The sequence below is a fragment of the Callionymus lyra genome, chromosome 10, assembly GCF_982586985.1.
Source record: "Callionymus lyra chromosome 10, fCalLyr1.hap1.1, whole genome shotgun sequence".
In the NCBI taxonomy this organism is placed as follows: domain Eukaryota; kingdom Metazoa; phylum Chordata; class Actinopteri; order Syngnathiformes; family Callionymidae; genus Callionymus; species Callionymus lyra.
The window spans coordinates 2,575,786-2,718,670 of record NC_141827.1 but is presented as its reverse complement, the minus strand read 5'-3'; the positions used below and the strand labels follow the sequence as shown (position 1 = coordinate 2,718,670).

Sequence of the window (142,885 nt, the reverse complement as noted above, 5' to 3'; positions counted from 1 at the left end):
GTTCAGGGTGTTCTGGAGGTTCAGGGTGTTCAGGGTGTGCAGGGTGTTGAGGGTGTTCTGGAGGTTCAGGGTGTTCTGGAGGTTCAGGGTGTTCAAGGTGTTCAGGGTGTTCAGGGTGTTTAGGGTGTTCAGGGTGTGCAGGGTGTTCAGAGTGTTCAGGGTGTTCAGGGTGATCAGGGTGTTCAGGGTGATCAGGGTGTTCAGGGTGTTCAGGGTGTTCTGGAGGTTCAGGGTGTTCAGAGTGTTCAGTGTCCAGGGTGTTAAGAAAAACCTGCTTATCTTCGTAGGGTCTTCTGTGGTTCATGTCATGTGACTCGAGGTTAAACATTTCTTTGCGTCACCAGATCATGTGACGTGTGTTTCTTCTCGTCTTCCAGCAGAAGTTCTGATGAATTGTTGAATGGAGACGACAGCAGGTCAGCAGCCACACAGTTCCAGCTCAAGCCAGTTCTGTGTGTTTTGCAAGCGTGATAGTGGTTCAGCGGTTCTTCACGTGGACCCGGAGCCGTCACTCGGACAGAGGACAGGATGGACGAGGGGCTTCCTCTTTCACTTCCTATATGAGGGTCTGGTCAAGTGACTGTTTGTGAGAGTGTTCGTGCGTCGAGGGAAGCACAGCTTCGACGGCTGCGGTTTCCGCTCAGGAAGTGCAGTCGTTATGTTGTGACACCATGAATCCCATGAATCCCATGAATCACGGCGCTCTGCGTCTCCATGGACGTCCAACACTTGACTCCTGGACGTGACCTCGACCTGTGCTCGCAGGTTTACAGGTGTGAGCGTCACATGATGGATTAATGTGTAGCAACAATAAAAGCCTGATGACTTTTCTCGGCCGCAGTAAAGTTCCGGGCGAAGCTGTGTTGGTCTCTGGATCTGATAGTCGCTCGTAAACACCGTCACGTTTCAGACCCTGGACTTCAGTCGCCGAGCAAAGTGTGGACGAGTGTATTTAATAATTATACAGGTTCCTCCCGACAACACTTCACGCATCAGCTGACGCTTGTTGTTGGACAACCAGTCCCTGAAGTCCCTTCATGAAGAGAGTCTCGAGGATTTCCTGCTGGGTTTTATGGGGGTCACGCAGCTGGCACTCGCCCTCGGCCACAGAGACACCCCTGAGCAGGAGAACCTCTCGTCACTGACAGACTCTTTCTGCACCGCTCATGGACGGGCAGATGACCAGAGTCGTCGATCCTGGAGGTGAAGAACCTCCAGAACATCCGTGAACTTTCTTCACCTCTCTTGACCCGAGAGGTGAAGAAAGTTCTAGACGAGGGACAATAACAACAGATACAAATGGATCCACCATCTGCTCTATGGAGATGTTGCATCACTGGTTCTGAGCAGCTCAGAGATCTTGTTCTTCTCACTCGTCATCTGAACATCCAAACATATGAACATCCAAACATCTGAACACCTGAACATCTGAACATCTGAACATCTCAACATATGAACATCTGAACATCTGAACATCTGAACATCTGAACATCTGAACATCTGAACATCTGAACATCTGAACATCTGAACATCTGAACATCTCAACATATGAACATCTGAACATCTGAACATCTGAACATCTGAACATCTGAACATCTGAACATCTGAACATCTGAACATCTGAACATATGAACATCTGAACATCTGAACATCTGAACATCTGAACATCTGAACTTCTGAACATCTGAACATCTGAACATCTGAACATCTGAACATCTGAACATCTGAACATCTGAACATCTGAACACCTGAACATCTGAACATCTGAACATATGAACATCTGAACATATGAACATCTGAACATCTGAACATCTGAACATCTCAACATCTCAACATCTCAACATCTGAACATCTGAACATCTGAACATCTGAACATATGAACATCTGAACATATGAACATCTGAACATCTGAACATCTGAACATCTGAACACCTGAACATCTGAACATCTGAACATCTGAACATCTGAACATCTGAACATCTGAACATCTGAACATCTGAACATCTGAACATCTGAACATCTGAACATATGAACATCTGAACATCTGAACATCTGAACATCTGAACATCTGAACACCTGAACACCTGAACATCTGAACATCTGAACATCTGAACATCTGAACATCTGAACATCTGAACATCTGAACATCTGAACATCTGAACATATGAACATCTCAACATCTCAACATCTCAACATATGAACATCTGAACATCTGAACATCTGAACATCTGAACATCTGAACATCTGAACATCTGAACATATGAACATCTGAACATCTGAACATCTGAACATCTGAACATCTGAACATATGAACATCTGAACATATGAACATCTCAACATCTGAACATCTGAACATCTGAACATATGAACATCTGAACATCTGAACATCTGAACATCTGAACATCTGAACATCTCAACATCTCAACATATGAACATCTCAACATCTCAACATCTCAACATCTCAACATCTCAACATCTGAACATCTCAACATCTCAACATCTCAACATCTCAACATATGAACATCTGAACAGGAAGTAAATGTTCATGAACTTTTCTTATCTCAGTGCTTCTTCTTTGGCGATGACTGTTCCTCTCGTCTTGAAGGTCTCTCGCACAGATGTTCCTTATCTTATCTTCAACTCCAGCATCTTCACGAGTCACCACATCGACCACATTGTAAGAGTAGAATGATCAAGTTAGTGATGTCACTTCCTGAGTAGCTGAACCGCGACCATGATGTGAGATTATTTCATCTCACATGGTTTCCAACATCTCAGTGGGTTGGTTTGGTCAACAACTGGTTATAATGGTTATAATCTGCTGGTTTATGTTATTAACACTCATCCAACACTCATCCAACACTCGTCCAACAGTCGTCCAACACTCATCCAACACTCATCCAACACTCATCCAACACTCATCCAACACTCGTCCAACACTCATCCAACACTTGTCCAACACTCGTCCAACACTTGTCCAACACTCATCTAACACTCATGCAACACTTGTCCAACACTCATCTGACACTTGTCCAACACTCGTCCAACATTTGTCCAACACTCATCTGACACTCGTCCAACACTCGTCCAACACTCGTCCAACACTCATCTGACACTCATCTGACACTTGTCCAACACTCGTCCAACATTTGTCCAACACTCATCTGACACTCGTCCAACACTTGTCCAACACTCGTCCAACACTTGTCCAACACTCATCTAACACTCATGCAACACTTGTCCAACACTCATCTGACACTTGTCCAACACTCGTCCAACATTTGTCCAACACTCATCTGACACTCGTCCAACACTCGTCCAACATTTGTCCAACACTCATCTGACACTCGTCCAACACTTGTTCAACACTCATCTGACACTCGTCCAACACTCATGCAACACTCGTCCAACATTTGTCCAACACTCATGCAACACTTGTCCAACACTCATCTGACACTCGTCCAACACTCGTCCAACAATCATGCAACACTCGTCCAACACTCATCTGACACTCGTCCAACACTCATGCAACACTCGTCCAACATTTGTCCAACACTCATCTGACACTCGTCCAACACTCATGCAACACTCGTCCAACATTTGTCCAACACTCATCTGACACTCATGCAACACTTGTCCAACACTCATCTGACACTTGTCCAACACTCGTCCAACATTTGTCCAACACTCATCTGACACTCGTCCAACACTTGTTCAACACTCATCTGACACTCGTCCAACACTCATGCAACACTCGTCCAACATTTGTCCAACACTCATCTGACACTCATGCAACACTTGTCCAACACTCATCTGACACTTGTCCAACACTCGTCCAACATTTGTCCAACACTCATCTGACACTCGTCCAACACTTGTTCAACACTCATCTGACACTCGCCCAACACTCATCTGACACTCGTCCAACACTTGTTCAACACTCATCTGACACTCGTCCAACACTCATGCAACACTCGTCCAACATTTGTCCAACACTCATGCAACACTTGTCCAACACTCATCTGACACTCGTCCAACACTCGTCCAACAATCATGCAACACTCGTCCAACACTCATCTGACACTCGTCCAACACTCATGCAACACTCGTCCAACATTTGTCCAACACTCATCTGACACTCGTCCAACACTCGTCCAACAATCATGCAACACTCGTCCAACACTCGTCCAACACTCATGCAACACTCATGCAACACTCATCTGACACTCATCCAACACTCGTCCAACATTCATGCAACACTCGTTACTATGAACTTATAGTTACTAGTTTTCTATTGTTTTAAAGAAAATAAACTTGTTCAAGTAAAAGGGAAGAAAAACTGCTTCAGTCGTAGACTTGAACCTCTCGTTGTGCGTCAGTGGTGGTTCTGATGATGATGATGATGAAGATGATGATGATGATGAGGATGAAGACACTTCCTCATGAGAGTCATCGTTCGTCACTTTCCTCTTTTAAAAACGACATGAAACGTATTTTTCTGCCTCAACATGAAGTGAGTTTGTTGTCGAGCTGGTGATTTTCCTTCATGTGCCTGTGAGTCTGTAAACTCCAGTGAACCCGTGTGTCTGTCGCGGTCAGATCAGGAAGTTCTTCGTGTTAAGATGGAAAAATAGAAACTGCAGCTTCTTTAAAAATCAACTTGAAGGTCACGAGAGATTGAACCAGTTTGACAGTTATGTAAGAAATAAGTTGTATTGTAACACACAAATACTCTCACAAACACCTACACACACACACACACACATGCATACCTACACACACGCACACACACCTACACACACACACACACACTTACACACATACACATGCATACCTACACACACACACACACGCACACCTACACACACGCACACACACCTACACACACACACACACACGCACACCTACACACACGCACACACACCTACACACACACACACACACACTTACACACATACACAAAAACATGCACACACACATGCACATACACATGCACACGTACACAAACACACACGCACACACACACATACACAAACACACACCTACACACACACGCACACACGCACATACACAAACACACAACTACACACACACACACACCTACACACGTGCACACACGCACACACACACATACACAAACACACACGCACACACACGCACACACACACACACACCTACACACACACATGCACACACACACTCACACACATAGACAAACACACACCTACACACACACACATACACACACACACACCTACACACGCGCACACACACACATACACAAACACACACTTACACACACTTACACACACACACCCCCACACACACCTACACACGCGCACACACACATACACAAACACACACTTACACACACACACACAAACACACACACACACACACATAGACAAACACACACACACATACACATAGACAAACACACACACACACACACAGACAAACACACACACACACACACACACATACACACAACCCTACACACGCGCACACACACACAAACACACACTTACATACACCTACATGCACACACACATACACACATACACACACACACACGCACATACTGCTGTTACACTCGCAGACAAACATTAAATGAAGTTGTAATTAAGTAAAATACACATATATGAATAAACATGTTATTATTTGTAATCTAATGTAGAGAATAATGAGGAAAATAAATAAACATGTAAATATCAATGAAAATAAACGTTTAATTCTACGTTTTCTTCTCAGTTAAAGAACGTCTGAACTGAAGTTTAATCTTGTTGTAGATACAAGGTCAAGGTCACATGATGATCTTCTGCACACGTATGACTTCAGTGAAGATCCACTGACTGTAAGAGTGAGAGTAGCTGTCAGTCAAGCAGCTGCTGTCAGTCAAGCAGCTGCTGTCAGGAGAGAGTGAGACACGTGGCCACACATGCCCGGCGGGTCAGAACCACCAACATATCCGTACAACAACACAAGTGTGTGGCCCTTTGACTCGCTCCTCCCGACCTCTGACCTCAGCTGCACATCAGTTGTGTGGAACAATCACGCGGCTAATTGTCGTCTCGCGCGTCCGTCTTCCTCCCGCGGTCGAGGCAGGAAGATCTGAGTCGCATCAGGAGGAGAATCTAAATGTGCTCAAAGCAACTGGGATGGAAGTGTCAGTCTCTGGAACAGGCCGGGTCAAGAGGTCACTGTGAGTGACAGCAGTAATGGCCAGAGTGGCTATATTTAAATCTGTGAGTCGTGTCTGGAGCTTGAACTTTCTCCTCTTCTTCATCTTCATCTTCATCTTCATCTTCATCATCATCTTCATCTTCTTCTTCATCTTCATCTTCAACTTCATCTTCATCATCATCTTCATCATCTTCATTTTCATCTTCATCTTCATCATCTTCATCTTCAACTTCATCTTCATCTTCATCTTCATCATCATCTTCATCTTCATCTTCATCTTCATCTTCATCATCTTCATTTTCATCTTCATCTTCATCATCTTCATCTTCATCTTCATCTTCATCTTCAACTTCATCTTCATCTTCATCATCATCTTCATCTTCATCTTCATCTTCATCTTCATCTTCATCATCTTCATTTTCATCTTCATCTTCATCATCTTCATCTTCATCTTCATCTTCAACTTCATCTTCATCTTCATCATCATCTTCATCTTCATCTTCATCTTCATCTTCATCTTCATCTTCATCTTCATCATCTTCATTTTCATCTTCATCTTCATCATCTTCATTTTCATCTTCATCTTCATCATCTTCATCTTCATCTTCATCTTCATCATCTTCATTTTCATCTTCATCTTCATCATCTTCATCTTCATCTTCATCTTCATCTTCATCTTCATCATCATCTTCATCTTCATCTTCATCTTCATCTTCATCTTCATCTTCATCTTCATCTTAAACTTCATCTTCATCTTCATCTTCATCTTCATGCTCATCCTAATCTTCATCTTCATCATCATCATCATCTTCATCTTCATCTTCATCTTCATCTTCATCTTCATCTTCATCTTCATCTTCATCTTCATCTTCATCTTCATCTTCATCTTCATCTTCATCTTCATCTTCATCATCAATAAATTAATGAATGAATGACTGAATGAATGAATGGCGTCCTGTCCAGGGTGTCCCCTGCCTCTCGCCCAAAGAAACTGGGATAGACTCCAGCCCCCCTGTGACCCCCATAAGGGATAAAGCAGTACAGAAAATAATTGAATGAAGTATTTACATCAGCCTTTCCAGGGTGTCCGTGACCTTTCGTTCCTGAGACTCCTTTAGACAAATGAACACACGAGTAAATATGCTTCACTAGACTGTCTTTCTTTGATAAACGAGCCACATTTCCAGGGTGTCCCGCACCTTAGATCCAGCACAACATGTGTTGTTTGTTGATGTATTTGAAAGAGACGAAGTATTTATGTGTAAAATACTACAGAATATATTTGTTGTGGCGACTCGTGTTCAACCTTCTGGTTGTCGTTGTGTCACCTGAGGACAGGTGATCCAGGTGTGTTGGAAATGATGGCGTCTGCTCCTCCATGGATTCATTGATCTGCTGATAAACTCTTGCTTCCCAACAGTGTTGAGTCGAGAGCCGAGGAGCCTAAACCTGCAGTGAAGCCGCTGACGTTCCCACAGACCCGGAGGAGACCAGAGACCAGATCAGATGATAAAAGTCTCTCCGTCAGAACCTGTTGTTTGTAGAAAGCTTGAGAAAACAGATCTAATCCTTTAATCCTGGTTCAGTGTTTGGTCCACGCGTCGAGCTCCTGACACCTGAGTGGGTCAGCGCCGGGCCCGGGCCTGAGAACCGGAGGCGAGGTCGGTGCTCAGCTGCGGTGATACGGGTCCGAGCGCCGACGTCAGCACAGGACCAGCGTTCCCACACCTCCAGCTGTCAATCATCTTATCGCTGCATCTGCTGGCTCGGTTCTTCTCTGACCCGGGACCAGGAGACGTTCTCAGGTCTCACGGGTTCACTTGAAGAAGACGCTTCGAAGACTCACTTTGTTGACAGAACTTTACTGATCCATTGATTGATCATTATTATGATCAATCAATGGATCAATTATTATATTTATATATTATTAATTATTATATTTATCATAATAAATATGATCAATATCACGATTATCATCGTCTTTACTCTGACATTGAGGTGTCAATCAAACAATGATCTTGAAACAGTTCCTGTCGTCGGACGAACGGGAAGAACAGGAAGTGAGAGTCAGATATTGTTTTCACTCTCATATCTCCAAGGAAACCAAGATTCTGTTTGACACTGATAACGTGTGACTTAAACACTGACGTCGTCATAAGTCGTCATAAGTCGTCGTATCCACGACAACGTTCGTCTACGATGACATCATCGGGCTCAGAGAATGACTCGCGGACGGGGTTTGACAGAACTAGCTAAACTAGTACTTTTGGTTAAAACACTGTTGTTTAACAGAGTTTAAGATTAATTCAGAAACACAACCTGGTGTGTTTGACAAACGGCTCTAGTTTAACACAAAACTGACACAAACCGTTTCAAGTGAGAAAAATCTATAAACTTAAATGATGTCACAACATGATCTGGATCTTATAATGTGTTTGTGTCGTTTACACTATTGTAACAGTTTATTTAGTGTCTTCACAAGAAGGATCGTCTCGCCTGCAGTTCATACAAAACTCTGCAGCCAGAATTCTGAGCTGCTCTAGTAGAAGAACTCACATTTCTCCTTCAAACTCTTCACTGGCTGCCAGTTTCTTTCAGGATCATTTTAAAATTCTGGTTCTTACTTTCAGATCTATTCATGGTCAGACCTTCCATCAGTGATCTGATCCAGACTTACACCCCAGCTCGGGCTCTGAGGTCTGTGGATCAGAATCTACTGATGGTTCCTGAACTTCAGGACCAGAGGAGAGAAATCCTTCCAGACTGTTGCTCCTAAGCTTTGGAACCATCTCTGTGTTTGATGATCTACTGACTCCTTCAATAAACATCTGTGTTTGATGATCTACTGACTCCTTCAAGTAACATCTGTGTTTGATGATCTACTGACTCCTTCAAGAAACATCTGTGTTTGATGATCTACTGACTCCTTCAAGAAACATCTGTGTTTGATGATCTACTGACTCCTTCAAGAAACATCTGTGTTTGATGATCTACTGACTCCTTCAAGAAACATCTGTGTTTGATGATCTACTGACTCCTTCAAGAAACATCTGTGTTTGATGATCTACTGACTCCTTCAAGAAACATCTGTGTTTGATGATCTACTGACTCCTTCAAGAAACATCTGTGTTTGATGATCTACTGACTCCTTCAAGAAACATCTGTGTTTGATGATCTACTGACTCCTTCAAGAAACATCTGTGTTTGATGATCTACTGACTCATTCAAGAAACATCTGTGTTTGATGATCTACTGACTCCTTCAAGAAACATCTGTGTTTGATGATCTACTGACTCCTTCAAGAAACATCTGTGTTTGATGATCTACTGACTCCTTCAAGAAACATCTGTGTTTGATGATCTACTGACTCCTTTAAGAAACATCTGTGTTTGATGATCTACTGACTCCTTCAAGAAACATCTGTGTTTGATGATCTACTGACTCCTTCAAGAAACATCTCTGTGTTTGATGATCTACTGACTCCTTCAAGAAACATGTGTGTTTGATGATCTACTGACTCCTTCAAGAAACTCTCAAGACACTTTTATTTGTTTTTTAACTTTCTTGTTGTTGCTGTGTTTGTCTTGTGTTGATCTTGAAGTATATATTTTAACTGTGTATTGTTTTTAATTATTAAAGTGCTTTGTGACCCTGGTCTAGAAAAATCTTTACAAATAATAATTACTTACTTTATTAAAAATTAAAACTCAAACTTCTGCGAGTCAGTGTGGTTGTAAAACTACCACACAGTCGACAGACGACTGTGTTCGGCTGTTGTTGAGTCTGGGGTTGAAGTGAATAACCAGCATCACCAGTTAGTGACCACAAGACTTGAGTGTGAACACAGTTGCATTGAGAAGCAGTGATTTCATTAGCGGAGTTCCACAAGGCTCAATTTTGGGTACATTATCTTTTGATTTGTAGAAAAACTGGAAACGCCATGTCAGCAAACTGCAAGTGCAAATCATCCATCCATCCCTCCATCCCTCCATCCATCCATCCATCCATCCATCCATCCATCCATCCATCCATCCATCCATCCATCCATCCATCCATCCATCCATCCATCCATCCATCCATCCATCCATCCATCCATCCATCCATCCATCCATCCATCCATCCATCCATCATCCATCCATCCATCCCTCCATCCATCCATCCATCCATCCATCCATCCATCCATCCATCCATCCATCCATCCATCCATCCATCCATCCATCCATCCATCCATCCATCCGTTTCATTGACTTCATCTTGATCTTCTTGACTTTGATCTTTCATGATGTGTTAAAGTGTAAACAATAATAAGAATAAATGCATTGAAAGATGAAAAGGTCGACGACCTCCTCGACTGTCGGACGAGGATCGATACTCGAGGAAGTCGCGAGGATTCTTCAGAAAAGTGACTCAGATGTTGGTCACCAGTGAAGGAGTGAAGAGGCTTCAACGAGGTGACGCTTCACTCCTCGCGCACAAAGACACGTTGACCTTGCCTTTGGCCTCTTGGCGTTCTGACAAAGCAATCCCGGCGCTCCGGCAGAACCTCGTCCTCCAAATGAAAGTAGCTCCAGCGAAGGGCAAACAGGCCGATGGAATATCAATGTGCGAGGCTCTCAATTAAGATTAAAGCTTTGAATAGAGTCCTATGGCCACTTCCCTAAGAAATGCCTGACATTTTACCCTTGCTGACTCGGGATAAAAAGGTTCCTGCACCAGCGCCACCATCGTGCTAACTACCCCCCCGTCCTCACCCCCCCCCCCCTCAATTCATTCTGTATTGACTCCTAGGTTACAGTCACACTTCTCAGGAATAAGTGAAATGGATCATCTCACTGCCAGTGGATGATAAGAATACTGAAATATGAAAAAGCGTGTGGATCAGCAAAAGCACAACAAGGGCGGGGGGCATGAAGCAGAGCATGATGGGAGGAGCCGAGGAGGAAGCTATGAAACATCTCTGGAGGTGACGACAACAAGACGTCTCCGCGACACACAACACTAGCTGCAGGAGAAACTGTTTACGTTTTTAAAAATCAAACGTGATGAAAATAAAAGAATCCAAAATTAAACTTTAAATCATAAAACGTTAAACAACGTTGATCATTTAAATGATTTTTGAAGACGTTGAGATTTTTCTGCAGCTTCTTTCGATTGTGTATCAGTTGTGTTTCCTCATCATAGTCTCTGACACACTTCAGTCACGACGAGAAGTCGTTTTGCTTCAGAGACGCACTTTCTTTCTCACACAGGTGTGTAGCTCGACACGACAAAAAGATCAAAGTTTAAAAAACACACCGACTGAGGTACTACTTGGTACTACGTGGTACTACTTGACGCCGGTGGTTCTCTACTGCAGTGACAGGAAGCCACGCACATAGTTCAACAACACAACATGTTGTGTTATCAAGTGTGAGGTGAAACAGTTGTGTGTTTGTATTGCTTCATTGACGGGGACAGCAGACACTAATGTCAACAACTCTACCCACTCAATGGAAACCTTTGGCATCTCCAGAATTGACTGTGTTGCAGTGCATTATGGGAGCTGATATGTGTGTGTTGACCAACACTGTGTTGCGGCCGCATACGCTCATATCTACGGCCTGATGTGGCCCACGGGCCGGAATTCCGTTTTTGCTGAAATATCTAAAGAAGAAAGTGTTTGTGTTAATAAAACATTTTTTAAATACTATTAGATCTGATCATATAAACGTCTGTGAAGGTTTTCTTCTGCAGCTCAAAGAATGTATTGATCCCTGGATATCACAGATTATTAGTATCTATTGTTGAGGACGTCACAGAACGAGTCCAACAATAGTTGATAAATAACGTCTTCTCTTCGATCTCAGCTCCGAGAAAAACCTCGTTTTCATTCAGTTGCAGTTTTTTCGATCAGAAAAAAAAGCTTCTTCGTATGAAACGTAAAATGCTTCCATGTGCAGACGTCGAATGAATATAGATCGTGATGTCGAGTGTGCGTCGCTCTTGGAAGAATGTGTTTATAATTCAAATGTTTTACACAACGAGCTCCGTGCGTTTATCGAGCCACGAGCGTTTTCTTGTCGAGGTCATTGTTCTGAGCCTGATGAGCGAAGCCATGGAGAGAATCAGCCTAAAATGGAGTCGAGGGTGAAAACTCCACCCTTAATAAACAGAATTCCACATCACGCTCCGACTCTGCAGTTAACTGAATCAATGCAATTCCACTTGTGCTGATGTTGCAGACTGAGGCCCTTCCCCCATCGGCCCCCATCGTCCCCCATCGTCCCCCCTCGCTCTCGCCCGCCCTCGCCGTCCCTCCCTCTCTCGTGCAGCTCCTCCATCGTAACACATTAGCAGCACAAGCATCACACAATCAAGACGAGGCATGAGACGTCAGGCCAATTTGTTTCCTCCGGAGCTACATCACATTAGCCGCTCTACCCTTGAGCCAAGTTCACACGCAGGCGGCCGGACAGCCGGGCGGCCGTGTCAGCACTTTTCAGACGCTCCCTGACATGTGGCGGCACGTATGACAGACCATGTTCTGGATCCAAACGTTCTGTCACGTTCGAAACTTCTGATGAGGATCTTCGGACGCGTCTCGTCTTCTTCAGCTGATCCAGAACTACTAGGTTTCCTCGGGGGCCACGATTACACAGAGCCTGTCGTGAGGGGCCGTCGAGCAAATACAGGAGTGAAAAGAGTAAAAATGATGGAAAAGTAAAAAACAAAAAAACAAGTGGTTACTAATAAATCGTTTATATCAAGATAAAAATGATTATTCTTTTGTATTTTATGTACTTCATTTTTTAACTGTTTTTTATTCACTAATATCATTTTTAAATAATAAATACTCAAAAACCCTACAATTATATTTAGAGTTAAACTAGTAAGTCATGATAAAAGATTATTTATTTTCTATTTGCTACATGAACGTCTTTCCTCGAACATAAACACCTTTTGACGTCACACCTGCTCGTGTCCAGAGTCTCAGTCTTTCTTCAAACATCAGCTTCATGTAGTTTTAGTCCAAACCAGTACTTTTGCCCAAAGTGTTGTGTGTCGAGTGTAACGTTTGTTTATATTTCCGTAAAGAAAAATCATTCATGTCAGAACTTGACGTGAGTCTGGACGTTTATCTTCGAAGTCAATTTAAAGTCAACTTAAAAAAACATTAAAGCAGTTTTTCTGTTTAAGATAAAGTAAAACGTCTGCTTGAATGTTATGAAGGTCATTGTTGATATTTTCTACTTAAGTAGTATTTTATTTTTTATTTGAGTAACAAAATAATTGTTCTGTAATAATACGAAGTTTTTACTGTAGTAATTAGATTCTTTATTGTAGTAATAAGAGATGTTTTATTGTAGTAATAAGATATATTTTATTTTTGTAATAAGAAATGTTTTATTGTAGTAATAACAGATGTTTTATTGTAGTAATAACAGATGTTTTATTGTAGTAATAAGAGATGTTTCATTGTAGTAACAAGAGATGTTTTATTGTAGTAATAACAGATGATTTATTGTAGTAATAACAGATGTTTTATTGTAGTAATAAGATATGTTTTATTGTAGTAACAACAGATGTTTTGTTGTAGTAATAACAGATGTTTTATTGTAGTAATAACAGATGTTTTATTGTAGTAATAACAGATGTTTTATCGTAGTAATAAGAGATGTTTTATTGTAGTAATAAGAGATATTTTATTTTTGTAATAAGAAATGTTTTATTGTAGTAATAAGAAATGTTTTATCGTAGTAATAACAGATGTTTTATTGTAGTAATAACAGATGTTTTATTGTAGTAATAAGAGATGTTTTATCGTAGTAATAAGAGATGTTTTATTTTAGTAACAAGAGATATTTTATTGTTGTAATAAGAGATGTTTCATTGTAGTAACAAGAGATGTTTTATTGTAGTAATAAGAGATTTTTTATCGTAGTAATAAGAGATGTTTTATTTTAGTAACAAGAGATATTTTATTGTTGTAATAAGAGATGTTTCATTGTAGTAACAAGAGATGTTTTATTGTAGTGATAAGAGATGTTTTATCGTAGTAATAACAGATGTTTTATTGTAGTAATAAGAGATGTTTTATTGTAGTATCAAGAGATGTTTTATTATAGTAATAAGATATGTTTTATTGTAGTAATAAGATATGTTTTATTGTAGTAATAAGAGATGTTTCATTGTAGTAATAAGAGATGTTTTATTGTAGTAACAAGATATTCTTTATTGTAGTAATAAGACTTTTTTTTTGTAGTGACAAGAGATGTTTTATTGTAGTAACAAGATATGTTTTATTGTAGTAATAAGATATGTTTTATTGTAGTAATAAGAGTTTATTGTAGTAACAAGAGATGTTTTATTGTAGTAATAAGAGATGTTTCATTGTAGTAACAAAATATGTTTTATTGTAGTAATAAGAGATGTTTTATTGAAGTAACAAGATATCTTTTATTGTAGTAATAAGAGATGTTTTATTGTAGTAATAAGAGATGTTTTATTGTAGTACTAAGAGATGTTTTATTGTAATAATAAGAGATGTTTTATTGTAGTAATTAGAGATGTTTTACTGTAGTAAGAAGAGATGTTTTATTGTAGTTATAAGAGATGTTTTATTGTTGTAATAAGAGATGTTTTATTGTAGTAATAAGAGATGTTTTATTGTAGTACTAAGAGATGTTTTATTGTAGTAATTAGTGATGTTTTATTGTAGTAATTAGAGATGTTTTATTGTAGTAACAGAGATGTTTTATTGTAGTAATAAGAGATGTTTTATTGTAGTAATAAGAGATGTTTTATTGTAGTAATAAGAGATGTTTTATTGTAGTAATAACAGATGTTTTATTGTAGTAATAACAGATGTTTTATTGTAGTAATAAGAGATGTTTTATTGTAGTAACAAGAGATGTTTTATTGTAGTAATAAGATATGTTTTATTGTAGTAATAACAGATGTTTTATTGTAGTAATAAGAGATGTTTTATTGTAGTAATAAGAGATGTTTTATTGTAGTACTAAGAGATGTTTTATTGTAGTAATAAGAGATGTTTTATTGTAGTACTAAGAGATGTGGACGTGGATGGATGAGTCACTGAACCAGATCACAGTCAAAGACACTAAAGTGAACACGAAGAATCTTCTTCATGAATGTTAGTAAATGTGTTTTTTTTATCATTGAATTCTTTGATTTTAACGACGACGAGACACACCTGCAGGTACAGAGAGACAGGGGGCGCTCTCGTATGCATGCATGTTGGTGTCTCACCACAGTAACTGTGTTACAAGACGACCTTCCAGACGTCGTGACCTTCAGTTCTCAGAGTAAATAAATCACATTCTTTACCTTCTTAATGGAACTTGTTACCAGAGATTGTGTGTCTTCGTGTTGTCAACACAGATCCTACACTTCACTTCCTCTTTTAGAAAATAGTTCATTCGATTGCGCCATCTTCTAATGTCCTCTTTTTAAACCGCTCTTGACTCAGATGTGTTTGTTGTTGGACAGAGTTGTGTAATTGTGTAGTTGTGTAGTTGTTTGTTAGTCCTGGTTCTGATAACTTCTCTGCGTTGAACACGATCTTGTCTTGAGACTAGATTTGATTATAAATGTTCGTCGCTCCAGTTCCTCCTCTGTGACAGAATCATCCCGGGTCCGCCCTGAGGCCTCCGCCCAGTCCAACACAACCCTCTCAGCGAAGGTGTCCAGTTATGCTCGAGCCCGAGACGATCACTGGTCCAGTGAGAACCGTTTCCGTCTCGTTCTCTGGTCACAAACTAAAGATTGAAAGTCGGTCGAGCCGTGAACGAAGTGAAGATACTGAGAGACATGAGTAAGAATCTGAACCAGACGTCAATTCTTACCTCAGCTCACATTATTACCTCATTACCCATGAGTCCCACAGGTGTGGCAGCGGCGCCGCCTGACCTCGGCGTGGAGCGCCCCGGCCTCAGGTAGACGGTCGGCGAGCGTCGAGGGTTCCGTCCTCGTCGCCGCGGCGGCGCCACCGACGACTCTCCAAAAACAGTGAGAGGGAAAAATGCAATTACTGCAGGATTATCATACTGCCTCCGTTTGACTTTTGCAAGTGAATTCATGAATATATATGAATCCTGCGTCGCACCCCCACTCGCACAGACCCACATGTTTGGCTGCCGGCGTCTCTTTGTCTCCTCAAAGTGTCTTTTCACGCCAAGATTAAAGTGGAACTCCAGCGTCCAGGAGACGCAAACATCAACGAAGACTCTTCAAGTTTCAAGAGTTCCGCTGCCGTCAGGTGAAAAAGTTACAATCGTCAGAAAAAACATTGACTTTTTTTTTCTGCCTAATGCTCCAGATTTAACTTTCAATTGTTTCACAGACTCAACGAAGACTTTCTCAAGTGAAGTAAACACCAGAACTTTATTCGCTCAAACTTTGACTCAAACCGACCAAAGTTCGTTCTCCAACAATCTCTCCTTCTCTTTCCTGGTCTGATCTCCTCGTCTCCAGTTGCATCATGGGTAAACCTCCTCCAGTAAAAGATGAATGAATAAATAATGACCTGACTTCCTGTTAATACTCTTCACAACTGTTTAAGATTCATCAGGAGCCGATGTGTCGTTGGGTTCGTTCTCCGGGTCGACCCGGTACCAGGACCGTCCAGTGAGCGACCGGGTCGTCCTGAGGTTCTGCTCAAACGTCACTGGCATGAAACTGTCGTGAGAAGCTTCAGTTGAAGTGAGTTTGTAAAGATATCAGAGGTTTATGATGTGGTTCTAGTTTCTACAGCCTCCGTCTGAAGGCTCTGGTTGTTGATTGACAACATGATTGACAACATGATTGACAACATGATTGACAACATGATTGACAGCTCCACGTCACTCCTGTGTGAAGCTTCATGTGTTCGTCGTCGACTGACATTAAACAAACAAACAAACAAGTGATCTTTAATTCTTTCAGAATTATTTTGGGGCAAAACACAAGAACAGATTCTTAATTGACTTTGAGTGACACGTTGAATATATTTGAATATAATTTAAATTAACTCGTTGATTAAATAGTTGATTTTTGAATGAATGAAAAAAGCATAAAATAATAATTCATTTCTATACGACAAGGTTGAAAACACACTTTATTTCTCCTCATATATGTTATAGTTACAGTTTAGTTATACATTATATTTATATTTAATAAAGATCAGTTTCAAGTTGTGTCATGTTGTAAGTGACTTGATTGACAGTCACGACAGTAAATGATATAGTTTAACTTAGTGTAACACTGTAGTTACTGTGAGTCATAAACATAAACTGAGATAAGAAGTGTCTCTTTGGTTCTGAACTTTGCTACTGAAGCTTCTCATCATCTCACTCTAGAAGTTTAAAATTTATTTGACAGAGAAGCTGATGTTTATTGAAGTTATTGATTATTATTGATGATTATTGATGTTAGTGTTTCTTTTAAGACATCAATGTTTTATTATTGATGTCAAACATCAACTTAACTCTGGTGTCATGAAGTGAATGTTCTTCAAGACGCAGTAACTTCTCATCAGGACCATGTTTTACACTTTATTACTTTATAAAGTTGCTCTGAAATCTGGACGAACAAGAGGTTACGAGAGTCTATTATGATGTAATAATGGCTTCACTCCTCCTCCAGCTGTGATCACGCTTTGTTTATACAACGAGTCCCTTCGAGGTGGAGACCATTGATGACGCGTGGTGACGAACCTCCACACACACTGATGATGTTTTGATAGTGTAGTAAAAAGTATATATGTGTAGTATTGTCCAGTACTTGACTCTGGTGTTGTGATAGTGTAGTAACAAGCATATATGTGTAGTATTGTCCAGTACTTGACTCTGGTGCTATGATAGTGTAGTAACAAGTATATATGTGTAGTATTGTCCAGTACTTGACTCTGGTGTTGTGATAGTGTAGTAACAAGTATATATGTGTAGTATTGTCCAGTACTTGACTCTGGTGTTGTGATAGTGTAGTAACAAGTATATATGTGTAGTATTGTCCAGTACTTGACTCTGGTGTTGTGATAGTGTAGTAACAAGTATATATGTGTAGTATTGTCAAGTACTTGACTCTGGTGTTGTGATAGTGTAGTAACAAGTATATATGTGTAGTATTGTCCAGTACTTGACTCTAGTGTTGTAATAGTGTAGTAACAAGTATATATGTGTAGTATTGTCCAGTACTTGACTCTGGTGTTGTAATAGTGTAGTAACAAGTATATATGTGTAGTATTGTCCAGTACTTGACTCTGGTGTTGTGATAGTGTAGTAACAAGTATATATGTGTAGTATTGTCCAGTACTTGACTCTGGTGTTGTGATAGTGTAGTAACAAGTATATATGTGTAGTATTGTCAAGTACTTGACTCTGGTGTTGTGATAGTGTAGTAACAAGTATATATGTGTAGTATTGTCCAGTACTTGACTCTAGTGTTGTAATAGTGTAGTAACAAGTATATATATGTAGTATTGTCCAGTACTTGACTCTGGTGTTGTAATAGTGTAGTAACAAGTATATATGTGTAGTATTGTCCAGTACTTGACTCTGGTGTTGTGATAGTGTAGTAACAAGTATATATGTGTAGTATTGTCCAGTACTTGACTCTGGTGTTGTGATAGTGTAGTAACAAGTATATATGTGTAGTATTGTCCAGTACTTGACTCTGGTGTTGTGATAGTGTAGTAACAAGTATATATGTGTAGTATTGTCCAGTACTTGACTCTGGTGTTGTGATAGTGTAGTAACAAGTATATATGTGTAGTATTGTCCAGTACTTGACTCTGGTGTTGTGATAGTGTAGTAACAAGTATATATGTGTAGTATTGTCCAGTACTTGACTCTGGTGTTGTGATAGTGTAGTAACAAGTATATATGTGTAGTATTGTCCAGTACTTGACTCTGGTGTTGTGATGGTGTCGTACCAAGTATATATGTGTAGTATTGTCCAGTACTTGACTCTGGTGTTGTGATAGTGTAGTAACAAGTATATATGTGTAGTATTGTCCAGTACTTGACTCTGGTGTTGTGATAGTGTAGTAACAAGTATATATGTGTAGTATTGTCCAGTACTTGACTCTGGTGTTGTGATAGTGTAGTAACAAGTATATATGTGTAGTATTGTCCAGTACTTGACTCTGGTGTTGTGATAGTGTAGTAACAAGTATATATGTGTAGTATTGTCCAGTACTTGACTCTGGTGTTGTGATAGTGTGGTAACAAGTATATGTGTGTAGTATTGTCCAGTACTTGACTCTGGTGTTGTGATAGTGTAGTAACAAGTATATGTGTGTAGTATTGTCCAGTACTTGACTCTGGTGTTGTGATAGTGTGGTAACAAGTATATGTGTGTAGTATTGTCCAGTACTTCACTCTGGTGTTGTGATAGTGTAGTAACAAGTATATGTGTGTAGTATTGTCCAGTACTTCACTCTGGTGTTGTGATAGTGTAGTAACAAGTATATGTGTGTAGTATTGTCCAGTACTTCACTCTGGTGCTGTGATAGTGTAGTAACAAGTATATGTGTGTAGTACTGTCAAGTACGAAGTCGTAACTACTTTCATTTGTTTTCAAACCAAAATATGTCCAAAAATCAGATTTAAAAGCTACTGGACTCACTGTATCCTCTCGTCCTCAGTCATCAGCAGGATCTATTGGGTCTAATGATCAGTTTTCTTACACAACTGTCTGATGCTTGAACTCTGTTTTCTCCCTCTCTCTCTTCTGGAAGTATCTCCAACCTTTGGACCTGCTCGTCTCTTTAATAGCTCATGTGATCATGTGATCATGTGATCATGTGATCATGTGATCATGTAATCATGTGATCATGTGATCATGTGATCATGTGATCATGCGAGACAGATGGTTAATGGATCTGGTGGATCAATGCAGGGATCAATAGAAGACGCATCAATACATGGATAGAGAGCAGATGAAATACACACCAGAGTTAATGTTAGACAGTGATGTGAGGATCACACACAACACAAGTCCTGATGAAGTGTGTGTCCGTTATCTACACAGCCCAGTGACGGAGCTCAGTGACTGTGGCTGGAGGAGCACAGACACACAAACACACAAACACACAAACACACAAACACACAAACACACAAACACACAAACACATGAACACACAAACACATGAACACACAAACACATGAACACACAAACACATGAACACACAAACACATGAACACACAAACACATGAACACACAAACACATGAAGACACAAACACATGAACACACAAACACATGAACACACAAACACATGAACACACAAACACACAAACACACAAACGCATGAACACACAAACACATGAACACACAAACACATGAACACACAAACACATGAACACAAATATTCGACAGTGTTCATGTAGTTACGTGTGTAGGTAGTGATGTGTGTGCAGATGTGTGTAGGTGTGTGTGTAGTTATTTGTGTAGGTGTGAGTGTGCATGTAGGTGTTTGTCTGTGTGTGTATACGTGTAGGTGTGTGCGTGTGCAGTAATGTGTGTGTAGTTTATACTGTTTGTAATGTTTTGAAATAATAGACAAACAATCTCACACGGATTTAAAAAATAGGATCGAATGTCATATTATTGAGTTTAACTGGAAATATATGTTTAATTATAGATGTTTATATTATTAACTAATGATGTTTCAAAGATTAAATATGATTTAAAAATAAAATAATGACAACATCAGACAGAAGGTGTTTTTGATTAAATCATCAACACAACATGTTACATTAATGATGATAAACAACAATTAATACCTTTTTTATTTTTAAATTATGAGAATCTTCTTCTCATGAATATATTCTTAGATTTGACTTTCAAATAAAACAGATGATGTGTTTATGTGTGTGTAGTTATGTGTGTATATATGTGTGTGTAACTATGTGTGTGTGTGTAGTTATGTGTGTATATATGTGTGTGTAACTATGTGTGTGTGTGTAGTTATGTGTGTATATATGTGTGTGTAACTATGTGTGTGTGTGTAGTTATGTGTGTATATATGTGTGTGTAACTATGTGTGTGTGTGTAGTTATGTGTGTATATATGTGTGTGCAGGTGTGTGAGTGTAACTATGTGTGTGTAGTTATGTGTGTGTATATATGTTTGTGCAGGTGTGTGACTGTATCTATGTGTGTGTGTGTAGTTATGTGTGTGTATATATGTGTGTGCAGGTGTGTGAGTGTAACAATGTGTGTGTGTGTCGTTACGTGTGTGTATATATGTGTGTGCAGGTGTGTGACTGTAACTATGTGTGTGTGTGTAGTTATGTGTGTGCATATGTGTGTTTGTAACTATGTGTATGTGTAGTTATGTGTGTGTATATGTGTGTGTGTAACTATGTGTCTGTGTAATAATGTGTGTGCGTGTAGTAATGTGTGTGTGTGTAGTTATGTGTATAAGTGTTTGTCTGTGTTTGTATAACTGTAGGTGTGTGTAGTTATGTGTGTAAATGTAGGTATGAGCGTAGGTGTGTGTATGTAGGTGTGTGTGTTTATTATTTGCTTTTATGTGCGTCTTTATGTGCGTGTTTAGGTGTTTGTGTACTTAAATCGAATGTCATATTATTGAGTTTAACTGGAAATACATGTTTTAATTATAGATGTTTAATTATTAACTAATGATGTTTAATCACCTTTTTTATTTTTAAATTATGAGAATCTTCTTCTAATTAATATATTCATAGATTTTACTTTCAAATAAATCATATTATTATAAAATATGTTGTTATTATTATAATAGATGTTATTATTATAATAGATGTTGTTATTATTATAATATGTTATTATTATAATAGATGTTGTTATTATTATAATAGATGTTGTTATTATTATAATATGTTATTATTATAATAAGTTATTATAATAAGCAAGTAAGTAAGTAAGTAATATTTATTTATATAGCGCTTTTTGAGACCAGGGTCACAAAGAACTTAAACAATCAAAACAATACTCAAAAAAGTACATACTTTAAAGATCAAGATAATACTGAGAACAACACAGGAGTTCCAGAAATTCAAGGAAAAGCCTGAACAAATAGAAACGTCTTAAGAGTTTCTTAAAGGAGTCAGTAGATCATCAAACGCAAAGAGAGAGAAATAAGTGTTATTATTATTATAATAAGTTATTATTATAATAGATGTTGTTATTACAATAGATGTTGTTATTATTATAATATGTTATTATTATAATATATGTTATTATTATTATAATAGATGTTGTTTTTATTATAATATGTTATTATTATAATAAGTGTTATTATTATTATAATAAGTTATTATTATAATAGATGTTATTATTACAATAGATGTTATTATTATAATAAGTTATTATTATAATAGATGTTGTTATTATTATAATAGATGTTGTTATTATTATAATATGTTATTATTATTATAATATGTTATTATTATAATAGATGTTATTATTATTATAATATGTTATTATTATTATAATATGTTATTATTATAATTGATGTTATTATCATTATAATAGATGTTATTATTATAATAGATGTTGTTATTATTATAATAGATGTTATTATTATAATAGATGTTGTTATTATTATAATAGATGTTATTATTATAATAGATGTTGTTATTATTATAATAGATGTTGTTATTATTATAATTGATGTTATTATTATTATAATAGATGTTGTTATTATTATAATAGATGTTATTATTATAATAGATGTTGTTATTATTATAATATGTTATTATTATTATAATATGTTATTATTATAATAGATGTTGTTATTATTATAATAGATGTTATTATTATAATAGATGTTGTTATTATTATAATATGTTATTATTATATAGTTATTACCTGTAGTTGAAGAAACACAAACAAATATACATAGTTGTTCCAGTGAATGTTGTTGATAAGGTTTTCTAGTTTGTTGACGCTTCTATCAAACTATCTATCAAAGTGATTAGATGTTGATGTTGAACTCGAACAAGACTCTTAGAAACGATGGATCCTCAGACACGAGTCTGACTCATCGCTGCAGAACTGGACGAGCGACTCCAACATGGAGGGAAACTGTGCTGAGATGTCAGGTTAAAAACAAACTCTCCAGCGAGCGTGAAGACGCTCCAGCTGCTCCGTGGACTCCGACCATAAATCTCCGCCGTTGCTGCCATGAGAGCAGCAGCTGTGGCGGCTAAAAATAGAGCAAGGTTGCTGGAGGATCTTAACTCGCAGTTTAGCACAAAAAAGAGCATCAACAATCCCCCCCCACCTGCCTCAGACCCTGGCATCAGCACTCTGGCGCAGGAAGTGAGTGACTGTTGTGCAAACACACACGTCTGACTCACACACACACACTCACATACACAAACACACACTCACACACATGCAGACACACACACACACTCACTCACACACTCACACACACACACACGCCACAAACCCCTTGTTTTCCAGTCCAGCGTTCCTTATCAGCGGCTCGCGGCCCCGGGGGCCAACACTCGCCGCAGTGACAAGCACCAGCAACAACACAACTCACAGTGACACGAGCACGTCCAGCACTTTTTATCAGGTTCACTGAGGCACGAGAACCAACTGAGATTCCTTCAAAAACATCTGATAAGAGACTCTTGAGCGAAGCTATGAGTCACTGAGGTTTCAAACACACGAATGTTTGTTCAACACGACAGTTTAAATGTTAAATATTCATTTTATATTAGTTTATTCTCACAACGTAGCATTAGCTTTCAAGTGTTTGCTAACCAGACACAGCTAGCTTTAGAAACATATCAATGCTAACCTGTTAGCGTTCTCATGAACCTGTGAATATTCTGTGTTTAGCTCTTTAATCCTCTTATAAAGATGTTTCCAAAACACATGACATGAACAGAAACATGAAAGAACAGACATGTATCTACAATAAAACTCAAATATAGTTAGTATTTGTCGTTGTAATAAATGTAGCTTAGCGTTAGCACCAGTCATTAGCTGCAGTAAAAGCTAACGAAGAGATTCCAACATGAATTTAAGTAAAAACGTTTCACTCTCACATCTATTTTATCATAATATTGAACATTTTCTTTCAGAACCGTTAAATAAAGACTTGTTCTATTAATGACTTTTATTAACTCAAATAAATGAGTGTTTCAAATATATATAAGAAAAAGGTTTAATGTTATTTATAAAATATGCTGTTAAAACTTTATTAGTGCGACACAATTACTTTTATTCTCTTAAATATTATCACAACGACAAAGATTATTGAAGATTTTTGACCCATACATTATTATTTACTAATATTTAGACATTTAATGAGTATTTTTGATAATAAAAAAGTATTTATTTGTATTTGTCTCTGCTTCTAAAACGCTTATCTTTCACGATTCAATGTTTTTCAGATTGAATTCTTCAGGTTTTAGAAACGTTTACTGTTGTGTTTGTGAGTCTCTGAGCATCTTTGTGTTGAGATGTTCCTGCTGATGATCCTTCACTGGTCAAGTGGCTCCTCTGGGAGAGACTCAACTGATGACGTCATCAGGCCTCAACACATCATGTCTGCTGTGATTAAAAGGTGACGTCAGGAGAGATGTCGTGACGTCACGACGCGAGTGTGTTTCGGAGCCTGGTGACACGTGAGTGACGTTCAATGATCGATTACATGATTGACGCTCATAAATCCTGAATCACTGATCGACATCTTCATGATGTTTGTTGATCCTTCAGTGACCCTGAACACATCAAAGTACTTCAAGATGATCTCGTGACTAAAGTACATATAATACACAATATATGTTCAATACTGTACTGAGAGTCAAGGAAATACTTCGGGATAATAATATAATAAAACGTCTTATCATTGTAACAACATCTTAATCATTTATATTCCGATCCTAAACTAATCATAGTTTAATAATCATTATCAGCTCCTTCGACATTTGACTTTAAAAACGTCTTGAGGTCAAACAAGAGTCAAATAAACACATTAAAAACTGAATTAACAACATTTGTTCAAACTGTGTCAGAATTATTGAATTATTTCAGCGTGAGTGAAGTTCAATAAATCTACATTTAAATGATCTTGATGGAAAGATTAAACTTGATAGTTGTGTTATATTTTCAAAAGTTTTAAATCGTTGAGGAAACATATTATTTTACAGAAAGTCAAAGGAATGTTTTTTCTCTTTACAGAAACTTAGCGCTATCTAGTGGTTAAAAGCCGCAAGTGAATCGTCTCTTCGGTGAGGTTTTAATTTGAGAGATTTGTAGGTTTCGAACTGGTTTTATCTTAAATTGTGTGTTAAATAAAAACAATATTTTAAACAAATGACGTTGGTAAAAAAAATCCATAAAATTCAAATAATAAAGCGACCACATATATCGATACCAGTGAAGATTCAAAACTTTAATCTTCTTCTCTGAACTGTTTGGATTCAGGAGATCAGAGGTTTTAACTAATATTTTAAAGGTTTTAAAGAAAAATTCATGAACATGACGTGAATGAACACCAGGGGTCGCTGTTCGCGCCACTAGTTCAAATAAACGAGTCTTGATAGTTTTTTAAATAAATAAAGGCGGAAAAAAATGTTTAATGACAGCTTAAACTTTGATTTAAATATATCATGTTCTTCCTATTTTCAGAGAACAAAACCTTTTTGCTGTTTCTAGAGACCCTATTGAGAACGTGACGTCACATGACAACACGGAAATACGAACTTGTGTTTTTTATTTCTGCATCCGACTTCAAATTAAGTATAAACAAAGTAAATGAACTTGATCTTACAAAGGTATTTTTTTACAACCTCGTTTAAGATTCGTGTTTTTCCTGGATTTGAAAGTTTAAATTCTTATTCGTCTGTCGCTGCACTGGCGGTTCCAAGTGTTCGTGGTGCACCAGCGCCCCCTGTGGTCCAGACGAGATATGTGTTGAAACGAAAGAAACTCATGAAATCTTTGTCACCTTGATATGAGAAACTTCTCAGACTTGAGAGCTACATTTAAGAATTCTTACAATGATCCGATAACACAGTCTAGGTTTAGTCAAAGTTAATATAAACTGATACAAAGACATGGCGTTTATTGAACATGTTACAATCGGTTGTTTGTTTTCTATTCACTACCAAGTCACCTGTTAAAAGACATTGGTGACTGTAGGGTAGTCACTCCTGCCACATAAAATCTGGTCCCTGTATGACTTGTTCTTCAGCATCAATAATTCCAAATAAATAAAGAAGTAGTTCACGCTTTTCGGTGAGACTTTAATAGAAGCAGAGACTGCGAGACCCTGAATTTTCCTGGCTGTGTGTCTTCAAAGCACAGCGTCCTCGGCATCAGTGTGTGAACGTACGTGTGAATACAGCAAATAAATTGTACAGCACCATAGAAGTGTGAATATCCACGTCTCACCCCGACACGGTCTGTTTACGCTGCAGACGGACGTGTGATCGCAGGATCTTCACCAACACATGTTCTTCTCCAAGCTGTGAAAGTCGACAGCGACATATTTGGAAGCTTGTGTTGTTGCTGAACCTCGATCTACACATGAACACGTCCAGCAGGTCGTCTGTGAACACAGCTCTGGGGCTCAAGTCCTGCACATTAGGATTCATCAATATTCCCTTAATATCCCTCATTACTCATCAATATTTCTCATTATTCATCAATATTCCTCATTATTCCTCAATATTCCCTAAATATTCCTCATTACTCATCAATTTTCCTCATTATTCATCAATATTCCCCCATTGTTACTCGATATTCCCTCAATATTCCTCATTATTAATCAATATTCTCCCATTGTTCCTCAATATTCCATCAATATTCCTCATTATTAATCAATATTCCCTAAATATTCCTCATTATTCCTCAATATTCCCTAAATATCCCTCATTATTCCTCAATATTCCCTCATTATTCATCGATATTCCCTAAATATTCTTCATTACTCATCAATTTTCCTCATTATTCATCAATATTCCCCCATTGTTACTCGATATTCCCTCAATATTCCTCATTATTAATCAATATTCCCCCATTGTTACTCAATATTCCATCAATATTCCTCATTATTCATCAATATTCCCTAAATTTTCCTCATTATTCATCAACATTCCCTAAATATTCCTCATTATTCATCAATACTCCCTAAATATTCCTCATTATTCCTCAATATTCCCTCAATATTCCCTCATTATTCCTCAATATTCCCTCATTATTCATCGATATTCCCCCATTGTTCCTTAATATTCCCTAAATATTCCTCATCATTTTTCCTCCACAATGAAGGAACATCCGTCACAACCTGCTCGACTACCTTCAGCTACAGTTAGAAAACACTTCCACACAGACGAGCTTTGATCACAGCAGGACCTTCGAGTCCAGAGGCAACACGTCGCCATCATGGTTCAGAAACTGTTGTTATGAACCATGAACCACCTCAGAGACATTATTCTTCCTGGGATCAGATTTATCTTATGAGATACAAGAAGTTTCTGTCATATTTATATATTCATTTGTGTAATTACTTTCTACCTATTAAAACATTTTATTGTTAAATAATAATGTATGTCAGGTTAATGAAGTATATTTATCTTTTAAAGTCTTTTTTAACCAGAATATTCATTTATATTTTTAAATATCAAATTGTACTGATGCCAGAATGTCGTGAATACATCATTGGCAATTTAATTTATCTTTTTTCCTCATTTTAATTATTATTTTTAAATACAGTTTTTCTCTAAATTATCTTTAACATTATTTCTCAGCATTGGTCTCAGAAAAATGTATTTTATCCCATTAAAATATCTTGATTCTCGAAAAAGTTTCTCATTTTTATTTTCTTACTCAATAAAATACCAAATTAACATTTATAAATGTTTCTTTATTGCAATATTGTAAATATGTCAATACTGAGCTATAGCTTAATGAAGTATTTCAGAGTCTTTATATATATTTATATTTTTGCTTTTAATCTGACTTGAGACTCACATCAGTTTAATTGACGTTTATATCTCTGATGATCTTAAAAACATCTTTAAAGGTCAACACACGTCGTTCCTCCAACAGTGGTCCAGACACATCTGAAGACATCAGAGGTCGACTCGTCGTCTCACCTTCAGACGTGTCCATCATTCGTCTCAGACGCCAGCAGCAGAAATAAAACACGACCTCGGAGAAGAAGGTTTTATTTTGGTCGAGGCAGTAGTTCAGTAGATTTGTGGCAGTTACAGCAGGTCCAGACTCACCCGTGTACGAGAGGATACGCAGCAACATGAAGAGACACAGAGAAGATCTCCGATGGCAGAAGCTGCTCTAGGGTTCAACACACCTGGCCCTGGACCAGACTCTCACCCGGGTCTGATCCCGGCCCACAGTCCTGGTCCCCCCTGAGGGTGTTGGTGACGTCGGCCAGGCCTCGCCGGCGGGACAAGGAGCTCATCATGTTCTCCACCTTGGAGCGGATCTTGTTGATGTGCTGCCGCCGCTCCTGGCTCAGCTTCTGGATACATTCCTTGACGTCGTCGTCGTCGCGGCACGAGTTCTGCTCGGCGTCCGCAGACCGGGTCGAGTTCTGAGGGTCAGTCTGGGCGTCTGACCAGCTGGTCTGAGAGCTCATGTGGCAGAGAAGCTTCGACTCCAGAGGAGACCCTCCGGCCAGGACCTCCTCCTCCAGAGCAGACCCTCCGGCCAGGACCTCCTCCTCCAGAGCCTCCTTTTCTTCGCACCAGTCCTCCCCTATGGTCGACTGATTGGATCCAACGCTGGCCGTCTGACCTCCGTCTGCCGAGGTCAAGAGGTCGCACGGGGGCAGCCTCTGTTTGCTGGAGGGCGTGCTGGTCAGACACTGCTCCGGCCTCGCTCGGGTCGGGCAGGACGGGCTCAAGAGCTGGTCCATGTTCCGGACGCTTCCTCGGGGGGTCAGCGGCAGAGAGTGAGCGTAGAGGACCCGGAACTGCTCGTCGAACTTCTCCACGATCTGACCCGAGAGCTCGATCAAGTTGCTGCTGTTCAGCTTCCCGTCGGTCCAGTTGAACCTGCGCAGACACAGAGACACGTTCATGTGGTTCTGAACCTTTTCTCAAGCAGCTTTGATTCACGTGTATGGCTTCGAACCGCTGCTGCGCCCAGTTTAGTTCCATGTGAGAAAATGTTTTAGTGTTGCTAACAACCTTTTGGCTAATGAGGGCTATTGTTTCAAAATGGCCGACAAAACTCAATATTCTTTGATTAGATTTCAACTCTCGTGGTTTACATCGTCCTGTTGCTTCTACAGTTAATATATTATGTTATCTGTGCACGTTTAAATTCATCGCTTAACATGAATATTATTTATATTATATTTGCTTATAAGATGAAGTTATTTAAGACACAGAAACTTATCAACGCGTTACATTTTTTCAACAATTAAATTAAAAAAGACTTTTAAATGCATGATTTCTACTGGAGTCCCTGGAAAGTCACCTCTACAATAATAATAATAATAATAATAATAATAATGTCTATTTATATAATGTCACAAAAACGCCATCAACGGATTAAATTTTTGCTCCTAAAAGCCGCAAAGAATAAAAAACCCTCTAATCCACAGTTTTATTCAAATGAAGCTTGTGTTGTGTGGGTTTACTCCGGACACTCCGGTTTCCTCCCACAGGAAGAAATGAGGAAATTGTCCGTAGGCATGAGTGTGTGTGTGTGAGTGGTTGTGCGTCTTTGTATGTCCTGAGACAGACTGCCGTCCTGTCCAGGGTGTCCCCAGCATCTCGTCCTATTAAAACTGGGATAGACTTCATAAACGAACAAGCGTCAGAAAATGAATGAATATTTACAATGTGTTGTGTTGTTGTTGTTGTTGTTGTGTTGATCTACACCAGGGCTCTCAAACGCAACATCCCAGGGGTCACCAGAGGTCAACTCTTGTGGCTTCAAACTAATGTTTGTTGTTTGAGGCTTTATTGATTTTTGTGTGGTTTTGATTTGGGACTTTTGTCTCATTTTGAGTGTTTTTAAAAACGTTTCAGTCACTATAGAATCTGAAGGTCACTGGACTGGTTCTCTTCGGTGCTGCAGGTCTCGATCTAAACGTGTCTGGACTCAGTTTGTTCTGAGCTTCAAGTGAGACGCGGCGAGTCCTCTCACGTCAGCGGAACGATCACTATTTTAACCTGAATTATGTGACCTTTGTGTTTATGTATTTAGATGATCTTCAGCAGCGACAGGTTGGACCAGAGTCTCGTGTCGGCACAGAACCATCTCTGCTCGTACCTGTAGGAACCTGTCGCCACTCGGGTCCCGTCGATCAGCATGAACCTCTCGTGAACCTTCCCCGTGATCCTGGCCCCGGACCTCATGTAGTACGTGGACCCGGCGATGGTCCGCACCCGCATCTGCTGCACGTGGGAGGAAACCAGAGACTTGAAGCGTGTTCTCCACGTTAGACCCGACCTCGCCCGGCCCGACCCAACATACCGGGAGGTCGTCCAGGCAGACGCCGACGTCCTGGCACATCTTGAGGAAAGCCTCAGAACCCAGCTGGTCCAGCAGGATGTAGACGGGGACGCGTCGGGCGCAGCAGGCCTCCCGAAGATCCCTGAAGACGTCCAGGTCCGTCAGCGAGTCGGTAACTATGGCGATCACCTGCAGCGGAAGATTTCAGAGGTGACGGAGAAGAAATCCATTTTGGGGCTGCAGTGATGCTGGTGCAGATGTGGCTTGTGATTGGGTTTCCAGGTTCTGGACCAATCGGCAGCCGAGCAGCGAGTTTGAGTCAGACACTCACACTGATGAGCCGCTATTGACTGTTACCGTGGCAATCTGCGCCAACACTGGCTCGGCGATGAAACCACCTGAAGACTCGTCTCTGCTGCTCCAGCGAGAATCTCAGACCTGAAGACGCTTCTGTGACACACTTGAGTCGTTCACGAGGTTCAACCAGAAACTCTGAATTATTCATCGCACGACGTACGTCTCCGTGACAAACATGTCGGCGTGATCTTGGGAGACGCTCATGAGAAGCAACTTGTTAGATCCAGGAGTGGAGAACAAGTTGTGGCACATCTGGTGCACAGACCCGACAACAGAGCCAGAGATTCAGCGCCGGATCTTTGGTGAATCATTGCGAACCCACAGAATGCCGGAGTGACATCAGGAACTTATGAATATTTAACGCCGGCTTCCATTTTTTTTGGTCAATTTGATGGAGAGCGAGACAATCAGAGCCTCGAGAATTAAAGAGCGAGAGAAGCAGGATCGTGTTCTCACGACGGAAGCGTCGCGTGTGAGACCAAGAAACGTTTGAATTAAAGACAATAACAAACATTTGATCCAACAATTTTAGCCCCGATGACGAGGAAACCTCGTGAGATTCAAGTCACCGACTGTCGACCTTCGTGTGACCTCTGCTCACGTCACCCTCCGAAGGTCGCTGGAGCGAGTCTTCGTGATTTTACACCTGATTTTTGTCACTTTCAGACGTTACTCGCTCTGACTAGTTTGATTTACGATCCGCGCGACGCTGATGTACAGAGCGAAGCCATCATGTGATCAATGAGATTGATCGGTCAAATCAATGACTCTGCAGCAGTGTTCATATCCTCAGGGGCCACATGTTTGACAGTGAATCGAGGGCCATCAAGAGTAAAGACAAATAGTACAAAATCAAGCTAAATATGCTCAAATGATTGTTATTATATCCTATTTAAAATCTCACACAAAAGTATTTTTATATTCACTCGAGTCTTGAGAAAAGAGTCTTAAACAAAAACCCTACAGTCATATTCAGAGACTTCTAATGCATAATAGAAACAAATAGAAAATAAAGTTGTTGGTTTCTACATGATCTTTGATCCACGAGGGCCACACAAGTCAAGTCAAGGGGCCACATGTGGCAACACTTCCTCCCTTTGATACATTTCATCTTGTTGTTGATCAAACACTATTGTTTCTCTTTTCATATTTTATTTCTTATCTTCATTGTCATTCAAATATTTTATTTTCAGATCCACCACGACACGGATCTTGTTACACAACAGATGTTGAATTACTGATTTAGTTGCTAAATATTCAACTCAAATCTCCATTTTAATTTAAAAACATGGAGACTCTCTGGTGGTTTTAGTTTCCTTCGCTGGTTTTGCACTTTCCAAGAGAGTGAGGTCGAGAGGTCGTCGTCACTCAAGTGTGTCTAGAAGCACCAGCTGATGGTTCGGATGCAAGTCAGTCATCATTTGACGCATTATTATGGATCCAAGCTGTCACTCCAGTGACGACCTGGTCCACAGACGTCACACCCCTCGCACCTGAACAACTGGTTCACAAAAGGCGCCAACATTCAAAAGTGAAGTAACATTTTTTGAATGAGTTCCATCTTTCTATAGATAAACCCGTTTATTTCCTGAGGTCAAACAGAGCAAACGTATCTTCAGATTTCAACTCCATGGGAATGAGAAGAGTAACTAGAATCCTGAGGGAAACTCTGGAATGTTGCCTCCAGGACTCCATAAAAAAAAGGAAGAAAATAAAATCTTTTTTAAATGTATTTTGGCTGCGACAGTAAAGTTTGGCTCAGAAGCTCCTCTTTGGTTTCATGATCAACCACATCCTGAAGTAATGAAGAATATTTCCTTCACTTTCTCAAAGTATCTCTTAAGAATTCAGTGATGTTTTTGATTTATTTTTAAAGTGACAGAATCCTCACTGCTGTGTTGATGTGTTCATTATTAAAGGTTAGAAATGTTTTTAAAAGACACTTTAGTTCAACGTCTCTAGGGCGTGATTGGCCCCCAGGGGCCTCCAGACTTTACCTACTTTTCTCTGTTTTAACGTTTGGTCAGAGAGTTGTCCTGATATTCATAAAGTCACCTGACAGTTCTCACCTCTCTGGCACTTCTGATCAGGCGCAGCGCGGCCTCCTTGCAGCCGTAGATGTTCTCTCCGTACCCGGGCTGGAAGTGCGCCACGGCCCGCGTCGCTCCCCGGTACGAGCCGCTGGTGAAGGCCGGCCAACCGTTCTCCAGCACCGGCGGCTCGACGTCCGACATCTCGGGAAAGTACGTGACGGAGGAACAGTCCGCGCTCACGTCCGGCTCGTCCCCGAGGAAGGACGCGCATCGCGGGGGCGCACGCGCGCCGCGGATCACCTGGATCTCCTCGTCCGAGAGGAAGTTCTGGATCTTCTCGTCCTGGAGGAACGTGAGGAACATCTGGCGCCCGCCGGACACCAGCACCTCCAGGGCCAGCCGGTGCCTCTCATTGTAGACCTCCTGCAGGTTCTCCTGCCGGCCGGGTCTGGACCTGAAGGGAGACTCGCCCAGACTCTGAGACATGTCGCTGGTTCTGATCCTGGTCCAGGTGAAGGTAACGTTTGAAAGTCTCCTTCTGCCGCGAGGCTCCGTGGATCCGGATTGGCTGCTCGACTCGTCCGAGGGCGCAACCATTGGTGAGTCCGAGTGTCAATCAGTGCGAAGCCTTTTCTGATTGGTCCGTTCAGAGGAAAACAAGCTGCGGGACGTCCCACTGACACACGAACACCGGAAGTTTGTTCAAACTTTCTTGAAGAAAACAAACAAGTTTTATTTTAGTTCAGTTTAATCGCTTTATTCGTATGAAGAGAATCAGTTCACAGACATTAATGATTCTGGATAAACATTGAGGTTTAAATATGTTTTACACAACTTGTTATAGTTATTTTATTGAATTTTAACCGAATACAATAAAATAAATCTAACACACAAATCCAGCCTGTGAACATATTAATGTGGACCAAGAGTGAGTAAAATCAAATTAGGCTTTAACTTGAATATATGTATTTGATGTTTTTTCTCTTTTTCCTGCTTATTTTTCTATGTTTCCAATTCTGTTTTTTCACCCAATTTTATTTTGAATCAATATTTTTAATATAATTAAAGATAATAATAACAATAATACTAATTATATTTGTATGGCATGTTTCATGTAAAGAGTGTCAGGAGGTTCTTTACATGAATCTTCAGTCAGTCAACAGCACAATAGTTAAACAATATAAAACAAGATGCATTGCATTTTCATAAAACATGAACATGAGCTAAAACAATAAAAGAAAGTAAAAACATTGAATCCAGTGAAGCGTCTATAAAAGAGTGTTTAAAAGACAGATGCAAGTGTTGTGATCATGAGGTAACGTCAAGAATTCATCTGGAAATGACCAAGAAGCTGAAACTATAATAAATGTAGCCTGAAGTCATTCTTGGTTGGAACCATGTTTGTTGTCTTTCAGAGGAGGGTCAGCTATTGACCAGCATAGATGGTTCATTTGGTTCTGCCCGTGACCCAGTTTGACGCTCCTGCTCTACAGTGCGGACTTAACAAAAATTCCTTTTGTGTGTCAGTGCGACTCGTCCTCGTCTGTTTCTGTCCAAGTAGACGATCATTAAAACTTCAATGATCGACGACGTCCCTGCAGATGTGATGCTTTTATCATCCTAGCATCCTATGTCTGTCACCATTTGTAACAAAGAAGGAGGACTAAACACGGGTTTAGTTGGAGATGTGAACGTCATGTGCTGTGTCTCAAATCACATACTTGCGTACTTAAAGTTAGTATTTTTAGTGCGTTAGTGCGTCTCAATTCTTAGTATGTAAATGTAGTGCTTCATACACACTAAATTGTCACTTAAACGCCCACAACACTGAGTATGAATCGATGGACACTTTCTACACTAAACGGCTCCATCTTAGTGACGTTGTAAACGGAAGTTACGTCATATATACTGTATATATACAGTATATATTCATATACTTACAGGTGTATTTTCAGCAGCAGTAGGAGGACGACATGTCTTCGCTGCTGATACCAGCGTTTCTTTATTTCTTCTTCCAAACTTGCAAAACGTGCTGCCAGCAGGTGGCGCTAGCGTTCCTACAGCTGGTTGAAACCATCCTTAAATAGTAGTAGAAGAAGAAGCTGTCGCGTCGTTTCCTGTTAGTGTGTAGCAGCAGAGTTTGATTTGAGACAAACTATCTGTGGAGGATTAGTTACTAGTTAGTACGTACACTATCCTGATGCATACTAACTTCTAGTATACTAAGAGAAGTATGCGAGGCACTTCTCCTGAGCGTCAGAGTTGAGGTTGAAGGTTGAATCCCAGGATCATCCTCCATGTGGACAAACTTGTTGACACAGCAGTTTTTCTCGTCAAATATTTTTCGAGCAGGTTTTCGACAGATGTTGTCGGTCAGGCTCTAGCGAAGGCCAGAAGGAGGAAGTGACGTCACAGCGTCTCATCAAAGGACAGTTGTTAACAGCATCAACTTGTAAGTTGTGTAGAGATTCTTCATGTCACGGTCATGCGGCGTCGACTTCTTTCATCTGTTGACCTAAGTTCCCTCGAGCGCGAGATAAGAACGCAGAGAAATATAACAAACGATGTTTCACGATGACTTTGCTCACACAATGAGCCTCATTGTCTCGCTTTCTTTTTTCTCCTCGCAATGTTGTGTTGACACTGAAGACGGAGTTGTTGTCCTGACGTGACTTACTGTGGCTTTAGGCTCCGAGTCGACCCACTTTAGAAGAAAGGAAGTCACTATGATGCGAGTCTGAGCTCAGGTCGTCGTCGTGGATCCAGAGAGGACGACTCGGGGAGAGAAGGCAGAGGAAGTGAGAGAGCGAGGACTTGGACTTGAAGAAGTTCACAGCAGATGTTGGCAGAACAAGGTGATCCGGACTTCACAAGCATCCAGTCTCTGTCTCTGCCAAAGAGGTTACGTTTCTGCTGACTCGGTCCGTCTGTCGGCCAAATACCTCCAGTTATGAGGTTTTCAAGCAACAGATGTTCGTGTTCGCCGTCCGGATCCTGGAGCTCTTTGAAGGATCTTTCACTGTCTCTCGACAGAGAGCTTCAGCCCTGTGGTAGAACATGTCTGTCTCCAGGTGTGTGTGTGTGTGACCAGGTCAGTTACAAACAGGTGTCCCTTGCCTCCCACCCCGAACAGCTGGGATGCATCTCTTTTCCCCACTAACAGAGAAATCGATAGAAAACGAGTGAATGATTATTTGTATTTGCTCCTCAATCATTCGCTTCTTGTTGTATCGTAGTGAATATTACCATGATTTCTAGAAAAGGCACCTCTTAGTTTGTGTTTTCAGAAACATTTCTGTTTGACCCGGGCAGCGAGGCCCGCGGCCACAGGCGGCCCTTCGACCTTATCTTCACGCCCGCGTGAGATCAACATAATCCTATAAAAGGAAGCGTTTTAAAATGTTTTCCTAAAAATCACTATCACTAGTATAACAAGTAACTTGTTAAAGTCATTTTTCTTGGTTTTTAGTTTTCTTTGTTCTCTTTATTGGTGACGTTTTTAATTTTCAGAAAATAAAGAGCTTTTTTGTCACATTTTAAAATGGAATTGATATTTTATTGCATAATGTGTTTGTTATACTTTATTTATAATTGAAAAATATACAAAATGTACTTTTTTAGACTCTTTAAATACAATACTTATTAAAGTTGAATAATATATGATCAGATTAACACTAAAGCTTAATTAAGAATTTCCTTTTATTTATTCTTTTGTTCTTTCTTTTTGCTTGACGGTCCCTGACAACAGTCACAGTAACGATGCGGCCCCTGAGCAAATGTGTTTTCCACCTCAGGTCTAAAGGAACAAAAACTGGCATCTTTTGGCTCATTTTGTAGCGTTTAAAACGAGTTCTGCTTCTATTCTCATGACTAAAATGAATGATCCTAAAGTGGCCACAGAGACGGTTGATAGTCAAATCCACGTCTGTTGACAGTGAGTCTCAGGCATGACTTCCTTGTGTTGACAAATGTTATACAAACCAATATTAGCAGTTGCAGCTCGCTTGAGTTTCGCTGGAGAGAAACTGCCTCGACGCGTTTTTAATAAGCGACTCTCAAACCGCTGACTGCCGGCTTTATTGTGCCAACATCACCTTCTGTTTGTATTAAAAATATAAATCACACGTGTAATTAATGTACTTTACTCACAACAAACCAGGAAATGCAGGAGAAACTGACGATACGTGTTTGTCAATGAAGAAGAAAATGAAGAGAATGACTTGTTAAAATAGATTATTATTGTTTTCAGTCAACATGGTGTAAACAAAGCTGCACGTTGATGAAGAAACACTACATTGATGGATTTATAAGTTATTACATGTGTATTTGTGTGTGTGTTGTTGTGATGTGTGACTCTGTTGTATCATCAGTGTTTGTGTGTTGTTGTGAAGTGTGACTCTATTGTATCATCAGTGTTTGTGTGTTGTTGTGATGTGTGACTCTATTGTATCATCAGTGTGTGTGTTGTTGTGATGTGTGACTCTATTGTATCATCAGTGTGTGTGTGTTGTTGTGAAGTGTGACTCTATTGTATCATCAGTGTGTGTGTGTTGTTGTGATGTGTGACTCTATTGTATCATCAGTGTGTGTGTGTTGTTGTGAAGTGTGACTCTATTGTATCATCAGTGTGTGTGTGTTGTTGTGAAGTGTGACTCTATTGTATCATCAGTGTGTGTGTGATGTTGTGAAGTGTGACTCTATTGTATCATCAGTGTGTGTGTGATGTTGTGAAGTGTGACTCTATTGTATCATCAGTGTGTGTGTGTGTTGTTGTGAAGTGTGACTCTATTGTATCATCAGTGTGTGTGTGTTGTTGTGAAGTGTGACTCTATTGTATCACCAGTGTGTGTGTGTTGTTGTGAAGTGTGACTCTATTGTATCATCAGTGTGTGTGTGATGTTGTGAAGTGTGACTCTATTGTATCATCAGTGTGTGTGTGTTGTTGTGATGTGTGACTCTATTGTATCATCAGTGTGTGCGTGTGTTGTGATGTGTGACTCTATTGTATCATCAGTGTGTGTGTTGTTGTGATGTGTGACTATTGTATCATCAGTGTGTGTGTGTTGTTGTGATGTGTGACTCTATTGTATCATCAGTGTGTGTGTGTTGTTGTGATGTGTGACTATTGTATCATCAGTGTGTGTGTGTTGTTGTGATGTGTGATTCTATTGTATCATCAGTGTGTGTGTGTTGTTGTGAAGTGTGACTCTATTGTATCATCAGTGTGTGTGTTGTTGTGAAGTGTGACTCTATTGTATCATCAGTGTGTGTGTGTGTTGTGATGTGTGACTCTATTGTATCATCAGTGTGTGTGTGTTGTGATGTGTGACTCTATTGTATCACCAGTGTGTGTGTTGTTGTGATGTTTGACTATTGTATCATCAGTGTGTGTGTGTTGTTGTAATGTGTGACTCTATTGTATCATCAGTGTGTGTCTTGTTGTGATGTGTGACTTGATTGTATCATCAGTGTGTGTGTGTTGTTGTGATGTGTGACTCGATTGTATCATCAGTGTGTGTGTGTTGTTGTGAAGTGTGACTCTATTGTATCATCACTGTGTGTGTGTTGTTGTGAAGTGTGACTCTATTGTATCACCAGTGTGTGTGTGTGTTGTTGTGAAGTGTGACTCTATTGTATCATCAGTGTTTGTGTGTTGTTGTGAAGTGTGACTCTATTGTATCATCAGTGTGTGTGTGTTGTTGTGAAGTGTGACTCTATTGTATCATCAGTGTGTGTGTGTTGTTGTGAAGTGTGACTCTATTGTATCATCAGTGTGTGTGTGTTGTTGTGATGTGTGACTCTATTGTATCATCAGTGTGTGTGTGTGTTGTTGTGAAGTGTGACTCTATTGTATCATCAGTGTGTGTGTGTTGTTGTGAAGTGTGACTCTATTGTATCATCAGTGTGTGTGTGTTGTTGTGAAGTGTGACTCTATTGTATCATCAGTGTGTGTGTGTTGTTGTGAAGTGTGACTCTATTGTATCATCAGTGTGTGTGTGATGTTGTGAAGTGTGACTCTATTGTATCATCAGTGTGTGTGTGTTGTTGTGAAGTGTGACTCTATTGTATCATCAGTGTGTGTGTGTTGTTGTGAAGTGTGACTCTACTGTATCATCAGTGTGTGTGTGATGTTGTGAAGTGTGACTCTATTGTATCATCAGTGTGTGTGTGTGTGTGTGTGTTGTTGTGATGTGTGACTCGATTGTATCATCAGTGTGTGTGTTGTTGTGATGTGTGACTATTGTATCATCAGTGTGTGTGTGTTGTTGTGATGTGTGACTCGATTGTATCATCAGTGTGTGTGTGTTGTTGTGATGTGTGACTATTGTATCATCAGTGTGTGTGTGTTGTTGTGATGTGTGATTCTATTGTATCATCAGTGTGTGTGTGTTGTTGTGAAGTGTGACTCTATTGTATCATCAGTGTGTGTGTTGTTGTGAAGTGTGACTCTATTGTATCATCAGTGTGTGTGTGTGTGTGTTGTGATGTGTGACTCTATTGTATCATCAGTGTGTGTGTGTGTGTTGTGATGTGTGACTCTATTGTATCACCAGTGTGTGTGTTGTTGTGATGTTTGACTATTGTATCATCAGTGTGTGTGTGTTGTTGTAATGTGTGACTCTATTGTATCATCAGTGTGTGTCTTGTTGTGATGTGTGACTTGATTGTATCATCAGTGTGTGTGTGTTGTTGTGATGTGTGACTCGATTGTATCATCAGTGTGTGTCTGTTGTTGTTGTGATGTGTGACTCTATTGTATCATCAGTGTGTGTGTGTGTTGATGTGTGACTCTATTGTATCATCAGTGTGTGTGTTGTTGTGATGTGTGACTATTGTATCATCAGTGTGTGTGTGTTGTTGTGATGTGTGACTCGATTGTATCATCAGTGTGTGTGTGTTGTTGTGATGTGTGACTCGATTGTATCATCAGTGTGTGTCTGTTGTTGTTGTGATGTGTGACTCTATTGTATCATCACTGTGTGTGTGTGTTGATGTGTGACTCTATTGTATCATCAGTGTGTGTGTTGTTGTGATGTGTGACTATTGTATCATCAGTGTGTGTGTGTTGATGTGTGACTCTATTGTATCATCAGTGTGTGTGTTGTTGTGATGTGTGACTCTATTGTATCAACAGTGTGTGTGTTGTTGTGATGTGTGACTCTATTGCATCAACAGTGTGTGTTGTTGTGATGTGTGACTCTATTGTATCAACAGTGTGTGTGTTGTTGTGATGTGTGACTCTATTGCATCAACAGTGTGTGTTGTTGTGATGTGTGACTCTATTGTATCATCAGTGTGTGTGATGTTGTGATGTGTGACTCTATTGTATCATCAGTGTGTGTGTGTTGTTGTGATGTGTGACTCTATTGTATCATCAGTGTGTCTGTGTGTGTTGTGATGTGTGACTCTATTGTATCATCAGTGTGTGTTGTTGTGATGTGTGACTCTATTGTATCATCAGTGTGTGTGTGTTGTTGTGATGTGTGACTCTATTGTACCGTCAGTGTGTGTGTGTTGTTGTGATGTGTGACTCGATTGTATCATCAGTGTGTGTGTGTTGTTGTGATGTGTGACTATTGTATCATCAGTGTGTGTGTGTTGTTGTGATGTGTGACTCGATTGTATCATCAGTGTGTGTCTGTTGTTGTTGTGATGTGTGATATTGTATCATCAGTGTGTGTGTGTTGTTGTGATGTGTGACTCGATTGTATCATCAGTGTGTGTCTGTTGTTGTTGTGATGTGTGATATTGTATCATCAGTGTGTGTGTGTTGTTGTGAAGTGTGACTCTATTGTATCATCAGTGTGTGTGTGTGTGTGTTGTTATGTGTGACTCTATTGTATCATCAGTTAGTGTGTTGTTGTGATGTGTGACTCTATTGTATCATCAGTGTGTGTTTGTAAAAAAAACTATTTTCATTGAAATACTGACATAAGAAAATGATCTTAAGCTCCACCCCCGTCGTTTTTCCGTCAGAGCTGAGCTAAAAGAGTCACTGACCGATATTATCCTTTGTGACTGAAAGAACAAGATCGTGGTTAAAGTGACTCTATTTAATAAGTAACTCTGGATTATTCCTCATGTTCTCGTCTCACTAGCATTTTGAGCTCAATCAGTTCTTTTAACACGTGTTTGTCTTCGGTTTTTATCTGGGAAAAGAAAAATGTTGTAGAGTTTAATCCTCAAGATCATCTGGAGACACTCGTCCTTCCATGTTAAAAGTCTATGTAAATGTTCTAACAAACGTTCCAAAAGACGTTCTAACAAAAGTTCTAACGCAAGTTCTAACAGACGTTCTTACGGAGGTTCTAACAGATGTTCTTACGGAGGTTCTAACAGAAGTTCTAACGGAGGTTCTAACAGAAGTTCTAACGGAGGTTCCAACAGACGTTCTAATGGACGCTCTAACGCAAGTTCTAACAGATGTTCTTACGGAGGTTCTAACAGAAGTTCTAACGGAGGTTCCAACAGACGTTCTAATGGACGCTCTAACGCAAGTTCTAACAGATGTTCTTACGGAGGTTCTAACAGAAGTTCTAACGGAGGTTCCAACAGACGTTCTAATGGACGCTCTAACGCAAGTTCTAACAGATGTTCTTACGGAGGTTCTAACAGAAGTTCTAACGGAGGTTCCAACAGACGTTCTAATGGACGCTCTAACGCAAGTTCTAACAGATGTTCTTACGGAGGTTCCAACAGACGTTCCAACAGACGTTCTAACAGGTTATTGGGGAGGGAACACTGAGCACACTGACCTGAATCCTGGATCAGTGGTGGACGATGAGTCCAGGACTTGAGAATGAAATCTAAACTCAATATCACGACCACACAGATCTAAACACTACATCGTCTGCATAAAGCATCACTGATATCTTCATCATGGAGGTGTAATTATGAGACTCACATCTCGCCCACAAGTTTGAGAGTCAGATGAAACCGTGTCATGGGCGTTCACTGGCACTAACTAGTCCACTGGTTAGCAGCTCTAATCAGCCTGTGGCTCCAGGGAAACAAAGCAATTAGTCGCAAACTTAAACGCTGCTTCACGGTCGCTGCACTTAACAATTCCTGCCTCCGGTGTTTGTTTGTCATAAGAAGATGAAGTCGCACATTAGCAGCTCGCGCTCGCTCGCACATCACACGTCGTCGTATATCGTGACACCTTTAATAAGTGTAAAGTCCACTGTCAATGATACAGATTCACGGCTATTCTCATTTCCCACGAGGACGATAACGTCATCCAATGTTTTCCCAGGATGCATTGGAGCCTAGAGAGGAGAGCGTTCTACTTTCAGAAATGTTTTCTTTTAGACACTTTATTAGACTTTACAAGTATTTATTAGAAAACTTCAGGCTCAGAAGTAGAGACGAAAGAATTACAATGAAAGCTAAACAGCAAAGATGGAGAACGATTTAGTCAGTAAGTTAGTTAGTCAGTAAGTTAGTAAGTAAGTCGATAAGTTGGTAAATTAGTCGGTAAGTTAGCCAGTAAGTTAGTCAGTAACTTAGTAAGTAAGTCAATAAGTTGGTAAGATAGTCAGTAAGTTAGTCAGTAAGTTGGTAAGTTAGTCAGTAAGTAAGTCAGTTAGAAAGTTAGTCAGTAATTTAGTATGTAGGTTAGTAAGTGAGTAAGTAAGTTAGAAAGTTAGTAAGTATGTTAGTAAGTGAGTTAATAAGTTAGTTAGTCAGTAAGTTAGTCAGTAAGTTGGTAAGTTAGTCAGTTAGTTAGTCAGTAAGTCAGTAAGTTGGTAAGTTAGTCAGTAAGTCAGTTAGTAAGTAAGTAAGTTAGAAAGTTTGTCAGTCAGTTAGTCAGTAATTTGGTAAGTACGTTAGTGAGTGAGTAAGTAAGTTAGTCAATAAGTTAGAAATTTAGTAAGTAAGTTAGTCAGTAAGTTAGTAAGGTTGTGTGACATCAGGGTTGTTTGGTCAGAAAAACAACTTAAGAAGTTGTTTAACTTTCTCTGGCAAGTGTTTCAAGTATTTTCAGGCCAAGAATGTAAGATTTGTAATGTCGTGGATTTATGGAAGTCGAGTCAAACAAACATCAACAAAGAGTCAATGATGAGCAATAGTAGATGTTTGTGTAGCTTCTCGTTCATCCGGGTCATGGTGACCCTGGAGGTTTCAAAGTGATGTTCATGGTTTTAAATTGCATTTGAATTGTGTTACCTCAACGGAGAAGATTAGATGATCAACATGTTCATGGTCTGTTGACAGTTTAACTCAAATCAGCGAAACATTTCAACGTAACTCTCTGGGAAATCAACTTGAAAATAAAGGATTTCCAGGTTAAAACCTACCAACGTATTTGTCGACACATCAGAGATGATTGAATACACTATATGTCTGCAGGTGTGAGTCTGTGTGTGAAGGGTTGTGTGTCTCTGTGTGTCCCCTGCCTCTGGCCCCGACTAGCTGAGAAATGCTCCATGAGCACTGAGATCCCGATTAGGAAATCGGCGCCAAAAAAAAGAATATTCCGGGAAATCTCAGATGATTTCATTGAATTGTCTTCTGCTCCTGAAGTGACTTCATTAACACTTTAGCGTCACAGACTCACACAAAAGTCTCTCCACATGGAGATCAGGTCTTATCTCGTCCACCATAGTTCCTCGTTTGTCACTTTTTAAAACAACAATTAATGACACGTAGGTTTTTGTCTTTCCTTATGAAAGTCAACATGATCAGCAGAGATGATGTTCTGTTCATCTGGACTCGTGAAGGTTTCGTCTTCACTCGCTGCTGCTCGGCTTCACCAAGAGAGATAAGATAGAGAGATAATAATAATAATATAATAATAATAATAATAGAATAATATGATATCACAATCTCGCCGCGAGTAAAGGTTACGATTATTCTCGGAGTCATTCGTTCCTTTTTGGACTTACTGGCAGAAATGTATGTTCATTTTAAATGTAGCTTCGGAGGTGTTTGGATGTTATGTTTCTTTTTGGATGACAACTGAGCTCCAGTCGCTACATTAAAATTAACAAACACTTTTGTCTAAAAAGAACAGATTACTTTGAAGATATTCCAACATTAGTCGAGGGCAGTGAATGAGTATATTTTGGGTGAACTTTAACCTTTATGAACTCAACCTTAACTACCTGCTGGACTAGTGGTTAACACGCCTGTGTTCTCAACCATGAGGCTATGAGTCCCAGTCATTGAACTTTAGCCTTCAGCCAACGGTTGAATGGTGTTTTATTGATTGTGTGTTTTGTGTTAGTGTCGTGTAAAACAAGCTTCTTGGCAGAGGTATGGGCTGCCTCGGTGCTTTTCTAGTTTTCTTCTTTCCCACCAACAAGTTAGCGACGAATGAACAGAAATGTCACAGAAGGAAGTTTAAAGGAATAAAACGTATAAATGTTCTCAGGTCTGATGGAAATATTCAAATATAATTCATAATAAAAAATAGAAACTGAAGCTAAAGTTGATTTTATTTATGTTCTCACTTAAGTCCAACAACAGAAAACAAGTTGAACTAGTAACTTGTCGGTTAAGATGCTCTTTAAATTGTTTAGTTCCTCATTTACTTTCACTACGTCATAATAGTACAAGTAAGACAAGAAGATTGACTTCACATAACTTCATGTAACCAGTTGGTTAATGAAATAAAAGTGTAGTCGGTTCAGCTTCTGCAGGATTGACCTTTGACTGGAGGTTTTATCATTTCACGATGTTGGCACCGAACAGTCGCACCTTCACCTAAACAGAGATTTCAAGCCCGACCAGTAATAACCAGAACGGCGTCTGAGTCACCAGGTCTGCTGGTAAAGACGGCGGCGGAAGCGTCTTCACTGTCACCCAAACATTCACGAGCCGCGCCCCATCGTAAAGAAACGCTGCATGAAAAGAAGGATTTCTTCAGTGTCTCCTGCACTTCAGTGTAGCTACAGGCCACATGTGAACTCGTCTGCCGGGTCGGCTGCCAGAGAAAACAATGGTTCCTCCCAAATCTACAGTTTCTATTCATCGCTGCAGGAACTCCTTCTCGCGTCAGAAACGACCTCAAAGATCTCTCATTAACATCTCCTCGTCCAGGTTCTGGTCCCCGGGAGGTGGTAGGTTCAGACGTGTAACCTTCAAACCCCCCCGACCCTCCGGTCCCGACCGTCCACGCAACCACTTCAATGCAATTACAATAACAATTAGTGCGATATTTCTTGTAACACTCCGTTCCTTTTATTGCCATAGCAACAGTCCTCTGGCCTCCTTGTGTTTAACTCTCTCCGATCTGGTTTGGGGGCTTCAGTGTTTTTCCTCTGAATTTTGATGCACATCCGAGGGTCAGCGTTTTGTAACCGTCGCTGAATATTCCGTGAAAAGTTGGTCGTCGGGAAGCGCGGAGCAGATTTTCAGGTGAATTCTTTGAGAAAACATACGAAGGTTAATTGCAGTCGTGAAGATTGTGTGGATCTGGCAGCTGCTGGTTTTGGGCGTGTTGTTGCTTCGCAGGATAAAAAACAAACAAGATGTTAGTGAAGCAAATAATTTGCCACATATTTTAATCTCTTCTTAAAAGAACAAGTTCTTCACACGATTCTGCTTCTTTTAAGTTGATTTATAACATATTTATATACGTGAAATCTGGTGTTTAAGTTTCCGTATCTTTTCAGCATCGATAAAATAAATAAAACAATTTTCCTTCAGCGGTAAATGTAGAATTTTGTTGCATTTTTAATAGCTTTACCACAGCACATTAAAGTAAAACTATAATATATATATCGCTTATTTTATTTGGTAAAAATCCATTTTTTTAAGTGTTTTTGCATTATTTGTATTAATGTGTTTTCAACTTAAATAAATGTATAACTATTACCAAAGTTAATCTTCAATATGATGAATGTAAATGTGAGTTATGTTTAAATTTACTTTACTTTTTTCGACATGACTGCATTTCTTTTCAATTTTTTGTCTTTCTTTTGAAATAAACAACAAATAAATGTAACAAATATTTACTTAGCAGAGCTGACGTGAATTCATCTGCAGTTTTATTACAGTTTCTTCTGACTCACAGAATTGAAACATTTCTTTCTAACTCACAGTTCATTAAATACTAATAAAGATTCTCCCGCTGAACTCAGAATTCAATAATAAATAACTGTTTAAAATATGAATCATATTCGAAACTTATTATTAATTACTTATTTGATCAATCTGTCCGTTTATTAACACGTTATAAACGAATAATAAATGTATATATTTAGGTTAATGGTAAATAATCATCAGTTTTTGGTGAATTTCGTTTGTTTGGATGGATTAGTGTTACCGTAATGACACTAATAGGAGGGCAAAATATAATGTTTTCGATATATGATAAACTTTCAAGGGGATACATTTAATATATGTAATAAAAATATATTGACATATGAATCTGTTTTTTTCTAGTCACTATCTACACTATTTATGCTACTTTACATTTTCTAAGATGAAAACCGGCTCATCCAGTTCCTTCTAATCTGTCATTCATCCTTCAATTTCCATCTTGTTTTTTTTTACACGAAGATGAATAAATACAGTGACGAGGATCGTTTATTGAAGCCTGCGTTGAGCTCGAGACACGCCTGAGGTCAAAGTTCATTTCTTCCACCTACAGAATAACTTTGATTTGACTTTTTTTTTTATTTCATGCGATTCCTCCAGAGCCGCGCGCGCGTCCAGGTCCAGGATGAAGTTGTCATGATGCGTTCAAGGATGAAGTTGTCGTGATGCGTTCACGTGTCTCTGATGTAACCACAGTATGGACCTCCCGCCCCTCCTCTCCCGCCCCTCTCCAAAAATGTGAGATGAAAGGCTTTTGGATTTTGGATGACGCTGGAGTCACGTGTTCATAGGAAACACACTATATTTCGTGCAGCTCGTCCTGCGAACACACTCGAGCCGCGTGTGTGTGTGTGTGTGTGTGTGTGTGCGCGCGCGCGTGTGCGGCTCTCATGTAGTTGTAACGTACCTCCGTGGACAGCGAGGGTTCACGCCAGTTCAGCGGGTTCACTCGAGGAGACGCGGATCTAATCCACATCTTTGGACCTTCATGGCGGATTCTTCTCGCCGCCCGTCGAGGTAAGACGTTTGTTCTTCCGAGGCGAGAAATAGGTCCGAAGACGGTCGAGGCGCGATCGCTGGAACTTGTTTCGAGGCAACATTTTGGGAAGATTTTCTGCTCATTTGACGTTTAAATGAATGTTTAAAATGGCGACAGCAGGAGGAGGGGAGGGTGGAGGGATATATAGAATGTCTGATCGCCTTTAGCAAGTGTGTGTCCGTGTGTGTGTGTGTGTGTTTGTGCGTGTGTGTGTGTCAACATGTCCGACTCACTGTAGCTCGTATATAATGTGACGTATTTGCTTATTTTATTGCACAACAGAGCCGTATTTATCCAGAGGGAGAGAGAGAGAGAGGGAGAGAAAAAAAAAGAGATCCTCCTCAAGTCCATAGATGATCCAACTGTACCCCAAGTGTCGGCTTTCACCTCTCTCTCTCACACACACACACACACACACACACACACACACCAGGAGTGTTACACTCTTTCCTCCCGACATGTGCTCCACACAAACACACACACACACACACACACCTGAACGACGAATCATTCACAAGAACACACTTGTTACTCTGTTGTGTTGCCCTTTGACCCCGACGCCCCCTCCAGGGACCCTGGCGTCGACCCCCGGGGTCGTGTTTACGTCTCACCCGAGCCGCTGAATCTTGAATAATTCAACGTCTGGTTACATATAATGTAGGTCATGAAACCGGCACCAGGTCCTGTGTTGTTGGACTCTGGAGCCGGGACCGTGTGCGGGAGCCAGCGGGGGGGCGCAGGACCCGTGGTCGGTGCGTGGGCGAGCGGCGAGGTGAGCTGTGGACATGCTGGAGAAGTGACTGGAGAAGTGACTGGAGGTCCTTCTCCCACTGGAGGTTCTTCCTCCAGTGGAGGTTCTTCCTCCACCTCCACTGGAGGTTCTTCTTCCACCTCCACTGGAGGTTCTTCCTCCAGTGGAGGTTCTTCCTCCACCTCCACTGGAGGTTCTTCTTCCACTAGAGGTTCTTCCTCCACTGGAGGTTCTTCTTCCACTGGAGGTTCTTCCTCCACTGAAGGTTCTTCCTCCACTGAGGGAATGTTCTGTTTGTGCGTCCCTGGAACGCTGGTCCAGGTCTCTTCTGGGAAGCGCTGTAATGAGGCCAGACATGTTGTCTTTCATCCCTCGCTCGCCGCAATTAGGCTCAGCTCGCCGTGTTTCGTGAGGGCCTCGCAAAGTGTTTGTGTACGCAGACGCCGCCAAGCAGAACTCCGTCGCCGACACCCTGTGACCGTCACACGAGCATAAGTAGCAGAGATTAGTTTGGTTTATTCTGGTGCGATACTGTATCAACATACTTTGATTTTTACATTTACTGTTAAAACATATTTACGGCATATTGTTCATTTTTGTGTTGCAATTAAACTTCTGGCCTCGAGATGGCGGCAGTGGTTACGTCCTCCACAGCTATACTACACATATATACTTGTTACTACACTATCATAGCACCAGAGTCAAGTACTGGACAATACTACACATATATACTTGATACTACACTATCACAACACCAGAGTCAAGTACTGGACAATACTACACATATATACTTGTAACTACACTATCATAGCACCAGAGTCAAGTACTGGACAATACTACACATATATACTTCTTACTACACTATCATAACACCAGAGTCAAGTACTGGACAATACTACACATATATACTTCTTACTACACTATCATAACACCAGAGTCAAGTACTGGACAATACTACACATATATACTTGTTACTACACTATCACAACGCCAGAGTCAAGTACTGGACAATACTACACATATATACTTGTTACTACACTATCACAACACCAGAGTCAAGTACTGGACAATACTACACATATATACTTGTTACTACACTAGCATAACACCAGAGTCAAGTACTGGACAATACTACACATATATACTTCTTACTACACTATCATAACACTAGAGTCAAGTACTGGACAATACTACACATATATACTTCTTACTACACTATCATAACACTAGAGTCAAGTACTGGACAATACTACACATATAAACTTCTTACTACACTATCATAACACTAGAGTCAAGTACTGGACAATACTACACATATATACTTCTTACTACACTATCATAACACTAGAGTCAAGTACTGGACAATACTACACATATATACTTCTTACTACGCTATCACAACACCAGAGTCAAGTACTGGACAATACTACACATATATACTTCTTACTACACTATCAAAACACTAGAGTCAAGTACTGGACAATACTACACATATATACTTGTTACTACACTATCACAACACCACAGTCAAGTACTGGACAATACTACACATATATACTTGTTACTACACTATCACAACACCAGAGTCAAGTACTGGACAATACTACACATATATACTTGTTACTACACTATCACAACACCAGAGCCAAGTACTGGACAATACTACACATATATACTTGTTACTACACTATCACAACACCAGAGTCAAGTACTGGACAATACTACACATATATACTTGTTACTACACTATCACAACACCAGAGTCAAGTACTGGACAATACTACACATATATACTTGTTACTACACTATCACAACACCAGAGTCAAGTACTGGACAATACTACACATATATACTTGTTACTACACTATCACAACACCAGAGTCAAGTACTGGACAATACTACACATATATACTTGTTACTACACTATCACAACACCAGAGTCAAGTACTGGACAATACTACACATATATACTTGTTACTACACTATCACAACAACAGAGTCAAGTACTGGACAATACTACACATATATACTTGGGTACACTAAGGTATTGTTGATCCTAAATACATATCAACACATTCTTGACGACAAACCTCTACTACAGTATCTATACATGTATTTATGGAACATTGTGTAGAAGCTGCAGGTAACTTTCTCTCCCTGTGAGGCTCAGGAGGTCATAAGGTCATGATTTGCAGATTTAGTCGCAACATTCCTTGAGTTTAGACGAGAAACCAAGCGTTCCTCGCGTCTAGAAAAGCGTTTTTAATGAAAATCCACTGAAGGATCTTTTCGTCCTGAGAAAAGATTTTCTTCGAGGCCTTTTCTTTTCTCCGTTTGCTTTTGTCGTCGAACCAACCGTCGCTGCATCCGAGCTTCGGCTCAAAGGCTCCAATAAAAAGAAGCATGTTTGCATAGTTCCAGCCCAAAGAAGGGGATCGGGGCCACCTCCAGCCCCTGCCCTCGCGTCCCCGGCTAGAAAGGGTCGGTCAGCAGGAGCCGGCGTTCGCCAGACGTTCAGAAAGACGCTCAAAAGAGTCTGAAACGTCAGCCATTTTAGGATGGACAGTACAATGTGCGGAGCGCCGCCATCTTTCTTCCTTTTCTTCTTAAGTCGCCAAATGAACGCCTGTAGTCCTGGCGCCAGAACTGAAGAAGTTATTCATCGAAAGTGATGTAAAAAAGATGCATGACTCAGATCCTTCTTCTCCGCACACCATGGTTTGTTTGTGTGACGTTCATCTGGGCCACAGATAGAAACCTCTGAGAACAATATATGATTTCAACTGTGATTAACACAAAACAGACACACACACACACACACTCCGAGTCTCAAGGCCAACGCTACTTTGAAACTTACTTTTCTGTCTCGTTCTGTCTTTGTTCACCTGAGGAAGTTCCTGAAGTTGAAATGTGCTTCTGCAGAAGTTTGTCCTGCACAGGATCCAGTCCAGAGAATTCCCTCATCCTGAGGGCCAGTGACTCCTGACGTGTGTGTGTGTGTGTGTGTGTGGCAGGGTGGGCAAGGGGAGGAGAGGGGTTGCCATGGCGATGTTAACACATGAGTGGCACCACCAAACAGTCTCCCCGCGGACGAGGCTGCAGTCGTGGAAGTGGAAAAAGAAAGGGGTGTGGGGGGGCGGAGGAGGAGGACGCCGAGGTGCCGAACAACACCTGCGTCTCCGAAACACACCCGGGAAGAAAAGAGTGTGTGCCGAGGACACGTCTGGTGTATTAGCCGCTAATGACGCGTCCAGACGTCCGGGCGACTGGAGCGTGATGGACAGAACGCCGGGCCGGGCCGGGCCCTCCTGAGCTGGATCACGTTCCGCTTTCAAATGAGACGCCATTGTTCCTAATCTTCTCCGTGCACAGCTGTAATTGCTCTGGTCTGTGGCTTATATTCCGGTCCAGCTGACTCTCGCTAATCTGCTCCACGGAGGAAGAATCTGACGCGTCTCCGGACGAGACCTTGTTTTGTTTTCACGCAGCAGAGTCTGACGTTCGTCTGCTATTTTGATCTGAAACACTTTTGTTGTCGAGACTGTTTTGAATTTTAAATCGAGTCCAGATATTTTCCTTTTATTTGTTTTACGAACGTTCAAACTATTCTTAGTTTCAGTCAAATTAAATATTTCAGGAATATTCTGGTATAGTTTTATACAGATGAGAACAAATATTAAATTTATTAAACAATAAATCATTTACACGTGAGATTTAGAAGAAGAAAAAAACCCTCTTTAGAATCCAAGAAAAATACAAATATATTGTGGGTTAAAGGTACATCTGGTAATATTTAGCCAAATAAAATAGTGTTTTCGGCAGAATTGAGTAACAGAATTAAAACAATGTACAAAAAAAAAGGTGATTATTTTATCGTTTCGTTAAAGACGTTAAAAGCGAGATTTGATTTGTTGTTCTTCGTGTTTCTCGTTTATAGTTTTTCATTCTTGAACTGAAATTGTCGCTTCATTTTTCCCACACCTGTCAACGCACCATATAAATTCCTACAAAATTGAACGTTCCAGCGAAGGGTGTGTTGATGTGATTCTGTCAACGTTTCCTTTATCTCATGTCAATAAAGAACATTTTGAAGGACAGAACGAGGGACGTCCGTGAGCTCGTGCACACGTCTTGATATTATTATATTATCAAATCTGTCGCATCTTCTGCTCAAATATTGTCATTATTAACCACATGTCTCTGTTGAGGTTCAGCAGGAAGGGTGTGAGCGTCTCTGCAGGAATATTCTCTCGTCACTTCATCATCCTCTCACTTTCCCTCCGATCGTCTGACTTTATTCCTCTTTGTCTTTCCTGGTCCACGACGCACGTGCGCGACCAACGCTTTTGAATTAAATTTTAATGTTGCAGCCTCTTTACAGCCTCACCTCTCTGTAGATTAGATCTGTTGTTACCCAGTAATTACTGCAGCAGTTTATGAGGCGAGGAACGGGAATACGCCGTCTTTGTAATTGTGCGATGAGATTGACGCGCCACGTGCCAGCCTGCGACTCCACGACACTCTTCGCCAGGATTCACATGTAAATATGATATTGTTATGGAAATGGACGTGAAGGCACAGCAGGGGGCCCTTTTTTTTCTAATCCCGGAGGCAAATGAAATCGCGTCAACCATGGCGGAATTATAATCCCATTTGTTTGAGGGAGGTTTAGGAAAGTTGAGTAGTTCAAACATGCTGCGAGCGAGTGGGTGTTCGATGGAGCCGTGGCTCCCGCAGTCTGGGCGGATGAAAAAGAGTTTCCTGGTCCGACTCGCGGGAGGCAGCGCCAACGCCGAGACATGGGACACACTTGGGACGCGGCCGGGCCACTGTTGTCTGCCTCCAAACACTGTCTCGGGATCCATTGAAACCACGTCTGGGACGCTCTCGTCTCCTCGCTCGTCCCGCTGGCAGGAGAGAGAGAGACGCCCATTCTTTTGATGGCTGACCTGATTCTTTATGCAACCTTTTCCAACTTCTGCCTCCGTTTTCTCATGCAGGAAGTTGTTGTTGTCGTTGTTGTCGTTGTTGTCATCGTTGTTGTTGTTGTTGTTGTTGTTGTTGTTGTTGTGAGGTCACACACCGTCACAGACCGTCTCCTGCAGTCGAACTCCAGGAACAAACCACTAAACTGTGTTCTCAGTTAATGTTTTACAAACTGATATCATTCATTTCTGACTATAAGACACACACACTCTCACACACACACACACACACACACACACACCTCAGTGTTTTTATACGACTGTATAATTTGCTAAAAATAATACACTGAAGATATTTTTTCAGGTTAATTACTATATAACTACTTTGAATTCCCCAAATTAATAACTGAAACTCATTTAGTTTTTAATTCACATTGTCAAATGTAATTGACAAATAATTTCCCAAAACAGCCGTGAACGAGATGCTAAGCTAATGTCTCTCTTTTGACCCAACATGTTAGCTTTTGTAGTTTCCTATTTTATAAAAATACATTTTATTGCTTGTAATTATTTATTTAATATTCGCGTCATACAATTATCTTCTCTTCTTATCCGTGTTCAAATAATCTATTCAATTCTTTTTCCACACGGAAGTTTTAAATTAAATGTTTTCTTATTTTATCTGTTTCCTTATTTTCTCTTTTTGATAAATATTATATAAATACTAATATAAGTTGCTGTTTTTTATCTGTTTAATCCACATTAAACCGCTTTTTATTTTACTGTTCATTGTATTTACAGATGACTGTATTTATTTATTTATTTTACACAGAAAAGTCTATTTCCTGACCTAAATTGTATTTATTTACTGACGCAAACGTAGCTGTGGGTCCATGTTTCAATAACACGTCGATGACCTCATGTAACACGTCGATGAAGCAGCAGCTCCTCTCACAGATGTTCCAGTCGTGCACGACTTCACCCATCGTTGCACCAGAACTAAATCCCTGGTCCAGTAGAACCACACGGTGTCCTCGGCGGGGGTCAGTGGAGTGTATCGCAGGGAGACACGTTTACGTGCGGGTGGGATTAGTGACCCACTTTTCCTTGAGTTCGTCCTTCACTGAGCAGCCGTCGTGAATGGAAATGAAAAAAAAGGTAGTTTAAGGAGCACATCACCATCTGGGATCATTGTGTTCTGTTGGGCCGTCATTTAAGGGTTTTAATTCTGGAACAGGTTCATCTTTTATTTACCGGCCAGGCTCGCCGGCTCCGAGCGATCGCTCCAGAGTCTGTGGGATCCGACTGTTAAACGCCTTTTGTTTTGTTGTTTTTTGTCAGGTTTTCATGGCAGGCGTCCCTCGCTCCGGGTCCTCCGCTCGTGAGGACGTGAAGGAAGCCGTTGCTCGCCGCCGACGCTGGCGGATGATTGACACGCGCTGATAGAACGAGAGTAGCTTTCACGGCACGTCTCACTTCAACGCTTCGTCTCGTAGAGGAAGACAAAAGAAGGAGGCTGCGTGTCACGGGTTCAAACTGAGGGCAGAAGTGTTCGCTCGCATCGCGGCCCGTTTACCGACCCGGCAGAGAGTCTTGGTGGCTTCAGGAGCGCCGACGTTCCTGCCGTGTGTGTGAGAGTGTGTCGGACAAATCTAGGTTTGAGCCGGCAGATTGTAAACGGCTCTGAATGTGTTTGAGGAAATCTTCCCAGACACACAAATATGTTGAGAGCGGCAGTAAAGCGCGACACACACATATGTTTGCTTCATAAAGCGCACGATCGGAGCGATTTGACACATTTTAAGTGCACCCCAAGAATCCACAACGGCAATGAAAACTCAATAGTTGAGCAAATATAGTTGTTGTATTAGCATATTTCCGCCTGCAGACCCGAGAAACAGCTGCTGCGTTTGGACGTGCAGCAGAATCAACATCCCCCTCAGAGGCTTCACTCGTATTTATTCTGTCATATTAACTTTCCACTCTCAGGGCTGAGCTGCAAACCTGACAAATATGTTTTAAGCAAGGTAAAGAAACATTGTTATCAAGACAAAAATACATGATAGTTTGAATGAAACATTATTAAAACATCACATTTCTTTACTGGAACTGCTAAATAATCATAAAGAAAATTCCTTTAAATTTGTATGTTATTTTATCACTTAAAAACACACAATAAAAACATCACGTTGATGATGTTAAATGGTCAAGAATGAGATCAAGTGGGTCAAAATATAAACAATGTCAAAGAGCTCAAAAGACCTAAAATGATAAAAGATATTCTCAATAAAAATTATAAATCAATTTGAAAAGTTTAACGATCATTAAATACTGAATATTCAAAGAGGAAAAGGTCAGAATCATCACATGAATTATCATTTAAGACGCGTCTGATTTTCTAAATGGAAATATTTCCTGTTTTATTAGAAAATATGGAAGACATGATGTAAATGCGAGGAGCAGGAGGACGTGGACCCAGAAGTCAGTTGACATTTAAAAAGACCCATTTTTATCAACGGGTTTCATCCCGAGACGAAGGATAATTCGGTTTCACGCCTCCTCCGCGAACCTCCTGCTGCGCTGAATGCCAGAGTGTAAATGTTAAGTTTCCTCAGAAATACAACACGAGCGTTGATCAGAAAACGTGCCGCGATGACTGAAGAGTATCTGTTGCTGATTGAAGCGTAGAAAAAAGCTAAAAATACTTCCCTGGTCACATGTGAGATGATCGCAGCAAACAGTCAATAAAACTACAACAAATACTCATAAGATCGAAGCGACTGCTGTGTTTATTTTCTTAATCCTCGTCTAACAATTTATCCAAAGTGACAGCTCGACACGAGTCTGGAAATCCAAGGCAACAACTATAGCTGCGCTCAAGTGTGTACAGTGTTACGAGTTGTATTTAGGCTACACAAATATGATGTAAAGTACATGTATTTGTGTAGATATACTGGACTTGAAGGTTCAGTTGCAGACTCTTGTTGACTCACATGTATTTGGTGTTATTATATACTAATAAGTAGCTGTTAACCTCACATTGTGTATAAAACACTATTATTTAAAAGCCATTAAACTGTACGACAATTAAATAAATGTAAATACACTCGCTCCGGTCCGTCTCTTCAAATGAAGCTAGCTTGAAGCTAATGTCAATGAGAAAACCCATTGAGTCGCTAAAAGAGTTTATCTAAGAAGCTCCAACATTATATACAGACGTGTGTGTACTTCCTGAGAAGAGTATTTCTAGACCTTTCTTTCTAGAACTGGATCAGGAGTGAGCGATACTGCACAGTGCTGGGATTATTTTGGACTCGGTGTATGATTAGAAAAAAACATTTTAATGGTAGTGGGAATGTCCAGATGCTTCCCTGAAGTGTTTTGGGACGAGAGCGAGGCTCGGGTCGGAACCAGGTGGTGGTTATGTTTGAGCTTCTCACTCGTCGCCGGTTCCAACGCAGTTTCTGATTTTATGGCCACTTCTAAATTTAAATAATTCTGTGAGACTCATTGAGAGATTAGCTAAATTTAATTACAGAGCGTGGCGTGATTCTTCACACTCGTTTTATTATCACCTTTTTCCATTACAGGCGCGCGGAGTGAAAATGCTTAGATGCTTCTCTTAAGTGCTATAATTTGTGCGAGAAACCACCCACACCGTCACACTGTGTTTCCACCTACACTCGCTACCCTGCGTGGGGCTTTTGAGCTTCTCGCTGCGCAGCTTAGTGTAAATATTTAATGGATAAATACTGTTTTACTCCCAAAAAAAAAAGTTTAATATTCACATGCTGGAGTTTGTTTGCTCGGGGAACAGATGGTTTCTTTCCTCAGGTTGGCCCCCCGCGGTCTCTCTATGTACAGTGTTTTTAAACTGTAATGAATACATGAAACAGGCACAAAGACTCTTCTCTGTTTATTCTCTCAGGCTCCCTGGAGGCTTCTGAAGCTGTCCATGAGACCAGAGTCCTGCCGCGGCATGAAGCCTCACTGTGATGTCATAGTGGCTGGTCCATGACACGCGTCCACTCGTCGCCGCCGTCCACCCGTTCTCATCCAAGCAGACAATCAACCGGTCACTCTCGCCGCCGCCGCCGCCGCCGCCATGGCCAGCAAGAGGAAATCCACGGTGCCCTGCATGATACCATCCAAGTCCAAACATGTGCGCGAGGAGATCATTCTGGGCTCGCTCCCAGAACTCCTCCCGACGATCCCCGAGGACAGCATTCTCAGCATCTCCGGTGAAGAGTCCGGCCATTACGCTCTCAGCGCCCCCCCGTCAGAATGTAGTGAGGTGCAGAAAGGAGGCGCCTACAGTTGTCCGGCGTGCCACTTTGAATCCAGAGATCTCAACTACTTTTTGGACCACATGCACAACTGCCACCTAGACTTTCGGGCCCAGCCCACCTTCTACTGCCTGAACTGCTCCGAGTCGGTGGTCCGTTTCGAGGCGCTGGCTCTCCACAACGCTAAGGCCCACCCCAAGATCATGGAGGGCTCAGTGACCGCCTCCCTGACGGTCAACGTGAGGGACGGGGTCACCACCGTGGAGCAAAGCCTTTTCGCCGAGAACGGAGAAGACCACCGCGAGCCAGGAATCATCGCCACCAAGACGCCGATCGCCAAGCTCATAAAAGGCAAAGGAGAGCACAAGAAGATTGTGGTTTCTCACACGGTGGAGGTACGGAAGGTGGCCAACGGGAAAGACGCAGACCCAAGTATGCTGACAAATGTGCCTGAACTAAAAAACGGCGTTCTCAGTCAAACTGGCGCCCAAGCTATGCCGAGGTCCACTGTCACCAACCCCATGACCACGACAGTGCCCACCCAAGTCTTTCACCAGCACACTCCCTCCCTTTACTCCCCGCCCTCCTCCGAGTTCAATAAAGACCTTCCAAAAGTCATGATCCCTCTCAGCAGCATCCCCACCTACGATGCCGCCATGGACACCAGCAGCTTTCTCAAGACATCCTTTGGCAAGTTTCCGTACCCGACCAAAGCCGAGCTCTGCTACCTGACGGTGGTGTCCGAGTTCCCAGAGGAGCAGATCAAACTGTGGTTCACCGCCCAGAGGCTGAAGCAGGGGATCAGCTGGTCTCCCGAGGAGATCGAGGAGGCCCGAAGGAAGATGTTCAACACTGTGTTCCAGGGCGGCGCCGTTCAGAAGCCAGCGGCGAGACAACATACCATGAATCACATCGTTTCTCACCACACCATCTCAGCCCCGCTCGGCTCCAGAGGACCAAACTTTCCATTGCCCAAGTACCCTTTCGGCAACATGAAGACCAGACCCGGAGTCGTAGCCGGACAAGCCAGCCTGTCTTCAAACCCCAACGTCACCAGGGTCTCGTACTCCACTCCAATCTTTACCCAGAAGATCCCGTCGGTGGTCAGGACCCCACAGAACGGCCAGCCCGCCACGGATCCAGACAAACGCAACGATGTCGATACGAGCAGCTTCTGTCTGAGCAACGGCTGGAGCAGCGGTAGCAGCAGCACCTGCAGTAGCAGCAGCGTCACCAGCGCTGGTTTGGAGTCGCTCACCAGAAGACTGGCCCACAACAGCAGCCCCAGCAACTCCATCAGCAGCGCCGCCGCCAGCTCCACCAACATAAGCAATAACATCAACCACGTGGCAGAGCCCGTCGGCAGACAACCCAACAGTTTACAAACCGAGGCGGGAAGTTTCCCTCAGAGTCCAGAGAACATGAGCAACACCAGCAACAACACATGCAACAATCACAGCAGCCCCACGGAACCTGCTGCCCAGACGGACCACGAATGCAACGATCATCTCAACAGCAGCGAACAGCTGAGCAGTGACCCCGACATGAACCACACCAGCAAAACCCAAACTGACAGCACCAGCACCACCGCCTGTACTCAAGGTAGCCCGTCCCTGCTGCACCAGCATGAGAAGGACTTCACCATCAAAAGCATGTCCATCTTGCAGCAACTCATCAAAGACGACGACCTGTTCCCGGGGGACAGAAGAAGCCAAGAGCCCAGACTCGACCCCGTCAAGATCAACTTCAAGCGGCTGAAGATGAACGAAGCGGAGGCAGAGATCGTCCCGAAGGAACTCAAACCCGAGAGTCACGCGGAGATGTCCGGCCAGCCGTCCTTCTCCCCGTCCTGGAGCAACAAGAACCCCCAGCAGCTGCAGGTCCTCCGGCAGGTTTTCTCCGGGACCCGCTGGCCCAGCAGCCAGCAGTACGAGGAGCTGAGCGTTCAGACCGGGCTGCCCAAGTCGGAGGTGGTGCGCTGGTTCAGCGACAGCCGGTACAGTCACAAGAACGGACAGCTCAAGTGGTTGGACACGTATCGGCGTCCGCCCTCAGAGGAGGAACGAGGCGAGGCCGAAGCCCTGAAAGACCCTCCAGCAGCCAGAATGAAAGCAGGAGAACAAAGAGCCAACAAACATCTGGAAGAAGAGACTCAAGTCAACTCAGGGCAGCAGGGGGTGTGGCAGGATTCATACCCTCCTCTGCTGAGTCTCATGGAGGCCAAGGGGAGCAGCGAGAGGAGCAGAGCAGAGAGTTCGACGCCCTCCAGGGTCTCCATGGATTCCTGGTCAGAAGCAGGACGGGACCACCAGCAGCCTGTGGCCAACCAGACTCTGATGGAACAGCCTGAAGCCAGTCAAGCCAGGTACACACAAGCATCACACGCGCACACACACACACACAGACACACAAGCATCACACATGCACGCGCACACACACACACACACACAGACACACAAGCATCACACATGCACGCGCACACACACACACACAGACACACAAGCATCACACATGCACGCGCACACACACACACACAGACACACAAGCATCACACATGCACGCGCACACACACACACACAGACACACAAGCATCACACATGCACGCGCACACACACACACACAGACACACAAGCATCACACACGCACACACACACACACAGACACACAAGCATCACACATGCACACACAAACACACACACATACACACACACACACACACACACACAAGCATCACACAAGCATCACACACACACGCATCACACACACGCACATCACATGCACGTACACACACACCTTTAGTGAGTTTTTATACGACTGTATAATTTGCTAAAAATAATACACACACGCAACACACACACAAGCAACACACACACACACAAGCATCACACATGCAGGCGCACGCACACACACACACGCTACACACACACGCAACACACACACACAAGCATCATACATGCATGCACACACAAACACACACACAAGCATCACACAAGCATCACACACACACACGCATCACACACACACACAAGCATCACAAATGCATGCACACACACACGCAACACACACACACACGCAACACACAAGCAACACACACACACACAAGCATCACACATGCACGCGCACGCACGCACACACACGCAACACACACACACAAGCATCACACACACACACCAATAATTACTGCTCGTATTGTTTCAAAATAAAAGCTTCTATAATCCCAGCCATATATGTAGAATATAATGTAACGATAATGTATTTGTTTGAAACTGAAGGTTTATTTTATTTTTCGATCTTCAGTTGAAGAAACATTGAAGTCGACAAACATATTAAAATTAATTTTAATCATCGTTAATAAAACGGAACGTTGTGTTCCTGGAACTATTGTAAACATGACCTCGTGATCGACGACTTCATTTAGGAAAACCTTCCGGATCTGGAACGAAAATCTAATTTGAATCTAGATCTTGAACGTCACGTGGTTACTTCACTGACCTCAGATGTTTGTTTACGCTCACGGTGTCATGACGACACTTGAAATATTGATTGAAACGTAATCAATCATTTTGATAGGAAAACATTTCAGTGACTTTTGTGAGTCTGTTCGTGACTGTAAGAGCAGGAAGTCACAAATAAAATGAACAACTATTGGAAAACGTCTTCATAGAAGTTTAAACATTTAAATATATATTACTATCAAGGAATAAATATGTGTTTCGTCATTTGATCTAAATTGTTTTCTTTTTCATTTTGAATGCACCAGTTATTCCTACGTTCCTGAAGTGAGCACGCGGTGCGTGAAGATGTTAGCATTAGCATTAGCATGAGCCGTCAGAAGGACACAAAGTGATGACAACATGACAGCTGGTGTGTATCTACGCTCGTGATGTACAGTAGAGACGTCGTCGTGCTGCGAGCGATCAAAGGTCTTCGTTTGAAAATCTATTTTGAGATGAGAAGACGTCGAGCCTCTGAATTATAGATAAAGATCACATGAATATACATGAATAAATCATGACGATTGTCTGAAGTCAGGCGCGCGACGCAGGTTTGATTGATGCGGCCTGTCAATCAATCCATGAGACGGGCAACACGAGACGACGACGACACACACCGGTCGTTAAACACACACCAGTTGTTAAACACACACCGGTCGTGTTAAACACACACACACTCTTCCTTTGTGGCGGAAACACGGAGAAAGAGTTAAGTTTAGACACGAGTGACTTTATGTCACTTTAAAACCATTTCAAATGTTGTTTCTTCTCCAATGATTGACGTTCAAGTGTCTTCTGACGGTTCTGCTCGTTCAATAGAGTCACATGACCACCAATCAAGAGTTGAGTTTACGCCGAAGAAAAACATTATGAAAACTAAAGAAACTGTTTATCTTCAGGTAGAAAAACATCTTCATTGATTTTTTGAAGCTCCTGAAGAAGGAACTTTTGTTGAAACATTGAGACACGTTTTAGTTCAAATGTTGAATTATATTTTAGTTCTTTTGTTGGAGAAACAGATGAACTTTATTGATTATAAACATTAACTCTGCTGTCGTGTTGTGAATGTTCTTCAAGACGCAGTAACTTCTCATCATGAACATGTTTTACACACATTAAAGTAATAAGTAAGTTGAAGAACATTCACTACACGACACCAGAGTTGATACTAGTTTATGTTTAACATTAGTGTGTGTGTGTGTGTGTGTGTGTGTGTGTGTGTGTGTGTGTGTGTGTGTGTGTGTGTGTGTGTGTGTGTGTGTGTGTGTGTGTGTGTGTGTGTGTGTGTGTGTGTGTGTGTGTGTGTGTGTGTGTGTGTGTCTCTTTTCATTGAAATATTGACATTAGAAAATGTTTTTAAGCTCCGCCCACTGAAAACACGCAACATGTCAATGGTCTCCACCTTCAAGGGACTCGTTGTATAAACAAAGCGTGATTACAGCTGGAGGAGGAGTGAAGCCATTATAACATCATAATGGACTCTCGTAACCTCTTGTTCGTCCAGATTTCAGAGCAACTTTATAAAGTAATAAAGTGTAAAACATGGTCATGATGAGAAGTTACTGCGTCTTGAAGAACATTCACTACATGACACCAGAGTTGATACTAGTTGATGTTTAATGACACCAGAGTTGATACTAGTTGATGTTTAATGACACCAGAGTTAATACTAGTTGATGTTTAATGACACCAGAGTTGATACTAGTTGATGTTTAATGACACCAGAGTTGATACTAGTTGATGTTTAATGACACCAGAGTTGATACTAGTTGATGTTTAATGACACCAGAGTTGATACTAGTTGATGTTTAATGACACCAGAGTTGATACTAGTTGATGTTTAATGACACCAGAGTTGATACTAGTTGATGTTTAATGACACCAGAGTTGATACTAGTTGATGTTTAATGACACCAGAGGTGATACTAGTTGATGTTTAATGACACCAGAGGTGATACTAGTTGATGTTTAATGACACCAGAGTTGATACTAGTTGATGTTTAATGACACCAGAGTTGATACTAGTTGATGTTTAATGACACCAGAGTTGATACGAGTTGATGTTTAATGACACCAGACTTGATACTAGTTGATGTTTAATGACACCAGAGTTGATACTAGTTGATGTTTAATGACACCAGAGTTGATACTAGTTAATGTTTAATGACACCAGAGTTGATACTAGTTGATGTTTAATGACACCAGAGTTGATACTAGTTGATGTTTAATGACACCAGAGTTGATACTAGTTGATGTTTAATGACACCAGAGTTGATACTAGTTGATGTTTAATGACACCAGAGTTGATACGAGTTGATGTTTAATGACACCAGAGTTGATACTAATTGATGTTTAATGACACCAGAGTTGATACTAGTTGATGTTTAATGACACCAGAGTTGATACTAGTTGATGTTTAATGACACCAGAGTTGATACTAGTTGATGTTTAATGACACCAGAGTTGATACTAGTTGATGTTTAATGACACCAGAGTTGATACTAGTTGATGTTTAATGACACCAGAGTTGATACTAGTTGATGTTTAATGACACCAGAGTTGATACTAGTTGATGTTTAATGACACCAGAGTTGATACTAGTTGATGTTTAATGACACCAGAGTTGATACTGGTTGATGTTTAATGACACCAGAGTTGATACTGGTTGATGTTTAATGACACCAGAGTTGATACAAGTTGATGTTTAATGACACCAGAGTTGATACTAGTTGATGTTTAATGACACCAGAGTTGATACTAGTTGATGTTTAATGACACCAGAGTTGATACTAGTTAATGTTTAATGACACCAGAGTTGATACTAGTTAATGTTTAATGACACCAGAGTTGATACTAGTTGATGTTTAATGACACCAGAGTTGATACTAGTTGATGTTTAATGACACCAGAGTTGATACTAGTTAATGTTTAATGACACCAGAGTTGATACTAGTTAATGTTTAATGACACCAGAGTTGATACTAGTTGATGTTTAATGACACCAGAGTTGATACTAGTTGATGTTTAATGACACCAGAGTTGATACTAGTTGATGTTTAATGACACCAGAGTTGATACTAGTTGATGTTTAATGACACCAGAGTTGATACTAGTTGATGTTTAATGACACCAGAGTTGATACTAGTTGATGTTTAATGACACCAGAGTTGATACTAGTTGATGTTTAATGACACCAGATGTTTAATTATGTTTAACATGTGTGTGTGTGTGTGTTTCAGGGATGGCCTGAGGATGGAGCTGCTGGAGGTGTGAAGATGATGAAGATGAAGAAGAAGAAGAAGGTCACAGAGGTCGACCGAGTGTTGGTATTGACAGCAAATGTGATTGTAGCTGGACTCTGACTGTAACTGTGAATACCCCCCCATCTTCCTCCTCCTCCTCATCCTCCCATCACCTCCATCTTCACCTCCTGTGATGTTTAAGGCTTCATGCTTCGTAGTGGTCTTGTGGGGGGGGGCAGCCGACGAGAAGGAGACACTGGAAAAGTGACTTGAAGGAGTAAACGTGCACTAAAGTGGACTCAGCACTGCCTTGGTTTCTCACTGTACGTCCAGACGTGTGTAGATGTGGATCACATGGAGCCGGTGTAGATGTGGATCACATGGAGCCGGTGTAGATGTGGATCACATGGAGCCGGTGTAGATGTGGATCACATGGAGCCGGTGTAGATGTGGATCACATGGAGCCGGTGTAGATGTGGATCACATGGAGCCGGTGTAGATGTGGATCACATGGAGCCGGTGTAGATGTGGATCACATGGAGCCGGTGTAGATGTGGATCACATGGAGCCGGTGTAGATGTGGATCACATGGAGCCGGTGTAGATGTGGATCACATGGAGCCGGTGTAGATGTGGATCACATGGAGCCGGTGTAGATGTGGATCACATGGAGCCGGTGTCCATGTGGATCACATGGAGCCGGTGTAGATGTGGATCACATGGAGCCGGTGTAGATGTGGATCACATGGAGCCGGTGTAGATGTGGATCACATGGAGCTGCACCAAGAGAAGTCACCGTCACCATCAAACACGCTACCGTTGCCTTACTCGCTCTGTGTTGAACCTCCTGTGTTTCTGTGAAGCTCTCGTGCTGCTCGTGTCACTCCAGACGTCGTCGTATCAAATGTCGTGAGAAGAGAGCCGCTGACGGAGATGTTCTGCTAGAGAGCCAAATGAGACTTTTCTCTCTCGTGTGTTTCTACATCCTGGTCAGCTGCTACGATCGGTGCTACACCATCCAAAGTGAACTGGAGCTGCAGCTCCCACCAGCAGTGACTCACCTGTCGAATGTTACCTGGACTTACGGTGTTCTGATCACTTTTATGAACTCGTCTGATCATGACGCACTGTTGTATCATCATTTCTACACTTCTCGATCTTTACAGAATAAACCCAATACTCACCGAGTCGGTGCTCTGACACCTGTCAATCATTCCGCACACTCGAGTGAGCGCGTGGCTCCATCTACCGGTGACACGACGGTATTACATTTAAAAAATGGGCCTAAAAACGACTTTTGAATCGTATTTCTAACATTATTATCATTAACTTTATGATGTTTATTCATTTGTGTAAATACTGCGCTTATTAATGTATTTGTGCACAAATTCTACACGTTTTATTTAAAATGTTGCGCGTATTTATACAAAGTAAATCGTAACAAACGTCGCACTTTTACTCACAGATCTGTTGCATTTTGTCTTTTAATGGAAGCGGAATAAATACATTAAAAAGATTCAACTTTCTGAGCAAAAACAATAAATTCTTAAAGACGAAATAACGGAAGAACTTTTTTTTAAATCATTTAACAAATAAAATAATACAAATACAACTGTTGTAATCTAATGTTAACGTTCATTACGTTTTTGGATCCAATTTTATTTTAGACGAATGAGAAGCGACAGTGAGAGAATGCGGTTCAGTATCCTGCTCTCTGATTGGCTAAGCGAGTTGCGTCAGTAATGGCTTCAAACTTCGAATTATCGCTATTTTGTGCAGCTTTTATAAAACCGTTATTATTTTCAGGCTTAAACATAAAATTATTTTTTCATTCCTCCGAGCAAAATGTAAAGTGGTTTGTGACAAATGAAATATAAAGCGTCATTAAACCTTACATTCAAGAAGAGACTTTGCTAAAAAATAGCAAAAAAATCTTAATATTCTCAGTGTGAAACCTGTATATTAATATGAATAAAATAAAACCCGATTTGTCTCAAATTCGTATAATTTTCCTTCACATAGACTTAAAGTGTAAACTATTAAAACAAAGACTGCCCTCTAGTGTCGAATAAGGATCGTCGCATGTTGGATAAATTGTGTGAAAGAATCGTATCGTCAAAATATTTAATGAAAATAAAGTCATAATCTGTGCAGCTGCAAGAGTTTCAGAACAAAAACTGATTCATGTGTTAACTTGTTATTGACTTCACTGTTGCTGGAGAATAAATACTTTTAAATTATACCTCGTCAGTGTCAAGTATGCAATTAAAAAATAGAAAACAAACCCAAAGTCCAGGATCGACGAGTTTTTAAAAAAAAGTGAAGTTTACAGCGAAACACGTGAAGAAATCAAAGCGACATGTAGATTAAAAACAGACTCAGAATAGAGTTGATGTAGGATTTTATTCTTTGACCTACAATAGGCATAAAAGTCAACACATGATAAAAGGCTAAGATGGGAAAAGGTTAAAAACAGATTCTGGGATGTCGACGTTCCAGCGACTCGCATCAACTTCCCCACATGTCAAACAAAGTGGAATAAAATGAATTCACAATTAATTTGTTACATTTCATGATCCTCTCGATGAAAACTTGCTAAAACTGTAACAGATTCATGATTTTTTTTTGGCAAAGTCGTTTCCCTCACAGAGACAAATCCTCCGACAGACTTTAAATACATTATCATAGCATTATTTTCAAGTAACAATGGGAGTCGTTTCTCTTGCGTCTACAAAGGATTGTGCCGATCAGGAGCAGCACAGGACAGAAGTGATTGGGTTCACATTTCCACTGATAAAAGTCCCTGATAGAAGCTGAAAGATTCACATTCTGCTGCTTCAGAAACGTCGAGTCGCTCGTCACGGACTCGTCTTCAAAGGCGTGTGGGTGCGTTAAGGAGTTTATGAAAATATAGAATCCATACATGGTCGGGAGGCTAGAATACAAAGCAGGTGAACTGAAGATAAAATTGTTTTTGCTTATACAGTAGCTACAGGAGCACAGAGTTCAAAGTTCAGACTTGGTCTCCAAGGTCAAAGGTTCTTTCCTTTACCGGGACTTTGCCTTCACCTGCTCCGACGCCTGATCTCAGATCAGATATTTACTCCATCCTGGTCTCACGCGGTCTGGTCCGACCGTCCAGCAGAGTTCTTCGGCTAAAAATAAAACAAGTTTCCTTTTAAAAAGTTGAAAGTTGGACTTAAAACTCGTAGTCGTCTTCGGCCATGTCGATGGCCCAGGCGAACTTCTCCCTCTGGGTCTTGTTGTAGATCTTCTCGACGGGGACGTTCCACTTCTTGCACCTGGAAACACACAAGGTCGTGAGATGTGGCTCCAGAAGGACCTCGAGGCGGAGAACGTACCAGGCCACGGAGATACGAGGGTCCAGGTAGTTGAGCTTCGAGGTGCCCAGAGCGATCTGCTTGTTCTCCTCGCGGTCGGTCGCCTGGACCTCTAGCTTCATCAGCTGCTCCTCTATCCGCTCCACAGCCTTCTTCCTGGTCTCCACGGTCCTGCAGGAACACACCTCATGAAGCCCCGCCCCAGCAGGAGGATCACATGACCACCCCCCCCATGACTCTTCACAACATACTTTTTGGACTTCTCGTCTCTCCGTACTTTGGCGTCGGCCTTGGAGCTCTTCAGTTCTCTCCGGGCATCAGAGAGTTGATCTTTCTTGGTGTCGATCTGTGACGAGAAGAAACCTTCGTGTCACGACGACGACTGTGAAACTTGAACTTAAAGATCATTTCAACAGAAAAAAATAAACAAAATAATCCAGCTCAGACTCACTGGTTGGACTTTTGTCATTTTAATTTTCGTCATTTTAAAATGTTCTGTTATTATCCAGATTATAGTTTGTGTTTAGATATTTGGAGATAAACACCTTGGTCTGCAGGTTCTGCATGGACTTCTCGAAGGTCTTGGGCGGAGCTCTCTGATGGTTGCACAGGATGGCCACGGCCCGGTTGGCCCGGTTGTAGGACAGGATCTTGGCCGGGAGGTTGTCGTCGCCGTTGGTGAGAGCCTTGAGCTGCTGCTGCAGCGTGATGGAGGCGTTGTAGGTACGGAAGACTTTGGCCGTCAGACCCTCCATCAGCTCCTGCAGATGTTTGTTGAGGATGGACGTCTGGAAGAACAAGCTGGTGTCAGAACAAAGAAGGATCTTTCGTTCGAATCACTTCTTACATTCAGTCGATCGAACAGGTCGTCGTCCGGGTCCTTGTTCTCCGTGAACAGCTGCAGGTTCTTGAAGACCCTCTTCTCCACGGGGACCTGGTTGTAGTAGCGGATCGAGTCTTTTCCCAGGAAGTCGAACTCCACCACAAACTCCTGGCCGTCCTTCTCCGGGTACAGTTTGATGTGTTCGATCCTCAGGGAGCAGCAGCCGACCGTGTCCGCCGTCTCGCCCTCTTCCTTCTCGTTACCTGCCCTGAGAGCCAGCTGTGCAGGACAACATCTGGATCAGCATCGACCAGGACCCGCCGTCGTCCGCCTCACCTTGTCGATGAAGTAGAGCGCCACGGCCCTCTGTCTGATCCGCATCTCTTTGGACTTCCAGTCCTCGCGGTACTGGTTCCTGATGCGGTCCACGATCTTCTTCAGCTTGCGTGCGATCTCGTACTTCTGCCAGTCTTTCTCTCCCTGAACACGCCGGCGTTAGAGTTCTGTCTCGGCGCCGCGGCTCCACAGAGACTCACCTTGATCCTGGAGCTGGGGTTCAACATGATGTATTTGATGGATCCCTGGATGTTCTCCGTCCACGACACCAGCCACGTCACCTTGTTGTCGTGGCGGACCTCCTTCCACTTGGTGCCGGACGGCGGCTCGGGGTGTTTGGAGTCTCTGCAGATGATGACGGACGTTTGTCAGACACGTCGTCACGACGACGACAAACCTCGTCACTCACTTGCTGCAGTTCACGATGATGTCCTTGGGCCGGATCCGCCTCTTCAGCATCCCCATCTTCGGGTGGTCTCCACGGCCGCGGAACAGACCGGGAGGCTCGATGCGGAAGTTGGCGATTCGCTCCTTGTGGTTGTCCATGACGCAGAAGCCGTACTCCTGCAGGAGGCGCTCGTTCTCCGCCTTGATTTTCTACAAGACGAGTCCAGACCCAGTGATGAGAACAAACATTCTTTGACCTTAAATGTAATGATCGTCGCACAAGACGTTCAAAACCTAAACCTTCATCGGTGACGTGTCGAGGGTCGGATGAATCAAACGAGTACAAATAAAACTTGTTCTTTAATTTGCCTCATTTATTTATTTGGCAAAAGATGATTTAAAAAAAATATATGTTTCTGTCGTTATAAGAGACTTTAAAAACTTTGACTCAGCGCCATCTACTGGCAAACATATCAACCACAGGGTGTTCTGCACCGTCACCAGCTTGTCGCTCACCAGCTTGTCGTCCTTGGACATGGCCTTCCTGGCTTCAGACTGGGCTTTGAAATATTCCGACATCTCCCCGAAGTCGCACTTGTTCAAGTCTGAGATCTTCGCCTTTTCTTCCGCGTTCATTTCCTGAAGAAAACCCAGGAAACGTCACGACTGAGCCTGAAGCGTCGCCTCCTCTGGAACACGTACCTTTCTCCAGTCTTTGAAAAAGTTCTTGCGGAAAATGTCCTTGGTGGTGTATTCATGGTCCAACATCTTGGCGAAGAACGTCGCGACTTCTTCTGCCTCCGGGCTGAGCTTCATGTGATGACCTGCAGGGGGATCAACGTCACTTCTAGTCACACGCCTGGCAGAGAAAGATCTTACCGTCGTAGTAAAACTTGACTTTGCTCGGCATGGGCTCGTACGGAGGAGCGAACACCGGACCCTTGTGCTCCAGGAACATCCACTTGGAGCCGTCGGTGTAACGTTCTTCCTCCCACCTGCAGACGCCACAGCGGCCATGACACCTCAGCCACACCCCACGGATCGTTTAGACAAACCATTTCCATTTCTCCTCCGGCTCCTTCTTGGCCTTCTTTCCATCTGCCACCTGTCCTTTCTTGTCTTTTGTCTTCTTGGACTTCTTGTCCTTTAAAGTAGGAAATGAATAAACCTTCACATCACAAACAACGTTGAGTTTCAAAGACTCACGTCTTCTAGCGTCCGTTTCTTCGCCTTCTTTTTGTCCTCGGTCTTGATCTTTTTGGGTTTGAACTCTGAGCTGTAAAAATATGGAAGTTAAAGACTTGTGAAGAAAAGAAAGAGGAAAAGGTGGCGACTCACTCGTCATCGTCTCGCTCTCGCTTCAAAGCCTTCGCAGGTTTGGGAGAATGATAGTTGTCGTCGGGCTCGGACTTGACGTGCAGCGGACTGAAGGAATCAACGTCATTATAGTGACACGGTTTCAAGAACATTCAGCAGAAACAAACCTGTCAAAGCCGTTCTCTTCTTTCTTTATCCTTCCATCCAGAGATTTCATCTACGAGTAAAAACCTTGATCAGTTCCATAAATCCATGAGTAACGCCGATATAAATTAAATTAACAAACAGAAATCAAAACAAAGAACTGTTTAAAAACTCACTTTGTCTTCCTTCCGCTTCTCCTTGTGCTTGTGTTTGTCTCCATCTTTCTGCTTCACCTTGTCTTTGTTCTTTCTGACGGATGAATCCCTGCGATCAGAGAAACAGTCAAAAATGATTTGTGACCAGATTTAAAAACATGTTTATTTTGGAGGAAACTCAATGTAATTAGAAGCAGAAACAACTTACCCGTTGCCGTGTTTTAGTTTTTCACGCTCTTTATCTTTCTTGTGATCTTTGTGTTTGTGTTCCTTCTCCCTGTGTTTGTCTTTATGTTTCTGCGAATCTGAAGAAATGTCCACGTGTGAAAAACGCTCAAAACATTCTTGAATTAAAGGTCAACTGATGAGACATTCATCAAAATACTTTGCTACAGATGTTCTCCAAACACTCACATGAGTCACGTCTGACACACAAACAGGTAGAGACTTGGTTCAAATTCTTGACTCTTGATCACAAGAGTTTAAGTTCATCTCTATCTTGACAATTTGAAACGTATAAAACAACTTTAGGAGAAATAAAAGGCTTCACATCACACCGTGCTTCTTAAAGCTTTAAATCCATCATTGGGCCGCGTCAACCAATTTTAATTTATAGTTGTATAATAAAACTACAACCAGAAAACTTTAAAATGATCACCAGTGACAGATACCGTAAAACAAGTAGCTTTGATTGATGGTACTTTATTGTTAGAAGTTAAATAAACTGATGTTAATAAAATGATATCAATGATTCCTCTTTTCACACACAATACAATAACCTCGAAAGGAAAAAACTCCATTAGTCGATGCAGTTGGTGAAAATGCAAATCAATGGAGAAATAAATGATGTTTGTTCAATCTAAACCACATGTAACCGACATGTTCACGACACTAAAGTGCTTCACTGATGCCTCCAGAGAAGAAAAGTAACTGATGGACCGAGATGATGTGGAATATTCATGTTTTCTCGGCATGAAAAATAATGACTCACTGAGTTACAATAGAAACCTCCTTCCTCGTCGATATTAGCAGGAACTTTAAATTCCAGGAAACCATTTACTCAGACGTTATGGAGGATCGTTGATGACTAGGTTACGTCAACTGATCAGTTATTGTCCAGATGTTGACACATATAATAATAATAATATAATAATGAATAAACAATATAATCCAGTGGTTATTCTGTTTTATGATAACAAGAATATTCCCTTTAAAACAAAATATCAATGCTAATGGTAATAGTAAAAGTGCCAGCAGGTTAACATGCAAGACAACAACGGAAAAGGTCCTCCCTGATCTTGTCTTGAGCTTCAACTTAAAAAATTAACAAATGTACCAGCAAAACAAAAAAGCTGAGAAAACCTCAAAAAGCATGACCTTAAAGAATCCATTCTTAACATCACAAACAATCCGTTTAATAAAAAACAACTTTATCATCAACATCCATTAAAAGCAATAATGTTAATATTCCTACGATTCAAAACTTTGCTGAATATCTTTAAATTAAATATTGTTACGTGTTGGCACATAAGAAGATCACGTGACATCGTTTCATGTGTAACACGATAGTGACTAAAAGACGTGAACATGTGTAAAAGCGTGAGTCCAGATCATGTTCTGGCTCCTGGATCCAGCAGATCTCCTCAGATCCTCTCAGATCCTCAGCCATCTGCAGCTACACTCAGGCCGCTACAGCGAAAAAGAAAATGGCGCAGAGACTAAGTCCTCAACCCCCAAACCCTCACTTTCAACGGAGAAATACGCCCTGAAAACCTCGCCAACAACAAAGCACAAGGCGTTAAACTCGTAAAACACCTCCGATTGTTTCCAAAGAGTGCGTCAGATCCTCGCCTCGACCCCGAGAAGCCCTTGAACAAGAGCTTCCATTTGAACAATAGGCGCCTGTGAGAGGAATAGAGGACTTAGTCTCTGGACGCCATTTCTGCCTCCGCTGACAAGTGACCCGACCATGCATCCGAGGCTCGGCTCGACCTCGTTTCATCCGCACACGGCGCCCCTCACCCGCCCGGCTGGTGTCATGGACTTACCGTTGACCCGACAGCCTCCGTCGATCTGGAAGAAGGAAGAGAGTCGCGGGTTAGAATCCGTGTTGCTAAATAACCGGCTAACTAACTTTGAACTTGCTGTGTAGCAATGCTATGCTAGCGGCTAACAGCTACATGCTAACAGCGACACCAAAGCTCGCTTTGTTTTTCATCTTTACGGTGTTTTAGGAATAAATGGTCAGTTGTTGGATCATCTTTCTTAACCAACACTAAACCTGGCGTTTATCGCTAGTTAAGCTCCTCACTGTTCACTCAGCTAACTTACCCTGTCAAACATTTGCAACAAATAAGCGCTACGTTTAAGAAGCTAACGCTGAAGCAGCTCCAGGAGGTTACCTTGTCCCCGGTGAGGGAGTGATGATCGCCGCTCATGTCTGCCTCTCGCGGGGCTTCAGGCACGAAAGAACCGACAAACACCGACAAGCACCGGCAGATCAGGATCAGCGCAGAAACACTCGCTCGAGGAAGAACAAGTCCCGAATGTATTCGTCAGCGCATGCGCGTACATTTAAATGGATGCAAGCCACGTAGCTCCGCCCACAAGGACACGTGTTACTTCCAAGTGTTGGAATTATTTCTGTGAACAACATGAACGTGTTTAACTTTATTATTATTATTATTAGTTTAGAACATGAACGTGTTTATACCTCGAGAGTTAACATTAATATTATTATTATTATTTTTGTTATTATCATTATTATTTTACAACATGAACGTGTTTAACTTTATTATTATTATTATTAGTTTAAAACATGGACGTGCTATACCTCAAGAGTTAACATTAATATTATTATAATTATAATGGTTATTATTAGTTTAAACGATGGACGTGCTATACCTCGAGAGTTAACATTAATATTATTATAATTATAATGGTTATTATCATTATTAGTTTACAACATGAACGTGTTTATACCTCGAGAGTTAACATTAATATTATTATAATTATAATGGTTATTATCATTATTAGTTTACAACATGAACGTGTTTATACCTCGAGAGTTAACATTAATATTATTATAATTATAATGGTTATTATCATTATTAGTTTACAACATGAACGTGTTTATACCTCGAGAGTTAACATTAATATTATTATAATTATAATGGTTATTATCATTATTAGTTTACAACATGAACGTGTTTATACCTCGAGAGTTAACTTTATTTATATTATTATTATTGTTATTATAATGATTATTAGTATTATTAGTATTGTTGTTATTATTGATATTATTATTATTAGTTTAATTATTATTGTTATTGTTATTGTAATTGTTATTTTTATTATCATTATTATGGTTATTATTATTGTTATTATTATTATTATTATTAGTTTACAACATGAACGTGTTTATATCTCGAGAGTTAACTTTAATATTATTATTATTATTATTGTTGTTATTATTGTTATTATTATGATTATTGGTATTATTATTATTATTACTTTACAACATGAACGTGTTTATATCTCGAAAGTTAACTTTAATATTATTATTATTATTATTGTTGTTATTATTGTTATTATTATGATTATTGGTATTATTATTATTATTACTTTACAACATGAACGTGTTTATATCTCGAGAGTTAACTTTATTATTATTATTATTGTTGTTATTATTATTGTTTTTATTATTGTTTTTATTTTTATTTTTACAACTTCAATATGTTTATACCTCTAGAGTTTACTTTAATATTATTATTTTTTATTTATTTATTCATTTTTATTATTATTATTAGTTTACAACTTGAACCTGTTTATACCTCGGGAGTTAACTATAAAATTATTATAATGATTTATTTTATTTTATTTATTATTATTTTTATTATCGTGGTCCCACCTGCACAGTATTATTGTTGACTTCCTTTCTTTATATCTAATTTTTCTTCTTTATTTATTTATTTTTCTATTTTCTTTTTCTTTTTTCCTTCTTCTTACATTTTCCACATTTCCCATCGTTCACTAATGACTAAGATTCTAAAGCTTAGTTACTCACTGAACTGCTTTTATTTGATTGTATTTGAACATTTGAAAATGTTAAATGATAAAATGAATTAAATAAAATCGAAAAAAGAACAAATAAAATAATGAAATAAAAAATATACAAATATTTCAAAAGCGTAGGGTTAGGGTAGAGTTGTGTTATAAAATATATAAAAAAGTTTCGTTAAAAATCTTGTAACCTTATAATTAAAAGAAACATTCATTAATTGTATTTTACATTGTTCTTACATTTTTAACTGTATTAATTTTAGTTTGAATAATATTTTTACATTATTAATATTATAATATTATGTTTAACATTTTTTGACATCTTTCTTCAACCCAACTCTAACTAAAACTCTTGAATAATGTTTATTCTTTTTAAAATACTATCAAATAATAATAATAATAATAAAAATAATTACTTTAATGTATATCTTATTTATTCATTAAAAAAAATATCCTTAAAAATATATATTCTTCAAGCTTAAACTAACCCTTATCAATCCTAAATCCTCACCACTTGAATTATTATTATTAAATCAACAATGGTGAAGGAAAACTGTATAAAATGTCTAAAATGTTTAAATCACACAAAGTTATTGGAATACAAATTTAAGGTAGAACGAGCGCCCCTAGTGATGAAGATTTGGTAGTACAACAGTTTTACAAAAATCACATGAAAACATGTTTCATCTTTTATATGCTGCAGTGAATTAATGAAATTAATACATGCAGCATATAGTTAATGAGTTAATTACATTGTTCAGTTTAGTTTGGCATCAAAACATGTACATGTTACGTATATATCGAGCTTTTTCTATTGAATATTCCGAGTTGCAGTTATGATACTGGCCTCTAGAGAACGCTGTTGTTCCGTTAGTAAGTAAGTAAGTAATTTATATTTGTATAGCGCTTTTCCAGACCAGGGTCTCAAAGAACTTAAACAATCAAAACAATATTCAATAAAGTATATATTTTAAAGGTCAAGATAATACTGAGAACAACACAGGAGTTCCAGAAAATCAAGGAAAAGCCTGAACAAATAAAAACGTCTTAAGATGTTTCTTGAAAGAGTCAGTAGACATTTATATTTTTTAATAAACGTAAACTTGTGTTGACATGAAGTAAAAAAAGGAATAGTATGAAGGTCTAAACAACATAAACAGTTTCGAGTGTATTGTGATTGAATAGTGACCTCGAGGTTCTACTCGACACGTGGTTCAATCATTTGAAGTTTGATCAAATACGACGAAGAAGTTTAAATTGTTTTTATGTGGTAAAAAAAAACTAAACTATACTAAACAAAACAACACAACATTTATTCAATGTTTAATTTTCTTTCCTAACATTGTATTGTCATGTAGTGAATGTTCTTCAAGACGCAGTAACTTCTCATCATGACCATGTTTTACACTTTATTACTTTATAAAGTTGCTCTGAAATCTGGACGAACGAGAGGTTACAAGAGTCTATTATGATGTTATAATCGCTTCACTCTTCCTCCAGCTGTAATCACGCTTTGTTTATACAACGAGTCCCTTGGAGGTGGAGACCATTGATGACGACAAACCTCCATGCTTGACCAACCACAGCAGAGTGGGTGTGGTTATGGTCAACAAGATTTCATCTCCAGAAAAAGTGTTTTCAGTGGGCGGAGCTTAAGATCATTTTCTAATGTCAAATTTTTCAACGAATGTACAAACACACACTGATGATATAATAGAGTCACACATAACAACAACAACACACACACTAATGATACAATATTGGTTGGTTCTATAAGAACTTCTATTGTGTGTCAATCTACCGCCCTCCTGGTCCTTCAGTGTTCTTGAAAGACTTTAGTGACTTTCTATCTTCCATTATTCAAATGGAATCTGTTCTTATTCTTGGAGACTTTAATCTTCATGTTGATGACGTCACATCTTGCTCTGCTAAAGAACTTTTAACTTTTACAGAAGCCTTTCATTTTGAGCAACATGTTTCTGAACCCACTCATCACAAAGGCCACATTTTAGACTTTTTAGTCTTGGCCTGGACATTTCTAATGTATCTGACTTGACTTTGACTTTGACTTCCCAAATTTGGACAGTTTGATTCACTGTTTCACTGATCATTGTGTTGAAATACTGGATCAAGTGGCACCTGTTAAATCGAACTTGAAAATTCAGAAAAAACGGTGCCCTTGGACAAATGAAGATCTCCTGAGTCTGAAGAGACTTTGTCGAAAGACTGAGCGTCTCTGGAAGTCCACTAAACTTGAGGTGCATAGACTTCACCTCAGGGATCTGATGACTTCTTACAATGAGATGGTGGAAACTGCCAGATCTGATTACATCAGAAAACTGGTAGCAGCAAATAAGAAAAACCCCAAAGTGTGGTTTGACACGATTAATTCTCTCGTGTCTCCTGCTCCTCAAATCACGCCTGTCTTCTGTGAAGCTGACAGCAATGCATTGTTGAGATTTTTCATTGACAAAATTAAATTGATCAAAGAAAAAATCTCTCCCCCTTTGTTTGGAACCCCTACTGTCTCTGAGCCCCTCTCCTCCTCTTGGTCTTCCTTCAGTGCTGTATCTCTGGGGGATATTTCAGCATTAGTGAACAAGATGAAACCCTCCTCTTGCTCAGATGACGTCCTTCCTTGTAGGCTTTTTATCAAAGTATTTGATGTAATTGGCCCCTGGGTTACCAATATGGTGAATCTCTCCCTTTCCAGAGGGGTTTTTAACAATGCATTTAAACATGCCATTGTGGAGCCTCTGCTCAAAAAGCCAGACTTAGACCCGACTGACCTCAGTAATTTCAGGCCTATTTCTAATCTTCATTCTTGTCCAAGATCTTGGAGAAGGTGGTGTCTGAGCAGCTGTTCCTGGATCAGAGCGACATCGAAGAGAAGTTTCGGTCTGGCTTCCACAAACATCTATGGAGACAGCCTTACTGAAAGTGTCCAGTGACATCATGATGTCGGCTGATTCGGGTCAATTCACTGTTCTGGTTCTGTTGGATCTGTCCTCGGCCTTTGACACAGTTGAACCAGATCCTTCTGAGAAGACTGAGGGATGAAAACTGTCTGGGTCTGTGTTAGAATGGTTCTCATCATAGCTTTCTGGGCGCAGTGTCAGTGTATCTGCCAATCAAATGAGGTCTGAATCGGTGGATCTGTTGTGTGGAGTCCCTCAAGGTTCTTTTCTGGGTCCTTTATTGTTTTTGCTGTACTTGATTCCCCTCTGTAAAATCATTCAGAGATTTCCAGATGTTTCTTATCACATTTTTGCTGATGACATCCAGCTCTACTGCTCTTTTGATCCAACTGAGCCCCAGAGGCTGAACTTAGTCAATTGTTTGCTAGAAATCAAACAATGAGTGAAAACACGTTGAAGCTAAATGTGCACAAAACTGAAACTCTGGTGATTTCTCCTGATGATAAGGTTCCAGGGTTGAGTCAGTACTTGGGTGACTTAGGTCAGTCTGTCAAACTGAGCCTGAGAAACCTGGGTGTTGTATTTGATAAAGACATGTCTCTTGTTCAACACTGTAGAAAACTGACCAGAAACTGTTTCCTTCAACTGAGAAAAATCAGTAAACTTAGGAAAATGTTGTCACAACTTGATCGGGATTTGTGTTTTCTCGTTTACACTATTGCAACAGTTTATTTTCATGTCTTCACAAGAAGGATGTGTCTCGCCTGCAGTTCATACAAAACTCTGCAGCCAGAATTCTGAGCCACTCTAGTAGAAGAACTCACATTTCTCCTTCAAACTCTTCACTGGCTTCCAGTTTCTTTCAGGATCATTTTAAAATTCTGGTTCTTACTTTCAGATCTATTCATGGTCAGACCTTCCATCAGTGATCTGAACCAGACTTACACCCCAGCTCTGGCTCTGAGGTCTGTGGATCAGAATCTACTGATGGTTCCTGAACTTCCGGACCAGAGGAGAGAAATCCTTCCAGTCTGTTGCTCCTAAGCTTTGGAACCATCTCTGTGTTTGATGATCTACTGACACCTTCAAGAAACATCTGTGTTTGATGATCTACTGACTCCTTCAAGAAACATCTGTGTTTGATGATCTACTGACTCCTTCAAGAAACATCTGTGTTTGATGATCTACTGACTCCTTCAAGAAACATCTGTGTTTGATGATCTACTGACTCCTTCAAGAAACATCTGTGTTTGATGATCTACTGACTCCTTCAAGAAACATCTCTGTGTTTGATGATCTACTGACTCCTTCAAGAAACATCTGTGTTTGATGATCTACTGACTCCTTCAAGAAACATCTGTGTTTGATGATCTACTGACTCCTTCAAGAAACATCTCTGTGTTTGATGATCTACTGACTCCTTCAAGAAACATCTGTGTTTGATGATCTACTGACTCCTTCAAGAAACATCTGTGTTTGATGATCTACTGACTCCTTCAAGAAACATCTCTGTGTTTGATGATCTACTGACTCCTTCAAGAAACATCTGTGTTTGATGATCTACTGACTCCTTCAAGAAACATGTGTTTGATGATCTACTGACTCCTTCAAGAAACATGTGTTTGATGATCTACTGACTCCTTCAAGAAACATCTGTGTTTGATGATCTACTGACTCCTTCAAGAAACATCAGTGTTTGATGATCTACTGACTCCTTCAAGAAACATCTCTGTGTTTGATGATCTACTGACTCCTTCAAGAAACATCTGTGTTTGATGATCTACTGACTCCTTCAAGAAACATCTGTGTTTGATGATCTACTGACTCCTTCAAGAAACATCTGTGTTTGATGATCTACTGACTCCTTCAAGAAACATCTGTGTTTGATGATCTACTGACTCCTTCAAGAAACATGTGTTTGATGATCTACTGACTCCTTCAAGAAACATGTGTTTGATGATCTACTGACTCCTTCAAGAAACATCTGTGTTTGATGATCTACTGACTCCTTCAAGAAACATCAGTGTTTGATGATCTACTGACTCCTTCAAGAAACATCTCTGTGTTTGATGATCTACTGACTCCTTCAAGAAACATCTGTGTTTGATGATCTACTGACTCCTTCAAGAAACATCTGTGTTTGATGATCTACTGACTCCTTCAAGAAACATCTGTGTTTGATGATCTACTGACTCCTTCAAGAAACATGTGTTTGATGATCTACTGACTCCTTCAAGAAACATGTGTTTGATGATCTACTGACTCCTTCAAGAAACATGTGTTTGATGATCTACTGACTCCTTCAAGAAACATGTGTTTGATGATCTACTGACTCCTTCAAGAAACATGTGTTTGATGATCTACTGACTCCTTCAAGAAACATCTCTGTGTTTGATGATCTACTACAGGGGTGGCCAACCCGGTCCTCAAAGAGCCGCAGTGGGTGCACGTTTTTGTTCCAACCAATCAAGAAGACATCTTTTCACCAATCAGGTGTCTTAGGAGTGTAATCAGTTTATTGTCAGTCTGGTGTTGCTTGTTTCAGCTAAAACCTCATTGGTTAAACTGGACACGCTGGATCATTTGGAACAAAAACCTGCAGCCACTGCGGCTCTTTGAGGACCGGGTTGGTCACCCCTGATCTACTGACTCCTTAAAGAAACATCAACATTTTCATTTGAGCTTTTCCCTGATTGTCTGGAACTCCTGTTGTTCTCAGTTTTATCTTGACCTTTAAAGTTTATACTTTATTGAATATTGTTTTGTTTGTTTAAGCGCTTTGTGACCCTGGTCTGGAAAAGCGCTATATAAATACAAATTAATGAAACTACTTACTTACAATAGAGTCACACATCATCACAACAACACACACACACACAGATGATACAATAGTCACACAACAACACACACACACACAGTATTGGAACTTTCAAGAACCTTCAATCCTGATAAAAAGAACAACCAGTTAAAAAAGTTCATAGTTTATTAAAACAAATACGATTTTAAAGACTTGACATCTTCAGTGCTCGTGAGGACAAAATAAGATTCAACTTAACCTTCAACTGGTTGAAGACGACAAAAGCGACGACATCTGCAGAACAATCTGATATGACGACAGTAAAAACCTCCACTCGTGTCTCACTTGTTGTCGGAACACGTCTACGAAGCCTGATATAGAAACATGTACGAGTCGCACAGCAGCCGCCGCACCAGCTCGGGCGTGTGCGCCGGGTCAACACGACCCAGCTCGTCCTCCGACCGCGACAGAAGGTCTCCCACCTCGGGACAGGAACGGATCTCTGGAATGTTGTAGCCGCTCCGGTCGTCACCTGTCGGGAGCGTCGGGAGATAAGACGACACACGTCAGCGCTTGTTATCAGTCCCACGAGTCTGCAGTGACACGAGGGTTTGACACGAACATGGTTGCAGCAGCACCAGCTGACATTCTGGTGCTTTGTTTTTGAACATCGTTTACACAAACAACTACTGTTTCAAACACAACAGAGTTTTCTGTCACTTTCTAAAAACTATACTAGTTCTTTCTCTAGTGTTGGACAAGTTACTAGAACATATTAACCTATCATTACAAAAATAATGTTTTTTATTATACATTATATTCACGATTATTATATTGTTTTGAGGAAAATATCGTTTTTGACTCAAAAAAATCAGATGATCCACGACTTGTTAACTTTGTGGCAGAAATACTGTAACTTAATAAGATTAATTAAATAAATATATATCTTGATTATTTAAATCTTGACTTGAACGAGAGGAAGAAAGATAATAAGTTTACATTAAGACAGTTATATTTGCAAACATTTGTTTTTACTGTTCAAGCTACTTTCAAATTTGTTCAGAACATTTAGAACTAAATAAAATGGAAGATATTGTCCCGAGTAATCTATTACTACATTAACCTTTACTTGCATAAAAAGTTATAGTTACTAGTTTTCACCACAATGCAGTTACATTGTACAAACACAACAACCGGGTTTTCTGTCACTTTCTAAAAACTATACTAGTTCTTTCTCTAGTGTTGGACAAGTTACTAGAACATATTAACACATTAGTAAAACCTATTATTACAAAAATAATGTGTTTTATTATACATTATATTCACGATTATTATATTGTTTTGAGGAAAATATTGTTTTTGACTCAAAAAAAAAAATCAGATGATCCACGACTCGTTAACTTTGTGACAGAAATACTGTAACTTAATAAGATTAATTAAATAAATATATATCTTGATTATTTAAATCTTGACTTGAACGAGAGGAAGAAAAATAATAAGTTTAAATTAAGACAGTTATATTTGCAAACATTTGTTTTTCGGTTCAAGCTACTTTCAAATTTGATCAGAACATTTAATAATAATAATAATTAATTAATAATAATAATAATTAATAATTAAATAAAATGGAAGATATTCCACTGAGTAATCTATTACTACATTAACCTTTACTTGCATAAAAAGTTACTCGTTTTCACCACAATGCAGTTACATTGTTCGAACACTAGAGGGCGGAAACAAACGAGTCGGTTTCCCCGAGCTTCTGCTCGAACTGCTCTGATGGTCCACACCAGGGCCGGGTCTAGACAGGCATGTATGAGGGGGCAGCCACAAATCTTGAGGGGGCATTGTGCTGTTACTTACTTACTTACATGCAAGTTTGAGGGGGCACAACATTTATTTGAGGGGGCCAGGCCCCCTCTTGCCCCTGCCTAGACCCGGCCCTGGTCGACACTAAACGTTCTTCTCACCACATCTGTCGGCCATGCTGTCGAAGAAGAGCCAGGAGCTCGGGTCGGACCCGTACTTGACGAAGGACACGTAGTGGCTGGTGTGGATGCACAGGACCGCGAACAGCTTCATGGTCCGCCGGCCCGCGGGGACCTCAGTGGGGGTCTGAGCCGGGAGGGTCAGCGCCGAGGTCACGTGACCCTGCCGCGACGGATGCTTGTGAACCTTCGTGTCGAGAAGAAGACGTTAATCTCAGCGAAGAAGTTCAGCAGCGACGGGTTCACCTGTGAGTTACAGGTGGAGCAGAACTGTTTGATCCGTCCTGGCTGGAGTTTAGGATCCGGAAGACACTGGAGACACTCGTGCTCGGCCGTCTGACCGCACAAGAAACACTCGCGCAGCGCTGCAGAGGAGAAGAAGAAATCAGGCAAGAAGAAGCAGAAAAGACTCAGGTCCAGGAGAAGAAGAGGAAGAAGAGAGTCAGGTCCAGGAGAAGAAGAAGACTAAAAAGAAGAAGAGTCAAGTCCAGGAGACAAGAAGACGAAGAAGAAATGAGTCAAGTCCAAGAGAAAAAGAAGAAGAGAAGAAGAAGAAATGAGTCAAGTCCAAGAGAAAAAGAAGAAGAAGAAGAAGAAGAAGAAATGAGTCAAGTCCAGGAGACAAGAAGACATAGAAGAAATGAGTCAAGTCCAAGAGAAAAAGAAGAAGAGAAGAAGAAGAAATGAGTCAAGTCCAAGAGAAAAAGAAGAAGAAGAAGAAGAAGAAATGAGTCAAGTCCAGGAGACAAGAAGACAAAGAAGAAATGAGTCAAGTCCAAGAGAAAAAGAAGAAGAAGAAGAAGAAGAAATGAGTCAAGTCCAGGAGACAAGAAGACAAAGAAGAAATGAGTCAAGTCCAAGAGAAAAAGAAGAAGAAGAAGAAGCAGAAAAGAGTCAAGTCCAAGAGAAAAAGAAGAAGAAGAAGAAGCAGAAAAGAGTCAAGTCCAGGAGACAAGAAGACAAAGAAGAAATGAGTCAAGTCCAAGAGAAAAAGAAGAAGAAGAAATGAGTCAAGTCCAAGAGAAAAAGAAGAAGAAGAAATGAGTCAAGTCCAAGAGAAAAAGAAGAAGAAGAAATGAGTCAAGTCCAAGAGAAAAAGAAGAAGAGAAGAAGAAGAAATGAGTCAAGTCCAAGAGAAAAAGAAGAAGAAGAAATGAGTCAAGTCCAAGAGAAAAAGAAGAAGAAGAAATGAGTCAAGTCCAAGAGAAAAAGAAGAAGAGAAAAAGAAGAAATGAGTCAAGTCCAAGAGAAAAAGAAGAAGAAGAAATGAGTCAAGTCCAAGAGAAAAAGAAGAAGAAGAAATGAGTCCAAGAGAAGAAGAAGAAGAAGACGAAGAAGAAGAAGAAGACGAAGAGTCAAGTCCAGGAGACAAGAAGACAAAGAAGAAATGAGTCAAGTCCAAGAGAAAAAGAAGAAGAAGAAGAAGAGAGTCAAGTCCAAGAGAAAAAGAAGAAGAAGAAGAGAGTCAAGTCCAGGAGAAGAAGAAGAAGACGACGAAGAGTCGAGTCCAAGAGAAAAAGACGAAGAAGAGTCGAGTCCAAGAGAAGAAGAAGAAGAGAGGGATCAGTGAAGGTTCTTCCTCACAGCTGGACAGCAGGTCCGTCAGGTCCAGATCCATGGACGGGATGATGTGAGAGAACATCTTGTACTTGTTGCCAAACCTTGGCATCTGAACCATCAGGCAGGAAGGCATCTGTTGAAGGATGAGTCATGGTGAGGATCGACAGGAACATCAGGAACTTCCACAGCTGCAGGTATTGATTTCAAAGCAGGTTTTGAAACTTGATGATTCTGGTCTCAACTTGAGGGTCGAGTCACGAAGAACAGGAATCTTACGTCAAACATCATGAATCTGAAATACGAGCCGTTGTCCCTCTCAGTGACGGTGACCTGAACAGCTCCCATAATGCTTTGCTGCCCAGTCGACCGATCACACCTGTCGATCACTTTGATATAAACAGGTAGAATTTAAATACAGTATTGTAGCGACAAATCAGTGTGGAGCAAGGCATCATGGGAGTTCAGGAAAAACGGTGAGACCCGGACATGTTGAGAAATCACTGTTGACTCAACAACAAACAAATCATTGTCGTCACTTTTCTGTCACGAGTCGTTTTCATGTTTGTGCGACGATAGGAGTTTCTGGTTCATTAGTGACGACTCGTCATTTCAGCCAATCATGACCCGGCGGTTCGAGTCCAACACACGTGTAACACAACATGTCACACGCGTGTGAAGTGAGTTCAGATTCATGACGGAACCGGACCCGTGTGTGAGCTCAGGACCAGGACCAGGACCAGGACCAGGACCAGGACCAGGACCAGGAGCAGGACCAGGAGCAGGAGCAGGAGCAGGAGCAGGAGCAGGAGCAGGACCAGGTTCAGCATCAAGAACCGCTTTGACGAGTCTCTGGTTCCGAGTCAAATAAATGTGTTTTAATGCAATACGTTGTCAAGTGTGAAGCAGGCCTGTCACGTCACGTCACGTCAGTCAAGTATGTCAACGATGTCAGTCGCGGGAACAACAACGATCCATCGACAGGAAGTCAGGAGACCTCAAGAGAAGATCATGTTGTTGAACCACAACAGTCACAACACTCGACACACGTGGTCAAAACATTGATTTATGACACGTCAGGACTCGAGGCTGTTCTGTGACCTTGATCATCATCTGACCCAGAACAAGAGAAGAGGTCCAAACGATTGAAGAATCATTGTGTGTGTGTTGAACCCGCAGGGGTGTGTGTGTGTGTGTGAGTGTGCGTGCGTGTGTGTGTGCGTGCGTGTGTGTCTTCACCTCTTCAAACTTGAGGTCACATGACAAGCAGGACGTGTCCATCAGCTGCTGGACTGTAGGGACGTCCCTCAGCTGCTCCTTCTCCAGGAAGATCTGGAAGGTGTAGGCTCCCTGAGAGGTCTCATGCTTGGACCTGGACACACACGTGGTTAGATCTTCTTCGCGTCACGAGTCCAGTGTCGACTCACCTGAGCTTCAGAAGTGGATCCATGCAGAGAGCCTTCTGGAACAAGCCTGTGATGAGCTCTTCTGGGTCTGGAACCAAAGGTGATCAGAGACTGAAGAGGACTTCAGAGAACATTGAAGAACCTTTCTCTTGAGTCTGGAAGGTCTCACATCCCAGCAGCGTCCTCAGCTTCATCACACTCTCGGCAGGAACGAAGCCTTGTCTGCGACAGAAACACACTTTGGTTTCCATGGTGACGTCAATGTTTGACTCGCATGAAGATGTTCATCAAAACATTTTTAATCAGATTTAAAAACCATAATAAATATGATTTTAGACTCATTTCCGTGTAAACAGATTCAGGTTCAACATGTTTCTTCGTTGGTTCTGGAGCAAGAGTTCAGTCTCGAGATTTAAAAACATTCTCTAGTGAGTCTTAAGTTTACAAATGAATGTTTGATACAATTAAGACTTTTAAAATCAAGACATTTATTTTAAGATCTTCTGAGCTCGAGTGTCTCGACAGACATTCATTTGTCATTTTCTGGAGAAATACTCAGAGTTTTCCAATAATATAAATAATAAACATAAACCCGTGTTTTACAAACACGAAGAGAAACAAGCGTGTTGCGTTCAAAGACACGTCACATGGTTCGTCACAATATTGCATCATTTACAGGTCGAGTTCAAGGACAATTCTTTAAAGGAGACGTTTCTTGCTCAGGGATCCTTTTGTTTGTCTGGATTCTTTACGCCTCGTCATCTAGGGGGCGCTGTTAACTCTAGTTATGTCGACTCGTACCTGTGTGGACGACTCGTACCTGTGTGGACGACTAGTACCTGTGTGGACGACTAGTACCCGTGTGGACGACTCGTACCTGTGTGGACGACTAGTACCTGTGTGGACGACTCGTACCTGTGTGGACGACTAGTACCTGTGTGGACGACTCGTACCTGTGTGGACGACTAGTACCTGTGTGGACGACTAGTACCTGTGTGGACGACTAGTACCTGTGTGGACGACTAGTACCTGTGTGGACGACTAGTACCTGTGTGGACGACTAGTACCCGTGTGGACGACTAGTACCCGTGTGGACGACTAGTACCCGTGTGGACGACTAGTACCCGTGTGGACGACTCGTACCCGTGTGGACGACTAGTACCCGTGTGGACGACTAGAACCCGTGTGGACGACTAGTACCCGTGTGGACGACTAGTACCCGTGTGGACGACTAGTACCCGTGTGGACGACTAGTACCCGTGTGGACGACTAGTACCCGTGTGGACGACTAGTACCCGTGTGGACGACTAGTACCCGTGTGGACGACTAGTACCTGTGTGGACGACTAGTACCTGTGTGGACGACTAGTACCCGTGTGGACGACTCGTACCCGTGTGGACGACTAGTACCCGTGTGGACGACTAGTACCCGTGTGGACGACTAGTACCCGTGTGGACGACTAGTACCCGTGTGGACGACTAGTACCCGTGTGGACGACTAGTACCCGTGTGGACGACTAGTACCCGTGTGGACGACTAGTACCCGTGTGGACGACTAGTACCCGTGTGGACGACTAGTACCCGTGTGGACGACTAGTACCCGTGTGGACGACTAGTACCCGTGTGGACGACTAGTACCCGTGTGGACGACTAGTACCCGTGTGGACGACTAGTACCCGTGTGGACGACTAGTACCCGTGTGGACGACTCGTACCCGTGTGGACGACTAGTACCTGTGTGGACGACTCGTACCCGTGTGGACGACTCGTACCCGTGTGGACGACTAGTACCCGTGTGGACGACTAGTACCCGTGTGGACGACTAGTACCTGTGTGGACGACTAGTACCTGTGTGGACGACTAGTACCTGTGTGGACGACTAGTACCTGTGTGGACGACTAGTACCTGTGTGGACGACTAGTACCTGTGTGGACGACTAGTACCCGTGTGGACGACTAGTACCTGTGTGGACGACTAGTACCCGTGTGGACGACTAGTACCCGTGTGGACGACTAGTACCCGTGTGGACGACTAGTACCCGTGTGGACGACTAGTACCCGTGTGGACGACTAGTACCCGTGTGGACGACTAGTACCTGTGTGGACGACTAGTACCCGTGTGGACGACTAGTACCCGTGTGGACGACTAGTACCCGTGTGGACGACTCGTACCCGTGTGGACGACTAGTACCCGTGTGGACGACTAGTACCTGTGTGGACGACTAGTACCCGTGTGGACGACTAGTACCTGTGTGGACGACTAGTACCCGTGTGGACGACTAGTACCCGTGTGGACGACTAGTACCTGTGTGGACGACTAGTACCCGTGTGGACGACTAGTACCCGTGTGGACGACTAGTACCCGTGTGGACGACTAGTACCTGTGTGGACGACTAGTACCCGTGTGGACGACTAGTACCCGTGTGGACGACTCGTACCCGTGTGGACGACTAGTACCTGTGTGGACGACTAGTACCTGTGTGGACGACTAGTACCCGTGTGGACGACTAGTACCCGTGTGGACGACTAGTACCCGTGTGGACGACTAGTACCCGTGTGGACGACTAGTACCCGTGTGGACGACTAGTACCCGTGTGGACGACTAGTACCCGTGTGGACGACTAGTACCCGTGTGGACGACTAGTACCCGTGTGGACGACTAGTACCCGTGTGGACGACTAGTACCCGTGTGGACGACTAGTACCCGTGTGGACGACTAGTACCCGTGTGGACGACTAGTACCCGTGTGGACGACTAGTACCCGTGTGGACGACTAGTACCCGTGTGGACGACTAGTACCCGTGTGGACGACTAGTACCCGTGTGGACGACTAGTACCCGTGTGGACGACTAGTACCCGTGTGGACGACTAGTACCTGTGTGGACGACTCGTACCTGTGTGGACGACTAGTACCTGTGTGGACGACTAGTACCTGTGTGGACGACTAGTACCTGTGTGGACGACTAGTACCTGTGTGGACGACTAGTACCTGTGTGGACGACTAGTACCTGTGTGGACGACTAGTACCTGTGTGGACGACTAGTACCCGTGTGGACGACTAGTACCCGTGTGGACGACTAGTACCCGTGTGGACGACTAGTACCCGTGTGGACGACTAGTACCCGTGTGGACGACTAGTACCCGTGTGGACGACTAGTACCCGTGTGGACGACTAGTACCCGTGTGGACGACTAGTACCTGTGTGGACGACTAGTACCTGTGTGGACGACTCGTACCCGTGTGGACGACTCGTACCCGTGTGGACGACTAGTACCCGTGTGGACGACTAGTACCCGTGTGGACGACTAGTACCTGTGTGGACGACTAGTACCTGTGTGGACGACTAGTACCTGTGTGGACGACTAGTACCTGTGTGGACGACTAGTACCTGTGTGGACGACTAGTACCTGTGTGGACGACTAGTACCTGTGTGGACGACTAGTACCCGTGTGGACGACTAGTACCTGTGTGGACGACTAGTACCTGTGTGGACGACTAGTACCCGTGTGGACGACTAGTACCCGTGTGGACGACTAGTACCTGTGTGGACGACTAGTACCCGTGTGGACGACTAGTACCTGTGTGGACGACTAGTACCTGTGTGGACGACTAGTACCTGTGTGGACGACTAGTACCCGTGTGGACGACTAGTACCCGTGTGGACGACTCGTACCCGTGTGGACGACTAGTACCCGTGTGGACGACTAGTACCTGTGTGGACGACTAGTACCTGTGTGGACGACTAGTACCTGTGTGGACGACTAGTACCCGTGTGGACGACTAGTACCCGTGTGGACGACTAGTACCTGTGTGGACGACTAGTACCTGTGTGGACGACTAGTACCCGTGTGGACGACTAGTACCTGTGTGGACGACTAGTACCTGTGTGGACGACTAGTACCTGTGTGGACGACTAGTACCTGTGTGGACGACTCGTACCTGTGTGGACGACTCATACCTGTGTGGACGACTCGTACCTGCGTAGACGGTTGACGATCCTCCTGAGCGTGCACGTGATCGGTCGCTCGGCGCCGTCGGGTCTCTGGCAGAAATGGTCCAGAGTGACGGAGCAGCTGAACAAGCTGGTGAGAGACGGCGTTGAGAAGCGAGACGCTGGACGGCGGCGAGGGTTCTACCTGAAGAGGGTGGCGTCCAGGTAGCAGGAGTTGATGTGACCCTGGATCCCCTTCATCTTCCCCACGAACAGAGACACGGCCTCGGACTCAGAGACGGGTCCAGCGTCCTCGCCGGAGTCTTCGTACGGAGGAACTGAGGAGCATCTGTCGTTACTAATGATTACTATCATCTGATGAGATCAAACATCATACTGACGCTTGATTGACATCTGACCAAACAAACATTCTTCACTTTATTTTCTCCACGACCTTTGACCTGAACATGCTTTTATTTTGCTGACGCGAGGGTTTGACTCGGAGGTCGATGACAAGGAGTCACATGACTCGACAAGGATGACAAGAATCTGTCGCCAAGAAAGTTACTGTTTTTCATAACTTCTAACCATTTGTCAAAGTCACTCAGAAGTTTGAAAGGTTTCATTTTTAAAGGATCTCGTGTCGAAGTTACAGAGAAAATACTTCAACACTTTCATGTAAACGTTGTCAGAGAAGCTACTTTAATTATATCGAGACTGACTTAGATTTGAATTAAAACACTAGATTTAATATTCATTATTAATCTGTAGTTTCTATGAAAGTATATTTGTGATTTTTTTTTATTTTTACAAATGCTCAAAATAAATATTTATAACAAACTTATATTTGTCTTTTATTTTTAAAGTGGATCTAATTCAATGATGAACATTAAACACGAGATGAAAGAACATTTGAGATCAAAAGAGTATGAAGTTTAAGAAGTGACTGATATTAAACCAACTTGAGTCTATTTGTCGTCATAAAGTCATCATTCATGCGTTTGTATTTTTAAACTTGTGCAGCAGAAGCGTTTTCAACTGAGCGAACACACGAGTCGTCATCAGGTTCAGACTCTTCTGTCACAGACTGAGTATAAAGTTTTCATCTCAAACTATTCAACTGACTGTAAGTATAAAGTTTTCATCTTAAACTCTTCAACTGACTGTAAGTATAAAGTTTTCATCTCAAAATCTTCAACACACTGTAAGTATAAAGTTTTCATCTCAAACTCTTCAACAGACTCTAAGTATAAAGTTTTCATCTCAAACTCTTCAACAGACTCTAAGTATAAAGTTTTCATCTCAAACTCTTCAACAGACTGTAAGTATAAAGTTTTCATCTCAAACTCTTCAACTGACTGTAAGTAAAACGTTTTCATCTCAAACTCTTCAACACACTGTAAGTATAACGTTTTCATCTTAAACTCTTCAACACACTGTAAGTATAAAGTTTTCATCTTAAACTCTTCAACTGACTGTAAGTAAAATGTTTTCATCTCAAACTCTTCAACACACTGTAAGTATAACGTTTTCATCTTAAACTCTTCAACACTGTAAGTATAAAGTTTTCATCTCAAACTCTTCAACACTGTAAGTATAAAGTTTTCATCTTAAACTCTTCAACACTGTAAGTATAAAGTTTTCATCTTAAACTCTTCAACACTGTAAGTATAAAGTTTTCATCTCAAACTCTTCAACACACTGTAAGTGTAAAGTTTTCATCTTAAACTCTTCAACACACTGTAAGTATAAAGTTTTCATCTCAAACTCTTCAACACACTGTAAGTATAAAGTTTTCATCTTAAACTCTTCAACACACTGTAAGTATAAAGTTTTCATCTTAAACTCTTCAACACACTGTAAGTATAAAGTTTTCATCTCAAACTCTTCAACTGACTGCAAGTATAAAGTTTTCATCTTAAACTCTTCAACTGACTGCAAGTATAAAGTTTTCATCTCAAACTCTTCAACACACTGCAAGTATAAAGTTTTCATCTCAAACTCTTCAACACACTGTAAGTATAAAGTTTTCATCTTAAACTCTTCAACTGACTGTAAGTAAAACGTTTTCATCTCAAACTCTTCAACACACTGTAAGTATAAAGTTTTCATCTTAAACTCTTCAACTGACTGTAAGTAAAACGTTTTCATCTCAAACTCTTCAACTGACTGTAAGTATAAAGTTTTCATCTCAAACTCTTCAACACACTGTAAGTATAAAGTTTTCATCTTAAACTCTTCAACACACTGAAAGTATAAAGTTTTCATCTCAAACTCTTCAACACACTGTAAGTATAACGTTTTCATCTTAAACTCTTCAACAGACTGACTGAAAGAGTGAGGCACCTGGCGGGGGGGGTTTGGATCTGGGGGTCTCTGGTCCAGCGGGCGAGTAGGTGAACCTGCTGTCTGGGCTGCATTTGGACATCGGGACGAACAAGCCTCGGTTCCCGGTGCAGGTGAAGAACCTCTGACCTCCGTAACTCCCGTCTGAGCAGCCTTTGACATCGTAGTCCTGCAGCGCGGGGTCACAGTTCACGCCTCCGTCACACCTTCACCTGTTCACCTGCCTGCTCACCAACTCGATCCCGGCCCACTCGCCGCTCTTCCCCGCGGGGACGCCGAGCCAGCGGATCACGCCGTAGACCGTGACGCCCTTGTTGGACGAGACCTCCACCAGGGAGCCCACGTCCAGCGGAGTCTCCGGGACTCGAGACAAACCTTCTGTGGCCTGTCGAGCCCTGGTGCCGATGTTGGGCATGGAGTTGATGCGGGTCACGGCCTTTTTGCTCGGACCTGCACAGGTAAACGTTGTGAGTCATCCGACGGCGTCGAGGCTCGTGACGAGCCTCCCACGGACGCTGACCTCCTGCTGACACTCAGGTATGTCGACATGTGAGACGTGCAAACATGCATGTGATGTACATTCCAGAACCAGTTCTTCCAGTTCTGTCCCGGAGTCACAAGATCTGATGCTAATGATGTCAATTACTGGAGGGCGTGTCGCTCTCAGCCAATTAAAACCCCCGGTTCAGGTGTATGAAGAGGTCGTCGCTCAGCTCACCTGATTGGCTGTCTCGCCACCTGGGCACGGAGCTGGAAGGAACCACCTGGATGATGTCAGCGGCGCTGAAGAGCGGCAGAGGAGTCGCTTTTTTAGACGAGAGAGAGTTCTCGGCGTCCTGGAGGACAGAAGACCACGAGGAACATAACGTTACATTCAAGTAACTTTAAAATACAATAAAGTTACTTTTAAGTAACTTTAAAATACAATAAAGTTACATTTAAGTAACTTTAAAATATGATAAAGTTACTTTTAAGTAACTTTAAACTACAATAAAGTTACATTTAAGTTACTTTTAAGTAAATTAAAACTACAATAACGTTACGTTTAAGTAACTTTAATCTTCAATAAAGTTACATTTAAGTAAATTAAAACTACAATAACGTTACATTTAAGTAACTTTAATCTACAGTAAAATAAACTACAAAGACCAAACACTGAACCTCTGGAGCTCATTCTTACAAGAACAAAACAAACTCGAACAATAAAGTTACCTTTTAAAACTTCTATAATTGACGGCTGTGATGTTCGTGTGCATTTTATCCAAACTTAGAATAAACAAATAACATGTTGTCTCAGGAAAGTCATCTTTAGTTGTTTTATCAGATGTTGTGTCTTCTGGTCTAAAACCTTTTTTCTTTTCACAAAGTTCAGCAAGAAAAACCCAAACATCTCGTAAATATGATCAAAGCTGTAACTGATCCTGAACATCAACTCAAAGTTTGGCTGTAAAGTTGAAACAGAAACAAACTTGTTGGCAGATTTCATAATTAAATCGGGTTTAAAAGAAATAAAGAATACGTTAGACTGTTTGTAATCGTTCATATAGATAAAGACACAACTTTAGAGACATATTTAAGAGACTTTTCTTCTGCTCTCTGAGGAACATGAGACACTAGAGAAGAACCACTAAAGTTCGAGACAGAAGATCCAGACTTGGATCCAGCTTCACTCACCACGAACTCCAGCTCGAAGGCCAGCATGTTCAGGTCCTCCTTGTCCTCCTTCCTCCCGATCTGCATCAGGTTCTTGACCAGCGCGGGCAGGTGACCCTTCTTGTACTTGACCAGCACCAGGTCCTCCTGGCTCAGCTCACAGATGGCGCTGAAGAGCTGCAGGTTGCAGAGCAGCTCCAGCCTCCTGCTGCTGGAGGACACGTAGAGCAGCAGCTGGGCCTGGTGTCTGCTCAGGGGGTACGTGTCCTCCTTCCTCACGACCCCGCCGCTCCTGGGGCTCCCCGCGCCGTACAGGAGCCCCATCAGCTCCCCGCGGGGGGTCTCCGCCTCCACGCGCCCCACGCACCCGCGCGAGAACCCCTTCCTCGACTTCCCTCGAACCACGATGAAGAACTTCTCCTTCACGGGACTCCTGGGCTCCATGACGTCACGGACGAAACTAAAAGAGTGGATACAAAAAAAGAAGTTAAATTAACGTTTAAATGACATTAAAGCGATTAAAACACTGACGAACAAACTCTGCAGAAACTTGAACTTCAGTTTCACTTCAGTATCTTGAAAGTCTTACCTTGAGACTCTGAGGAGCTTCACTGCAGATCAGCTGTGACCCGTCTGTCCTCCAGCTGAGGTGAGACGACTATTAGTGACCTGTCTGTCGCAGGACACGCCCACTCGAGATGGTGGGCGTGTCCCGCGACTCCCCTGAGCAGGTCGACAATGGTTTCAAATCCGAGTTTTAAGTTGTTCTTGGCTCTTGTTTACAGAAGATAAATAAACATTGTGTTTATTGTTTAAATATAATTTTAATCATTTATAAGTCATCATTCAATTCCATTCTTAAGTTATTTTAATGCACATTTCTTTAAGTTTCCCCTCTTTTATGAGAAAATGCATTTATTCATAACGATAGTGAGATCGAAGCTAATATTTACTCTTTTAAAAGAATATGAATCTAGAAGTAGTTTAAAACATGAAACTTCATTTTGTCAGGATTTTTGTGTCGTCAGTCCAGAATTTAAATATTGTCAAAAAAAACACTAAATGATCTAGTTAATTATTTTATTGTGTGTTTGTTGAGTTACAATGTTCACCGACTGTAGGTTCGAGCAGCTTCAAGTATGAGTGACATGTATGAGTGACATGAGTGACAGGTATGAGTGACATGAGTGACATGAGTGACATGAGTGACAGGTCCCGTGACGCGGTGGTATGAGCGCCTCTGTATCTCCGTCTGTTCTCGGGTCAGGCGACACAAACATGGACACGGATCTTTATTCAACACGATCAGGCTGCGATGGCGGCGAAGGCGTCGCGTCTCCTCGAGACCCCCCAGAGAAGCGTCCGGCGCTCGAGTCCTGGGTCCAGAGAACACGCGTCACGTGACGACAGGAAGTCAAGAGGGTTCGGACTCACGTGTGTCGTTGTTTTCCTGAAGCGTGTCGTCCTGGTCGGACAGGTCAGCGAACACCTGAGGCGAACGAGTCCGTCAAACAGGTTTTAAATCTGATCCGAGTCGTGAGCGAACCTTGTTCAGGTTCTTCAGGCTGCACCTGCCAGAGCAACTCAGCGCCAGGTACGTCCCACACCTGCGTCTCAGCGGCACCACGATGATGGGCATCAGCGCCAACACGGGCTTCCCTCCAGCCTGAGGACAACCAACCGTGAGCGAGTCGTCGTCGGCCGCTCGATGCTCCAGCACCTGACTTCCTGTCGCAGCACCTGACTTCCTGTCGCCGCCGCCGCGCCGTTGAGGACGATCCCGGACCGGGTCACGATCCTGCTGCCGAACGCTCTGCTGGACGAGCTGCGGAGCCAAGAGGAGCAGGTGAGGAATGCACAGCTTCCTCCTTGTGAGGTCAGCAGAGGTCACCAGAGGTCACGACCTCCGCACCTTCCCAGCAGCACCAGCAGGTCGTCCGAGCCCATCACAGCCACTTGACCCGTTGCTCTGGCTTCGTAGGAGCTCAGGTCCTGGTCCTCGGACCTGTTGAAGTATCTGACGGCACGACAACATGATCAATAACATAGTTCATGATATTATTGATGGTCTGACCTCAGCGTGTCTGAGAGCAGGTCGGTCAGAGAAGCGTCGGCGGAGAGTTTCTCCATGAACGCCAGAGTGGATTTTAAAGCCTGAAAAACAAGATTAAATATGTTCAGCAGGTTCGTCATGTTTTACGCAGTAAACAATACAAGTTACAGTGAAAATATAAAAATAGAAAAGTTCTTATCATTCGACTGGTTTCAGTCGTAACACGCGTTCAAAGTGACTCAAAACTGACAAACACAAACAAACCACCCACTACGTTGCTAACTAGCATTAGCATCATAGCGAGCACGAGCGCTAAACAAACATGTCAAACTCAACATAAAATAATGATTTAAAACAAAACCTTTGATGCAAAAAAGTTTTCCATCAAGAAGCAGATTTTGACTTTATTTAACGATGTAAAGATGAAAATACAAACAAGGAGCAAATATAACATTATTTTATGTGTTTATTTCATCGATGTCAGCCTTGTTCACTGACGGCTCCACAGATCTGCGTCTGTTGTTACTTTTGTTTCAACGACTCCGACTATAAACGCTACCATAGAGTGAAACATGAAGCAAGTACATTAAAAAAAGTCCTTTAACAGGTTTTCGATGGTTATTCATTTTAAATTAAGAATACAGTAAAATCAAATCTTAAATAAATTAAATTGTTATATACAAGATCATTAAATGAAAACAATGTTGTTTCTAATAATGTTTGTCATGTTTTATAACCACAGGTGTTTGTGCTGATCTGGCGTTTTTCTGTTTACGTTCCACGTATCGTGTGAATGTTTCTGTGAACTCTGTGACCCCAAGTTTAATGTCGTCAAACACTCTTGACCCTCGTGTGACCTGAGACGACATCAGGGTCAGGATGAGTCGGATGAATGTATTCAAAGAGAGAAGATACCAACAAACATCTTGAACCTTCACTCACAAGCTTTAAACAATCAAGTTCCTGAAAAGACAAGATCTGTCACCTGGACGCTCCAGCTCTGCGATGCGTTCAGGGTCACGTGTCTCTCCCTGAAGCTGGTGGACAGCTGGAGCGCCAGCATGAAGGCGGCGCCGCAGGAGGGCGGGGCCTGGACCACGAAGTCTGAGACAGATGTTATCAGCGTGACATCAGAAGAGGCGGAGACGGGCGTCGTACCCTCATGTCTGCCTTCCACGGGTTCGTCGACCTCCACGCTGAACGTCCTGATGTCACTCATGACGCCGCCGTGCGCTCGCACCTGTGCAGGAACATTCTGTCACCAGGACGTCGTTCGTCACGAGGAACCAAACGTTACGTCGTCTCTCGAAGCTTCAGTCACTTTCATTCTTGAGGGAACACGACAAACTAGCTTTTAAGAAGCTTGTTGTTGTTGTTAGTCGTGACCAATTAAATGTGCATTAATTAAACATGAATCTGACGTCGTCCTTCAAAGGATCCATTACTTCTCTCCAGGTCTGTCCTCCTAAACCAACACTCTTTACTGTTGGATCAGTTCCTTGTAGACATCAGTGGCGGCGCCAGGTGGCGCTGTAGCTCCCCTTAGAATAGTCATAGAACCCAAAGTAAGTAAGTAAGTAATATTTATTTATATAGCGCTTTTCCAGACCAGGGTCACAAAGCGCTTAAACAATCAAAACAATACTCAGAAAAGTACATACTTTAAAGATCAAGATAATACTGAGAACAACACAGGAGTTCGAGAAATTCAAGGAAAAGTCTGAACAAATAGAAACGTCTTAAGATGTTTCTTAAAGGAGTCAGTAGATCCATCAAGTCAAAGAGAGAGAAGATTGTTCCAAAGCTTAGGAGCAACAGCCTGAAAAGATTTCTCTCCTCTGGTCCTGAACCGTGTGCGTGGAACCATAAGTAGATTCTGATCCACAGACCTCAGAGCCCGAGCTGGGGTGTAAGGCAGGATCAGATCACTGATGGAAGGTCTGACCATGAATAGATCTGAAAGTAAGAACCAGAATTTTAAAGTTGATCCTGAAAGAAACTGGCAGCCAGTGAAGAGTTTGAAGGAGAAATGTGAGTTCTTCTACTAGAGCGGCTCAGAATTCTGGCTGCAGATCCTTCTTGTTTAGACATGAAAACAAACTGTTACAATAGTCCAGACGAGAAGAAACAAACGCATGGATTATAAGATCCAGATCATGTTCCGACAACATTTTCCTAAGTTTAGAGATTTTTCTCAGTTGAAGGAAACAGTTTCTGGTCAGTTTTCTTCAGTGTTGAACAAGAGACATGTCTTTATCAAATACAACACCCAGGTTTCTCAGGCTCAGTTTGACAGACTGACCTAAGTCACCCAAGTACCAAAGAAACGTCTTTATATGATTTTATCTCATGTCCAGGGTGTCCCCTGCCTCTCGCCCTATGACACTGGGATAGACTGCAGTCTCCCCTCGACCCCGGTGAGGGATAAAGCGGTAGAAAACTAATTAATTAATTAATTAATGAATGTAAGTCAAATATTTAAAGATATATATTTATTACTTAAGTAACTAAACGTTAAACCAGCAGTTTCTCTTCATATATGTTGGAAACTCAAACTTAAATGAGTTTAAATTCATCACTCGTTAAACATCATCAACACAAACATCAAAGTATTGATTGACAAACTATATCAGGTATTTTAAACCCAGGTCACTACACTCATGGACGTCACATCCCTCCGAGTTTACTCTTATTAAAGCCAAGTGCAGGCCGATGGCCGATAACTACAATAACCATCATGCACTGCAACGATGACCACAAGCATCAAATGTGACTTTTCTCCTGGTGAAGTCAGTTTCTTCTCCGTGGACCACGATGGAGTTTGACTTGTTCAAGAAGTTCTTCTCTCACCTCATCTTCGATCTCTTGAGCCGTGTCACCGCCGTAGAAACCCGACATTCCTGCCTCCAGGACGGCAGCGAGACCAGGTGTCCTCAGCACTGACCCTTGACCCGGAGGTCGACCCTCGGGAAGAAACATGGCTCGGAATCGATCTGAGAGATGCTCTGCTTGAACTTGTGCTATTGCTTCGGCTGTAGAAACATCATCATCACCTTCATCATCATCATCTTCATCTTTATCTTCATCTTCACCATCACCATCACCATCACCATCTTCATCTTCATCTTCATTTGATTTTTAATTAATTAACATTTACATGCAATAAAACTTCCGGCCTCTAGACGACAGCAGAAGGAAGAATGATGACTGAGGACGAGAGGATACAGTGAGTCCAGCAGCTTTTAAAGCTGATGTTTGGACATATTTCTTGACTTCATCAAGAGTCATGTGGTCTGTAAATACTACAACACCAGAGTCAAGTACTGAACAATACTACACATATATACTTGTTACTACACTATCACAACACCAGAGTCAAGTACTGGACAATACTACACATATATACTTGTTACTACACTCTCACAACACCAGAGTCAAGTACTGGACAATACTACACATATATACTTGTTACTACACTATCACAACACCAGAGTCAAGTACTGGACAATACTACACATATATACTTGTTACTACACTCTCACAACACCAGAGTCAAGTACTGGACAATACTACACATATATACTTGTTACTACACTATCACAACACCAGAGTCAAGTACTGGACAATACTACACATATATACTTGTTACTACACTCTCACAACACCAGAGTCAAGTACTGGACAATACTACACATATATACTTGTTACTACAGTATCACAACACCAGAGTCAAGTACTGGACAATACTACACATATATACTTGTTACTACACTATCACAACACCAGAGTCAAGTACTGGACAATACTACACATATATACTTGTTACTACACTATCACAACACCAGAGTCAAGTACTGGACAATACTACACATATATACTTGTTACTACACTATCACAACACCAGAGTCAAGTACTGGACAATACTACACATATATACTTGTTACTACAGTATCACAACACCAGAGTCAAGTACTGGACAATACTACACATATATACTCGTTACTACACTATCACAACACCAGAGTCAAGTACTGGACAATACTACACATATATACTTGTTACTACACTATCAATACACCAGAGTCAAGTACTGGACAATACTACACATATATACTTGTTACTACACTATCACAACACCAGAGTCAAGTACTGGACAATACTACACATATATACTTGTTACTACACTGTCACAACACCAGAGTCAAGTACTGGACAATACTACACATATATACTTGTTACTACACTATCACAACACCAGAGTCAAGTACTGGACAATACTACACATATATACTTGTTACTACACTATCACAACACCAGAGTCAAGTACTGGACAATACTACACATATATACTTGTTACTACACTATCACAACACCAGAGTCAAGTACTGGACAATACTACACATATATACTTGTTACTACAGTATCACTATATATCGTATCAGTAGATTATATTTATATTCCATCATAAACTCACCAAGACTGTACGACACCTTAAATCCTTCTCTGGCCAGAGAAGCCGCCGGAGCCGCGAGTTCTTTCCACGATAAACTGAAATACATCTTTAGAATATATTTTATAAAGAAGTTTGTAAACATCGTTACCTGCCGTAGAGCCGGTGGGCGTGGCCTAAACCCTTCATCACACCTGGAACCCCGACCCTCAGACCTGGCTGCACAAACCAGGTTCAACTGTTTTGACGAGACGTGTCGTCATGGTTACCTTCTGCTCCGACATCTCCTCTCTCAACATCCTGGGGAACTTCTCTTGGAAGTCCAGGACCCGAGTCTGGTTCCTGTGGATGTCGTGCACCATCATGACGCCTCCTCTGGAGAGAACACACGAGTCTGCGGTGGTTTGTTGGCGTCGATCCTCCGTCACTCACCCGCCGACGCCAGACACGTGCGGATGAACCACGGCGAGGCAGAGCGCCGCGGCCACGGCGGCGTCCACGGCGGCGTCCACGCTGGACCCTCCTCGCCGGAGCACCGTCTGACCCAGGGCCCGGCAGAGCTCGTGGTCGCACAGCAGCAGACCTGGACTGAGGACCTTCACCAGGATGAGTCGTCCGGTCAGAGTCGTACTCGCGACTCACCACGTGTTCCCTGATGTAGATGTGCAGGACCAGAGCGATGGTGGCGCCGACCGTGAAGATGATGGACGAGGTGACCACGAGCATCAGAGTCGGGTCCAGAGTGGAGACGTCTTGAGGGTCTCTGGGGTCCAGAGGCTCCAGTGGTTTGACAGGAACTCTTCCCTGGAGCTGATCTGAGGAGGAAATAAAATATTTGTCATCAAGTTATTAAAAGACACTTGAAATAAATACACAGCAAAACAGAAACAAACGATTTAATTATTGATAATAAAAGGTTTTAATAGTGAAAGTCCCATGATGCACTGCAGCACCTTTGTTTAAATCAAATGTTTATCTCTGCTTAAAAAGTATCAAAAACATAGTGAACAAAGTCATTTAGAGAAAAAAAATGTGGTTTTAAACATTGATTTGATCTTAAAAGATTAAATAATTTAAGTGTAAAAGCCAAACGTGTGTTTACCAGGAAGTGGAAAGTTAGTTTTGAATAAACTACGAAGCTTCTAAACATGCAAATATTTAACATAATATCGTATTTATTGTGTTCTGCTCGAGTGTGATTTATGTTCTTCTGTGATTCGTTGATAAATAAAGATAAACCGCCAGAATAACGTCATTAAAACCTTTACCTGATGCTTTAATCCCGTTTGATAAATGAAAAGCGTCGAAACTTCGGTACTTCGTGGACTTTTCCTTGAGTTTAGATCCGGGAGACACTTCCATACCTGCGTTTACCTGTTAATTCAGACGAAAATCAACATAATCGATCACAGCAGGTCGATCTACTCTCGACCAATCAGAGCGCAGCATACTGACCCTATCCACATGACGTCATTGAGACGTGACGGACAAACTTCTACTTAAAACTTTCAAATGAAAAAAAAAAACACTTAAATATTTACATTTTAATTTGCAAATTTAAAAACGTTTTGAAAGTATTATTTGATTAAAAATAAAAAGCAAATTGTTCACGTGATTTACTCCAAGTGTACGACGGGAATCTTGTTTGTGTTTTTTCAATTGTTATTGAACAATTATTTTCGTAAATTAAAATGTGTCTATTATTATTATTATTATTATTATTATCATTATCATTATCATTATCATTATATTATATTATATTATATTATATTATATTATATTATATTATATTATATTATATTATTATTGTTATTATTATTATTATTATTATTATTATTATTATTATTATTATTATCATTATCATTATCATTATCATTATTATTATATTATATTATATTATATTATATTATTATTGTTATTGTTATTATTATTATGTTTGGATCTAGTGTGAGCACAAATCTCTTATTAAGATCAATAAAGTTTTACCTTACCTTACCTTAAGTATAAACTTGATGTACGAACGTCTTGTTTCAATCGTTATTAAGAACTAAAATAAAAAATGCACCAAACTTCTATTTAGTTACATTAATACAACAATAGTTTGATTGTTGCTAAGTTGTCCCATTTGAAATAAAATGTACAATTATAAAGACATATATGTATATTTATAGTAAAACATATATGTATAATTTTAGTGGCCATAACTAATTATAATATAACATATTTACATGTATTGAAAAAATTAGAAAGTGATTTATTTAAGAAGAAAATAACACTTTATACACATTATATATATTGAATATTTATAGATATTTGACATATTTCAATAAAATGTAGTAAAACCCATAATAATGAACTAATGAAGAGAATAAGAAGAATTAAGTTTTATATTTACCGTATATATAGTAAAATGTTGCATTGACAACAAAATATGTTGTATTTAGCAAATACAAGAGAAAAAAACATAATAAATGACAAAGTTATAGATTTATTGTGACATTAAAACCACAAACGTTGACATGTTCGGACACAAAAGAAGCATAAATACTGGACGCCGTGAGGTCAGTGGCTGAGCTGACGCAGCGACGGCTGCTGCAGGTTGAAGGTTTGACGCTGGACTCCGTGGCGAGGACGGTTCTGCTGCTGCTGGAGTGCGTGACGGGACGGGTGATGTGGGGGAGTAAAGGATCTGGTCTTGAGTGTGACCTCAGGTAGGTACCGGGGCTGAGAGATGATGCTGGGGTTCTCCTGGGGGGTCGAGGTCGCCTCACTGAGGAGAGACAGAACATATATTCCAACATATCCGACTCTCTCTCCAGACGCTTCTCACCTCCTCTCAGAGTCCAGGTCTGAAGACGCGTCTGAGATGTTGGGGCGACAGGTCAGCGGCTCGTCCAGAACCTGAGTCGAGGTCACCTCTGTAACGTCACATGACCATCACGCTGACATCTGTCCAACCATCGGCTGCAGAACCAGATGTTTGTTGTCAAGACTGTGACGCACCTTCGTGAGGCACCACCAGCCAACCTTCATCCACCGCCTCAGAACTCTCCACGTCCTCCTGCTTCTCCTCGTCGGCTCCAAACAAGAGACGACTGATGGCCTTGAACATGGTTTATCTCCGGAGGAATCTGTCGGGACGAGAAAAATGACTTGAATTAAGAAAATATATCTTTGTAAAGTCAGCTGATGTTTGAGTCAGCTGACCTGGAGCAGCCAATGAAAGAGAAGCCCCCCCCTCACTGTCATTGTTGGGGTCCATCTGGTTCCACATAAATTGGGGAGGGGCTTCATTCACTCCCAAATATTTTACATTTAACCTCATTTTCACATCCTCCTGTATTTACAGTTGCTGATCATTGTCCGTTACATATTTTTTTAAAACGTTTAATATGTTTATCATTTATTCTCATCATAGATGGAAATAAAACGTAATAATATCAGAAGTTATAACAAAAATACATCTTATTTCAGATTTATTTACGATCCGTGACACATTTAAAAGTTAAAGTTACATGAAACGATCAAATCTTTCAAGGATCGATTAACGCTCTCTTTAAATCCATCTTACCTGCTTTTATTGTCCTTCAAACTTCCTCGCAGACATTTGTTCAGTGAAGTCCAGACGGTGTCGCTCAGAATAACGCAGTGGTTCAGTTGTAACGGTTTAAAAAGCGCATCAATGTCGCGTCTGTTGTCTTCAGGCGTTCAAACCGTGCACGTCACTCTGCAGAGGCCCCGCCCCTTCACCCGCCCACAGAGACGGATCCACCAATCAGGAGCCGCGGCTCCGTCTCGCGCACCGATTTGATTCGGAGCAGAAACTGTGGTTCTGATCCAACTCAGATGAAAGTGGGTCAACGAGCGGAAGATGACGATCCAATATCCACGCTTTAATAAATAATAATTCAATAAAATAACTGAACAAAAGTCCCGGAAATCAACATATATATTAGAAATCAACAGTTTCAACATTTTTCGATGAATCACTTGAAGAATCGTTGTTTAATCTTCACGGAGATTGATCTGTGTCTCCCTCTAGTGGCTGGAGTTGAAACAACAATTTAAACAATAAAAGGTAAAGGTAAAACTTTATTGATCCCTGAAAAACATCCGAGGCAAGAAATAAGTACAATTATGTTTTTTTGAAAACAAAACAAGCCTAATACGACAAAACAAAAAATTGAGAAAATTATCATTATTATTTTAAAAAAGAAAATCTGAAGAAATTATGAAAATGGTATTTTGCTTTTAAATCATTTTTAATTTGGCGTGTTAGATGTTAACAGTAAGATTATTGTTATGAATGTATTTTAACTGTTAATATCCAGTTAAGGCTTTTTTTTTTAAAGGTCAAATGGTGAAAAAATAATATATTGTTAGACACATATGTTTAGTTATCACATAAAATATACATGAGAAAATAAAATATATTTTTTAAATCCCGAGTTATATATACATTTGATAAATTAAAGAATGACTTATTATTATTGTTTTGTTTCCAGAGCAGTTGGTTGACTGTGCAAAATATGTTTTCAATGATCGGTTTTACGCTCTCTGTTCTAAAAACATATAACTTACTTACTTGTGACCCTGGTCTTGAAAACCGCTCTACAAATACTAATTACTTACTTACTTAATTAATTACTTACTTACTTACTTATTTACTTACTTACTTACTATTCCACTAATGTAAAGATAATTCATTTTTAAAGCACGTTTGATTTCTCGCCACAAGGTGGCGACAAACCCCGACAAAAGATACATCGACGGCCTGAGCGAGACTCGCGTGAGTCACCTTTACTTTCTCTGTAACTAAGCTTCTTTAATGACGATATATGTCGATATATTGACGGTGTATTGTGAGTTCTCGTGTTTACAAACAGTTTCAAGTGAAGTCAATCGTTTCAGTCGTTCAAGCTTCTTCTAGTTTTTCAAGTTAAGAAGTTTTAACTGATGCTCACAAAATCTTCTAACTTGGTGAAGACGTGATTAAAGCATTAGTGTGCGTGCGTGCGTGCGTGCGCGCGTGCGTGCGCGTGGGGGGGCATGCGTCTTCTTCCTGCGCCAAGCCAGGGCGGCGGGGAGGGCCCGGGGGCGAGCACACCCCTAACGCCTGTGTCAGACTATTTGAGAACACAGAGCCGCATTCTGCAGGAAAGCTGCGCACATCTGTCCGCTCAAGTGCTCGCTGGAACTTCTGGAACATTGGAACTCTTTTTTTTTACCTCTTCTTTTTTTTAAAACAAATTATTCTTAGTCCTCGGACTCGTCATCTGTTTCCACGGCGCGTCGTAACAAGCGCAGCTTTTTACGCAACTTTTTTTTAACGCCCCTGAGGAAAATGCCTCGATCTTTCCTGGTCAAGAAGTATTTCGCGAGGCAGAAACCAAACTACAGTGAACTGGAGAGTCAGAATGGTGAGTAGGAGACTCTCTTTTGTTGAGATCATTGCGTACATTTGAGAGGAGCTCAGATCTATTCCTGCTCAGTTGACTTGTCAGATGCACTTTCCTCTCTCGAGACCAGACAAGACTCACATTCATGTTTCTAGATGATGTGAATACGTGGGAGGAACCCACAGACCCCCACACCGCCCTGTTTCATAAGACCCTCAGAGTTTTATAAGATCAACTTTTCTGTGGTTCTGACCGTGAACATGTGTCTCCCCTCAGAGTCCTGCCTGGAGCGTCTGGCTCTGGCCGAGTTCCCCTCAGGGTACAACACCTGCCTGACCACGGGCCTGGTGTGGGACGTCCTGCCCGCACTCTACTCGTCCCAGACTCAAGCCTCCGCGGCCCCGGGGCCCCTGGACCTCAGCTCGCCCTCCAGCCTCAGCAGCAACGCCAGCAGCAGTGGCGAGGAGGACGAGGGCCGGACCTCTGACCCGCCGAGCCCCGAGCCCGTCCACACCTACGCCCCCCGTCAGAGGATGAAGTGCACGGGCGTGATGGTGACCCACGTGACTCCCCCCGAGGAGGAGGAGGAGAGAGAAGCCCCCGTGACCGCCGTCCGGCCCGCCTTCCTCTGCAAACACTGTCCCAAAGAATACACCAGCCTGGGGGCCCTCAAGATGCACATCCGGTCACACACCCTGCCCTGCGTGTGCACCACGTGTGGAAAAGCCTTCTCCAGACCGTGGCTGCTCCGGGGCCACATCCGCACCCACACAGGTGAGCCGGGGCCACAATCTGTGTGCATGTCAGGAGGTGACAGAGGAGCTCAAGGTCTTAGTCAATCTCTTGTTATTTATTTTTACATTATTATAATTTAAAGATGTGTTTCCGTTGAACAAACAAGAGATTCGATGTAAAATCACTTCAAAATAGTTCTGAGCGACAAGAAAACCATCATTAAATTATTAAAAACTAAACTAACAAAGAAGTATTTCAGGAACTGCACTAGCAGTAGAAGTACAAATAAATAAAATGCTTATTTTGCTGCCAGAAACTTTCCATGTCAGCAGTTTGATAGTTTTCTGACCTCATAAATAAAGTCAAGGGTCACATTTATGTACAAACAAATATCAGTAACTGAGAGACGGGATCACATTCTTAGTTAATTACATTTTATTAATATCTATCTCATATTTAAAGAAAACAAAAGTTGGAAAATCGTAAGAATAAACAATTGTCTTTTTTGTTGTTCTTTTCAATCTGTTTTGACGGGAAAGAAACAAACACAAACAAATGAAAAGAATGTATTACTTGAAGAATCGAAGTAGAAACAAAGAAATAAAAAATGTATTTATTTGAAGAATCGAAGTAGAAACAGAGAAATAAAAAATGTATTATTTGTCTGATGTGAGCAGTTTGATGATCCTCCACAAATACAGTGGTTAAATCCATGGGTTCAGTTTAAAGTTGACGCTATCAAGAGCCATTGATCGCTCATTGTGTTGCGACAACACAATGATTGTCGCGATGTGTATCTTATCTGGAGTCTGTGGAGACGACAACAGGAGCAGGAAGTGACAAAGGGTGTCAGGACTCCCTGCAGGCGCTCTTGTTGTACCTGCAGCGACTTGTCGGTGCTAATCTCATTTGTCCTGATTGAGTCAAGTGACCCCGGCAGACCCTCGAGTTCCCACAGAGCGATTGTGTGGAGGTGGAGGTGTTAACGGGGTCTTTTGTGACGTCCAGACGCTCATTTGCACTCCTGACGACCCGCTCGTCCTCAGTCACTAACGTCTTGTTTGATTCCAGGTGAGCGTCCCTTCTCCTGTCCCCACTGCAACCGCGCCTTCGCCGACCGATCCAACCTCCGGGCCCACCTGCAGACCCACGCCGAGGTCAAGAAGTACCAGTGCAACGTCTGCTCTCGCACCTTCAGCCGCATGTCCTTGCTACAGAAACACAGCTCCTCGGGCTGCTGCTCGGCGTCGGCGTGAGACGTCTCAGCGCCACAGGGACACTCAGGGTAGATGAGGGGGTCTCACGAGAGGAGGTCCGAGACCCCCGGACACCATGAAGCCGCCGTTTTAAGGGACCTGGATACACTCGAGACTTATTCTGGATTTGAACCGACAAGCTTTTAAGCCGCTCGACACAGAGCCTTTTAAAAAAAAAATCTCCATTATAGTCCATTTATTTGGGCTGCTGGACCAAACCTAACCGGAGCCAAGGCCCACTTGACACCAGCCCCTTGTTTCTGTTGTGCCATTCCAAAGAGCCAAATGTAGTGAACGAGGAGATGAGAGCTCAGAGACACAGCTGCAGAGGTGGAATACATCACAGCTGTCCCTGGTACTGTGGTGTGGACGGACGAGGTGCGAACAGGTGCTTCACTCGTGACCTTCGCTGGATGAATAGCAGGTGATTCCACTAACCTTGCTCCAAGAGAAAGAGGAAGTGTGTCATAGACCAAGAACGGCGTCGGTTTGGACTCGGCCTGTATTTTGTCTAAACACATAAACCTTGTCTCTAATCTGATGAGTTGAGAGATAAAAAAGTTCATTTCCAGAGCTGCTGTGAGGTGGACAGTCCTGCACTCAAGGTTACCACAGTGTTAATAATACGAGCTCAAGCCATAATTGATGTGTGAAATTAATCTTTGTCTAGTCATAGTTTCTTCTTTAAAAGCCAAAAAAAGTGCCTTTTTTACCTCAGTGTTATTTCAGACACTAGATTTGTGAGAATCTTGATTGATATTTGTAAAGAACTGGGACCAAAGATCTTCAACTTTCACTCCACGGTTGCCTTTGAACGTCAACCTCAGAAGCCCAAAGAGACATTAATGGCAGTATTTTAACAGTGCAATGCATCCAAATAAGTTTGTACAATACTTGTGTGTTTACTTCTCTTTCCTGTACGTCGTAAACGACGGATTTGCATTTCAATAAAGTAATTTATGTTTATTAAACGTGCTTTTTCTGAGAGTTGTTTTCCAAGTTTTGAGGAATCGATGTTTGAAGTATTTTTGTTTTTTGTCTGTTTGAACAAAACAAACTTTGAAACGACAATAGTCAGTGGACTAGTTTTGACTAGCTGCCACTAAGCACAAAGCTAACTTGTGTTATAGCTTGTTTGTCTACATGAGCAACTTCAGTAATTGTGTTTTAAGCGACTGTAGACATTCGCTCAAAGCTAGCTATTCAGCACAAAACTAGCTAGCATGGTTTAGCTGAGCAACTGATCATCATCAAATCATAAGATATTAGTTCAAAGTTACCCCATGTTTCAGCTCATTTGTTTAGCTTAGGAACTGCAGTCATCAGTGCAAAGCTAACTTGTGTTTTTAGCTTAGCAACTACAGTCATCAGTGCAAAGCTAACTTGTGTGTTTAGCTTAGCAACTACAGTCATCAGTGCAAAGATAACTTGTGTTTTTAGCTTAGCAACTACAGTAATCACAAAGCTAACTTGGAGTTTTAGCTTAGCAACTACAGTCATCATTGCAAAGCTTTCTTGTGTTTTTAGCTTAGCAACTACAGCCATCAGTGCAAAGCTTTAGTGTGTTTTTAGCTTAGCCACTACAGTCATCAGTGCAAAGCTAACTTGTGTTTTTAGCTTAGCAACTACAGTCATCAGTGCAAAGCTAACTTGGGTTTTTAGCTTAGCAACTACAGTCATCAGTGCAAAGCTAACTTGGGTTTTTAGCTTAGCAACGACAATCATCAGTGCAAAGCTTTCTTGTGTTTTTAGCTTAGCAAGTACAGTCATCAGTGTAAAGCTTACTTGGGTTTTTAGCTTAGCAACTACAGTCATCAGTGCAAAGCTAACTTGTGTTTTTAGCTTAGGGACTGCAGTCACCAGTACAAAGCTAACTTGTGTTTTTAGCTTAGCAACTACAGTTATCAATACAAAGCTAACTTGTGTTTTTAGCTTAGCTACTACAGTCATCAGTGCAAAGCTAACTCATCGTTTTGGCTTAGCAACGACAGTCATCAGTGCAAAGCTAACTTGTGTTTTTAGCTTAGCGACTAAAGTCATCAGTGCAAAGCTAACTCATCGTTTTGGCTTAGCAACGACAGTCATCAGTGCAAAGCTAACTTGTGTTTTTAGCTTAGTAAGTACAGTCATCAGTGCAAAGCTAACTTGTGTTTTTAGCTTAGCGACTACACTCATCAGTGCAAAGCTAACTTTTGTTTTTAGCTTAGCAACTACAGTTATCAATACAAAGCTAACTTGTGTTTTTAGCTTAGCAACTACAGTCATCAGTGCAAAGCTAACTTGTGTTTTTAGCTTAGCTACTACAGTCATCAGTGCAAAGCTAACTTGTATTTTTAGCTTAGGGACTGCAGTCATCAGTACAAAGCTAACTTGTGTTTTTAGCTTAGCAACTACAGTTATCAATACAAAGCTAACTTGTGTTTTTAGCTTAGCGACTACAGTCGTCAGTGCAAAGCTAACTCATCGTTTTGGCTTAGCAACGACAGTCATCAGTGCAAAGCTAACTTGTGTTTTTAGCTTAGCGACTACACTCATCAGTGCAAAGCTAACTTGTGTTTTTAGCTTAGCGACTACAGTCGTCAGTGCAAAGCTAACTCATCGTTTTGGCTTAGCAACGACAGTCATCAGTGCAAAGCTAACTTGTGTTTTTAGCTTAGCGACTACACTCATCAGTGCAAAGCTAACTTGTGTTTTTAGCTTAGCTACTACAGTCATCAGTGCAAAGCCAACTTGTGTTTTTAGCTTAGCGAGTGCAGTCATCAATGCTAAGCTAATATGAACGTTCAGTTTACTGTGTCAGCAGCTGGTCTGAATGTAAACAGCGGTTGAAGTCAGTTAAAACAGTTCTGTTTGATCATTAACTTCATCTCCACATTATTAGGAGGCAGGTGAACACCTCTGCGCGCACCTGCCTCTAGTTTACACCTGTCGAATACTTCCCACTGCTCTTGAGCAAACACTGGAGCAAGTGTCAGTGAACTTTTAAAAAGGTTATTTAAAGTGAAAATGGCTCCATTTAAATCCAGTTCCTCGGAGAAGGTTCTCCTCTTCCTCCCCGTAGACGGTGACTCAGAGTCTGGAGCGATGAGTTCTCAGGGCTCCTGCGTTCCCAGTCAGTAAGTCGGACCGCGAGGCGCTTGGACGGCGTGCGTGGGCAGAGGCCCAGCTGGTCCGACCAGGATGAGCTAATCTGTTCCACGGTCCTGTGTTTCCTCCTGAGTCAGTGAAAAGTAGGTCTGAGCCAGTCACACTGACGCTGGAAGAATCCTGGTCCGTCTTTTAAGCGAAGGAAACACGGATGTTTGTTGTGGAGGAAGAGAGTCGAGGATGTGAACTGGAAGTGTATCCTGAGGTCAGCGAGTTAGCTGTGCCAGCACAAACTATTGTTGTCCGATCCAACGCAGATATTTTAGGCTCTCAAGTCCTCAAGTGTTGTGTGTTTCTGGACCAACATGAGAGATCTTCGCTGCCTCGCAGTTTCTAATCTGGTGTCGGAGAATCATAACAAACGTCTAGATTCCTGCAGTAAGAGTGGTGAGGCCTCCATGTGAAATCTGAGAAGCCTTTCCTGCTGTGTGCTGTACAGTGCCAGAGCACTCACTGTAATTTACCAAAAGTGGCTGCTATTTATGCCATAAAGCATGTGTTTAACATTCCTGAACCCCACCGTGTTTGTGTATTCCTCGCTGGCGCTCCCCCACTCAGAGGGCCGGCCTGTGCTTCTATTTGTGCGAGCAGACGCTGGAGGAGCTGAACGGCTTTTCCACTTTCACAGAAGGATCATTTTTCTGAGACGTCGCCGACAGGAAGTGTGAGTTTACACTGGCCTGGTTTGTCCCTCAAGAAAGCAGCTTCAAGTCCAGTGGACTTCTGAAGTCCTGCATCCCTTCCCCCCCCTCGTCAGCTGTCCCTCCCAGCAGGTTCTGGGGTGGCCCGGCCACTGAAGCCCGGCCTTCGCTCCGACAGCAGAAAAGACTCCCAGCACGAGAGACAGGAAGGAGCTGTCAGCATCCCATAAACAGGACTCATCTGGAGAGCCGGGTCTCACGGGAGGATCTGCAGACGGTCACAGGAGGCCGTGATGCCTTCACAGACATCTGACAATTACCTGTAAGTCTCTCTCGGACATGAACCAGCGATGATCTGCCGGTGGGAACACAAGACTGCAAACAATCTTTTCTCGCTTAATGCATTTTGGCTTCAGGGGCCGATGTTAAAAAACATCATAAAAAAATCACACGCGAGTCATGTTTTGTTTTTATCATGTGGATTTTAAAACAACAAACAAAATAGTTTCAAGACCGAAGAAATAAAGTTTCATTTTTTATCACCAAATGAGAGAATCTAGAATAGTGAGAACGTAAAACAAAGAAATCTCATAATGTTTTTTTTATCTTTGAATGTTTAACAATGTTGACCATCAATCATTCACAGCTTCACGTAATACATTTGTTCTTGTTTATTTAAAGATGCAACTAAACTTGTTTTCTTTCCTCAGACACTCTTTTGTTTTCACGGAAAAACAATGTTCTGCTCCATCATCTTAATGCGTGTCCTTGTTTAACCCGACCGACACGCTCTTATTTTGAAATTCCTTGCATTTGGTCACGCAAAATATGAAGTAAAATTCATTTTTAAAATTGCAATTGTGAAAAACAAAAATATGTTTTTTTTGGGTTTAAAATATACATGTCATCAACAGAGTCAGTACCAGTCACCAAATGAGTTTTTGAAGTTCAACTAATGTGTTGATGTGTGTTAAAGTGTGTGTGTATGTGTAGTTGTGATGTGTGACTCTATTGTATCGTCAGTGTGTGTGTGATTGGTCAAGCATGGAGGTTTGTCACCACGCGTCATCAATGGTCTCCACCTCCAAGGAGCTTGTTGTATAAACAAAGCGTGATTACAGCTGGAGGAGCAACTTTATAAAGTAATAAAGTGTAAAACATGGTCATGATGAGAAGTTACTGCGTCTTGAAGAACATTCACTACATGACACCAGAGTTGAAGTTTATCCTCAATTTTTCATGGATGTGTCAACAACATGTTACACACAGATCTGTTCTAAATATATATTTGAATGAACCCCTTGTTGGATTTTAAGTTATCGAGCTCAAGAACTCCTTGTTATGTATTGTTAGTAACGTGATCCTTCATGCACTTGTGGTATGAAAAGGTTGTTTTACTTATATCTTATGTGAGATTCTTTGTGTTAGAAACAACTGATCTGCACCTGTGGTTGAAAAGCCAACGTTTGAAAAGACCCTCCACGATGTCAACAACACTTTCATACATTCATTTGTGTTTCGACACAAGTCAGAATGTGGAGATGGTTCTTCTCTGCAACAAGCGAGGAGCTGCAGAAGAGCATCTGGTAAACAAGCAGAAACACCACAACTATGCTCAACCATAGATGCGATCAGGCTTCAGAGTCGCCCGAGGCCGGACTGGAGAAGTGGTTGGGTGGGTCGTGGTGTTGGGGGGGGGGGGGGTATGGTTGCATATTAAAGAGTAATGAATCACACACTCAGTCACAGGGTCGCCAGCTATGAATGTGCTCTCTGTTGGTTTTCCTGGAGCCTGGAGTTTACTAACTGATGACGCAGGCCTGACTTGATCAGAGACATGTGTTGCTGTGGATGCCAGTGAGAAGCATAGCGAGGGAAAGGAAGAGGAGGTGGGGGAGCGTCGGAGGGATGGGTGGTGCCTGGACTCGCTTCTATTTCTCTTTGTGTCCTTCTGGACTTAATGTGGAGCTGATGGTCCGCGAGGGAATGTTGAAAAAAAGCTCTATCTCCGGACAGGAAGCGTCAGCTTGACCACGTCCAACAGTTGTTGTACGCCGATGATGAAGAGCAGAGTCGGGCACGTCGACGTCACATGACTCTAAGAGACGTGTTGCACGTCATCACTGACTTCCATTCCTGAACATATTTTCCCAGCAAGGTGCAGGAGGACGTTGAGCTGTCGCCGCAGGCCTTGACAAACTATTATGAAAGAGGCAGTAGATCGCGGCCCACCTGTCTCAACTTGTCGTGGCTTAACTGTGTATAAACAACACAACCACCTGAGAACCATTGTCTACACACTTCTTTCTGTCGTCCTCAACTATTCCATTTGTTAGGTCCCGGTGCTCTGTGTGGGATCAGCCAGTCCTCGGGCAAGCTGGGTCACGACGCAGGTGAGAGGTTTGTTTTCCTGGAAGGAGACTCGTGGAGTCCCAGCGTCTCCACCGGCGTGTCGTTTCCCATGGTGTTGTCAGAGCCACACCTGCCAGCAGAGAGTTTAGTGTGTCATCTCGTGGAAGCATGTGTCAAGTGCTTCCCATTTGCTGCGACGGATCAAAGAGTCACAAGGAATGGAGTCCTCGGAGCAGATGCTTCCAAACACCCCCGCTCAAGAAAACCCAGCTCGGCCCGTAATCCTACACCAGAACCACACTTTCACTTTAAACAACAGTCTTTTTAACATGCGACCCGACGCACAACGCATCCTAAATGTTGTTGCTCGTCAGAACACAAACCAAAATACATCTGCTGCATATTTCCTGAAGACAATGTTGTCCAAATCAAAGCTAGCCTTCATGCTCAGGGAGCTAGCAGGACAAACGTTAGAACATTTAATGGATGAAGCCGTTTCAGGTCATGTTTATTCAACAACGGCGCCAGAAGAAACTATTATTTGTGAGAAAACCCCCACCTTCTGAAACACACCTGCATGGTGACATCAGACAATCCTGCATTCTTCAATCCACCATTTTGACTTTCCAATAACTTTAGAACCTTCTTTTCAGAGGCTTTGAGAGAGACTGTAGTTTTAGACAAAAACATCTTTATTGTCAACATATACTATTTCAAATGCAAGATAAAGAGACTTCGGCATCAACAACCAGTCAGCTGTGAAGTGTTTTCCACGTCCAAACAAAACCATCATTTACAGAACGATCCATATCTGTTAAAAGAAATATGTCAGAGTGATATCAGCCTTTGAATTGTTGGAAGCTCAATCGTTTTTTTTAAGTTTACATGTATTTTTAAGTATATCCTCTATTGCAAATATTTAAACTTCCATGTAAGGCTTTTTTTTTTAATCTTGTGTTTATTAAATGTGATTATTATTATTTAATATAGTTTTATTATTATTATTGTTTATATTAATATGTATGTTTTAATATAATGCGTATGTTTGTTTAATGTTTTTTAAGAACTCCTGTGACGACTCAAATGTGTGATAAATAAAAGAACATCTTATTTTATTTAATCTTGGGTCACACATGAAATGACTTGTCGGCCTGATGACTTTATTGGGAAAATACAGTATGTTCTCTTTTTCTTTATAATTTCCAACTATTAGTTTGAAAAGATAAGCACTTTTAATTTAGAACATGTGTTTTCTGTGAAAGAGATATTTGAGATGTTCCTGTTCCGGTCTCTCTGGACACAAATGGTTTCCATGTTCATAACTTTATTTGTTGTTCAGAGCCTTGTTGATCTGGACCAGCACCGGCCTGGCGTGAACTCTAACAAGCATGTGGTACGAGATCATCTCGTCCTCCTGCTCGAACCAAGAGACTCACAAACAACGTTCGACGTGAGGATAAATCACAAGCTTCGTCAACGTGCACCACCATTGGATCTGTGAGTCAGAAGGTCCTCTTGAGCGGCGGCGGCGGCGGCAGCTGCTCCTGATGGAAAACACCCAGCTCTCCCCTGGACACCCCACGGACCGCCCTGTCACGGTGACGCACCGGCAGCTCAAGGGTTCCCATAATCCTTTGAGGTCTCCAGACTTGCAGGAGACCTATCCATTTATCAGCGCTCCAGCTTTCAAACAACACCAGCCGCTTGATTTTGTACAGTTTCCCAAACAATAGCTACACAGTGCAGCGCCGCAGACTCACAAGCGGCACACATGTGGAAGTCATTATCCTGCTGCTTGTTAAGTCGTTAAAGCTCTGCTTTTCTCAAGCTACACTGCGAGCGATGGACGATAGAGTGTTGAGAGATCTGACACCCAAGTCAGTTTCGGGAGACGCCAGGTTAACCTTAGATTTGAGGAATTCGAGGAGAACATAAAGAAGGAGAACTTGTGGAACGTTAAAGCTTTAGTCTCCGGGACGTGGACGCGGCCAAGATAGTCCGCGGGGAGGGAGTATTATACACAGTACTGATGACTGCGCACAAAAGATAGAGGCAGCCAATGGGACGCGCAGATTCTGACATAGTCTGTGAGCTTTGACATATTCACGGTGGATCTCAGACATCTGGTTTCCATTTCCCTCCTTTCCCAAGACAGTGAGAGCTGGAAGCATTGCTCTTCAATGAACTAGTCTGTTCCACTTCCTGTGCTATCAGTTTAGCATAAGTGCTGCACCACAAAGTGCGGCGCTCGCTGCTCGCGCTCTTATTAAAGTGAAAGGAACTTCTTTCCCTCGCGCCCCAACCCCCAATCCTGACGCCACCTTCGGAGTTTATTAGCAGGAACACCCTGAGAGCAGCCGCTTTCACGACATCCTCCCTCTCTGCTGCACGGGAGAGCCGGCGAGCCATCACACTCTCGCCACACCGCTAATGAGTGACACATGCCCCCGAGGTCCACCGCCGACACCTAGGATCAAAGGCCTGGAAGAGGCGAGACCCCCATCCTTGGCACCTTCCCCCGTCTGCCACATCCCCGACACCCATGCAGCAAATGGTGAAGCACCTGTCTGCCCTCAACGAGCCTGTCTGTGTCTCCAGTCGCAGGTTGAATGTCATGAGTTGTTGACAAATACATCCGATTATGCAAATTGTGAAAGCAAACAAGGATTCCTGGACAGGACTGGTATAGAAAGACAGCTCCTCACACTGGAGTCTTCAGTTAAAGCTTTTAGAACTATAGGAGGAAATCTGAGTTCCCAAAGAAAACAAGTATGTGGTGAACATACAAAGTAAAAAAAAACCTGGTCATCCAAACTGTACTCAAACCTTCAAACCCTTCAGGCTTCAGTGAACCTCATCAAACTCAAGGTCTGATGGCTATTAATGACCTGAAACTACAATAATGCATCGTTAATTTGAAGCACTTTTAATTTAAGTAGAAAAGAGACGTGGATATTTAATTATTATTATAATATATAAGAATATTATTATCACTGACGATGAGATCAATAAAAAAAATCAATCTGCTGTTATGATTGATTTCTTTTATTGACATTAAAGGTACTTCATATCAAAACGTTTTTAAAAGGCATGTGGGACAATCTTTCTCTTTTACATTTATATACTTACAATATTTCTTAAATAGAAAACATTTTAAAAAGTGTAGCAACAGGAAAGTATATATAAATATATATATATAAAATAATTCAACTTTCTTATTATGACGTATTAAATAAATGATGAACATAAACAAAATAAGGGAACAAATATTTACTTAAACCTGGATATTAAATAAAAGTAAAAAAAAAAAAAGAGTTTTCATTCTTTCAAAGTTCAAAAGATATTTTAGCTAGAAAAGCACTGAGACGGCACATTACTCTGCCAAGGAGCTCATTTTAAGATGAATTAGAAACAAATCCACTTCCATGACTGAAGAACAATGATTGGCAGTGAAACAATACTACAGTGAAAACTCTAAAGTAACATTCGTTGCACTGGATGTTTGCTCTGATCTATTGAGCAACATTGTTGTTAAACAATAACAAAACATCTTGAAACTCAATCCTCGCCGGGGGTCTGAGTTCTGAACCATAAACAAGTGAGTATGAAATCTTTAACATCAAGATTCTTCAGGGTAAACAAAGAAACAATTGTCCAAGAATCACGAGGGCATCGTAACTATAGACATGAGACCAGATCAACACGGTCCTTCACAGACGTCCGTCAACACGCGTGTCCAGGATGTGTCGTGAACGACCGTAAATGCAGTCGTCAGCTCATTGAAGTTTTCATCTATTATGAGTTTACGTAACCACGACCCAACAAAGCTCTCTGTGTGTGATGACCTCCTCGGAGTGTTTAGAGAAATCAGAGTTTGTAAATATCTCTGATCATTAGATGTTCCTCAGAACGCTCTCACTGCTGCAGGCCGTCCAGAGCGGGTCAACAGGAGAAGGCGGGGCTCGCCGGGGCGAAGGCAGGAAATCCCAGTGCAGCATGAACTATTTTTCTCCAAAGTTCCACCAGAACGGCTCTTTGTACCGCCCCCCCCGACCCCCTCTGTCGGGCCTCTGTTTCTGATAACCATCCACCGCTGGTCCGCCAGCTAATCGCTCTGCTAGCACCACCACACGGCATGAGAAAAACAATCCAGAACCTCTGTCGGGCGCACAAACAGTTCACTTGTGGGCCGTTAGTCAGCAGCGCTGTGGGGGGATCAAAAGCTTGGGGTTCCCCACCATTTCAGTCTCAAATCCCACTGTGGTTAGCCCATAGACAGAGAGGCACCTATTTTTACACAGAGCCCCCAGATGCCAAAAACAGTCAAGGCTAAGACGAAACACACTCATTTTCCAGTTCCACGAGGAAAACGATCCCCGGCCAATCAAGAGGAGGCTCTTTGTGCGCAGCGGTTAAACATTCCTCGGCTGTTAGCATCATCGTCCTCGCGGTATCACTTGATGGCGAGCACGCACATGCTCCTCATGTGACGGCGAAGATGGCTCTGTGAGGAGCTAACTCGATTGAGTCCCGCTTCACAGTGACACACATTCCCAGCATTAAGTCTCTGAAGGAACGAGAGAACGTTGAGGAATCGCTGGTCGACTCGCAGCTGAAAAATGTGTTTCCATTTAACGACAGATAGTGCTGATCCGCAGCCGCGCAGCAGCCAGGCCTGTGATTGACTTGGATTTATTTTATGCGCCCCATGCAACGACGCCGAGGCCTCCAGAAGAGACCCCCCCCCACCCCCACCCTAAACCCCCTCCTTCTTCCCCGAAGACCAACTCAAGGCTACGGGAGGCAAGTGTGAATACGGCGGGTGGGAGTGAGCGCAGCACCTTGCAACAGCTGGTCTGAATTAGCGAGGGGTCGGGGGTAGTTGGCTGGAGGTTCCGTGGAGGGGAGGTGTGGAGACGACTGGCGCCGGGATCGGGCCAGCAGGTCAGGGAGGATGACGATTACCAAAATATTAGCAGGCTGCCGCGGCCCTGAAGAGTGGGGGGTGTTCCTGACTCGCAGCCACAGGATGGGCAGGCGAGTGGACGGCCGTGGGGGAGTGAGTACGAGGGGGCGACGCTCCTACTTCCACTTCCTGTGCGATAGCCCCTTCCTGTCATTGAGAGAACAAGCCTGTCCACACAAACGTTCAGGACGGTGACACTTTATTAATAGAAACACATCGAAACTGGGATTCAAGGCTGAGCATTTATTGACAGTAAATCAACATTAGCCTCTTTTTTCTTCTCTGGTGATAATGTTGGACTTTATTACTATCATTATTTATAACTACTTTCACTGTGAAGTCATCAAAAAGATATATAGAATATTACATTTCCATCTGGTAGCTGCTGTAGAACTCTTTTGCTGACATTCTTGCCTTAAAAGTTAGTAATGTTGTCCTGAGCGATAGCTGTTGCTAAACTGAGCCCTTAAGACTATTATTACTACTAACTATTACCATCATAAGGTAAAAAAAAATTGTTATCACTATGATGGTAATGTTGCAAAAAAATATAAACCATTTTAAAAGTTGTTTTAAAGTAAAAAGAAAATGTAATTCACTCATTGGAAGATACGAGGTCTCTGGAGGAAAATTCTATTTTCAGATTTATTGGGAAACATTTAAAAGAAAAAAAACATGTTTAACCCTTGAGTTAACGAAGGGTCAAGATGACCCGAAGGCACAAATACAAGAGTTCATTTGATATTTCTATGTGGTAATGAATATTATGTTACATTTGATACACTTGTATAACAATTCTAATTTAGGAGTACTTTTATCAAGTGGGAAAAAATGAATGGACATTATGAATAAACCTTGACAGAAGAAAATCAATTAAAGCCTCAAATGAGGACAAATGCTGTCGAAAGACAATTAATGATAATTACACACAGCAAATAAAAGGTTTTATCTACTTCAGTTGCCATTACAAGCATCTAATAAGTCAATTAAAGTTTAATATTTATTGTTTAAAGTAACTTTAAAACTATAAAATATCAAATAAATAGTAGGTTCACTAGACAAACCATAATTATTGTCGTCACGTATAATTACTTGAAAATAAGTGAAGAACCAAAATAACATTGAAACATAGAAATAAAACATGTACAATGTATTTAATGTATAATAACATGTACTTGCAAATGTTTTTATAACTGAAACATGTGGAAACTATTAACAGATAAACCATTTTTAATTACACTTGACATGTAAAAGCAGATTCATTTCATAACAGAACTGGTTGATAGTTTTATTGGAGGTGACAAGAGGACGTTGTTTTGACTGCGTCTGGCAGCAAGACTCGCCTGAAACAAGAGTTTATAAAAGTAATAATTAAAGAGGGAATGTTTCCAGACGCACTCTTGATGTGAGGGACACTGGGTGGAGAAAAAGGGGGTAACAGCTCTGCAAATCAAAGTAGCAACCACACGAGTTTTCAAATGAATGGCTGCGACCATGTAAGGAGAAAACTTGCACAAGAATGTAAGTACACAAGTGTGTACTGCGTTTGTTTCTCCTTCAGCACGTTTGTCAAAGAAAAGCAACAAACATGACAATAGTTCTAAAGATACATTTCTCGATCCCTGCACTGACAGACGAGCAGAGACACCTGTCGCGTCTTTAGACCCGTATCAACGCCAGGATGTGAGCCTGCGAGGCTACAAGTTTAAACAGCTCCAGGGACTCTGACATGCCTTCGGTCCACCTCAGCCCGGGAACTTCCTTCTATTCATGCCTCACCGTTGTTGACAACAAAACGCCTCCTGATCGCCGCTGGAAAAAACTATTATCAAGTCTGTTGCGTCAATCATTGGCCTGTTTTTTTAAAAGCATTTTAACCAAACCTGTGAGTCGGGTTTTGGAGAATGTTTTTAAAAACGTTATGAAGTTACAACTGTAATAACTGAGAGTATCATGTTTGAGTGTCATCAGTTCACTTCCCATCATGAAGCTTCTCCTTTGTCTTATCATTTCTCTGTGATTACTGTCCAACACAAACATCTGATTAAAAATAGATTGTTGCTCACACTTGACTCAGTGATCGAAACATCTGGACTCAGGTTGAGTAAAGTTTCGTAAAGCAAAATTGTCAGAATCTAATGGATCGATAACAATAAACAACAACTGATCATCAAACTAAATCTGTCATTTTAAGCCTCAGTGGAAAAGTAAAAGTTAATGATTGTTCCTTCATCATCTTTATCTTCATCTTCATCATCATCTTTATCTTAATCTTCATCGTCATCTTCATCGTCTTCGTCATCTTCATCACCATCATCATCGTCATCGTCATCTTCATCGTCATTATCTTCATCATCAGCATCATCATCTTCATCTTCATCATCATCATCATCATCTTCATCATCATCATCATCATCTTCATCTTCATCATCATCATCATCATCTTCATCATCATCTTCATCGTCTTCGTCGTCGTCATCTTCATCATCATCTTCATCTTCATCATCATCTTCATCGTCATTATCTTCATCATTATCATCATCATCATCATCATCATCATCTTCATCTTCATCATCATCTAAATCATCATCTTCATCGCAACTAAAGGATTTTTTTATTTGTCTGTTTGATTGTTTATTGTTTGTCTGTTGCTTGGACTCAGATGAAGAAACTGTTAAATATAGTTATTCTTCTGAAACATGTTTCTCTCTCAGAGAAAGAACATGATTTAAGTTAGAAATGAATCACAGATGAACAGGAAACGTCGTGACTCACAAACTTCGATTTTGCAACATGTGAAGATTCAGAATTTTCAGGAAGTTTCAAACACAACGTTTATGACACAGTTTCCTGCTGTGAATTATCTACATGAACACATTTATATGAACGTGAAGATGCGAGATTCAGCGACGGAAAAAAACACTTTTAAATAAAGCCCAACATGTGCAGGCTTGACGGACAGAAATATTGTTTTTAACATAAAGTTAGAAAATGGCGCCATCTAGTGTTGGCAATGACGTCACAGCATACGTTTCGCGTCCACTGGTTTGTCACATTAGCTTTACTGTTTAGCTTGTTTCTAATTCAACATTTTCACATTAACTCAGTGTATTTCAGTCACTAAACCATAGAATGTTTGACAAACCAAAAGAGCTCAGCGTTGTTTGATCACTTTAAATACGTGTAATTGCAGTATTGTGACAGCAGGGGGAGGCAGACATCAGCTTCACAATACTGTAAACCGACTAAATAGTTAAGATAATGTTGAACAAAAACATAAAACCTGTTTGTTTAGCTGTAGTTAAAACAGTTAATAGTTTAGTGTCAACAAGCAGCATCAGTTTCTAAAGCAACAGTTTCATTCAAATTATTCTATTTTAATCTTATGTATAAACAAATGGAAGAAATAACCCGAAATATAATAATCATTCTGTTTCCAATTATGGTCAATTGATGGGTCAGTTAAGGTCAACTTGTATTGGAAGTTATTCCATAAATATAAAACTTTAATTGCACAGAGAAGAAGATATTATTGTAGAAGGACTTTCCCTTAAATCTAAACTAAATGATTCTGTTTATTTCTTCCAGGATTGTTCCAACAAACTATTGTTGAAGCACAAAAAGATCTGTAGAGAGATCTGAGAACATATTATCAGTACCAGAGGAGACGTATGTTGTTAGAGAAATCTGGGCCTTCAAGACCAGAATATGAAATGAAGAAGTTAATATTGACAATTGATAAGATAAATCATCATAAGCACAAACAATAAGGACAATTGAACATCGAGACGAACATCATGGCTGAAGGTTTTATCAAAGTCATCATGTGTCTGTAAACTCACACACTTTTGTAGTATTTGAAGTTTGTGGAGAAATGTTCATGTGCTTAAATAACGAATGATGAAAATAACAAACCCTCATTTAAATAATGATTAAATTCTCGACACTTATCAAGTCTAATGTGGATCTTTCCTCACAGGTAAGACGACTCTCACTGAGAGTGTTCACACTATTCACGGCTCGCCAATTAGCCGACACGACATCCTGCGAACACAGGCTGATATTGTGCTCCTGATGCACGGTTCGGCAGAAGTACTGGACCGGGACACTCACCAGCTGTCCCGGGCTCTGGCTCGCTGCCGGGAAGTAGCACTTCTGCGATGCCTGCTGATCCTCATGTTGCGTCTCGGAGAAGAAGTGTTGAGATTTCCCTGAGGAGCAGCTTCACCTGCTGCCGCTCGACGCCACATCCCTCCACATACTGTAGCTGCCGCTATTTACTCCATGTTGTCGACTTCTCTCTCTGGTCTGGAGAGGCCAATAAAACTGACTGTTGGCAGAAACACAAAGAAAACACCTTCAATACTCAATTTTAAAAAAAACGACACACATTAGATTATGAATATGAATACAAATACACAGAGCAGTGCGTCACTCAAACACACATACAATCATTTAACATCCAATATTGTAGTTTCACATGTGCAGGTTGTGTAACTTTACACCTCAAACGTGAGGTTTCACGTCCTGGTCTGACGACGTAAGACTCAGACTGTGATAATAATTATATTAAATATCAAAAGATAAGTCACACATAATTATGTTTTATAATATTCGGTAAGTAAATTAACAATCAAATCAAACAGCACAAAATAAAATGCATTCATTCAAGACTCTTTTTGGACTGACGACGTCAGCAACGTCAAAAATATTTGGTTGTTAAGATTGATTTTTAACATCTCTTGTATAGGAGTGTGTATTGTCGATCACCTTGATACACTGTATATTGTAATACTATAGGAACAAGTATATATGTGTAGTATTGTCCAGTACTTGACTCTGGTGTTGTGATAGTGTAGTAACAAGTATATATGTGTAGTATTGTCCAGTACTTGACTCTGGTGTTGTGATAGTGTAGTAACAAGTATATATGTGTAGTATTGTCCATTACTTGACTCTGATGTTGTGATAGTGTAGTAACAATTATATATGTGTAGTATTGTCCAGTACTTGACTCTGGTGTTGTGATAGTGTAGTAACAATTATATATGTGTAGTATTGTCCAGTACTTGACTCTGGTGTTGTGATAGTGTAGTAACAAGTATATATGTGTAGTATTGTCCAGTACTTGACTCTGGTGTTGTGATAGTGTAGTAACAAGTATATATGTGTAGTATTGTCCAGTACTTGACTCTGATGTTGTGATAGTGTAGTAACAAGTATATATGTGTAGTATTGTCCAGTACTTGACTCTGGTGTTGTGATAGTGTAGTAACAAGTATATATGTGTAGTAGTGTCCAGTACTTGACTCTGGTGTTGTGATAGTGTAGTAACAAGTATATATGTGTAGTATTGTCCAGTACTTGACTCTGATGTTGTGATAGTGTAGTAACAAGTATATATGTGTAGTATTGTCCAGTACTTGACTCTGGTGTTGTGATAGTGTAGTAACAAGTATATATGTGTAGTATTGTCCAGTACTTGACTCTGGTGTTGTGATAGTGTAGTAACGAGTATATATGTGTAGTATTGTCCAGTACTTGACTCTGGTGTTGTGATAGTGTAGTAACAAGTATATATGTGTAGTATTGTCCAGTACTTGACTCTGGTGTTGTGATAGTGTAGTAACGAGTATATATGTGTAGTATTGTCCAGTACTTGACTCTGGTGTTGTGATAGTGTAGTAACAAGTATACTGTATATGTGTAGTATTGTCCAGTACTTGACTCTGGTGTTGTGATAGTGTAGTAACAAGTATATATGTGTAGTATTGTCCAGTACTTGACTCTGGTGTTGTGATAGTGTAGTAACAAGTATATATGTGTAGTATTGTCCAGTACTTGACTCTGGTGTTGTGATAGTGTAGTAACAAGTATATATGTGTAGTATTGTCCAGTACTTGACTCTGATGTTGTGATAGTGTAGTAACAAGTATATATGTGTAGTATTGTCCAGTACTTGACTCTGGTGTTGTGATAGTGTAGTAACAAGTATATATGTGTAGTATTGTCCAGTACTTGACTCTGGTGTTGTGATAGTGTAGTAACGAGTATATATGTGTAGTATTGTCCAGTACTTGACTCTGGTGTTGTGATAGTGTAGTAACGAGTATATATGTGTAGTATTGTCCAGTACTTGACTCTGGTGTTGTGATAGTGTAGTAACAAGTATATATGTGTAGTATTGTCCAGTACTTGACTCTGGTGTTGTGATAGTGTAGTAACAAGTATATATGGGTAGTATTGTCCAGTACTTGACTCTGGTGTTGTGGTAGTGTAGTAATAAGTATTTATGTGTAGTATTGTCCAGTACTTGACTCTGGTGTTGTGATAGTGTAGTAACAAGTATATATATGTAGTATTGTCCAGTACTTGACTCTGGTGTTGTGATAGTGTAGTAACAAGTATATATATGTAGTATTGTCCAGTACTTGACTCTGGTGTTGTAGTATTTACAGACCACATGACTCTTGACGAAGACGTAACTACTTTCATTTGTTTTCAAACCAAAAAATGTCCAAACATCAGCTTTAAAAGCTGCTGGACTCACTGTATCCTCTCGTCCTCAGTCATCGCCTCATTCTTCCTTTAGCTGTGGAGGGTGTAATGACCGCTGCCATCTAGAGGCCTAGAAGTTTAATTGCAGCACAACAATAAAATCTTAATTGTAATTACAATATCAAATTATTTGATACATTATATTATTATATTCGATAAATATATAAATATAAATATATTTATTGTACACAGTTAAATGAAAAGAATATTGCAGTATTTAAGTGTAGCAATGTTTTCTGGAGGACGTAATGACTGCTGCCATCTAGAGGCCGGAGATTTAATTGCAACACACAAATGAACAAAAGTTGTGAATATTGGCCTGTTAATTTAAAATTAAAATATTTACACAGACTCTACTGAAATATATATTATATTTAAATGTAATTCATTTTGTATTTTAATCAATACGGTGCTATATTGATACTGTGTCGTTTAATACAACAGGGCTGTGGTCACACCAGCAGTTTTCTGCCCAGCAACCATTAATTGATCTAAATTTAATAGTGAAGCACTCGCTCTTCACTCCCTTTGTCTCTGTTGTTGCTACAGGCAACAGGTGTTATTGTCCAGTGTGTGAGCGATGGCGTGAAACAGTGTGTGTTGAGGTGCACGTGGGAATAAATACATGGAGTTTGTGTAAACTGTGAACGTTCCGCCACGCGTCTCTCATTGTGGCAGCAGCTCAGTCTAAACACTGCTGTGCCTCCGACACGACCGTCAGTTCAATGAAGACTTCATGACGCGTCGTGGCTGCAGCTGAAGGTCTTCCAAGAGACCAGCGGCTCTATTTAAAGTCCTGTTACAGGCCTGACGTTCAAACGTCCATCGAACACGAGTGTCACTCTTCAATGGTACAGGGTTCCTATAGATTCAGTTACATTTGAGACTAATCAAACAATGTAAACAAAAATAATATCATTTCTCTTTTATAATAATAATAATAATGTAAGTAAGTAAGTAAGTAAGTAATATTTATTTATATAGCGCTTTTCGAGACCAGGGCCACAAAGCTCTTAGACAATCAAAACAATACTCAAAAAAGTACATACTTTAAAGATCAAGATAATACTGAGAACAACACAGGAGTTCGAGAAATTCAAGGAAAAGCCTGAACAAATAGAAACGTCTTAAGATGTTTCTTAAAGGAGTCAGTAGATCCATCAAGAACAAAGAGAGAGAAGATCGTTCCAAAGCTTAGGAGCAACAGCCTGAAAAGATTTCTCTCCTCTGGTCCTGAACCGTGTGCGTGGAACCATAAGTAGATTCTGATCCACAGACCTCAGAGCCCGAGCTGGGGTGTAAGTCTGGATCAGATCAGTGTATTTATATAGTGGTTACAAAGTGCTTTACATAAAAGTAAACAACTTCAGTTAAAAATGACATTAAAACAGCACAGTAGTAAGACAAGATAAAATAACACGAGTTCCCTGCAAGGATAATAGTCTCAAATAAAATGATGAAACACTGCAAATAAAGGAGAGTAAAAGCCCATCGATGAACCCAGTTAAAGGTTAAAAGGCAACATCACATAAAAGCCAGTCTGTAAAAGTGTGTTTTTAGTAGTATTGGTGAGTTTTTCCAGGTCGGGTGTATTGATCAAGGGTTTGATTTTTTAAATCTTTTTGAGTTGATAAAAGACAGAAAGGTTTTCTTGATGTGTTGATCAAAAGAAAGGGATGAATGGAGGACGACACGAGGCTTCTGGGTTCTGTGTGTTTAAAGTGAAAAGTTACAGTGTTTCACAATTTGTACGACAGCATCGTATGTTCCTGAACAATAATAAGGTGCAAAGAAAGTCACGGACGTCATGTTTCGTCCCGTCTTAACCTCATCTACGCATTCATTCATTTTCTGTTCGCTTGATTCCTTGTGTGTCCCAGCTTCTTAGGGAAAGAGGCAGCGGACACCCAGGACAGGACGCCAGTCTGTCATAGGACACACACACACACACACACACACACACTCACACCTACGGACAGTTTCCTCAAGTTCTCAATCAACCTCTGTCTGTTTCTGGACTGTGGGAGGAAACCGGAGTGTCCGGAGTAAACCCACGCAACACAAACATACAAACTCCACACAGAAAGGTCACAGGTCGACTCCCTCCCGACCTGGAAGCGAACCAACAACCTTGTTGCTGTGAAGCACCATTTATTTTAAGAGTATTTATATGAACGTCTTTCTCTTCATCATCTTGTGGAAATAACAGGTTCAACCGTCGATCTTCTGCATGAGAATAACTCAAGGATGAAGTAACGAATGACAAACATTAAAATCACAGCAACGATCACCACTTTATCAACACTTGTTACTGTATAAACTAACGTAGTTACTGAAACACGTCTTATAATAACTAGTTACTCCCAACACTGAACATCAATCAGTGAATAATTTTCGGAAATAAATAAACGTTACCAGATATTTTAATATTTTAAACTAACATAAAACCTTCATCATGAGTTCACACTTTAAGACATTTTAATGCTTATTAAAGCTTTATTTTTAGATCCCTTCCTCTGAGGTCCAAACATGAGCTCATTGTTCTGCTGAAATCGATAATTTATCGGCTTCGACATCAATCGTTGGCGCTGATCTTCGCTAATCCACGTCTTTGCGAGAATTGAAAGCGAGAACGGAGGAAGGTTTCCTCGCCGTTGCTATTTCTGACACCGGTCCTGCATGTGTGGAGCGTGGTGTGTCTTTGCAGCCTTGTTAACTCTTTACTACAGCTTTATTGGGTTGCAGCGGCTCTCGCCGGGATCCTTGAGTGCGTCAAATTGTCTGCAGGCCTGTGTTTGGATAAGACCGCACGCCCATTGTCTCTGATGCCCCAGCTGGGCCGAGGTATGCCTCGCGGCTCCTGAAATAGAAGACAGCTGGGAGCTGCCGAGCATTCTGAGGGCAGGGCCGAGCGAGCGGGCCGGGCCCCACCGACCCAGACCCCGACTTAATACAATGAGGGTCCGAATATTGTCTGGAGCCAGAGGCTAATAGCCAGAGTATCAAAGCCTCAAACGCGTCGCTAAAAGACTGATTAACTCCGCGGTGGGCCATTGTTGCCGTTTGAGGGGCTGTCAGGGGGGCTTACCCGTGCGTTCGTGCCACGCGCCTGCCCGTCTCCACTTTAATGAACCGATGGGTCGACCTGCATACTTGCTGCAAGGTATTGTGGGAGAGCATGTGGCGATGAATGCCTTGATCCAAATATGAAACCGCGCCACTGACCTTCCTGAGGCGAACGAAGAAGAGAAAAAAGGATCAGGAAGTCGTGCGAGAGTAGGATTGTTGAAGGTCGTACGTTTCTCTTCATACTATATGTTAACTCACCAGACACGTTTGTATGTCCTATTTATTTGTTGATCCTTCCACTCATGACGTCACAAACAACCTTCACAGGTCTCAAGTCCATCAAATAACAATTGAGCCCTTTTACTGTTGATGTTGAGGGTTGTAAGAAAATATCACTTAAATATAGATATAAATACAGTGTATATATTTACTTCATGATACCTATTTTCATTCAACAGTACTATATATATATATTTTTAAGATCAATTAACATGTAAACTAGTATTTCTTCCCTTGTTAAATTGAAGTACAACAATATCTTCAGTAGCTGCCTCTCAAGCCTGATTCTTGCCAAGAAGCTGAAACACAATCATTCCATGACTGACATTGTGGCCTTTTTTCTCTGCAATAAAAAATAGTTTTTATAACTTGTTCTCACAACCTTGTTTTTGAGCAAAGTACTAGGTCAGAGGCACGAGTACATTTCACCGCAAAATAATCTGTTTTAAATGAGTTATTCAAAAGAAAACACATTTTAGACTCTGATCATTGAACGAGTGTAAATGATGGACACGGTAATAAATCAGGATCAGGTGTAAAATGTCTCACGGACCAGAGTCCGGTTGAGGAACAAAGCCTGGACCACGATGAAACCAGAGTCCGACAGGTGTCTCAGACCTGCGGGCCCGTAGGATGAGATCCTCCATTTATTGTCAGAGTAACACGATCTTTGTTTAATATTAGATAATAAAGATCATCACATCAAACGTCAGCATTTAAATAGTTTTATATAGTTGGAACAGAATCAAATAACCCATGACAATAAGAGAGAAATTCACAGTTAAACTACACAGAAATAACACATTTATCAACATAATATAAAACAATTTAGATCAAAGACGTTCGGTCTTCAGTCTGAGGCTCAGTCCAGACAAACGTTGAGTTCTGGTGAGCAGTCGAGTTTGAAACCCCTGGACTAGATTGAGAAAAACTAGTTAATTATTCCTTGTTTTTGTAAAAACCTTTATCAGGGATCCCTTTAGGTTTTTTTGCTCAGTGTACTAGTTTAATAGTAATAGTAATAGTAATAGTATGTCTTTTATCCACTGACGATTAATACAGTAAAATATAAATCATATATATCATATAGAGTTTGTGTTTCCCTCATTTTCACTTGTTTACAGGTTTATTGTTTGAGTCAACTTGACTTAAATGACTTGATGTGTCGAGAGTCACATGTTAATGTTACTTCAGAGAAAATACAATCTTTTTCAAAAACAAAACACCTTTCAGTTATAATCAATAGAACAGAAATTATAAAAATGTTATTTTAAATTATATAAATGTTATTTTATTTCTGCGTGGCCCGGTAACAAATGACTCACAGGTCAGAGGTCGGGTCACCACTAGGGCTGTAGAGATACTCACGATATGATTGATGATTCGAAATCTATTTCGATACACTTGCATCATTTTCTGAACAAGTTTAGGGAACACTGAATTTTAGCGACACCTTGTGATTGTTCGACTATCTTTTGATTGAATTCACAGAAATAAGGCCAAAATGTGCCCTGAGGGCGGAAGGACTGCATCCCCTCGTCCTCAGTTGTCAACGGCATCTTATGGGGTTTCATTGTTTCTGTAGCTGCGGAGGATGTAAGGAGTGCTGCCATCTAGAGGCCAAACGTTTAATTTCAACCTATTGAACCTATTCCACCTATTCCAGCTTCTTCGGTTGAGGGATTGAGAGGCCGGGGACACCCTGGACAGGACCTCAGTCTGTCTCTACGGACAGGACAAGTTCTCAATCAACCTCTGTATGTTTCTGGACTGTGGGAGGAAACCAGAGTGCACGGAGTAAACCCACGTAACACAGGGAGAACATACAAACTACATATTGTGTTATCAGTTTTATCTTTCCCTTTAAGGTATATACTTTATTGAATATTGTTTTGATTGTTTAAGCGCTTTGTGACCCTGGTCTGGAAAAGATCTAAGGTATACAAATAAAAATTACTTACTTACTTATTTACATACACAAAGATCACGACTCACTAATTCAATTATTTATTTTAGAAAAAGACTTTATTGAAATATAAACTAAAGTCATTATGATAAAAGTCAAAGATGATTTGAAATAAAATGGAAACAGTTCTGTTAAATATCATTATCATGAAAAAAGATTTATATCGTTGTATCAATTCTTTAACACGTCTCATGAATGTATAGTTTAACAGTCACTGGTGATAATGTGGATCATAAAGATGGTAGAAAAATACTAAAATTATATATAAATTCATCTGCTGCTCAAACAATGGTTGATAATGTAATGTGTGATTGAAGCATGATTAGAACTCATGGTTCCACGTCTCTCTCCATCTCGCCTCTAATCCTGCAGGCATGTGGTGAACGCTGATCTAAAACAACTGTGACCGAACCCCTCGTCGCGTCTTCGTGCCCAAAATGTCGTCTCCTCTCCCGCACATCATCGGGGGACAGCCGTCCTCGTCTCGGAGGTGAGGCCCTGGACCGGCTCTCATGAGGGTCCCAGCAAATGTCTGGGATCGAATCGTGAGCACCGGTGGGCCGGGTCACTTTGAGGGGCCAAATGATTTTGGGGAACACTGGGGGTGTAAGCAGAGCTCCTGCCCGGAGCGGTCAGCTGTCGCACAGGGTTGTCGGCGTCGGTGCAGAGAGATGTGCCGAGGGGTCGAACACTACAAACACACCACGATGTGTTTGTGTGTGGATGTGTGTGTGTGTGTTTACACGCCGAAGTATGTGGACTTATTTAAAGCCCGCCGCTCCGGGGACTTTGGGATTCATCTCCTGCTCATGTGTTATCAGCATGCCAGCTTTTCAAATGGTGCAGCGAGTGACATAGTACATAAACCAGCCGCTGGCGCTCTGAAGAGCCCCTCGGCCCAGAATAGCGGCGGCTCTATCTCACCGGTGACCGAGAACGTTGGAGCCATCGCTGCGACACCTCCGGGCCGCCACAGAAACAGATAATCAACAAAGATGGCTGCCCTTCCCAACACTCTCCTTCTCGTGGACGGAAGTAAACAGCGATCGATTCGCTCGTCTTATCTTCTCCGGGAACAATATAGCGAAGAAGCCGATCTGCTGCTCAGGAATGCCGGCTTTGTCTATTCTGAGAAACAGTGGAGCCCCCGCCCGACTGCACTGTCACTCTGCTCTCATACCGACCTCTCGCCTGTTCTGAAGGTCAGAGTCAGTGGAGCCAGAGAGAGGCTCGTGCAAAAATGTCATGACCAAAATCTTTCTGGAGAATATGACACACATATTCCTGGTTATTCCTGGGCCATCGTGGCGGAAGAAAGTCGTAAAAAATAGGGCCCGCGGAATTTTATTTTTGGATTTAAAACCCTGAATATCTTCAATATTTACATATCTCAGAGTTCCTCGGCTCGGACAGAACCTTCGAAATAAGAACAAGGGTTTCTCGTCTCATGTTCGGTGCAAAATAAATCAAACTTTGAAGACCTTGTCATGAAGAAAAGCACAGAAACCTTGTCATCTTAACTCACACAGACATGGATGACGTTGATACACAAATAAAAACTCCCAACATCAACAACGACGATGAAAAGCAAGAACGTCAGTAAATAAAACATGAGTTCACAGAGTATTTCTGCAGCATAGACGATAAGAGTAATTCTGTCTTGATATAAATGATTTTGTTTCTTGCTCATTGGAAAACACTTGTATCTGGAGTGTAATGACACTAGTGTGTGTATAAGAAGCAGAGTTTCCACCTGATGCCATCATGTCTCTATTAATATATTGTTGTGTATTAATAATAGCACATTACAAGCTGCACTGGAATCATCTCCACAAACATGTTTCTCTCAGAACGGAAAAGTATTTCTCTTTATTTCACCTGCAAACTAACTCTTATACACACAAGTGTGTGTGTGTGTGTGTGTGTGTGTGTAGAGCCTCCAGAAATAGCCCTGGTGTGTTTAGCAATGACAAAAACGTAGCTTTCCTTTTGTGTCAATTGAGACGAGGCTCAGCACCAATGGCGGCGGCGGGAGGTGGACTGTATGCTAATGAGGGACAAATGTCCACGCGCCGTGACCTTGAGAGTCTCGCTATAAAGTCTCTTCATCCACGCACGAGAACATTCGCTGTGGGTTCCTGTCTGTGGAGAACTTTTGCCTCTTTTCGGTAGGTGTTGAGGAACTACACCTGCTTTTTTTTAAACTACTTTCATTGAGACTTCTTTATAGTTTCGTTCTTTTTAAAATAAATATAAATATTAAATGTTGATATTAAAGCTAAACATTTCTCATTTTTTTTCGATAATTATTGGATAAAAAGTTGAATCTTTCTCACCGACGCAGCGCCGCCATCTTTGGAGCCGTTGGCGGTTGTTTTGACGATCATGTCGCGCTTTGACATGTCGGAGTTCATGGACGCCGCGTCGTTCCTGCGCAAGAGTGACCTGGAGCTGCTGGAGGCTCACACCGTGGCCTTCGACGGTAGGACCTCCTTCACCTGCTGGACTCCCTGTTGAAACTCTCTTTACTCGCTTCAATAACTAGATCTACAACATCAGTGCATGAGTGAACAAGTATCTCAAAGATGAATTAAATAATTAAAAATGGTTGATTAATGTTAAAGTTAATTTAAAAGATGAATATTTACGTGTTCCTTCAGGGAAGAAACGAGCCTGGATCCCTGACGAGAAGGAGGCGTACATCGAGGTGGAAGTGAGGGAACTGAGCGGAGACAAAGTCACTGTGGAGACCAAAGATGGAAGAGTAGGTTTCATTTTATTTTTAATCTTCTATCACTGTGTTGAAGATACTGTTTAAATAGTTAATCTATTAGAAAGTTCTGCATGTTTATGTGTCGATTCCTGCGCTTAAATGTAAATTAAAATGTATTTATTTTTTAGATAAGACACATATTATTAATTATTAAGTTCATAAGTTCAATCGTACATCGATATGAGAAAAAATAAAACACGTTAAAAATAAAGGTGCAGGATGAATAGACTGTAATACAGTTAAAAACAGTAGGTAGTAAAATCCAAATATTAAATATGTAGAATAAAGAAAGCAGAATATCAAATGATATAGCAAATGTATTATTTAATTAAGAATTTATGAAATAATATTTGTTAAACAGTAGTTAATTTTTTTTATATATACATATAATTACCGTTATTCAATTCAAAGTACAGAAATAAGTATTAAAAGAGGAAAATTAAAAAGTCCAAAATACTTTTTTTTATTTGTGATGTATCACCAAGAACAGAATAAGTTTTACATGGTTTTTATTCGGCATCAAAAATGAACCTTAGCTCAAGTAAATGATGCCTGAATGTCTAACGTTGTTCTGTGTCCACAGTGTCTGACCGTGAAGGACAACGACGTCCAGCAGATGAATCCTCCGAAGTACGACATGATCGAGGACATGGCGATGTTGACTCACCTCAACGAAGCGTCCGTTCTCTTCAACCTGCGGCGACGCTACGCCAAGTGGATGATCTACGTGAGTCGGTGTCAGTACGAGAACCTCCTTCTTGAGGAGTCTGTTTTCATCTGAACCCCTGTCGCCTCAGACCTACTCCGGCCTCTTCTGTGTGACCGTCAACCCTTACAAATGGCTGCCGGTCTACACGGCGCCCGTGGTCGCGGCGTACAGAGGGAAGCGTCGCTCTGAGGCGCCGCCGCACATTTACTCCATCGCTGACAACGCCTACAACCACATGCTGCAGAGTAAGTCTTGACAATAATCCTGGACCAGAAATACTTGAACAAAGTCATTTTCCTCCTCAGATCGTGAGAATCAGTCCATGTTAATCACGTAAGTGTCAGAATAAAAATGATTATATTCATGACACACAAGTCTTCACATGAAAATCCCCTTTTTTCTTTTTTTTATTCTTGACATTTTGTGTAATGATTATATTTTCTCAATTTTACTTTCATATTCTTCACACTAGCGGAGAATCCGGTGCTGGCAAAACTGTCAACACGAAACGTGTCATTCAGTATTTTGCCATTGTGGCAGCTCTTGGGGAAACCTCTGCTAAGAAGGCAGTAAGGCCGACATGGCAACCCACATTTTTGTCCCCCTCCTTTTCTCCAGCTTTTGTTTTTTCCGTTTTTTTTTCTACATCATTTTGTCCTTAAAACCCTCGATCGTTTTTCTCCCTCAATCCTTTCCTCCCTGTTGAACGGGTGAATGTGAGAACGGTTCAAGTGTCTGAGCTTCACCCTCGTGTTTTTCCCTCCGTCCTTCTTGCCTTTTTGAATCATTTTTATTTTTCATTTTTCATATGCTGTCTTTTTTTTTTTCATCCCAAATGTTGATATTTTTGGATTTTTCCCTGTTGTTTGAAACTCATTTTGATCCCCTGCTTCCTCAAAACATCATCTTTTTAAAAGTAGTCCATTGTTTTTTTTAACCATCTTCCCTTACCTGAGATCATCCAACAGGAAACGCTCTCAAGCTCTCTCTCTCGCTTCCTTCCACAGCAGGGACCAGCCACTAAATCAGGGGTGAGTTGAAAACTCTCCACGATGTTAAAACCTGGATCCTGACGATCTTCTCTCTTCAGGGGACCCTTGAGGACCAAATCATCGAAGCCAACCCAGCTATGGAGGCGTTTGGAAATGCCAAAACTTTGAGGAACGACAACTCATCGCGTTTCGTAAGAACATATTCGTACGACGAGTCAAACCACTTTGTTATTGAAATGTTTTGGGTTTTTTTTTTTTCTAACAGGGGAAGTTCATCAGGATTCACTTCGGACCGTCTGGCAAACTAGCATCGTCTGACATCGACATATGTACGTTTTTCTTTTGTTTCAACTAAAGTTTTTGTTTAATATATATATATATATATATATATATATATATATATTATAAACAATTGCAAATAACTTTCACTTGATTATTTGAACAGAATAATGTTGTCAAAGTGTATTACAAGCTAAATTAAATATTGTTTGTTTTAAAAATGACATCTTTGTTAAAGTCTTTGTGTGATTTTTTTTCTCTTCAGACCTTCTGGAAAAATCCAGAGTGATATTCCAGCAGCCCGGAGAGAGAAGTTACCACATCTACTATCAGATCATGTCGCAGAAGAAACCAGAACTTCTGGGTCAGTGATTAAATAGTTTTTGGCTTGTTGTTGCATTTTAAGCGATAGATTTTTTTTTCACTTTGTCTTCTGTTTGTTTCAGACATGCTGCTGGTTTCCTCGAACCCCTACGACTATCACTTCTGCTCCCAGGGCGTGACCACGGTGGAGAACATGGATGATGGTCAGGAGCTGATGGCGACTGACGTAAGAGCTGCCGTTTTATTTTTGTTATCTTGGATATCTAAAGTTCTGTTGCTCCCCACAGCATGCCATGGACATTCTGGGGTTCATGCCAGAAGAGAAGTACGGCTGCTATAAAATAGTCGGAGCCATCATGCACTTCGGCAACATGAAGTTCAAACAGAAGCAGCGCGAGGAGCAGGCCGAGGCCGACGGCACTGAAAGTAAGTTTGTGTGAAGAACGAAGATCAAAACGTGTTCCACTGACTGGTTCTCTGCAGGTGCTGACAAGGCCTCTTACCTGATGGGGGTCAGTTCAGCTGATCTCATCAAGGGTCTGTTGCACCCCCGAGTGAAAGTGGGGAACGAGTATGTGGTGAAGGGACAGAGTGTTGAACAGGTAATATGTTTCACTTCAATGCTTTTACATTCATATCCAATAGTAAAAAGGGATCTATGGTGGACACATGATTTAAAAATGACATTTGAATTGAAACAAGTGAAAAATAAAGTAATGTCACGACATAATAATGAACGTTCTTTATTCCCATTATGTCACATTTTAACTGGGAAATGTATACAAACTAAGCTATATTCATTTAAAACTAAACAAAATGATGCTATTCTCAATATAAAAAAAGCCATTTTCGTTATCTGAAAACAAATAAGTGTTTTTTTCTTCGACTCAAATCCCTTCATTCACCTCGACCTCTGCTGTGTCTGGATGTGATATTTGTGTAGGTGACCTTTTCTGTCGGCGCTCTGGCCAAATCCATCTATGACCGCATGTTCAAGTGGCTCGTGGGTCGAATTAACCGGACGCTGTACACCTCGCTGCCTCGCCAGTACTTCATAGGAGTCCTGGACATCGCTGGCTTTGAAATCTTTGATGTAAGATTTTTGCAGATCAGTTTAGATCAACTTTATTGATCCCTCTGGAGACATCCTGACGGGAATTCTTTTAGATAAATGTGGTTCAACTTCTAACAGTTTTTCTCTGTTTGCAGCTCAACAGTTTCGAGCAGCTGTGCATCAACTTCACAAATGAAAAACTGCAACAGTTTTTCAACCATCACATGTTCATTCTGGAGCAGGAAGAGTACAAGAAGGAAGGCATCGAGTGGACCTTCATCGACTTTGGCTTGGACCTTCAAGCCTGCATTGATCTCATAGAGAAGGTTCGTTTCCTCCTAATCTTTTAAGGGAATGTATTAATTGAAGTTAACTTATCTTCTACAGCCAATGGGCATCATGTCCATCCTCGAAGAGGAGTGCATGTTCCCAAAAGCCACTGACCAAAGCTTCAAAGCCAAGATGTTTGACAATCACATTGGCAAGTCGCCAAATTTCCAAAAGCCGAGGCCGGACAAGAAGCGCAAATACGAGGCTCACTTCGAGCTGGTGCACTACGCTGGAGTGGTATGAACAGACCCGTCAGAGTCGAGACAACCTGATCAATGCAAACATTCATCATCGCTTTCCTGCTCGACAGGTTCCGTACAATATCTTCGGCTGGTTGGATAAAAACAAAGACCCGCTCAACGAGACTGTGGTGTTGTGTTTCCGAAAGTCTCCCAACAAGCTGCTCGCATCTCTGTATGAAAACTATGTGGGATCAGATTCAGGTAACATCAGATCAGAACAACAAATCAACCTGGAGGTTCTGTCACTTGATGACCGGAAACGTTTCTCCACAGGCGAGCAGAAGACCGGAGGAAAGGAGAAGAGGAAGAAGGCGGCGTCCTTCCAGACGGTGTCGCAGCTTCACAAGGTGAGATTGACAGTGAAGTGTTGAACTGTAACCACTTCTAGGATCAGCTGTGAACACGGGGATGGAGGCAGTTAAGACTTGCAGTGATGTTTAGGGCACTGATCACATGAACATCACTTTAAGTCTGTGCTGGCTCCTCTCATCTTTCAACGCTTCGTCGTGAGAACATGACTTCAACGTTTATTTATTCAATTCAAATCGTCAAACACTTCAAATAATTCCTGTGAAAATTGAACGTTTTTAGGAGAATCTGAACAAGCTGATGACAAACCTGCGCAGCACTCAGCCTCACTTCGTTCGCTGCATCATTCCAAACGAGACCAAGACTCCAGGTAACCATCGTTCATCAGCTTCTTCTGTTCAGCTTCCGATCAGGTGTGACACAGATTCTGTTTCTAGGGATCATGGATCCGTTCTTGGTGCTTCATCAGTTGCGCTGCAACGGCGTGCTGGAGGGCATCAGGATCTGCAGGAAGGGCTTCCCCAACAGGGTGATCTACGCTGAGTTTAAACAGCGGTGAGAAAACTTCATGATTGTATTTATTTTCTTGTCCACAGTTTAACTTGATTAAAAAACCTTTGAATATTTTCATTTTATTAGCTTAACACTTCTTTTTTTAAATGATTTCTTCTGGTCCTGATGCAGTTACCGCATCCTGAACCCAAAGGCAATACCCGAGGACACGTTTGTGGACAGCAGGAAAGCTTCAGAGACGCTTCTGTGCTCACTCGACATCGACCACACCCAATATAAGTTTGGACACACAAAGGTACCAGACGGCAATCTGCGTTTTTTTCTATTTGATGAACTGAAACCTCACTTGAGTGTGTCTGATAAAGATTCGAGGCCATATCCAACAGTCTTTGTTTCTGCTTCACTGTTGCAGGTCTTCTTTAAAGCGGGTCTGCTGGGTCAACTAGAAGAACTGCGGGACGAGCGTCTCGCTGTAGTGCTGACACAGTTTCAGGCCATTGCCCGCGGCAGGATCGTGAGGAGAGAGCTTGAGATGATGAACCGCAGAAGGTGCTTATCTTTCCTGAAGTGTCTGTATCGTCTGTTCCTGCCTTGCGTCGCACGAGTCTGTGAACAAGAACGTTCACCTCTGAGAACCGACAGACGAGCAAGTTTCAAGACCAGTCAGTACACCTCAGTTGTGACGCGTCACTCGCAGGTTGCAGAATGTCCGGCATGCAAGGGCAGGGTCGGCGGCGTGTGTGAGGCGTGTGCTTGCCCTTGTGCAGCGACCTGGCATGTGTGTGGCCCTGCTCTTGTGTGGATCCTGTGCCATTCTCTCTGCTCGTTCGCTAAATTAAACAATGCTGACGTGTCCTCGGTTCAGGGTGGCAACATGTGTCAAGCGTCAGCTGCTCTGGCCCTAAAAATACAACTGCCCTCGCCCTCCTTGGATGCCCGATGGACCCCTTTTGTCCGCGACGCCCGCACTTCTATGTGTGCGCATTGATGGGATGTGTGGAGGATGAAGGGGGGGGGGGTTTAAAGCCTGCTGTCGGACATAGGCCTTTGGTTTCTAAATAAACACAGACGCTCACCTTTGAGGGGCGCCAGTGTCGAGTCATTTCAAAAATGCAATCACCCCCCCCCCTCACAGCCGCCTCAGTCAATGTCGGCCTCTGAACGCCGACAGGCGGACCAATCAGCCGTGAGTCCATATTTAGTGGCGTGAAAAGCCGTCCTGGTGAGACTAAATCAAATGGGGACCCAATTTGGTTGCGGTCATGAGCCCACGGGAAGCTGAGTTAGAGAAGCGGTGTTTGGTTTCACATCTCAGCCCAGGCTTTGATTGACACGACAGTCTTTGACTGTCAGAATCCACCTCCAAGGGCAAATTTGATTTAAAGATGTTCCGGACATTATTACATAACCGTATCAAGTAGTACAAGAAGATTGAAAACTTGATAAAGATTGTGTACAGTCAGCCAGAAACATGTACTCAAGTGGGGGGTTCTTAGTAGATTCAGTATATAGACCACGGGTTGTCAATTAATTTTCCTAAGGGGTCACATTGTCTACTGTGACAGTTGAGAGCGTCACTCAAAATGAAAGAAGAAATGCAGAAAATGTTTGGAAAACTTATTAAAAAATTAAAAAAATTAAATATTAATAAATAGAACAAAATGTACAAAATAAAAACATTTCAACATTACTTCATCATAATTTTTACATCTTGATACCTGCTTCATGAGGTCACATGGTCAGGCATTAATAAGTCTCTTCTTCTTTGGTACGATTGATCCGTGTGTAGAACTCCCTGACAGAAGTGATGGTTTCGTTCATCTCGTCATATAAATATGACTTTATTCTCTCAAAGGGAGGCTCTGATGATTATCCAGTGGAACATCCGCGCCTTCAATACCGTCAAACACTGGCCCTGGATGAAGATCTTCTTCAGAATCAAGCCCCTGCTGAGAAGCGCCGCCACCGAAAAAGAGCTGGCGGCTCTGAAGGAGGAGATGGCCAAACTGAAGGAAGCATTCGAGAAGTCGGAGGTAAAGCGCAAAGAGCTGGAGGAGCGACAGGTCAGTCTGACCCAGGAGAAGAACGACCTCTCACTCCAGCTGCAGGCGGTACGTCATCATCGCAGGTGTTTAGAACATGACAAATCAGCACCTTAACCTTCCATTGCCGATTTAGGAGCAAGACAATCTGTTAGACGCTGAAGATCGCTGCGACCTTCTCATCAAGACCAAGATCCAGCTTGAAGCAAAGGTGAAAGAATTGACCGAGAGGCTTGAGGATGAAGAGGAGGTCAGCGCCAACGTGCTGGCCAAGAAGCGCAAGCTGGAGGACGAGTGTGCCGAGCTGAAGAAGGACATCGATGATCTGGAGATCACTCTGGCTAAAGTGGAGAAGGAGAAGCACGCCACTGAGAACAAGGTGAGTCACAGACACCAGAGAGCTCAGAGGAATGAATGTGTCTAAACTCATGGTCCGTCTGCAGGTAAAGAACCTGATCGAGGAGATGGCGGCTCTGGACGAAAGCATCCTGAAGGTGACCAAAGAGAAGAAGGCGCTCCAGGAGGCTCACCAGCAGACTCTGGACGACCTGCAGGCGGAGGAAGACAAAGTCAACTCCCTGACCAAAGCCAAGACAAAGCTGGAGCAGCAAGTCGACGACGTAAGTTGTTGTTTCTCTTTTCAAAAGTCACTTCAGTGAAACGTCCACTTGATCATCAGCTGGAAGGATCGCTGGAGCAAGAGAAGAAGCTGCGCATGGACCTGGAACGGGTCAGACGTAAGCTGGAGGGAGACCTCAAGCTCTCCATGGAGTCAGTGATGGACCTGGAGAACGACAAGCAGCAGATCGAGGAGCGGCTAAAAAAGTGAGACAGAAAAAATGTTTTAAAGCAATTTTTTGGGATTTTTATTAATATTAAAAATCTAATTCAAGAAAAGACTTTGAGATGAATCAAATGAACGCAAAGATCGAGGATGAGCAGGCCCTGGTGAACCAGCTGCAGAAGAAGATCAAGGAGTTACAGGTAAAAACTTGATATTTAAGTGTAAAGATACTTTCTTACACCCTTAGATTAATGTTCTTCCTCCCTCAGGCTCGTACGGAGGAGCTGGAAGAGGAGCTGGAGGCCGACCGGGCCTGCAGGGCCAAAGTGGAGAAGCAGCGCAGCGACGTGGCTCGAGAGCTGGAGGACCTGAGCGAGCGTCTGGAGGAGGCCGGAGGAGCGACGTCCGCTCAGATCGAGATGAACAAGAAACGAGAGTCGGAGTTCCTCAAGCTGCGGCGAGACCTGGAGGAGGCGATGCTCCACCACGAGGCCACCACGGCGGGCTTACGGAAGAAGCACGCAGACAGCGTGGCGGAGCTGAGCGAGCAGATCGACAGTCTGATGCGAGTCAAGCAGAAGCTGGAGAAGGAGCGGAGCGAGGCCAAGATGGAGGTGGACGACCTGGCCTCCACCGTGGAGCAGCTCTCCAAGGGGAAGGTAGGAGGACGGTCAGAACCAAAGCTACATTCTGGAAGCTTCAGCTGAGACGTCTGTGCCACAGACCGGCTCGGAGAAGATGTGTCGTCACTATGAAGACCAGATGAACGAGGCTAAAGCCAAAGTGGAGGAGCTTCAGCGGCAGCTCAACGACACCAGCACCCAGAGAGCCCGAGTCCAGGCCGAGAGTTGTAAGATCATCATAAACATGTCTGGCGTTATTTAACCCAGTCAACAGGTTTAATAGTATAACTCCCAGAGGCTCTGTAGTGTAACTCCGAGAGGTATTATGTAGTTTAATTGTGTTTTGTTCTGTAGTTCAAGCGCTTTGTGACCCTGGTCTGGTCAAAGCAATTATTTACAATATTATATTCCAAAGGCTCAAAGGTTTCGTAGTATTAATCTTTGGGGTTTTGTTGTACAGCATCACTTTGTGAGGCTTTGTAGTATTACCCAGGGAGGGTTCGTAGTATTATTCCCCAAGTTTTAGTAGCATTACTCCAAAGGTTTCCTAGTATTACGCCACAAGGTTTCATAGTATTACTCCAGAATGTTTTGTAGAACCATATATCTCCGCGAGGTTCTGAAGTATTTCACTGCGAAGCTCTGTAGTATAACTCGGCAAGACTTCATAATATTCGTGTGGTTTTTAGTACAGTATTACTCGACAAGGCTCCATTGCATTACTCTGTAAGGGTTTGAAGTATTACTCCATGAGTACTACGGTGTGACACCAGTTGAGAGAAATGCTGATGAAGATTTTATCAGTCGCTCAGAAAAACCAAATGTTTTTATTCTAAAAGTTATTCTTTGAAAGTGTGTTTTAGTCTGAAATATACGGTAATAACACGTTTCCGCTCCATCCAGCCGAACTGAGCCGTAAGCTCGAGGAGAAGGAGTCCATGGTGTCGCAGCTCCAGCGGAGCAAGATGTCTTTCGCCCAGAATGTGGAGGAATTGAAGAAGCAGCTGGAGGAGGAGAACAAGGTCAGGCGGAGGTCGACCTCTTTTCCAGAGCTTCAATAACTCAAGTTCTCCAAACAGGCCAAGAGCGCCCTCGCTAATGCGCTGCAGTCCTCGCGACACGACTGCGACCTCCTCAGGGAGCAGTACGACGAGGAGCTGGAGGCCAAGTCTGAGCTGCAGAGAGCTCTGTCCAAGGCCAACGTGGAGGTGGCTCAGTGGAGGACCAAGTACGAAACTGACGCCATCCAGAGAACCGAGGAGCTGGAAGAAGCCAAGTCAGTGAAGATGAAATGAGACGTCAGCGTCTTAGCAGAGGTGAAAGATCTAAGGACCGTCTGTGACTCTCAGGAAGAAGCTGGTGGTTCGTCTGCAGGAGGCCGAGGAGACGGTGGAGGTCTCCAACGCCAAGTGCTCCTCGCTAGAGAAGACCAAACACCGTCTGCAGACCGAGATTGAAGATCTGGTCATCGACCTGGAGCGCTCCAATGCTGCGGCCGCCGTCCTGGACAAGAAGCAACGCAACTTTGATAAGGTAGGTCCACCAGTGGTCTCTGCCTGAGAAGGTCACGTGACCAGACGATGCCTTCAGGTGCTGGCCGAGTGGAAGCAGAAGCACGAGGAGTGTCAGATGGAGCTGGAGAGCTCTCAGAAGGAGTCTCGAGGTCTGAGCACGGAACTGTTCAAGCTGAAGAACTCGTACGAGGAGACTCTGGATCATCTGGAGTCTCTGAAGAAGGAGAACAAGAACCTTCAAGGTAGACATGGAAGAAGAAACACCTGTCGTGGCAGGTTGAAGACAAAACCTTCTTGTTGCAGAGGAGATCCTGGACCTCTCGGATCAGATCAGTCAGGGATCCAAGACCATCCAGGAGCTGGAGAAGATGAAGAAGGACCTGGATCTGGAGAAGAGTGAGATCCAGGCGGCGCTGGAGGAAGCCGAGGTGAGACGTCATGTGACGATGCTGAGGGACTCGAGCTCACCTGCAGCTGCTCTCAGGGAACTCTGGAGCACGAAGAGAGCAAAACCCTGAGGATCCAGCTGGAGCTGAACCAGATCAAGGCGGACGTGGACCGCAAGTTGGCGGAGAAGGACGAAGAGATCGACAAC

General features: G+C 41.7%; 8 protein-coding genes across 16 annotated transcripts in view; 3 read left to right on the top strand and 5 right to left on the bottom strand.

Annotated features, from left to right (window-relative positions):
• Positions 1 to 28,332: 28,332 nt before the first annotated feature.
• Positions 28,333 to 33,673, bottom strand: sack1d (scaffolding CK1 anchoring protein D). Of its 2 annotated transcripts, none has more exons than XM_087800808.1 (4): positions 33,027 to 33,673; positions 30,622 to 30,789; positions 30,418 to 30,539; positions 28,333 to 29,189 (listed from the first exon to the last, which is right to left on the bottom strand). In XM_087800808.1, the coding sequence occupies exons 1-4, from the start codon at positions 33,585 to 33,587 to the stop codon at positions 28,475 to 28,477; spliced, it is 1,566 nt and encodes a 521-aa protein (XP_087656934.1). In that variant the 5' UTR covers positions 33,588 to 33,673; the 3' UTR covers positions 28,333 to 28,474. The 2 variants fall into 2 exon arrangements, with proteins under 2 accessions (XP_087656934.1, XP_087656933.1); XM_087800807.1 differs by having other exon boundaries at positions 30,418 to 30,542; positions 33,027 to 33,671.
• A 13,176-nt stretch (positions 33,674 to 46,849) lies between these two features.
• zhx3a (zinc fingers and homeoboxes 3a) lies at positions 46,850 to 64,961 on the top strand. Its single transcript, XM_087800084.1, has 3 exons — positions 46,850 to 47,054; positions 56,681 to 59,403; positions 63,772 to 64,961. The coding sequence occupies exons 2-3, from the start codon at positions 56,858 to 56,860 to the stop codon at positions 63,803 to 63,805; spliced, it is 2,580 nt and encodes an 859-aa protein (XP_087656210.1). The 5' UTR covers positions 46,850 to 47,054; positions 56,681 to 56,857; the 3' UTR covers positions 63,806 to 64,961.
• Positions 64,962 to 66,157: 1,196 nt separating this feature from the next.
• On the bottom strand, positions 66,158 to 72,811 carry top1a (DNA topoisomerase Ia). The gene is made up of 19 exons (XM_087800083.1): positions 72,679 to 72,811; positions 72,325 to 72,349; positions 70,485 to 70,581; positions 70,298 to 70,385; positions 70,145 to 70,194; positions 69,999 to 70,085; positions 69,867 to 69,936; positions 69,716 to 69,804; positions 69,540 to 69,655; positions 69,363 to 69,484; positions 69,177 to 69,299; positions 68,683 to 68,870; positions 68,474 to 68,618; positions 68,274 to 68,417; positions 67,962 to 68,216; positions 67,660 to 67,902; positions 67,366 to 67,460; positions 67,136 to 67,285; positions 66,158 to 67,075 (listed from the first exon to the last, which is right to left on the bottom strand). The coding sequence occupies exons 1-19, from the start codon at positions 72,712 to 72,714 to the stop codon at positions 66,973 to 66,975; spliced, it is 2,226 nt and encodes a 741-aa protein (XP_087656209.1). The 5' UTR covers positions 72,715 to 72,811; the 3' UTR covers positions 66,158 to 66,972.
• Positions 72,812 to 80,221: 7,410 nt separating this feature from the next.
• cyld2 (cylindromatosis (turban tumor syndrome) 2) lies at positions 80,222 to 93,585 on the bottom strand. The gene is made up of 14 exons (XM_087800446.1): positions 93,521 to 93,585; positions 92,953 to 93,391; positions 91,997 to 92,114; positions 91,511 to 91,728; positions 91,279 to 91,447; positions 89,138 to 89,270; positions 88,979 to 89,083; positions 85,147 to 85,226; positions 85,026 to 85,092; positions 84,838 to 84,970; positions 83,626 to 83,734; positions 82,288 to 82,406; positions 82,024 to 82,228; positions 80,222 to 80,585 (listed from the first exon to the last, which is right to left on the bottom strand). Exons 2-14 carry the CDS (start codon positions 93,373 to 93,375, stop codon positions 80,416 to 80,418), a joined length of 2,049 nt encoding a protein of 682 aa, XP_087656572.1. The 5' UTR covers positions 93,376 to 93,391; positions 93,521 to 93,585; the 3' UTR covers positions 80,222 to 80,415.
• Positions 93,586 to 93,997: 412 nt separating this feature from the next.
• LOC148069892 (glutathione hydrolase 7-like) lies at positions 93,998 to 100,803 on the bottom strand. 5 transcript variants are annotated; one of them, XM_087800445.1, is made up of 15 exons: positions 100,703 to 100,803; positions 100,077 to 100,249; positions 99,867 to 100,030; positions 99,704 to 99,809; positions 99,586 to 99,653; positions 99,459 to 99,532; positions 97,835 to 98,016; positions 96,143 to 96,224; positions 95,970 to 96,088; positions 95,006 to 95,085; positions 94,844 to 94,948; positions 94,672 to 94,756; positions 94,478 to 94,597; positions 94,366 to 94,420; positions 93,998 to 94,307 (listed from the first exon to the last, which is right to left on the bottom strand). In XM_087800445.1, the coding sequence occupies exons 1-15, from the start codon at positions 100,794 to 100,796 to the stop codon at positions 94,237 to 94,239; spliced, it is 1,578 nt and encodes a 525-aa protein (XP_087656571.1). In that variant the 5' UTR covers positions 100,797 to 100,803; the 3' UTR covers positions 93,998 to 94,236. The 5 variants fall into 5 exon arrangements, 4 of the variants coding, with proteins under 4 accessions (XP_087656571.1, XP_087656567.1, XP_087656569.1 ...); XM_087800441.1 differs by having other exon boundaries at positions 95,970 to 96,224; XM_087800443.1 differs by having other exon boundaries at positions 94,503 to 94,597; positions 95,970 to 96,224.
• Positions 100,804 to 101,987: 1,184 nt separating this feature from the next.
• On the bottom strand, positions 101,988 to 103,081 carry LOC148069891 (uncharacterized). 2 transcript variants are annotated; one of them, XM_087801408.1, is made up of 4 exons: positions 103,006 to 103,081; positions 102,438 to 102,565; positions 102,265 to 102,352; positions 101,988 to 102,204 (listed from the first exon to the last, which is right to left on the bottom strand). In XM_087801408.1, exons 2-4 carry the CDS (start codon positions 102,544 to 102,546, stop codon positions 101,997 to 101,999), a joined length of 405 nt encoding a protein of 134 aa, XP_087657534.1. In that variant the 5' UTR covers positions 102,547 to 102,565; positions 103,006 to 103,081; the 3' UTR covers positions 101,988 to 101,996. The 2 variants fall into 2 exon arrangements, with proteins under 2 accessions (XP_087657534.1, XP_087657535.1); XM_087801409.1 differs by lacking the exon at positions 103,006 to 103,081 and having other exon boundaries at positions 102,438 to 102,759.
• A 1,407-nt stretch (positions 103,082 to 104,488) lies between these two features.
• snai1a (snail family zinc finger 1a) lies at positions 104,489 to 107,789 on the top strand. Its single transcript, XM_087801369.1, has 3 exons — positions 104,489 to 104,854; positions 105,110 to 105,607; positions 106,640 to 107,789. The coding sequence occupies exons 1-3, from the start codon at positions 104,779 to 104,781 to the stop codon at positions 106,822 to 106,824; spliced, it is 759 nt and encodes a 252-aa protein (XP_087657495.1). The 5' UTR covers positions 104,489 to 104,778; the 3' UTR covers positions 106,825 to 107,789.
• Positions 107,790 to 131,942: 24,153 nt separating this feature from the next.
• The window catches only part of myh7ba (myosin, heavy chain 7B, cardiac muscle, beta a), a 17,513-nt gene continuing 6,570 nt past the window's right edge, over positions 131,943 to 142,885 (top strand). The window contains exons 1-36 of one of the 3 annotated variants that reach the window (XM_087801542.1): positions 131,943 to 131,970; positions 132,147 to 132,284; positions 132,463 to 132,566; positions 133,159 to 133,302; positions 133,373 to 133,529; positions 133,590 to 133,617; positions 133,757 to 133,853; positions 134,295 to 134,315; positions 134,375 to 134,467; positions 134,542 to 134,605; positions 134,821 to 134,919; positions 135,002 to 135,105; positions 135,167 to 135,305; positions 135,363 to 135,481; positions 135,823 to 135,972; positions 136,089 to 136,259; positions 136,321 to 136,500; positions 136,574 to 136,706; positions 136,779 to 136,852; positions 137,097 to 137,184; positions 137,252 to 137,369; positions 137,499 to 137,622; positions 137,740 to 137,876; positions 139,183 to 139,438; positions 139,506 to 139,748; positions 139,813 to 139,989; positions 140,049 to 140,194; positions 140,263 to 140,353; positions 140,423 to 140,812; positions 140,877 to 141,003; positions 141,680 to 141,798; positions 141,856 to 142,052; positions 142,126 to 142,309; positions 142,367 to 142,532; positions 142,594 to 142,718; positions 142,775 to 142,885. The exon at positions 142,775 to 142,885 is cut by the window's right edge and continues 5 nt beyond it. In XM_087801542.1, coding sequence (XP_087657668.1) covers positions 132,188 to 132,284; positions 132,463 to 132,566; positions 133,159 to 133,302; positions 133,373 to 133,529; positions 133,590 to 133,617; positions 133,757 to 133,853; positions 134,295 to 134,315; positions 134,375 to 134,467; positions 134,542 to 134,605; positions 134,821 to 134,919; positions 135,002 to 135,105; positions 135,167 to 135,305; positions 135,363 to 135,481; positions 135,823 to 135,972; positions 136,089 to 136,259; positions 136,321 to 136,500; positions 136,574 to 136,706; positions 136,779 to 136,852; positions 137,097 to 137,184; positions 137,252 to 137,369; positions 137,499 to 137,622; positions 137,740 to 137,876; positions 139,183 to 139,438; positions 139,506 to 139,748; positions 139,813 to 139,989; positions 140,049 to 140,194; positions 140,263 to 140,353; positions 140,423 to 140,812; positions 140,877 to 141,003; positions 141,680 to 141,798; positions 141,856 to 142,052; positions 142,126 to 142,309; positions 142,367 to 142,532; positions 142,594 to 142,718; positions 142,775 to 142,885 — 4,773 coding nt within the window. In that variant the 5' untranslated portion in view covers positions 131,943 to 131,970; positions 132,147 to 132,187. Of the gene's footprint in view, positions 131,971 to 132,146; positions 132,285 to 132,462; positions 132,567 to 133,158; positions 133,303 to 133,372; positions 133,530 to 133,589; positions 133,618 to 133,756; positions 133,854 to 134,291; positions 134,316 to 134,374; positions 134,468 to 134,541; positions 134,606 to 134,820; positions 134,920 to 135,001; positions 135,106 to 135,166; positions 135,306 to 135,362; positions 135,482 to 135,822; positions 135,973 to 136,088; positions 136,260 to 136,320; positions 136,501 to 136,573; positions 136,707 to 136,778; positions 136,853 to 137,096; positions 137,185 to 137,251; positions 137,370 to 137,498; positions 137,623 to 137,739; positions 137,877 to 139,182; positions 139,439 to 139,505; positions 139,749 to 139,812; positions 139,990 to 140,048; positions 140,195 to 140,262; positions 140,354 to 140,422; positions 140,813 to 140,876; positions 141,004 to 141,679; positions 141,799 to 141,855; positions 142,053 to 142,125; positions 142,310 to 142,366; positions 142,533 to 142,593; positions 142,719 to 142,774 lie in introns of those variants that run through there. The other 2 variants (XM_087801541.1, XM_087801543.1) reach the window with 2 other exon arrangements.

Excerpts from the sequence above, each read along its gene's own strand:
- sack1d (XM_087800807.1), bottom strand. The coding sequence starts at position 33,587 with ATGGTTGCGCCCTCGGACGAGTCGAGCAGCCAATCCGGATCCACGGAG. Across the intron at positions 30,790-33,026 it reads TGATCAGAAGTGCCAGAGAG|GTGATCGCCATAGTTACCGA; the intron begins GTGAGAACTGTC and ends CTTCCGCTGCAG. Across the intron at positions 29,190-30,417 it reads GTGGCGACAGGTTCCTACAG|GTTCAACTGGACCGACGGGA; the intron begins GTACGAGCAGAG and ends GTGTCTGCGCAG.
- top1a (XM_087800083.1), bottom strand. The coding sequence starts at position 72,714 with ATGAGCGGCGATCATCACTCCCTCACCGGGGACAAG. Across the intron at positions 69,300-69,362 it reads TTTTCAAAGACTGGAGAAAG|GAAATGAACGCGGAAGAAAA; the intron begins GTACGTGTTCCA and ends GGTTTTCTTCAG. Across the intron at positions 68,619-68,682 it reads ATCATCGTGAACTGCAGCAA|AGACTCCAAACACCCCGAGC; the intron begins GTGAGTGACGAG and ends CATCATCTGCAG.
- snai1a (XM_087801369.1), top strand. The coding sequence starts at position 104,779 with ATGCCTCGATCTTTCCTGGTCAAGAAGTATTTCGCGAGGCAGAAACCA. Across the intron at positions 104,855-105,109 it reads TGAACTGGAGAGTCAGAATG|AGTCCTGCCTGGAGCGTCTG; the intron begins GTGAGTAGGAGA and ends GTCTCCCCTCAG. Across the intron at positions 105,608-106,639 it reads CCACATCCGCACCCACACAG|GTGAGCGTCCCTTCTCCTGT; the intron begins GTGAGCCGGGGC and ends GTTTGATTCCAG.
- cyld2 (XM_087800446.1), bottom strand. The coding sequence starts at position 93,375 with ATGGAGCCCAGGAGTCCCGTGAAGGAGAAGTTCTTCATCGTGGTTCGA. Across the intron at positions 85,227-88,978 it reads ATCGTCAACCGTCTACGCAG|ACAAGGCTTCGTTCCTGCCG; the intron begins GTACGAGTCGTC and ends TTTCTGTCGCAG. Across the intron at positions 84,971-85,025 it reads GATCCACTTCTGAAGCTCAG|GTCCAAGCATGAGACCTCTC; the intron begins GTGAGTCGACAC and ends GTGTGTGTCCAG.
- zhx3a (XM_087800084.1), top strand. The coding sequence starts at position 56,858 with ATGGCCAGCAAGAGGAAATCCACGGTGCCCTGCATGATACCATCCAAG. Across the intron at positions 59,404-63,771 it reads CCTGAAGCCAGTCAAGCCAG|GGATGGCCTGAGGATGGAGC; the intron begins GTACACACAAGC and ends TGTGTGTTTCAG.
- LOC148069892 (XM_087800441.1), bottom strand. The coding sequence starts at position 100,796 with ATGGAAGTGTCTCCCGGATCTAAACTCAAGGAAAAGTCCACGAAGTAC. Across the intron at positions 99,810-99,866 it reads CACGTGTCTGGCGTCGGCGG|AGGAGGCGTCATGATGGTGC; the intron begins GTGAGTGACGGA and ends TGTTCTCTCCAG. Across the intron at positions 94,421-94,477 it reads GCCTGAAGAACCTGAACAAG|GTGTTCGCTGACCTGTCCGA; the intron begins GTTCGCTCACGA and ends CGTTCGCCTCAG.
- LOC148069891 (XM_087801408.1), bottom strand. The coding sequence starts at position 102,546 with ATGTTCAAGGCCATCAGTCGTCTCTTGTTTGGAGCCGACGAGGAGAAG. Across the intron at positions 102,353-102,437 it reads GCTGGTGGTGCCTCACGAAG|AGGTGACCTCGACTCAGGTT; the intron begins GTGCGTCACAGT and ends GTGACGTTACAG. Across the intron at positions 102,205-102,264 it reads GACCTGGACTCTGAGAGGAG|TGAGGCGACCTCGACCCCCC; the intron begins GTGAGAAGCGTC and ends GTCTCTCCTCAG.